Below are 126475 nucleotides of genomic sequence, written 5' to 3' on the forward strand. Positions count from 1 at the left end.
AATAAAGTTTTCAACTCTGTCCCACTTCTTCCTATCCTTGAGCACAACTGAATACCTTAAGGGTGGTGAGATACAAAAACGTTGGTTTTCTTGGCTCTCTCTTCCCACAAAGGCCAAAAGGATGCTTTACCTGATTGGCAATGCATTTTTGTTTAAGCTGTATTAAATTATTTAAAAAAAATTTATCACACAAAAATGAATAAATAAATAAAAGCTTATAAGATAAATTATTGGCCGTTAAGTGCAGTTCTGCATCATCAAGTTGTATGTATTTGTATTTTCTCTATGACTCTATGTAATGTTGGGATGATGTCATATACTGTATATTGTATTTACTTTTGGTATCTGTATGGACATCTGCGGTGGGTTGGCACCCTGCCCGGGATTGGTTCCTGCCTTGTGCCCTGTGTTGGCTGGGATTGGCTCCAGCAGACCCCCGTGACCCTGTGTTCAGATTCAGCGGGTTGGAATATGGATGGATGGATGGATGGATGGATGGATGGATGGACATTATACCAATACATATCCTTAGGAACTATTATATCTGTCAATAAAGTTCAATTCAGTTCAATTGTTTCAAATATAAATGATGATCCATATTGTCAAAGGTGGCTAATGTTATGTAATAGTTTGTGTTTTTACAGGCAATCTCTGGGTTACATACGAGATAGGGACTGTAGGTTTGTACTTAAGTTGAATTTGTATGTAATTCGGAACAGGTACATTATTTTAATAAATGCTATTGTTGACCGACTGTAACCAAGTGCTCTGCCAATGAATGATGGAGTGTCACCTCTCTCTGACCTTTTTATTATTTCTACTTTATTTTCAATGGTGATGGTTTTTCTCTTCTTTACTGTATCACCAGCACTTTCATCAGATTTGTGTTTCAGAGACATTGTTGAAGGGTGAAGACAAAAGATTAAGATGAGCTCTTCTGCACAGCACTGTACACGCCATCACAGCAGGAAGGCACCCCTTGTCAGCATGTCTGGTGCATGTCTGGTGTACTGACAAGAGACAACTTCCTGCTATGTACGTAACAGTACAAGCAGGCTTGCTGTTGAGAATGAATGGGAGTAGCGAGGGGCAGTTCACCACCCACCCACCACACAGTCACTTCCACTACAGTATGCAGCCTGCAGCGTGCGTCCGGCCACGGAGAATGAACACGGTGTGGCCAAAGGCGTATAGTGAATCGCCCACCACTGCCCCCATTCAACAGGCAGCCACACGAAGCACACTACAATGCTACCCCTAGTCGCCCGTTCACCCTCAATGTCCTCCATTCAGCCTCAACTGAGTCACTGCTTGCAGCATTACCAGCCGCCCACCGAAAACGATTTGGGGGTAGCCGTGTGTAGTAGGCGGGCAGTGAAACGCACTACACCATTCCATCCAGCCTGCGTCCAGTCAGGAGCAGTAGCTGCGGCCCTGTAGTGGGTGGACAGCGAACTGCCCCATTAAGCCTCTGTCCTGCACATGAGCGATAGCTGTGGCCCCGGTGACTATGGACCACGGGTCAACGCTCGCTTGCCGCCGGGAGCCGCCCGAGGGACACAGGGACACTACACTGCACGTGCAGCGAAATCGCACCCCTCCAGCCACTACTTGCAGTGTCCTCCAGCCAAAGATGACGGAGCGACAATTAATGAGGTGCATGCGTCACAGCTGCGGCCTCGTTCGTAAGTCGTAGGTCGAGTGTCCAAAACCTGGGGACTACCTGTATTGTATTTTTTGCCATTTTTGAATTATTATTTTGCCTATTTTTGTTTGTAATTATGAATTTTCTCTTTAAGTGAGTCTGTATTACTTGTGCTTTATGGGTGGTCCTCCAAGAGGACGGGCCACTCGGGTGTCACCATTCCTGAGAAGCTGTTGGGAGTCTTTGTCAGTATTGTTTATTTTTCATTAGATTTACTGTTTTCTCAGACTTTTGTGCTATCTTTCTTGGGTTACAGCTCTTGAATTGTGTTTTCTGACTTGTTTGCTTGTCATTGCTTTTTAAGCAACTTTTAATTTGTTCTTTTTCACATTTTGTTAATTTTCTGCTTTTTTGAAAAAATATGTTCACTTCATATAGATTCAGCTCTGTGAATTGTCTATTCAAGCTGAAGTTTTCATAGTTTCTATATCTTGTACTAGGGGGCTCCGCCCCCTGCTCGCTTCGCTCGCCAACCCCTGGTGTTGGGAATGACAAAGAGCGTGATGTATGAATGAGATATAGAATAGTGTGACGGTGTAGATGATGCAAATAGAAAGCAAACAATAAAGTGTGTGGCACAGTGTAAAGGTTTATTTGAAAATTTCTTTGTACACGCCGTTTAAGTGTAAAAGGTAATTCCAGCTCAGAACTTGTAAGGTCATTTAAGATGGTTATTGTTGTGATCAGAGTCAAGTTTGTCAGAGCTTAGAAAGAGTTGTGTCTCTCCAGGAAGTAATGGAATGACTTGGGTATTTATGTTTTCCACATTAATATTTTTGGACATAATATAGTGCGTTGTGTTAACCCCTTCACCGCCCTCTGCCGGATATATCCGGCACCGCTGTTTTAATGCTAACGCCATACTGCCGGAATTATCCGGCACATTTGCCTGTGGTTATATGAATGCCTGGCAAGTAGTATAACTGACGGTTTGGCGTGGGTATTATTACTACGTTGTATTTCGACAAGTCTGTGGTTGTTTTGGCCGGTCATGTGACGTGATTCGCATGTAACAGCTGTGAATATGGCGAAACGTAAACTGACTTCAAGTGAGGCTTTGCAGGCGATTTTGGACAGTTCTGATCATGATTGTAGCAGTTCTGAAGAAGATTTTAGTGACAGTGATGAGCAGCAACGTGCGCTGCATGATACTGTGAATGAAGACGCATCGGATGACGGCGCTGAGTGGGTGTATCCCCAGCATCTCAGCTGAGCTGCTGCCCGAGGTGAACTACCTTTTCTGCATTCGTTTGAGGGAACGTGTGGCTTTATTGTTGATGTAAACAATTACACTGCTGAGCAGTTTTATGAGCTGTTTGTGTCACCTGATTTGATTAGACATTTTGTTCATCAGACAAATCTGTATGCAGCACAGTTTATTGAGAAAAATCCCAATTTACCTCCACATTCCCGTGTTCGTGCTTGGGTAGACACAGATGAAAACGAAATGAAAAAATTCATTGGGATTTTGATGTTGATGGGAATAATCAGAAAACCAGATATTGAGATGTACTGGTCTACAGATCCTATGTATGCAACACCTATTTTTGCAGCTGTCATGACACGTAACCGATTCTCTTTGCTGCTGAAATTCTTTCATTTGAATGACAACAGAAACGAGCCAGATAAGAAAGATCCAAACCGCGACCACTTGTTCAAGCTACGTCCTTTGATTGATCATTTATTTGAAGCATTTCAGTTGCCCTACATGCCAGGACCGTCAGTTGCAGTTGATGAAAGTTTATTGTCGTGGAAGGGCCGCTTACAGTTTCGACAGTATCTACCATTGAAAAGGGCACGGTTTGGTATCAAGATGTTTCGCTTCGCTGAGAATTCAGGTTACATTTATAGATTTCGTGTATACACTGGCAACTTGCACAACATTTAGTGGTCAATACTGCTTGAATAAATGTAAAAAATGTAAAAAAAATGTAAAAAAGTAAAAAAACAAAAATTGTTCAGATTTCGCCTGGCTTGGGGAATATTTAGGGAGTTGGCGGTTAAAGGGTTAAAAAGGGGCATTTGGTCTAATGAGATTGCTGGTCCAAATCTCCCTGTAACTAAGTCGTCGCAGATAAAGGCTTGAGGAATTGTAATAATATGTGGCTGAAGTCCATCTGTATTGGTGAGTGTACCATCTCTCAGTTGTAATAAGCAATTGTTATGATCTGGTTCTGGACATCGCATCTTTTTTACTAACTGTATCTTTTGAAAGCAATGCCAATTGTCTGCGTATTTTAAGGTGCACTGAACAATAGCTGAGTGCATGGCATCTGGAAGAATAGCTAAGTACTGTCTAAAATCTCCTCCTCATAAAAGTACCTTTCCTCCAAATCGAATATTATTATTCATAAACGTTTGTAGAAGTTTATGAATGGTGTTGAGTAAGTGACTTCATGCCATTGAACATTCATCAATAAACAACATTTTTTCAAGACGGATGTCACGTGCAGTGCCACTGTTAATGTTCATAGTGGATACCGATTTGTAGGATCTAATGTAGTTGATAAAGATTTCACTTTCAGGTACATCGTCAGTTATAAGCTTCTGTAGATATTCAGTATATGAATGTAAAGAAGGCAGTCTAATTTGACCCTTTTGACAACAACGTGTAAATGTATAACTTGTATTTCCAGTTGTTTCTTCAGGGAAGTGAAGTGAATGACAATGATTGCAAATGACATTCATTAATCCGAATGAATTTTCCTGGTGTATGTTTTCCTTGTGCCGTTTGAGAGGCGCGTTGTTGCATGTGTAGTATTTGGGACGTGTTGTTTTGGAGCTGTAATCGATTTGCCTGTGCTGTGTGAGAAGCCCGTTGTAGCCTTCGCTGCCATTAACGTATGTCTGAGACGGGAGGTGTTTCGTTTTGAATCCGTGCCTGTTGTGATGCAGCACTTTGATTGATAGTTTGCGTAATGTGGATCTAGGATGTAGATTTGTGCATATTTACGTTGTTGATTTGTTTCAGGGTGCACTGTTCCAATGCGATGCAGTATTTGTGCACATATGCGAAAGCAGTATGGGCCATTGCCTTTTGGTGGCCTGATATTTACTCCGGTATATGCAAAAGCAAATGAACTATTGTAGGATCTAATGCAGTTCATAAAGTTTTTACTTTTAGGTACATCGTTAGTTAGAAGCTTTAGTTGAGCTTTGCGTTTTTGGAGTCGAGACATTTTTTCTTTTAGAAATATGGATAATAAGGAGTATTGCACTCACTGTTAATATGGAGCCTTTTCTGCGGTTGAACGGTTAATAGTGCCTTATTGTAATGAGATCCACCTATGCTGCATAGCCGTCTATTTTGTTGTTTCTTTCGTGTTCGTGTGTTTGTTCCTGTTATCCTTTCCTTTTCGTTTTGTACCCGTGACCGTGTATTCAAGACTTGTTTCTTTCTCAGCATGCGAAATATGGATAAGTAATAAGGAGGATCGCAGTCACTGTTAATATGTTTCCTTTTCTGCAGTTGAACGGTTAATAGTGCTTTATTGTAAGGAGATCCACCTATGCTGACACCTATGCTGTCTGGTGTGAAGGTGTTGATGTTCACTTTAGAATATGTGGCTTTGGGTGTCACTTCTTATGGATGTGTGTGTGTGTGGGGGGGGGGGGGGTTGAGGATTGTTGTCGCGCGAGCGTCTTCTTTCTTTTTGTGTTCCTGTGTCTTGTTGAATCCCCCTCTTTGTGTGTGTCCCGTCCCTTGCTTGTAGGGTCTGTGGGGTGGTTTTGTGTTCTTTTTTTTGTGTTCCATGGGCTTGTTGAATCCCCCTCTTGGTGTGTGTCCCGTCCGGTGCCTGTAGGGGGGGGGGGGGGGGGGGGGGGTGTACCTTGCTGTTGTGCGCGAGCCTCTTTTTTTTTTTTTTTGGGTCTAGTTTCGTGTGCAATGTGTTTCGTGCTTTGCTTGCGTTTGAATACTTTTTTATGTGCCTTTTCCTTTTTTCGGTGCTCTTTGCGCCTCATTTCTCCATTTTTCCTGTGCTCACTCCTTTTTTCTGTGGTCTTGTCCGCCTCTCTCGCCCTCTTTTGTCCGCCTTTCTCGGCTCCTCAGCCGACTCTCGCGGACTCTTTTTGCGCCTGCGCAGTACGTCTTTTTGCAGCCACGGCCCATTGCCGGATGTGCCTGCGTCCATCATCCGGTTTAGCATTCTCGGTTAGTAATATGGATAGCATTTTTGATATTTCAAGATTTGAAAGCAAGGCTGCTAAGCCTGGGAGACTGCAGCTAGGAGTTAGGGGATTAGCCATATTATAGTGTAGAATATTGGAGCGAGTGTGGACAGAGGAACATTTTGTGAATTGACCAGATATAAATGTCCTGAGGACAGATGCCTGTTCTAAACATTGCATCAACAGTGACCTTGTCTAAATTACATCAAAATGAGGAAATTGATAATTGGAAAAACAACTGTTTCCGGCTTCAGATAAACCACCACAGAGACTGAGCAATTACAGATGATTGAGTAATCATCCCCTGAAAGAATCTCAAGAAGCCAGTTTATATCAGAGTCGAGCCTGTTACACCAGCGGCATATTTATAGGAGTCAGAGACTCAAACCTCATTCCATCTGATAACTATTGATCTGCGAAGGTTAACGTAATTATCAGTCTTTGTTTTCAGTTGGTGTTCCAAAACTGGTCCAGTCTACATAACAGAATATGAAATGGCTGGAACCCTTGAGCAATCTGAGAGATCCTAGGGCAATCTCCCAGAATGCATATCTATATTCTTAGGAGAAAACTACTGTGAAAATCTATCTATCTATCCTGCCTACTATACTAAAATGAGTACAGTGATACCTTGCTGCAGTTCCTTTCTCCTTTTGTATCTCTGATTGGCCGGTCTGTGACTGTCTTTGAAGTTCTCTCTGGTGTTATCTACAAGGAACTTACATTATTTTAATTGTTTTAATTCTGAAACTTGCTATGCTAGGCCTGAGTATAACTTGTCGCTAACTGTTTTCACATTTGGACCCTGACCCCTTCACCTTCATTTTAAAACTTAAGAAGAGGCTACATATTTTTTTTTTACTTATAAAATAGGCTTAATTTTAGAATTTTAGAAAAAACAGTTTCATGTGCAAATAATTATATAATAGTGGTGTAAGCCTGTGCTGTTAAAAGCCTGGGCTCCTAGAAACCATGGAATCTGGCACTTCAATTAATCAATTGTATCGGTCGTGCATTAGCAGCTAAGTGAATTTCTCTTTCATCGGCGGTTTCGATTTGCCAACATGGTCACGTCCGTTGTTCATCAGCGGCTAAAGCGAGTTTGTTTCTCTTCTGAGGTTTTGTTTTGCCGACATGCTCGCCTGGCTTGTGTATTAGCGGCTAAGCTTTCCTTGGTGGTTTCATTTTGCGGACATGCTTGCCTCTGTTGTCTGTCAGTGGCTAAGCGAGTTTCTCTCTCCTCAAAAGTTTTGTTTCGCAAATGTGCTCACCTTGCTTGTGTATTAGCGGCTAAGCGAGTTTCTCTTTTCTTGGCGGTTTCACTTTGGTGACGGAGTCGCTTTCTTTGAGCTTTGTGCTGTTGCCTCGCACTTCCAGATGGACACAAAGACACACACACTTCCATGCGTAGACATTAATATATAACTATCTGTGTAAGCCTGTGCTGTAAAAAGCCCAAGCTCCTAGAAACTATTGAAATTGTGAGAAAAAAAATTGAAATGCAGAGTCAGCGGTTTTGTTTTGCAGACGTGCTCACTCCCCATGTCTATCAGCAGCTAAGCGAGTTTCTCTCTCATTTGTCTTTCCTCGGCAGTTTCACTTTGGAGTCGCTTTCTTTCAGTTTCATGCTGTAGCCTCGTCCTTCTTTCTTCTTCTAACTCGTTAACCCCTTAACCGCCCTCTGCCGGATATATTCGGCATCGTAGCTTTAATGCTGACGCCTTACTGCCGGAATTATCCGGCACATTTGCCTATGGTTATGTGAATGCCTGGCGCGTAGTATAACTGACAGTTTGGCGTGGGTATTATTACTACGTTGTATTTCGACAACTCTGCGCTTGTATTGGCCGATCACGTGATGTGATTCGAAAGTGAAAGCTGTGAATATGGCGAAACGTAAACTGACTTCAAGTGAGGTTTTGCAGGCGATTTTGGACAATAATTCTGATCATGATTGTAGCAGTTCTGAAGAAGATTTTAGCGACAATGATGATCAGTAACGTGCGCTGCATGATACTGTGAATGACGGCGCATCGGATGACGGCGATGAGTGGGTGTATAACCAACATCTCAACTGGACTGCTGCCCGAGGTGAACTACCTTTTCTGCATCCGCTTGAGGCAACGTGTGGCTTTACTGTTGATGTAAACAATTACACTGCTGAGCAGTTTTATGAGCTGTTTGTGTCACCTGATTTGATCAGACATTTTGCTCATCAGACAAATCTGTATGCAGCACAGTTTATTGAGAAAAATCCCAATTTACCTCCACATTCCCGTGTTCGTGCTTGGGTAGACACTGATGAAAACGAAATGAAAAAATTCATTGGGATTTTGATGTTGATGGGAATAATCAGAAAACCAGATATTGAGATGTACTGGTCTACAGAACCTATGTATGCAACACCTATTTTTGCAGCTATCATGACACGTAACCGATTCTCTTTGCTGCTGAAATTCTTTCATTTGAATGACAAAAGAAATGAGCCAGATAAGAAAGATCCAAACCGCGACCGCTTGTTCAAGCTACGTCCTTTGATTGACCATTTATTTGAAGCATTTCAGTTGCCCTACATGCCAGGACCGTCAGTTACAGTTGATGAAAGTTTATTGTTGTGGAAGCCTGAGAAAAGGTACATTTTGTGTTTTATTATGTGTTTGCCCATTTCTAGAACTTGCACAACATTTAGTGGTCAATACTGCTTGAATAAATGTAAAAAATGTAAAAAAACGAAAATTGTTCAGATTTCGCCTGGCGTGGGGAATATTTAGGGAGTTGGCGGTTAAAGGGTTAACTTGGAGCCGTCTCGCAGGCTCTTTGAGCTTCATGCTGTAGCCTCGCACTTCCGGGCCGGACAGACAGACACACACACTTCCACGTGTAGACGTTTATATATAAGATGATTGTGAAGAAATAACTTTGATTTAAAAAATACCAAACTTTATGGGAAAGACGCTATATAAATAAAATGTATTATTATTATTACTATTACTGTAGAAGTCTTGGAACTCCTAAAGGTTTATTTCCTCCAGCATCATCGCCAGGTGAAGTTTTTTGCTTTCCTCATCCTCTTTTGTACCATAACATATGTTACAAAATCTCACTTTAACATTTAATATTTTAACCATCAGATATTTATGAACAAGGGGTTGCTCATTTTTTAACCTCTTTTATACCTGGAATTTTCCATTTAGCTCTTTTAACGCATTTTAAACTACACTTATCTATGAACATGTCCTTATAGAAATAAATGTAGTTTCATTCGCCTGTTCCAACTGTGCCATCCTCTGGGGAAGCTGTGATTCCTTCCAAACCAAATTACTTCATAGACAAAGGCAGTTTTGGATGAATATGCATGAACACATTGCAAATAAATGGACATGACCTGATGTCAGCTTTACAATTACATCTGTGTAGTCCCTGCTGAAACATAAGAATTGGCTTTTCCAAGTCCTCTCTAATCTTCATATGATATTTAATTTCAAGAGAGCATCAGGATGACAAATAAGAAAAACAAGCAGGGGTCAGTGTGACAGGACTGCCAATGGAGTATTTGCTCAAGTCCACAGAGATGTGTAGCTGTGTGCATGCAAGTGTAATCACCGATAGATGTGTGTGTGTGTGTGTGTGTGTGTGTGTGTGAGTGAGTTCTTTATTCAAGGTCTGATTCTCCTGCCAGCATAAACATGTACTCCAGACCAGCCGTCACTTTGACCCAATCAACGGCATGCCGGTGACCTCACTCTGCTGGAGTGGAGTGCAGCTCTGAGAGCATTTGATTATAAAAAAAAGAGATTGAAAGGAACCAGATTCTGCCACCGCAAGGCATTTGTGGGATTGTGTGAGGGGGTTGGTCCTTAAACATGGCAGAAGTGACTAACACTGGCTTGAGCAGACTCCTTGGCACAGCATCCAGAGTGTCTACACATTAATCAGCTAGCACTAAAAAATAATGAATCTGCTCCATGGGAAAGAAAACGGAAGTGAGGATTCAGTGGTGCGTTGAGGTGACTGTGCGGTAAGGATATTGGGGGTCTCGTCTAGCCCGCCGTCAAGGTGATTAACATGTCAGCCACAGCAACCACATCTTATCCTCAACTGATCAAGCGTAAGAATTTCATGAAAGCTCCCAGTAAGCCAATTACAGGAAAAAAAAAAAAAGAAAAATATTATGTACTGCTTGCAAATAAAAATGCCTTGTGGCCTGCTTATTGAATTAAAAAAACAGCCTTGTGACTGGAAAAAGTCAAATATTAACTGAATATTAGGATCAGACACTTTAACCAGCCTGGTGGCACTGGAGAATCAAAACCAACCTGAAAGGGTGAGGTTGTTATTACAACAATGGCCAGAGGTATGGACAGAACATTCAGAAGCATCCATTATAACTCATGAAGTTCATTCCACAGATGAGGTTCCTGTCTGCCACATTCCACCGACGACATGCTGGGGTGGGGAAACTGTATAACGCTGCCATATGCAGAAGTGTTTTAGTCTGCTTACCTTTGTGTCTTAATGTCTGTCATCTCAGTATTTCTATATGTGGCTTTGGTTGTGTGTGGGGAAAGAATGAAGCCGATGGAGGCAGCAGCTGAAACATAATGGACCCTTTGCTTCAGGTTCCAGTCAGTGTTACTAGGGTTGCCTTCACAACAGCTCGACTAAAAAAAGGAAATAGATGGAACTTGTGGGAAAATCTAAAGGAAAAAGAACGAGGATAACCAAAAAAAATTAAAGATGAGAGCGGGCATGGCAGCTAAACACATCTAACTTGGACACATTTACAACATTGCTGAATTTTCGGACTTTGAGAGTTGCAACCTCGAAGATTGTCATTAGTAGGCAAGTAATCGAAAGATTAAGGAGCGCTTGAATCTGACTGGATTTTATTTTCCCAGATGGGGGATTCTTTTTTTTTTTTTCGTAGACAGTGGAATAGTGAAGGTACACTGAACCCCAGGATGTGGGAATAGCCAGCGTCTGTTCTCATTTTCTCACATTTACTGTTATATAAAGGGGACTGGGACATTATGTTCTGTGTACTTTGTTTTAAGTCAGTGTGTACATATAGTGTATTTTATGAATTATTGAGCTATGTGTGGTGTATTATATGTATTATTGTGATGTGTATTGTGTTACATGTAATATCGTGCATTGTACGTATGTTACTGCAAATGTGATGTATTTTTTTATTAACTTGATTTTCAAACATATTCTAGAAAAACTAGTTTCATATTATTTCTGAAGCTAACTGCTACTGGAGAAGGGGCTTTGATCAAATCCGTAGGGTGATGAATGTTATCCTAAATACTTATAGCTATTAATATTGCTGTAATTTTGCTCCTATATAAGGGTGAGTGTTTCAAGCCAATGAAACTACCTGATTAAAAGAAGGTATTCTATTATGTTTCTTCAGTCTGCCATGTTGCATTGAAGAAGCACATGGGGCTCCACCAACTGGTGTAAATAAATACAACCATGTTGGAGTACATTTATAACATTGGCTCAAGACTCTTCTTTATTTACTGAGCGTTTTCAGATACAATTACAAAACCTAGGCCAGAAACAATAGGTTTAAAAAATCAGTAATGGCCATATAGATAGATTTTAGTATAGTAGGCAGGATAAGATACATAGATAAATTTATTTGAGTATAGTAGGCAGGATAAGACACAGATAGATAGATAGATAGATAGATAGATAGATAGATAGATAGATAGATAGATAGATAGATAGATAGATAGATAGATAGATAGATAGATAGATAGATAGATAGATAGATAGATAGATAGATAGATAGATAGATAGATAGATAGATAGATAGATAGATAGATAGATAGTGTCACGCACGCGTGCTTAGGGAGCCGCGGAAAGACTCAAACTGTTACGTGAAACCGCAGGCCGGAAGGGAATGGCTGAGCACTAACCTCTCTCTCTTTGTTTTCGGCAGAAAGAAAGAAACACCACCGCCATGAAGTCGCCTCCAGTACCTAACCATGCAATATCACTTCCGCATTCCCTCTGTCGACCCCTGATGATGTCAGCATCCCAGCATCCATCTTGGTACCTTCCTAGCAGCCTTCACTTTCATTTCCGGTCCCTCTCCATAAAGATTCCCCCAGTTTGCCATCTTGCTGTCTGATATATATATATATTGTTATGAACAATATTTCTGACCTGAAACTACTTTTTACAGTACACGGGGCCAGAAAACCCCAACTCTTTATGCTTGTGTTGTCTTCTTTTTACAATAGATAGATAGATAGATAGATAGATAGATAGATAGATAGATAGATAGATAGATAGATAGATAGATAGATAGATAGATAGATAGATAGATAGAGTTAAGAAACATATCAGTCTACACCAATCAGCATCCAGATAAACAGTATAATCTTTAACATATTCTATTTCTTATGTATCTAAAGGTTACAAAATATATAAACAGACTAGAAATCTTTGGAAAATATGCAGTTATTATATACCAATTCTTATATACTGTATGATATTAAAGTTAAAACGTCATATGATCTCATCTCCATAGTACAGATGGTACAGAGTGTCTTAGTCAGAAACACTTTACAAATTCATATAGAAAGCTTTTCTCTAACAGCGCCTATAGAATGTTTTCATCCCTTTGGAGGTTTTCACATTTTATTATCATAAAAAAAATTAATTACAGTGGATTTAATTTTGTCTTTTTGGACATTGATTAACAGAAAATACCTCTATAATGTCAAAGTATAAAACTAATGTCTGTAAAGTGGTCTATATGAATTACGAATCTGAAACATAAAGTAATGGATCAAATAAGTATTGACCCGTTTAACTTAACAAACCAAAAGCATCACTGGGTCATCCAATTGGATTTTATCTTATTAAAAATTGAAAGAAATTGATAATAATAATAATAATAATAATATTCTTAAGGTGGTGCATGATTAAAAAGCATGTGAATAACATCAAGGGTTACAGGTCAAGGCCTGGTCAGGGATGGCTGCCAGAACGTTTGAGACTAAATGAATGTAACATGTGGCGCCAGGACTTGTGTGTTCAGTTTAGACATTCTGTTTGTGTTCTTAGATAATGCTGTATGTCTGTGTGTGTGTCTGAAAATGTTCAGTTTGTACAGAGGAATCTTGTTTTTTTGTCACTGCAAGTATTCTGTCTAAATACAGTAGAGTAAAAATGGAAAGTTATAATGTATTTTTTCATTTCTTCATTTTCTACAGACTCTGCAATTATGGTTAACCCTGGAGTATTTAATTTTAATTATCTTTAGTCATTTTACTAGATTAAATGTAAATAATTTATCAACTCTCCCACACCAAACTCCCAAACTATGTCAGCCAGCCTGCTCTTAACACAAAATCTATTTGTGTGTTTAATTTCCAGATGTCATGTAAATCCCTCCCCTTACTAATAAATGCTCAAACTGACATTTCTTAAATCCCTCTTGCATATACGTAAAAAAGCAACAGTTTTAGAAAACTGACATTGATGTCATGGCATAGCAAGACAGAAAAGGAATGTTTTATTCTAGTATATTCATGTTATAATCAATGAAAATCACATTTTTCAGGTTTTACACTAGAAAATCCTTTAATATGCTGAAGGAGTGAGGAGATCTATCTATCTATCTATTGTGGAATAAAGCACTCTATAGCACTCCATTGAACCCACCAGACAGACATCCAGGACACACGTTTAAAATCACCAAGAATAATCTCTTTAATATTCTTAAATAAAGTGCACAAAGCACTGCACTCTCCACAATTCTCCAATCAATAATCAATAAACACAATCCTCCACTCCCAGCAGCTCCATTACACACTATCCCAACTCCGGCTCGCCTGCTGGGGTTTCCCACAGTCCTTTTAAAGTCTATGACCCGGAAGTATTTCTTTTCCAGGTCAATACCACATCTTCCTTTATCAATTGTCCCGGAAGCACTGCGGGCTTCCATCCTCGTGATCCTGAAGTACTTCCAGTGTGGCGTAATTGTAAAAGTCCCCAGGTTATTGGTGAGCTCCCCCTGGCAGCACCCATGGCACCCAACAGGGCTGAAGAAACGGACTCCATGTCCCATGCTGCCCTGCAGGAATCCGAGGAACCATTTCCATCCAGGGGGATGTAGTGCCCTAAAAAGGCTGTCTTTTGTTGAGGGACATCCCGGCTGGACTGAAACGCCGGCAGTCCATCACACTATCTATCTATCTATCTATCTATCTATCTATCTATCTATCTATCTATCTATCTATCTATCTATCTATCTATCTATCTATCTATCTATCTATCTATCTATCTATCTATCTATCATGAAAGATAAGTCCGACCTAGACAGACACAAAGACTCACAAGTCTAAAAGCACATACGTTTGCTATTCTTCTTTAGCGCACACACAATGCACAAACCCACAATGATTGCTCAGTCCTTTACTTTCCTGTCTTTTCTTCTGCCGCCTCCACTCCTCTCCTGCAAGCTCCATCCTCTGGCTCCCCGAATGGAGTGAGGTGGCCTCTTTTACACTCAGAGCTGGCCCTAGACAATTTCGGGCCCGAAGCAAACTGATACCGACCCCTGCAGCTAGGGGTTCCGGGGCAGAGCTCCGGCCGCCAAGCGATTTCCTGCATTCTGAGCTGCAGAAATGCATTTTCCCCGCATCTACAACCATCACTTTTTGACGATTTCCATTTGACACTGACAACCATAACCATAACACACTGACAGGAGCCAAATTTGCAGGCTGTCAGTGCAGACTGTCGTACAAGTGATGGAGGTCTTCGCGAAAGGGCCCCTTTTGGACTAGGAAAACACGTTCCTAGTCGGTGATTGCTGCACCCCACAAACCTGGATCTCCCCAACTAAAGGAATCGAAATCATTATCAGCCTCGTCGTGATCTTCATCTTTCTGGTTAGAAACCGAAACGGCTGGCAATGTTGCTGAACCTGACGAAAAACCCATGTCCATGTCATTCTTAACGTCATCGGCTTCTGACTCCTCGGAGTCGGATACAGGTTTGTGGGGCTTGGACGGCGTTGCGGTATCTTCGACTAATGGAAGTTCAGTCCTGGTGCTAGTGCTGCTGCTGCTGCTAGAGCTAACTGTTTTCATTAGGAAGCGTTGCAAAGCGCCTTTTTGGGTAGCGAAGAATTCATCTTTTGCTGCTTTTTCTTTACGTTTTTGGGCACCTGATTTATATTTCTTTGGCAGTGGAACTGAAGACATTTGGAATACAATAATTTCAAACTGTGGAAATTCGGCAAGGCCTAACTACTATCTACAAGACGTTCTTTCTAACAAAATGGAAATATATTGATATGAAGGAAAGTGATGGCTTTACGAAGAGAAGGGCCCCTTTTATGCTCTGTCGAGAATGCAGTGCGGCGGAGCAGCCCTGACTGAAGCGTAAGTGGCCGCCTACTGAGGACAGAGGCACAGATGAGCTGTGGAGGCGGCAACAGGCGCGCGGGCCTGAGTGAAACGTAATGAAGATTGGAGTGCCAAGTGGAGATGTCCACGTGGAGTAATTAAGTGATGGAATATGTTGCCGTGAATTATATATATAAAAAAATTAGTAATAGAGGTTGGAGTGAAGGAGTCTGTTGCTCCATTGGGCCCTCCGCAGCAGCGTCACATCACAGGAAAAAAAAAACCTTGGGCGCAGTGGGCCCCCTCCAGCTGTGGGCCCGAAGCAGTCACTTCGTTCGCTTCGCCCTAAGGCCGGCTCTGTTACACTGCACTCCGGTGCGGCAGAAGTGCTGCATGGGAATCCGACTCCTCTTCTGACAGCACTTACTTACGGGGGTGGCAGAAGTGCTGCAGACCAAGGCTCCTCAGCTGTCCAGGCACCCCCTGTCGGTGGCTTGAGCTTCTAAGCTCAAGTGGCCCGATGCAACCCATGTGGGCTCCGCTCTCATGTCCCGGGGGAGGTATTGCTGATGACATGTCCTCTCCTCAGAAGGGTGTCCCAACCAGGCACACTATCTATCTCTTTTGTATCTTTACACACTTAAAAAACACCACATAAGTACTTTGAGGGACCAAACCTTTAGTAACAACAAAACAAGTAAACATGAACCACAGCGTCGTTGCCCCCTTTTTATGAACTCTGGTGAGTCCCTGCACAGCACCTCACACTGTCTGACCCATTAGTTTATCAGATAAGAGGTTCTGTGAACTAGCACGCCTAATGGTCATTTTAAAGTTATCCCCGTCCCCCCCAGTATGAGAACAACATTAGATTCTTCTGAAACAGCAGTCACGACTCAGATCACTCTTACTGAGCCAGGGGCGTTTGATTACTTTTAATAAAGTTCTTAAACAATAACTGCATTCACATGCTGTATTTTTTTATTACATTGCACTGGTAATGATGGCCATTGGCATGAAAAACTCTTAAATAGTTTTATCTCAAAGATTTCCATTGTTGGAAGATTGCCTTTCAGTTTAGTTTCATCTGATAAATTCCCATTTTAAATAAACTGTGTACATTTTCCATATGTTTATGCAAAGAACAGAATGCTTTCTTTATTGCTTTAATATTTTATTGACTATAATTACTTTATGATAATGGCGGATTTTTACTAACTGTAAGCAATGCAATGAAAATACATTTTAATCATGTACATTTTTCAAAAATTAATTTATACATTCACTTTCTCCTCTGCAGGACATAAAAAAAGAACTTTAGTGCAAACAAAAAGCAGACTAGCAAATTAGTGGCTTTACATTAAATAACCCGACCTGCCCAGATTAAACATGATAGCCCTCATTTTCTACAGGAATTCTGAGGGAAAAAAGTCTAAAATATTTCCTCTCAGCTCTTGGACACTCATTCTAAAGGAGTGCCAGAAATAATAAATTGTATAAACGTTACAATGCTAAGGAACAATGCTAAAAAACTGTACAGAGTTCAAGGGTCACCTAAAAAGTAATGCTTGTTATTCCTTTTAAAGGCTTTTTAATGGTGCATGCCAAAGTGTACATGTAAAGCCAAATGTCTGATTCAACACACAGCATTCAATGTGAAAAATTCATTTCTGAAAAAGCATTACTTTCGAGGTGATCGTTTTATGAAAAGTACGTAGAATCTGTCGAGCTACAAAGAAGTGTCTAACACCTCTGTTCACAAGATGACTTCCCTGATCCAGGGTATTAGTCTGGTGACACGGGTGTACACTCCATAGTAGAAAGGCCTGCCACAGCCTACGCCCCAGCTGACAAGGCCGACAAGAAACCAGCGGCCACTCGGTTCCTTACATACCAGAGGACCTCCAGAATCCCCCTAGAAAAGACAAAGGATGATAGTAGCAGGACAGTTTCTTAGGATTGCAGAACATGCTATAAAATATACACAGAATAATTAAAACTCGCTTTTCTATTCTGTAGTACACTTAGATTATGTACAGTATATAACCAGTCTCTCATTTACAAGGCGTTTCTGTCTGTAGGACTGCCACTTACTGAATGCTGTTTTGTTTTTCGCACCATTCTGAGTAAATTCTAAGGACTGTTGTGTGTGAAAATCTCAGAAGATCAGCAGTTCTAGAAATTATCAAACCAGCCTGACTGGCAGCAACAAACATGGCGTAGTCAAATTCACATGTTTGTTCCCTATTCTGGTGTTTGATGTAAACCTTAACCAAAGCCCTGACTTGTGTCTGCATGACTTTATTCATTGCGCTGCTGCCCCATGATTGGTTGATTAGACAATTGCATGGATAAACAGCTGGAAATTATACAGTGCATCCAGAAAGTATTCCCAGCGCATCACTTTTTCCACATTTTGTTATGTTACAGCCTTATTCCAAAATGGACTAATTTCATTTTTTTCCTCAGAATTCTATACACAACACCCCATAATGACAACGTGAAAAAAGTTTACTTGAGGTTTTTGCAAATTTATTAAATATAAAAAAATTGAGAAAGCACATGTACATAAGTATTCACAGCCTTTGCCATGAAGCTTGAAATTGAGCTCAGGTGCATCCTGTTTCCCCTGATCATCCTTGAGATGTTTCTGCAGCTTAATTGGAGTCCATCTGTGGTAAATTCAGTTGACTGGACATGATTTGGAAAGGCACACACCTGTCTATAGAAGGTCCCACAGTTGACAGTTCATGTCAGAGCATAAACCAAGCAGGAAGTCAAAGGAATTGTCTGTAGACCTCCAAGACAGGATTGTCTTGAGGCACAAATCTGGGGAAGGTTACAGAAAAATGTCTGCTGGTTTGAAGGTCCCAATGAGCACAGTGGCCTCCATCATCCGTAAGTGGAAGAAGTTCGAAACCACCAGGACTCTTCCTAGACCTGGCCGGCCATCTAAACTGAGCGATCGGGGGAGAAGGGTCTTAGTCAGGGAGGTGACCAAGAACCCGATGGTCACTCTGTCACAGCTCCAGAGGTCCTCTATGGAGATAGGAGAACCTTCCAGAAGGACAACCATCTCTGCAGCAATCCACCAATCAGGCCTGTATGGCCAGACGGAAGCCACTCCTTAGTAAAAGGCACATGGCAGCCCGCCTGGAGTTTGCCAAAAGGCACCTGAAGGACTCTCAGACCATGAGAAAGAAAATTCTCTGGTCTGATGAGACAAAGATTGAACTCTTTGGTGTGAATGCCAGGCGTCACGTTTGGAGGAAACCTGGCACCATCCCTACAGTGAAGCATGGTGGTGGCAGCATCATGCTGTGGGGATGTTTTTCAGTGGCAGGGACTGGGAGACTAGTCAGGATAAAGGGAAAGATGACTGCAGCAATGTACAGGGACATCCTGGATGAAAACCTGCTCCAGAGTGCTCTTGACCTCAGACTGGGGCGACGGTTCATCTTTCAGCAGGACAACGACCCTAAGCACACAGCCAAGATATCAAAGGAGTGGCTTCAGGACAACTCTGTGAATGTCCTTGAGTGGCCCAGCCAGAGCCCAGACTTGAATCCGATTGAACATCTCTGGAGAGATCTTAAAATGGCTGTGCACCGACGCTTTCCATCCAATCTGATGGAGCTTGAGAGGTGCTGCAAAGAGGAATGGGCGAAACTGGCCAAGGATAGGTGTGCCAAGCCGTGTGGCATCATATTCAAAAAGACTTGAGGCTGTAATTGCTCCCAAAGGTGCATCGACAAAGTATTGAGCAAAGGCTGTGAATACTTATGTACATGGGATTTCTCAGTTTTTTTATTTTTAATAAATTTTCAAAAACCTCAGGTAAACTTTTTTCACGTTGTCATTATGGGGTGTTGTGTGTAGAATTCTGAGGAAAAAAATGAATTTAATCCATTTTGGAATAAGGCTGTAATGTGGAAAAGTGATGCGCTGTGAATACTTTCTGGATGCACTGTATAAATTATGCTGGAAGGTAATGGGTGGATGGGCATTCCGGCTGGGTTAGTTGCTGGTTCCTTTCCCATCTGGGAAGCCATCATAATAGAAGGAATCAGAATCAGAATCTCTTTATTGTCATTGTAACAAATACAACAAAATTAGGTGCAGTCCCTGCGGTGGCAAAAACAAATTTATTTAAAAAAAAAATATATGTGTTACGGCCAAAACCCCAAATCGACCAAAGTGTGAAGTGTCTGGCCAAATCGGGAAATGGCCAATGTCACTGTAAATTGACCGGCCAATGTCCAATCTTTTCCTCGATTTCGGGATTTGGCCAGTCAGTCTGCAAAATGGAATGGGGCGATCAGCCAAAGTCAAAAGAAAAAAAGCATGAGCAGCGAATTGTTGCGCACTTAGTAGTGCAATTGCGTCGAGTGCAGCCTTGGCGGCTCTTGTTCAGAAAGCGGACGCCACTTGGTTGTTTCACAATAATTAAGATCAGGTATATAAGTAGATTTCACATTTCTGTTATCATTTTAGCCTTAAAATAGTGACTTAACATCAGGGACCTATTTTATTGACCTTAAGGTTAGTGTTTGGGCGAGGGGAAGGCCGTCTCAAGTGGCTTCCTCTTTCTGAAAAAGACCCGCCTTGAGCAGTTTCTCGTGTTGAATGGAAAACTCATTTCTGAATCTGCATCTGAAAGTTTTTAAACATCTTCGCACCATCAGCGGACAGTCTTACATCAGCGCTTTGGATTTTGGCCAGGGAGTTCTTGCCGCTTTGCAAAATTCTGGCCAAAGTAGCATATACGCTGGTTATTTCTAGTAATTCAGACTTTGGCCACACTTTGCAGCCAAAATGCGAAACAGCCGGCCAATTCGGGAACTGGCTGAACTTCGGGTTTTGGCCGTAACATATATATAAATAAATATAATTACAAAAGGATAGAAGGATAAGAAGAAATGAGGTAGAACACAAACATTTAACATAAAACCTTATTGCACATGAACACTATTACACAAGATGTCATCTATTGCACTGCTGCATTGGAGGTGATTAGGTGGCATTCAGTGTCCTAATAGCAACAGGGTAGAAACTGCTATTCAGTCTATTAGTCTTTGTTTGGAAGGCCCCTATATCTTTTGCCTGATGGCAACAGTTGGAACATGTCATGAGACTGCCTCCTCAGGCCTTGTATTTTCCTGACACACTGGATGGCAGTATCGTCTATGGTGGAGCTCCCATTTGTACACCCACAGGACAACATGGGAGTTGTAGTTCTGATGGGCAGTCTTACAGGGGGAGCTGCTGAAAGAGATCTTCTCCAGGTCAAGGAGGTTCCGCTTAACCCAGAAATGCTTCCAAGGTTTAATGCTATGGCACCGGAAATAATCCCATGTCTGACATAAAAGGGGCCACTCTGCATCTCCCAGGTGAGTTGGAATTGGGAGAGGAGAAGAACAAGGACAAAGAAGGAAGAATAAAGTCTTGTAATCATGTTTGTGGACTATGAATTACAGAGGACACCTGATAAGTTCTTCAACCTGGGATATTTGGCAGTGTAGTTGTGTCTGGGGTTTAGGTGCTCAATGACACCCTCTAGTGGCCACTATATACAAAAAGAAGAAAAAACTTTTAACAAGATATATAAAACTGAACCTTATTGAAACTGACCAATGCATAATGGGGAATCGTTCAAAGATTACAATTTAAAAACTAGATAAATAATGAAGGAAAACAGAAGAGCACTCTACCAAAGATGTAATAAACAGACAGTCAGAACCCATCAGTCAGTTCCATCCTTACCTGGCATGCATCCTTCTTTCCACCAAGGTAACCTGCACAAAGCATTCTTGGAGTGATCTTGTAACGGTATGATTGGTTACAGATTTCTTGAGTGATAAGTGATACATTAACCTTCTGCAAGATGTTACTCATTTCTCCTGGGTGAAAAAAAAAAAATAATAATAATAATCGAGAGTGTGCCCCCTCTATTTTGTTGTATACTGAGATAGAGGAAAAGGTCATCAGAACCACTTCCAGTTCCAGTTCCAGTCGAATATCATGTCTTTGTTTGTCATCATAACTAATTGATAATATCGATACACAATCATTTATCTCTATTTATAATCAAACTTTATATTAAAATGATATTCTCGCACTTAGGGAGGTTGAAAATGCTGGTGGAATTTTTTCATGATTACATATGCATTACCTAAATTAGTGCAAAGTAAAAAGAGTTATAGTCACCTAAAAAACATAGAAAAAGTGTTAGTATCTTTATATATAATCTTCATTTGGATCTTGATCTTTGTTTGTGCGCGAATTCATGTTCTCCTGACCACCAGGGGGTGTCCAAGAGCCTTGAACACCATACACAACTCAGCCAAATGCAATTTTAGGTAAAATGCAAGGTTGTTTAATCTTTATATATAATCTTCATTTGGATCTTCATCTTTGTTTGTCCGCGAATTCATGTTCCCCTGACACTGCCTTGGTTGTTACTTTTGTCAGTGTGCCTCCTGCGCCTGTATGTGTCGGGTCAGGCGTCAATATAGTACTTTTTTGTTAGTGTTTACACACATTCACACAAACAGACAGAATTTCAAAAACAGTATTTTCAGACTCAGGAAGGTCTAAATCGTAAAGATTCATTAAAATCTCGAAGTCAAATTTTTTTACGATTCCTATACTTTTTCTATACTATGTATATGAGAAAGTTATAATAATAATAATAATAATAATAATGGAAAACTACACCAACAAAATCCATGGTAATATCAAGATGCAAGAGATCCAGAAGATCGTCCTCCTTGGCACTGCTCATATACTGTATTGAGGAGGACTATATCCATCAAGTGAACTATCCCATCACACCCTCACGGTAGCCCTAAGATCAACAGATGGATTTGACATCATGAGTGAATAGAGCAGGACTTTAAGAAAAGATAATAATAATAATAATAATAATAATAATAATAATAATAATAATAATAATAATAATAATAATAATAATAATAATAAAGCAAAATATAAGTTAACAAATATGAATTTCAACTTGAAAGCTGTTTCACAATGAGATCAAAATCTGCTCTAAAGAGAACTACAAAACTTTCAGGATGAAGAGGAACCACCTGTCAAATTGGGCCACACAGGGTCAAAGTCATCACTGGGTCTGGTCAGTGTCTGAGTGGAGTTTGTACGTTCTTACTATGTCTGGCAAAGGTTTCTCCAAAGAGTTCGATTTCCTTCCAAAGCATACCTATCAAGGTTAGGAAGTAAACCCACACAGACAAACAGAGAACATACAGACATCACACAGATAATGTAGTGTTGCAGTTGGGATTCAAAGCTGGAGTGTGGAGTTGTGAGACAGTGAGCAGACTGAATGAATAATGTGCCATCATGCTGTCCTGTTAATGACAGCTCATGATTATTCTGTTATCAGCTAAAATGGAATCTTTGAGAGAATCTTAAAATCAGAGTTTGTTCTTTAAGATTCTTTTTATGATTAAAAGCATTGCCAAAAGAGATTTTATAGGAGAGTTACTTTGAGACTTGCTTACCGCCCTCTCTTGTAGAGCCCCATCCAGTCACCCAGCACTTAAATCCTGGGTCAAACACATGAGTCTGGGCTGGCAGGCAGATGGGCACGGCGAGGGTGGTAGTGGGGACTGGCCTGTCCAGTTGTAGCAGAGCAATGTCATAATCTTGGGTCTCCATGTCGTAGTAGTGATGAGTCACAATGCGGAGCACTTTAAAAGAGGATTCCAGTGGACTGTTGCTTCGCAGCCTGAACTTCCCCAGATAAACAGTCCAAGTTGATGGAGAAGCAAGTCTGTAAAAGGAAGGAGTAAGCACTTGAAATGTCTACTTTACCTTTTAAGTAAATCTTTGGAGAATCACCTACAGCTTATTTTCAGAAAGCTGTATAAATGCAGACTTTTCAGTTTTTGTGTCAAGAATCAGACATTCAGTGTAGCTAATGCTGTATTGTTATTTTCAGTGGTACTTATTGCTTCCACCTTCTTCTTCTTATTATTATTATTATTATTTTATCTTTTTAATTTTTTTTTTTTATTATTATTATTCACTATCTTATTCTTATTCTTATTATCCACCTGTAAGAGACAATCTTAGAAAGTTAATGCTTAAAGTTAAATTCATATAGTGTTTGCTTGACTCCTATAGAAGAACAGCTATTAGAATACGGTATAGTCTTTTCCCCCTATAAGTTAGTAAAATATAGAACTTTCTTGCTATAACTAAGATACAGTATGTTGATTAAGTCAGTTGTTGTCTAGAACAGTTCTCAGTGCTAGCAGGGACTGAAAGACCCATTTACAGAATGAAAATGGGATAGGCATACAGTTTTCTGACCATTTAGAGATATAGTTCAACCACTTTGCAGTGATCTGTTTTAACTTTGACATTGAAGAGTCTTTCTCTGTTGATCGATGTTAAAAATGCCTACTCAGTTTTAATAGGCACTGTATCCATTTTGTATCTTTCGACATTCATGTCTCTGGTGACTCTTTTTATGAAGTCAGTAGACGGATTGGGAGAGCATGGGGAATCGGGGGGTCATGAGGTCGCTGGAAAGGGGTGTGTGGCACTCCCGATATCTATTCAAAAGGACGAAGGTCCAGGGGCCTCAAGTATAAATGGCGCATACCCACAAAAATGTTGCGTATGCCCGTTTCCATGCTCACATCGCGATGTATAAAAACTAAACTTGCTGTAAAGCCACGCACATTTTCACGGAAGCTCAACCCCTTGCATATGCAAGTTCTCCACTCGGTTTTGCAAACTGGTGGCACCCAGCATCAAAGCAGTGCTACTGTTCCTGTGTGGTTTCCCTTTAGTTTTTAGATTCACATCCCTGACACGGCTTTATCAAATACACTGAAATTAACCGCATATCGTTTATTAGTTTAAGGTATCTCATTGTAATCAACCCGTAACCATATAATGGTGCACTGAATGGCCAAACTATTCCAAATACCATCACTGCTTTAGTGTTGTTATTCCCAGTGGAGCACTGCGTATTTAAACCACTGAATCTGAGTGTGGAATCAGAGCTGTACAGCACCTGATCATATTATCAGTATACAGCATCTTGCACACGCTGTCTCAGCCATGCGCGCAATCTATTTGAAGTGTTCCCATACGGAAAACACTTCAGAGCCTTTCCTTTAGGGACCTCGTGGTTCAGAAACAGTTTCATCCCAAGTGCTCTAAATGCACTCAATCAGTTCATCAAGTGCTCCTGGTAGAACTGTTTGTACTTATAAGTACAATTACCTCACTGTAAACTTGCACTACAGTTATAATATTGCACAACCTGAGCCACTTTATAAAGTGTGTATTTATATATGATGATGACTGGCTTCTAAGTTGATTTAGATTTCCAAGTGTTATCATCTTGGAGCTCTTGATATCATTTTTAAGATTAAATGCAGTAAAGTATGTTTATTACATTATACAGATAACTTTTAAACTTCATTAAAATAATGTATATATCCCCATTCAGGGATTGTTCCTGCCTCGCGCTGTATGTTTTCTGGGATTGCAACCTGGATGGATAGAGGGACAGAGTAACTAAACATGTACTACGAAGATATTTCAATGTTTCATAAAACTATTGAAGAATCTGCGTTCTAAGCTTACAGATGACTTAGCATCTATTACAGAGCTTATCATGTGGCGATTGGTTACTTGGAGAAAGAAAAGGAAGGACAGGAATAGGAGGTTAATGCGTTTGAGAGAGATAGTACTGCTGTAATAAATAATTTCATCGAAGGTCGCGCAGTAAGCATCTTGCGGGAGGCAAGAATAATCTCTGGACGGGGCGCCAGCTTATCACTGTCACTGCGCCACCATGTTCCCATGTTTAATACATGCTTTAATTCCTATCATCATGAAAATGATATCAAGTATACATCTTAATATTAATTGAATGTAATGTATTCTGTGTCCTGTCGGCGGCAGGCGTGTGCACGTGCGGTACTTTTCACGCTGACTGGGATTTAGGGAACGGAAGAATGTGGAAGTTGGCATTCACACAGATTTATGCATCTGGATTTTTTTGTGCGTACGCACATTTCTGCTTTTGTCCGTACGCCATGTTTTAGTATGAATTCTACACATGGCGTTATGCATGAGGCCCCAGGTCTTTAGAGTCCTGATGCTTCCTGTCTTGCTTTATGGTTGTGAGACATGGATGCTATCTACTGACCTGAGATGGAGACTGGGCTCCTTTGGTACTGTGTTTCTTCAGAGAATCCTTAGGTACCACTGGTTTGGTTTTGAATCCTGAATGAGGTACATTACCTGCATTGTGAGAGAGCATCAGTTATGGCACTACAGCCATGTGGCGCGATTCCCCGAGGGTGTTGCAGGATATTCATCATTGATGACCAGGCCAATGGGACGCCCATGTAACACCTGGCTGCATCAGATAGACGGCCATTTTCCGGAGAGTGGGACTGGACTGCGTGTCTGCCCTGTGAGGTTACCAACCAGGATCTCGAGGTGTTTCATCATTTGGTGAGTGCAGCAATGCGCTGTACTGGTATGTGCTCCCTAACCTGACCTGAGCTGTATCCATTTCATAAGGACAGCACCAGAAGCAAGACAGAAACTAAGATATACACAAGACGCCAGACTGTCATAATGTATGTTTATGCACACCGATACTCACCCATATTAAGTCATTTACAGTTTAGTAGCCTAGCATGTAAGTCTTTGGAATTACTAACTTTTAAGAGCATTGTTAGTATTTCCCTATATCATTCCTTTAGAAACCTTAAAAACAGAAAAAAATACACATTTTTGTACCTGTCATCCTGAAAACAGTGTGCAACAGAGACAATCCACTGGTCTGAGATCAAAGCACCGGCACACAGGTGCTGTCCTCTGACCTGGAGGCTTGCCTGCCATGGCCATTCCCCTTCCAATGCCTCTGTTCCTCCCATAATCCGAGGAGATGTCCGCTGCAGTCCACAATCTACGATATGAATGATCAGAGTTAGACAGCAGTATGCACTCTAGTCCCACAAACATCCCAAAACCCATCTGCCTTGTCATTTCTTTAATGGAGTTACCATAAGATAACCACATGTCAACTTAGGTTTACCATTAAACTGACATACTCACCACACTGTTTCTCATCAGAATAATCATGGCAGTCAGTTACAAAGTCACATTCTGGATTGGCTTTCTTGATGCAGCTGCCATCGGCACATCTATAAGTGGACGGGGTACACGGCACGGCTGTAGGTTGCAAGCAAATAATAAAAGAATCTTTAAACAAGGGGAATTATTTTATTCTAGGGAACTTGGCAGTCGGCTTTAGTGGAGCTGATAAGGTTACCATAACAAGGATATCAGAGAAAACCATTAGTCGAATTGAGAAGTGTGACTGGGCATGTAAGATACCAATTTTTGTTTTTATTATCTGGAGACTGGAACTGTATTAAGAAAGAAAAAAAGAAAGAAAGAAAGAAAGAAAGAAAGAAAGAAAGAAAGAAAGAAAGAAAGAAAGAAAGAAAGAAAGAAAGAAAGAAAGAAAGAAAGAAAGAAAGAAAGAGAATCTTGGTGCCCCCTCAATCTCCTGGCTGATGGACTACTTGACCAACAGACAGTAATTTGTGAAGCTGAGGGACTGCGTCTCAGAAGTGGTGGTGTGTAACACTGGACCACATCAGGGGACTGTCCTGTCTCCTTCCCTGTTCACTTTCTACACAACAGACTTGCAACACAATACCAGCAACTGCCATCCACAGACATTTTCAGATGACTCGTCCATCACAGTCTGCATTTATAACGGAGACGAGTCAGAGTACAGGAAAGTCGTGGAGAAATTCTTCTTGTGGTGCAACTCAACATCAGCAAGACAAAAGAGCTGCTGGAGGACTTCTGACATGCCAATGAGCCTCTGAGAGCTGTCACCTTTCAGGGGGAGGATATGGAAATGCTGCAGAGCTACAGGTCCCTGGGGGTTCACATGAACAACAAACTGGACTGGTCTGACAACACACTGGCACCGGACAAGAAGGACCAGAGCAGACTGGACTTGTTAAGGAGACTCGGGTCTTTTGATGTATGCAGCAAGCTGTTGGAGATGTTCTACCAGTCCATAGTAACCAGTGTGGTATTTTACTCTGCAGTCTCCTGGGGAAGCAACTTAAGCACAAAAGAAGCACAAGGCCTGAATAACCGTATCAGAAAAGTCTGCTCCATCACAGGGCAAACCCTTGATACACTGGAAGCTGTTGTGGAAAGGAGGACGGTGGTAAAATTGGATGCCATCATGAAAAATCCTCACTAGGAGGTGCTCTCCTGGAGCACTTTTAGCCACAGCCTCCTTCCATCATGGTGTGCTATGAAGCACCTCTGGGAGTCTTTTCTACCCACTGTCATCAGGCAATTCAATTCTTCCACTTAATGTACTTGTTAAGTTTGTTTTTATTTATTGATTTACTTATCAATTGAATGATAATGATAATGATGATGCTTTATTGTCTGTCCTGTGAGCCTGTATTCTGTTTTTTTATGTTTCTGCTGCTGTATGCATTTGAATTTCTCCATGGGTTTAATAAAGTTTTATCTAATCTAATCTCATCTCATCTAATCTAACGTTTTTACTCTAAAGTTCAAAAAAAAGGGTAACTGTGCGGTTGAACAAACCTTTTTTGTTTACCTTAAACAAATTCATCCCTTATAAATAATATACATATATTGCAATTTTATATATTCCTATAAACTGTACAGTACCTATTAATGATTAGAAAATAGTCGCATGTCTTGGATTTTAAATAGGCTGACGAGCAGTAATGTTAAATTTATACTTTTCAATGCACGTTTACTGCTTTTTCCTTAAATGGTAATTCTGGTATTTTTCAATTCAAAGTTATTTCTTCCGAATATTTTATATATTAACTAGGGGGTTCGCCCCTTGCTTGCTTCGTTCGCCAACCCCACCGGCCTGTGCTATGCGCCAGCCATTTCGCATCTCTGCCATTCGCATTGTGAAGAGGGGGGCTGAATGCACCCCAAGGAGACGCGGTCGCTCCTCCGAAACCCCCTCTTAACGGTGATACAATGGGAAACAAATACAGTTTTTAATTTTTTACCTCCTCTTTGCTCATTAAGCTGCTGGGTTGCTACTGGGCGGTGCTTCTAACATTTAACGGCCTGTACAACAGCTGTCCTACTCTTTGTCTTTTATTTCTGGCTCCGGGCAGGGTTAAATCTCTTGGCACAAAGTCTCATCTCGCGTGATGTGAGTTCTTGATATTTTTTAATGTATAATGTAAAAACGGAATAAGAATCTGAAAAGCTAACAACATCACAATAATGTTCGATAAATTCTAAAGAGAATGATACCAAATATATATATGTAGGTTTTAAAATAAGCCCAATTGAAAGCGTGACATAAAAACGTGATATAAAATCGCTGCACAAAATCATTGCATTTTTAGGCTTACGATTTTATATATATAATATAGTAGATTTGCCACAATTTGGTGACGTTGTAATGGTGTGAGGAATATTTTCTTGCCACACTTTGTGCCCATTGATACCAATCCATCATCACTAGGATGTCACAGCTTATTTGAGTTTTGTTGCTGACCATGTTTATCTCTTCATGACTTCAATTTACCCTTCTACTAATGATAATTTACCATGTCACAACGCAAGGTTGTCTCAAACTGGTTTTGTGAACACAGTAATGAGTTCAAGTGTTCTTTAATGGCCCAACCAATCACCGGATCCGAATCCAGCAGAACAACTTTAGGATGTGGTAAAACAGGACATTTACAAATCTGGCAGTATTTATGTAAGGCAACAAAGTCAACGAAGACCAGAACCTTAAAGAAACGTTTAAAACAATCTTGTGGAATCCATGCCCTGAAGATCTGAGAATGTTTTGAGAGTAAAAAGAAGGCCCTTTCTGGTATTCGAATAAAGGTCCTAAAATTTTCTCATTGAGTGCTGCATGAAAAGCTGCTGCATGAAAACTATTGTCTCCTGACCACGTCAAATATTCTCTTTGTCCCACAGGCTATTGCACCACTGTGGTGAAGACCTGAAAGAAATGTCAATCTCAGTTTTAATGTCGTTGTCCTTGCTCCATTCTACATCTAAGACCATAGCAATACTTTTGCTATGGAAGATTTACAATATCATCTGACATTCATGTTTGCTGTTATCTAAAGGTTACCCTTTCTCTGCCAAGAGACACATAAATCCAGAATTCCTTCATACCATCAGAGCAGTTGGATTCATCCTTGCCATCTAAACAGTCATTGTGCTGGTCACAGAGCTTGTAGTATTCCAGACACCGGCTATCCCCTGGACATTGATATTTTCCTACACACACTGTGATTGAAACAGAGTAGTCACATAATCAATAAATAAGAGCAGAAGTATTTTCTCCATTAAAAATGGCAGAAACAGTTTAAAAAACAGGCACTTTCACATAAATCATCTCAAAGAATGCAGATGCCTGACCACTGTAAAAGCATTGGAGGCCTTTCCTTAATATTAATCATTTTCTTCATCTATTATACATTATAAATTAAAAGACCTTGTTTAAAATATTTTCACATCCTCTAGGAGGATGACAAATGAGAGCCACAAACGGCTCATTTAAAAAACAATCCGTTTAATTCATGTAATATAGAAAGTGAAGTGAATAGAGGAGAAGATTGAGTAGAAAAGGACAAATTTAGAAAGGACTGCATACTGTAGATTCATCTTCAAATCTGCTCATGGAAGCAAATTATTGTCGGTGACAAAGAATAAAAAATGCAAATACAATTTTGAGTACATCAGGAAAAAGTGTCCACCGTTTGAAGAGCCTGTCTTCCGCTCTCAGTAAATACTTTACAGCAGGCTCTCCTGATGAGATACCGCATAATCAAGCATCCTGAAAGTGCCATTGTCTGTGCTTATGACGCAGTTTATGATCATAGGATAAGTAGGAATGGGGCGGTAGAAGTGGCCAAAATATATTACAAAATATATACTATACAAAATGTCAAGCACGCACACGTAGGGGACATCTTCAGGGCTCCAAAATAGAAAGAAATACCACACCAAGTATAGTGGGGACGCTCTCACTAACTGCATCTCGCTTTCCATTCGCAGTTCTGACACCCGCCAGTCACATGACATATAACTCGGCTTCCATTTCCTCCCTGAGGCTCCATCCCTTGTGGGTCAGCACCTTAAAAAACACTTTTTGCACCCTTGTGTGCCTTTAATCTTTGATATTTTACCACGTTCACTAAACAGGTTTACCGGCTGCTACCTGAACACTTCATTATAGGTCTTCATTTTTTTAACAGGTTACAATATTTATATATATATATATATATATATATATATATATATATATATATATATATATATATATATATATATATACGAGGGGGGACCCAAAAATAACCGGAAATTTATTGTTGTTAGGTTGGTACTTGTAGTACGTGGTTGGGCCGCTAGGGCGATCTAGTTACACTCCTCACAAGTCAGTCTGCCAAATGTCATCAGTCTGGAAGGTTGTGCTTGTGTTCAGTGAATTTTTTTGTAAAAGTAGGTTGCGCAACAGTGTGACAAGGAAACGCCCCGATTTGTAGGAGTCGGGCGATTGGTTCTTTCATCATGACAACGCTCCATCTCATACTGCTCTCAGCATTCGCCAATTTTTGGCAGGAAACGGTATGACAACCCTGAACCACCCACCCTACTCACCAGATTTAGCTCCGTGTGATATCTTTTTGTTCCCTCGGATGAAAAAAGACTTGAAAGGAAGGCGTTTTGCTGACGTCGAAGAGGTAAAACAAGAAACGACCAGAGCATTAATGGGCATTACTTCAGACGAATTTAAAAAATGTTTCGAACAATGGAACAAACGGTTAGATAAGTGTATTTCCGCCAATGGAGAGTACTTTGAAGGAGACTAATTGTAGCTTGTACAGAAAATTAAATACGTTTTAAAAATATTTACGGTTATTTTTGGGTCCCCACTCGTATATATATATATATATATATATAAGACACACACATATATACGTACTATATCAAGTCAAGTCAAGTCAAGTTGGGGAGCATACACTGGTACAGTGCGTTGCTGCACCCACTACACAACGAAATAACTCGGGATACCCGGTTTGCCCCCCAGGCAGACACACGGTCCAGTCCCACCCTCCGGAAATGACCCTCTATCTGCAGCAGCCAGGTGTTACGTGGGTGACCCCTTGGTCTGGTCCAGCCACTCAGGTCCCCAATAATGAGGATCTTACGAGCTGGATTACCCTTGGGGAAACGCGCCACATGGCCATAGTGCCGTAAGTGACGCTCCCTCATAATGCAGGTAATGTGCCTCATTCGGGAATCCATGAGCAACACAAAGTCAAACCAACGGTACCCAAGGATTTTCTGGACGGACACAGTACCAAAGGAGTCCAGTCTTCGTCTCAGGTCACTGGATAGCGTCCATGTCTCACAACCATATAGCAAGACAGGAGGCACCAGGACTCTAAAGACTTGGACTGTCATCCTTTTGCAAAGATATTGGGAGTGCCACACACCCCTTTCCAGCGACCTCATGACCCCCAATGCTCTCCCAATCCGTCTACTAACTTCATAGGAAGAGTCACCAGAGACATGAATGCCACTGCTAAGGTAAGTAAACCTCTCAACAAGGTCAACACTCTCTCTGCAAACAGATACACTGCTGATGGCTGTGAACAGGAGGTCTTTAAAGGCTTTCATCTTGGTTTTTATCAGGACACTCGCAAGCCCAGACACTCAGATTCCTTACTCAGTCTCTCGAGCCCCCTGATCAGAGCCTCCATTGATTCTGCGAAGATCACAGCATCGTCAGCAAAGTCAAAATCCGTGAACCTTTCTTTACCAACAGATGCCCCACAGCCGCTGGACCCCACGACCTTGCCCAACACCCAGTCCATATAAGCATTGAACAGAATAGGAGCAGAACACACCCCTGATGAACCCCAGAATCAAATGGGAAAAACGCAGAGGTTCTGCCTATACTCTGCACAGCACTCACAGTACCAGTGTACAGGCTGGCCATGATATCCAGCAACCTCGAGGGGATCCCGCGAATCCTCAGGATGTCCCACAGGGCAACTCGATCAACCGAGTCGAACACTTTGCGAAAATCGACAAAGGCTGCAAAGAAACTTTGCTGATATTCATGTTTGCGCTCCATGAGAACCCTCAGTGCCAGGATGCAGTCGATGGTAGACTTCTTAGGTGTAAAACCAGAGTGTTCCAGTCAATGGTAGGTGAGCAAGTGATCATGGATCCTATTGAGGACGACCCTAGCAAGGACCTTACCCGGCACCGAGAGCTTTGTTATCCCCCAGTAGTTGCTGCAGTCCAGGCGATCACCCTTCCTTTTCCAGATAGGGACGACAAGTCCCATTTTCCAGTCAGTTGGGATGATGCCAGTCTCCCAAATGGAAGCAAAGATTGCTTGCAATGCCAGGAAGACAGCCTTACCACCAGCCTGGAGAAGTTCACCCTGGATACCACAGATCCCTGCAGCCTTCCCCCAACTCAGCTGGTTCACCACCTGTGCAATCTCGGTGAGACTGGGGGGTTCACAGCTAATTGGAGGATCAGCCTCAATAACCGCAGACCCAGAGATATCCAACGTCCTAGCCGGAGGATCAGCTTTGAACAACTGCTCAAAGTAGCCAGCCCAGCGGGTCACAACTGCAGTGTCATCGGTAAGGACCGTTCCATCAGCTGCCCTGACTGCGACTCTCCAAGGAACAGATTCAGAATCTGTACTATATATATATATATTTATATACATCTATATCTATCTATCTATTTATATATATATATATATATATATATATATATATATATATATATATATATATATAGGGCTATTCAAAATGAAAGAGCAGAAACACATTCTGCACATCACTGGATAGAGGAAAGTTCAAAGTTTAAAAATTCAACTTCATGAACATTCGAATGACTTAATTTTCATGCAAGATGGTGCCCCGTCTCATTTCCACTTGGAGGTCCGGCATTACCTGAACGACACCATTCCAGGACGATGGATTGGAAGAAGTGGACAACAAAATCTTGCTCAACATCTATGGCCTCCCAGGTCTCCAGGCCTTACCCCCTGCAAGTTTTAACAATGGGGGTACATTAAAGAAAGAGTGTTTGTTCCAGCTTTGCCCGTTAATCTCAAGATTTGCGACATCGAATTGAGGAAGCTGTGAATTAAGTAATTAGGGACCAGTTGACGTGTGTGTGACAAGAAATGGTCTACCGTTTTGATGTTTGTCGCGCTACACACGGTGCTCATGTTAAGTGCATGCAACCTGAAGGGCCACAGGACCAAACTTTGAACTTTCCTCTATCCAGTGATGTGCGAAATGTGTTTCTGTCTTATACAGTTTGTTTGAAATACATTTTTTGAAATCTGCTGTTTCATTCTGAATAGCCCTGTGTGTGTGTGTGTGTGTGTGTGTGTGTGTGTGTGTGTGTGTGTGTGTGTGTGTATATATATATATATATATATATATATATATATATATACTGTATATATGTGTGTGTGTGTGTGTTTGTGAAGTGATATATATATATACGATTACATTCAATTGAAGAAGAGGAACCCCCAATTGCGCTTAATTCGTTCAAGTGTCGTTAAGACACTTACAGTGGAACCTTGGTTTGCGAGTAACTTGGTTTACGAGTGTTTTGCAAGACGAGCAAAAATTTTTAATAAATTTTCACTTGATAAACGAGCGAGGTCTTGCAGTACGAGTAGTTTGTCTGCTGAGCGTCATGTGATCACAATTGCGCTGATGGTTCTTCTCTCTCTCTCATTGCAGGATTGTGGGCAATCGTCGGCTATTCTCCATCTGAGTCAGCATGCCTCACACATATAGTTAACATCCGTACGAGCGTATAGTGTTTACTACAGCATTAGCATTGTGACTGTGTGCGCGCGCGTGTGTGTGTGTGTGTGTATATGTGCTCACACGCTCGTGTGTGTGTGTGTGTATGTGTGCTGTGACGTGCGAGTCCCCGTCTTGCACCCTAAAACACGAAGCTGAGTCTCAGTACTTTAGCAACACAGGCTTTATTCAGCTTGAAACAGCAACAGCCCGGTTATTTATACCCAGACACAGCAGTCAGGCAGGGCCCTGCACATTTATAATGTTCCTTGTTCCTTGTATCACCCATCGACGTCAGGCGCTTATAGCATGTCTGCGATCTTTTCGGATTCGCTTTTACAGCGAACTGCTACAGCACTGGGAGACTGCGATTGCTTTGGGACGCTCTTCAGCGTGTCATCCCGTTGGGTGCAATCCCACAAGGGTTTAGAAACTCACGCACACCAGCCATGATTCTTTTCAAAGGTAAAGTGCAAGTTAATTTGTTTTATGTATTTTTACTTTATATTTTGTATTAATCATTTTTATATGAATAGTTTTGGGTTGTGGAACAAGTCATCTGAGTTTCCATTATTTCTTATGGGGAAATTCACTTTGATATATGAGTGCTTTGGACTACGAGCGCGTTTCCAGAACGAATTATGCTCGCAAACTGAGGTTCCACTGTAAATGGAAAACAGTGGGTTGTGACACCAGAAAGGTTGAGAAATACTGATTTAGACCACTTTGTAGAGATTTCTTTTCACTCTAACATTAGTCTTTTCTGTTAATCAATGTTAAAAAAAAAGCCTATTTAATTTTTACATTATTCATTGTTGTATTACAATTAAATGTGAAAACTTTCAAGAGCTGAATACTTCTATACAGGCACAGTAAATATACAAACACATATATAAAAACGAAATAAAACATGGTCTTGATTAAAAATCTTGGAATATTTCCCTAATTTGACCTCATTCTTTACCACCAACATTCTTCTGTTACTTCAAGGAAATAATAAACCCACCAACACCTACCACAGTTTCTTTCATCAAGTCCGTTAGGGCAATCATTAATGCCATCACATGCGGGTACACAGAGGCCGTTGACTGTGCAAAGGAAATCACCAGGACAAGCTGTTAGGTAAAATAACACAATAAACAAGTGAAGAATAATATTAATTATTAATATTAGAAATATAACTTTTTAAATCACGTCTGATGTTTTTTTCATTTTGTTTTAAAGAAATCAATATTAGTTTTTTCCCCAAATATTATTGAAAATCTCTTTCGTTTTACTGATTACTTTATTATTTAGGTTTATTTGTAAGATCATCATTGTTACATGCACAATGTCATCACTCTCAAGCGCCATACTGTATCTATATGGAATACTTTCAATATTCATAAATTCCTAAATTATATTGTTTCTTTTATCTTTAGGAGATGCTGGTTGAAATGTTTTCATTTTGCACAAAGTCATGTTACATTTTGCCACACATGTGCATTTGGAATAAAACTTCAGGGCTCGTCTCCTTCTTGGCACTGTCATTTACTGTGTCTCCTTTCCTCTTGAACTCAGACGTGAAGAGCAGCAGTGTGAGGGGCAGTGACATCACCTCCAGTTCTGTCAACTTGAACCCATGTAACATCTCATGTTTTAAATGTGTTTTTATAAATAAAAATCTAATGCTAAAAATCTAGCTGTTTCATAACATGATCAGTTTTATACCTTTTTTTGTGACAATATAACTATGGACTGTCTATTTATAATACTATTTTCCATAAGCTGTTGCATCTAAAAATAAAATTGGACGTGAGTGTCAGTAGGCTTTGCGCACCTAGGAGCCAAGGTACCCAAACTATTCTATGACATTTCAGTTATTATTATTTACTTGTCTGATGCTGATCTTTCCAATCCTAAAATAGGTCATTAGGATAGCAATTGAAGAGAAGAATTCATAATTAATTGCAGAATTACGGTATTTGAGGGTTCCTCTAGAGTGCCTCTTTCTCTTGCACAATTTGGCTCAAAAACCAATCAGTACATTGACATCTCATAACAGGCTTAAGTTTCAAGTATAGTATTCTTTTGTCCGTCCATTTTAGCTGTAGACCATCCTCAAGAAATTGTGACACACAGACAGACACACGCCTATCATTGAGATATTGATGTTTTCGGTATCAGAGGACCCTAAAATTTTGAGATCCGTTGAAAACCGGAGATCAAAATTTTTAAAGAATCTAAAGCTTTTGCTCCTCCACCACAGGTTATGGTGCGGGAGGGTGCAAAGCAAGAATAATAATTCTATGGCTATCCACTAGATGGCAGCACTATAGCAGATAACTGATAACAGTGGCTGTATACTGAGATACGAGTTATATTGTTTGTCATGCCTTGATAGGCTCAATGAGACACAACTTAACTCGTACCTCGTGTTCAAAGAGTTCATTTCCACCAGCATCCCTGACCAGGTGAGTCACTATTTAACTGAAAGAATTCTAATGAATCAATTTTTCAATTAGTTTTAAGAAGTTATTAAGGTAGGATTAGGATTCCAAGCAGCATCCTGAACTCAAGACCACACATATTTAATTCCCTTAGTCTGGCCAAGTAGGCCGTGCCCTTCAGAAATGAGATGCACACGGATGCTCTTCTCCGCACTTTTTCTTGTAATGTCGTGACCAGAACTGCACATACTACATTAGTTGTGGTCTCACTACACAAATTTATTACAATTAGGTTAGGATGACAGGAGGGTCTGAGGCAGAATTTGAAATGGCAGCGTCAGCATTTAAAGTAATGAGCCTTATCAACTGCACTACACAGCCTGTCTAATCAACCTGTCATGTTTTAAAATAATAATTTACTGCTCAGCCAAAAATCTCAAGGTTATCATGTAATAAATATTATGTTGGGTGAAATCTTCCTACTCTTACAGTTCAGTAAGAATGAAATTCATTGGAATGATTTTCCCATTGATCATACAATTAGAACTTCTTACGATCTGATTGATTGAAGATACTGTAGAAGACCTGAATTCCTGGGCCGGTCAGTGAGTTCTCGGAGGTCATTACTACTGTGGTGGACTGAGACAGCATGAAAATTCGTTCCGTGTAAGGCTGAATGACTCCGGTGCCACAAAGCCTGCAAGATGATAAAAATACAAAGCAAAACACAGTAAAATAGTAACAAAAGTTAAATAAGTGTACTAATTAAAATAAATAAAATCATGCAGTGCCATGACATGTGGGTCAAAGGCACATTTTTCTTTTATTGACCCCTTTGCTCTACAGTTTAAAATTACAACTCAAACAATTCAGACTTGTGGCTAAAGTGCACATTGACTTTCATTGAAGAGTATTTGCATACATTTCAGTCACACCATGTAGAAATAACAACACTTTTTCTTCATTGTCCCCCCATCTCAGGGCACCATTAATGTTTCAGATAATTGGCGTCACAGATGTTTGTGATTACTCAGGTGGGTTTCATTGCTTCATAAAACACCTCAGCTTGCTTCTACCCTTTGAAGTCTATAGGTGCTGTTGTTCAACATGACGACAGGAGCTGTGCGAATGCAAGTCAAAGAAGCCATTATGAGGCTGACAAACAAGAATAAAAGCATTAGAGACATCAATAAAACCTTAGGATGACTGAAATCAACTGTCTGCAATAACACGAAGAAGAAAGAACACACTGGTGAGCTCAGTAATCACAAAGGGACTGATAGGCCAAGGAAGACCTCCACTGCTGATGACAGAAGAATCCTCACTATGGTAAAGAAAAAGCCCCCAATGCCTGTCTGACAGATCAGAAACAGCCTTCAGGAGGCCGATGTGTGTGTCAGAGACGACTATCAGCAGAAGACTTCATGAACAGAAATAACAGAGGCCACACTGCAAAATACCAACCACTAGTTAGCCACAAAAACAGGATGGCCAGATTACAGTTTGGTGGAAAAAGGACTTCAAAGAACCTACAGAATTCTGGGAAAAAGTTCTTGTGGACAGATGAGACAAAGATTAACCTGATCAGAGTGATAACAAAGGCAAAGTGTGGAGACGAAAAGGAACTGCCTAAGATCCAAACCAGACCACCTCATCTGTTAAACATGGCAGTGAAGATGTTTTATAACTTTGGCCTGTATTGCTGCCACAGGAACTGGCCTCTTCTCTTCATTGATGATGTGACTGCTGACGGCAGTTGCATGATGCATTATGAGATGTGTAGAAACATCTGATCTGCTCAAGTTCCAGTAAATGCCTCCAAACCCATTGGATGGCACTTCATTGTACAACAAGATAATGATCCCAAATATATTGCTGAGGCAAGCTAAAAAAAGGAAAATTTTTGAATGGCCAAGTCAGTCACCCAGTTTAAATCCAACTGAGCAGGACTTCAATATGCTGAAGAGAAAACATAAGAGTTGAAGACCCCGAAACAAGCAGGAGCTGAAGATGGCTGCATTAGAGGCTTGACAGAACATCACCAGAGAAGACCCTCGGCACCAGGTGATGTCTATGAATCACAGACTTCAAACAGTCGTTACATGCCAGAGATATGAAAAAAAGTCCTAAATATGACAATGGCTTTAATAGACCTGCCATTGCTGTGTCCCAAACATTATGGTGCTCTGAAATGGGGGGACGTTGTAGAAAAAGTGTTGTGTGACTAAAAAGACTGCAAATGCCCTTAAATGAAAATCTGCAATCTGAATTGTTTGATTTGCTCATTTTAAACTGCGGTGCAGAGGGATAAATCAAGGAAAAAATGTGTCTTTGACCCAAAGATTATGGCGCGCAGTGTAAGTGGCACAGTTGCATGACAGATGTCTATTAGATCCAGAGACGTGGGTTCAAATCCCAGCCCAGGCACTACCTGTGGCGAGTTAACAGGCAGCATTAGAAAACCTGAATGATCGAGTTTTGGTTGCAGGGTGTGGAGCCCATCCTGGCCATACTGAGTGCAAAGCAGAAACCAAATCTGGATGAAGAACCAGTCCATTATTGGGACTACTCGTGCACATTTACTCTCAAATAGACTCTAATAAACCTACAATGCTCATTTCTGAGATGTAGGAGAAAAAACAAATGGAGAAAACTCACATACACAATTTGAGAATATACAGACAGTGAGCCGGCCATGATTCAAACACTGCCTGCTAGAATTGTGAGACACCATAAAAACACTAGGAAAACAATTTATATTATTACGAAAAATGGTAATAAAATGAGTAGATGGATAGCAATTATAGTGCCTAACAAGCTAACACAAAAGTATTTAACTACTGACGAAAGCATATGCTGAAACAATATTTGCAATGCATTATGAACGTTGACCTAATGTTTTAATATTTAAAGACCCGCACAAAACAAAATAGCAACGTTCATATTAAAATGAAAAGCATTTGAACATAATTTTATCTGCTACTCGAATCAGCCAACTCAAATAGTGGCAAGGAAAAGGAATACATTGCTTTGACAAGCTGAATTAACATTCTCCTTCCAAACTATTTCCAAAACAGTTTCCAAAAAGGCATTCTGGAGTCAAAGTCTCAGAGAACCTAATCATTTCCAGTATTCATTTGAAATGAGCAAGTCACTGCTAGACACCACTGCTCCCTTCCAGATGTTTAAGAGGAGAGAGTGTTAGCCACTGCTGTGGAAGAGCAAAGTCAGCATTGTTAAACTGGGAAATCCAGGTGCTCAATAGTACATAGTGTTATTATTATTATTATTAGGAGCAGCAGTAGTAGTATTGCTTTTGTTAATGTTGTTGTGCGTTTGTCTTGCCTTCAACCATAGTGACCTATAAGCTCAAGATGCATGCCCAAATATTTTTTTTTATTGAAGCACAAGGAAGGAAACACATCTGCAGTGCCTATAAAAAGTATTCACTGCCTTGGAAGTTTGTACATTTTATTGTTAATACAAAATTGACTCGCGGTGGATTTAATTTGGTTTTTCTGAGAATGAGCAACATAAAAATGTTCCATATTGACAAAGTGAAAACAGAGCTCTGCAGAGTGGTCTAATTTAATTACAAATAGAAAATACAAAATAATTGATCAAATAGGTGTCCACCCATCCACTAAATCACCACTGGTGTGGCCAGTTGGTTTTAGAAGTCCCAGAATTAGTTCCGTGGAGATCACCTGTCTAGGGGTTTCAGCTGATTGTAGCATACATCGTTGAGTTACAACATCGAAACTCTGACAGGTGAAGTGAATAACATTGATTATCTCATTACAATGGCATCTGACAAGGGGTAGGATACATTGGAGAGAAAGTGAACAGTCAGTAAGGATCTGAGTGACTTTGACAAGGGCCACGTTGTGATAGCTAAATGACTGGGTCAGAACATCTCCAAAACAGCAGGTTTTGTGGGGCGTGCTGTGATTAGTACCTACCAGAAGTGGTGCAGGGAAGGACAACCGATGAACTGGTGATAAGGTCATGGGCACCCAAGGCTCATGACTGGGAGGAGTTTGACAATAGTCTGTTATTATGTGTAACAAGAACATGAAAAAACCTAAATGCCAACACCATCACAGTAGGAAAGGTGTGTCTTATGTCCACTGCTGTACTCATGAAGATTTAGTACACATGCTTTATGTTTTGAAACAGTCACCAATGCACATTGACACTGTTCAAGTAATATTTTTTCTGCTGCTTGCATATAACAGAGTAGAATGTCAGTGTGTGATCCACACAATCGTATTGACTGCAATTGCCATCCTACTTGGTCCCTCTACTGGTGTGAAGCATCGAGTTCCAGATGGCCCCAGAATTTGCTTCTCACAGCATGTTGAACTTGATACCAAATCGCATCTATTTGAATGTGATACACCGTTATCCACAACAGACTTCCTTTATCACCCATGAGAGTTTCATCAATATCTTAGGTCACGATCTAGAACATACTGTACACTTTCTGCATATTTTTGATGATCACCTGATACACTTCCTACAGTTTGGACAGTTTTAGTGCTGGGTGATTGGCTTCATCCCAGTCATTGTTGTTAGTGAGATGCGGGTATTTCATAAAGAGTGAAAAATGACACTCACTCATAACTTTGCTGAAAATGGGAGTCTGCAACAATCAATCTGTAGACCTGCACCATCTCTGGATTAGTTTATGCATTATGCCCTGCAGTATCAGTAGACTGAAAAATACGCACATGTCGTCTGCAGTGACAGGCTATTAGCAACTGTGATAAGCAAATGGTTTTCAATGACTTTTCTGACATTGCTCAGCACAGCAGTTCATTTCAACAACAATTTTCTCCACCAGACTATCATTGACAAATTATAAATATTCCAGATAATCATAATCAGCAGACATCTTTAGCCTGGACTTACTTGTAAATGGGCAACAAGAAGATGCAGGATTGTAGTATGAGGCCAGCACCAAATACAAACATCACTGAAACTTGGCAGATCATAATCTACCAAACAGGTCTCAGTTTCCCCGTCTATGTGGACGTCTGATGACCAATTCACATCGTCATCACTATTGCTCAATTTCAAGCAATGATTTTGTCACTATAATTATTTTTATTATAATGTCAAGTTCTATAACTGACTTTACAGCTATTTGTTGGTCATTGTGTTTTTTTGATGATGGCTCTGCCCAATTAATGAATATTGATGAGTTACCATAAAGCAGCAAAATTACGTTATTGTAGGTTACCACAGTGCAAGGCTTAGTGATTTTTGCATTTCCCTTGAAACAAAAATTGACAGTTGCTGCATTATGAACAGAGCTGAGGGGCTAAAGGTGTTCTTGTCCTTCTCCTTGATTGCAATCATTTTGCCTTTTTTGCCACAAAGATACTTGGACCACAGTGAATTTTGATTATGCTGAATTCACAATTAATATCATGGCAGTTCAACAGTACAATGCTGTATGCATCAGATTCATTATCCGTGTGAACATCTGATGACTAAGTCACAATGTCATCACTATCATTTGATTCAACTAATGGTTCTGTTTCAGTTTGCTCTGAAACTGACTTTACAGCTTCTTGTTTACATGACATTATGTTTTGTTTTGTTTTGTTGAAGGCTCCACCCCAATCATGAATATTAATGAGATGCCACAGAGTGTCAAAACGCATTGAAATAGTCATGATTTTCTGGAGCATGATGTTATTTCATTAACTAGATGGCAGCAGAATATTGTCCCGAGTGTTACCTGGGCTTAATACTGTAAAGAAGGTCATTACACTTCACCTTGAGTCTGGCTTGGGATTTACCATACTTACAGAGAATTCCAAGCCTGTGGCACACTCAGAGTTAATTCTAAGGATAAAAATTGCCTTTTTCAGTTGATCAAAGTGAAAAAAGCTAAATTAAATCCAATTTGTTTCAATTATGTATAACAATAAAATGTGCAAACTTCCAAGGGGATGAATATTTTTATAGGTATTGTAGAGGCAAGGAATGAACTAGCATTTAACATTTAAAAACTGACCACTGAAAATGGCATAAATGGCTGTGTTTCTGGTTCTTTGCTCAGTGAAGATTCAGAAGTGTCAAGCAGACTAAGCTTTCAGCAAAGCAGATGCACAGTGGACCTCAGGCAAAATCAGAACCTCTTGGACTATGTTGATGATTCTGGATTTCGAGGAATGCTCAGCTGGCCTGATATTACACCAGGAACTGTCAGACTGCTTCAGGTAAACTGAACCTGATCCTTGCATTTGCCTTAATCGAGCATCAGAATTTAAATGCAAAGGAGGATTCAACATGAAAGGTTCTTAAAAGATTTGAATGCCATTTTTGAATTTGTTTTTAGAATATTAGAACAATCTAGAAGAGAACAGGCCATTCAGCCCAACAAAGCTCATCAGTCCAATCCAATTAGTTCTTCTAAAAGAACATCAAGTCGAGTTTTGAAAGTCGCTAAAGTCCTACTGTCTACCACACTACTTGGTAGCTTATTCCAAGTGTCTGTGGTTCCCAGTGTAAAGAAAAACGTCCTCATTTTGGAACAAAATTTACCCTTAACAAGTTTCTAACTGCATCCCAGTGTTCTAGATGACCTCCTTTTAAAATACCAGTCTTGATCCACTGTACTAATTCCCTTCATAATTTAAAACACTTCCATCATGTCTCCTCCTAGTCTTTTACTGATACTGAAAAGATAGATAGATAGATAGATAGATAGATAGATAGATAGATAGATAGATAGATAGATAGATAGATAGATAGATAGATAGATAGATAGATAGATAGATAGATAGATAGATAGATAGATAGATACTTTATTAATCCCAAGGGGAAATTCACATACTCCAGCAGCACCTTACTGATACAAAAAACAATATTAAATTAAAGATTGATAATAATGCAGGTAAAAAACAGACAATAACTTTATATAATGTTAACGTTTACCCCCCTCCCCCCGGGTGGAATTGAAGAGTCGCATAGTTTGGGTGAGGAACGATCTCCTCAATCTGTCAGTGGAGCAGGACGGTGACAGCAGTCTGTCGCTGAAGCTGCTCCTCTGTCTATAGATGACACTGTTTAGTGGATGCAGTGGATTTTCCATAATTGATAGGAGCCTGCTGTGCACCCGTCGCTCCGCCACAGATGTCAAACTGTCTAGCTCCATGCCAACAATAGAGCCCGCCTTCTTCACCAGTTTGTCCAGGCGTGAGGCGTCTTTCTTCTTAATGCTGCCTCCCCAGCACACCACCGTGTAGAAGAGGGCACTCGGCACAACTGTCTGATAGAACATCTGCAGCATCTTATTGCAGATGTTGAAGGACGCCAGCCTTCTAAGGAAGTATAACCGGCTCTGTCCTTTCTTACACAGAGCATCAGTATTGGCAGTCCAGTCTAATTTATCATCCAGCTGCACTCCCAGGTATTTATAGGTCTGCATTTTTTATTTTATTTTTTATTTTACATATTTGTAATCTTTCTTTATAACTCATCCCCTGTAGCCCTAGAATCAGCCTAGTCGCTCTTCTCTGGACCTTTTCTAGTGCTGCTATGTCCTTTTTGTAGCCTGGAGACCAAAACTGCACACAGTACTCCAGATGAGAGCTCACCAGTGTGCTATAAAGGTTCAGCAGAACCTCCTTGGACTTCGTGCTTTATAACCTAACTAGCCATCCCGCGGCGTAGTATACGCTGCATAATTATGTATTGATGGGTGAACAATTCATGAAAGACACAGTTGTCCAAATGGGGTGAGTTTGAGGATACGACTGTAGGTGAATGAAAAGATGGAACTCTGGAGAGAGCAACATACAATTGTCCGTGACTGAAAACTGGAGGACCGCCGTCGCACCTCCACCTCCCAGAGCGAGGGACGGGGCTGGACGGCACTCGGGCGTGGAGAGCGGAACGGGGGGGAGAGGGTAAGGATGCCCATTCCGCCCCGGACCTCCCGTCATTCTAGTCTGTTGATTTCTTAGTCATCTCTTAGTCATCGTTCAGTACGCACAGCCTGCTTATGTGCCCGCCCCCAACTCCTCACCTGAATCACTTTCGTCTGTGTACAGTCCACATGCATCTGTGAGTCACGTTGATGTTTCATTTTCCAAACACCGCCTCAGTCGCTTTTGTCTCTGCTACAGTCCACATGCACCTCTGAGCCACGTTGACGTTTCGCTTTCTTTGCGGTTCCGGCTGCTTTTATATATATAATCCACCAAGTCACCCGACCATGGTAGTAGCGACGGGGGGTGTGTACAAAGGGCAGGGACTTAATCAGTGCAAGTGTATGACCCGCACTTACTAGGAATTCCTCGCCACTTGTCCTCTAAGAAGTATTTAGCAGGAGGGAGTTTCGTCCGTTATCGGAATTAACCAGACAAATCGCTCCACCAACTAAGAATGGCCATGCACCACCACCGACAGAATGGAGAAAGTGCTATCAATCAGTCAATCCTCACCGTGAGGTTTGTGATCATCTTAGAACCTCCGACTTTCGTTCTTGATTAATAAAAACATTCTTGGCAAATGCTTTCGCTCGAATTGTTGGCGGGCATGGCTCTGTCTTGCGTGCGTCTTGCTTGCCATGGACTTAGTGAATTCTTAGAGCTGGTTGGCGTGGCTCTGTGAGTTGTCGGCATGCGTGGCTCTGTGAGTTGTCGTCGTATCCCATGGTCTTAACGTTGGTGGGCGGGTCTCTGTGAGTTGGCGGTCATGGTTATGTCGTGCGTATCTCATTGTTGTCTTGCGTGCCCTGTCGGCTTAGTGAATTATATTTAAAGATTGTTCATTCGCACCATCAAAACACAGGCATATGCTGGTCTAGTATGAATATGTAAGAGAAACAGCAGTAAAAAGACAAAGCATAATCATAATCAAAAAACATCTCTATATATAAAAAGCAATAAGACATTCATCCTTGCTTCTGGCATTTGCGCCCCGGTCCGGGTGTAATATTGACAGACTTCCTCAAGAGGGCATTGATGTCCAATTAATAGAGGAAACAACAAGCACAAAGAAACAGAGAAAAAAAAGCACTCCAGAATATGGAAAATACAATACAAAATTCATCACAATACAGAAGCGCATTGCATTTTAATAATTCATATCCTTAGACTACATGTCATAACTAAAAGCAAACAGAACATATTACATTTCGCTTAGAGGGCATTTTGATTCAAGACCATGTTTTTAATTGTGCCAACACTTAATGTAATCAAATGATCAATCAGCGTCATGAGGCGAGGCAGGGTGTTGTTATTTTTTACATATTAAAATAAGCCGTATTGTTACATTTTCATGGTGTGGGCCGTTAGTGGTTTCAACTAAATACTGAATACAGTGAAACATTTGTTTGTGCCAAAATTAGTTGCAGTGCAATGTGTTCACCACATTGAAAAGCAGCGGATATGCACATGGCACATTTCATTTTGGGACATTTTTATTGTGTCATAATTAAAAAATATATCAAACAAACGATCGATTGCTTTTCACTATGACACGTAATTTTCATGTCAGTTTTAAATTTAGTGCAAAGGCGTATTGCATTTTAATTCATAATCATGGATGTCATAACTAAAAACTAAGCATTTTAGGTTTAGGTTTAGGTTTAGGTTTATTTGTCATATATAGGTTAACACAGGGTCAACATACAATGAAATGTGTATGACGAGAAAAACAAGTCACTCAGCCTAAATCCAATAAAGCTAAAAAAATAATTAAAAAAAAAAATTACAAGTTAAAAATAGACAAGCCGTATACAATAAAATGTGTACGTTTTAAAAAAAGTTATAGAGCAATATGAGTTGAATGAGCAGCAAGTACAAATGACAGTTATTGCACAGATAATGTTTTATAAGTACAAATTAAAAGCTAACAGTGTGAGATGTATTGGTGGTGTTTGTAGTAAGATAAGCAGATATGACTGAAAGTGTGTATCCAGCAGGGAGCGTCAGCTCCCTCGTTGGAATGAGTTCTTTTGTAATTGCGGCGTGTTACATAACCCAAATCTATACAGATATAATATTAAAAGGCGATACCCCTCCCTTAGTGATACGGCGATAAGAAATCACATAGGAGAAATAACTTAGCTTTCTTTAATGATGGTTTACGCGGCACAACAGACGAAGGAAGCCATGACAAGACCTTTGGGAGTGGGGGCCCAATGTATAGAGTCTGCCATTTTCATCACTGCGTTGGAAGGATTTTCAGGATCAGATGACGTTATCACTCATCCGTCCGTCGGCTTCAAAGGTGTGCTGGGCAATGTTCCAAGGCTTTATACTCTTTCTTTGTGTGCAGGCCCCCCTTTGGTGAATCATGCCATTCCAAACAAGGCAAAGAGAGGATACAATTTCATGCTGACTTTGACACACAGAAATAGTATACAGTGGTCCTCAGTCTGACTGCCCATTTTGCAGTTGTCCCTAACTTGTCTTGTCTTAAAATGCTTGCCTAGCAGTTCTAGTAGATTTATAAAATATTTTTTAGTATAGAGCACTGTGACATATTAAACTTATGTTACAAAGTGCCACAGACTGTCAGTGCTTATTTTATGTTAAATCAGTTCTGCCTTCTTTAATTTATAAATTCAAGTGGCAGATGTGTGGATCATTGAAAGAAATAAAGGTGCCTTCCTGAGTAACGTTTTATTGGATCCTAAAATATCTACAGGGTGCACCATGCACTGTACGTAATGCTACAAAATTGGTGTTGTGTAAATGTCTACACACTGGCCGTCCAAGAACGTATGCCTCAGGCTGTGTTTGCATGGGTGGTCATGCCCGCTGTTGATTTTGGCTGCTTTCTCATCATGGTATGCACTTCAAGAACTCAAGGAATTGTTTGGAGAATCAGCAGCTAACCAGGCCGATGGAAAAGGCCAACACCCAATCTGTCTGCTCTGAAAGAAGCATCATCCCCATCCTCCTACTGTAGACGTGTCACACAAAATTCACAAAGTCAAGTGAAAGTTGTCTCAGAATGCTCAGAATAAATTTCAAAGTGTCCACACTTTTCTTATTTTCCTTTTTTTTTTTTTATTTAACTCTGTAGTGATCTTACCTTCGGTTCTGAATGAGCCACTGCCCCTGGTTACAGCGTTGGTTATATGTGGGTCTGCTTAACTCATAGCCAGTGAAAGAGAGGGAGAGTCCATAATCCAGAGATGGCACCTAGTGCATATTAAAAAATATAAGTATATATATATATATAAATCTCAAATAGAATGATCTACCTTTCCACTATCTAACACAACAGTGAGGGGAGCTGGGTACTAGAACACCAGGAGAAACTCAAAAGAGACTGTAAGGGACATTCATAAGAGGGAGAACATAAAACAGGGAAAGTACTAAACCACATAATGGCCATAATTGTGTATTGCTGATATATTTTTTATGCTTCTAGTTGTACTTTTTCAGGTGTTTTATTCTTGATGAAGTCTTTATTGGCATTTATTTTTACTTTTGCTTTCATTTTGAAATCAAGTTGAAAGTTTTTCACTTCCTAAATTCGTGGGCACCAATTGTTTGCTGTTGCTGCGTTGGGACCACTAGGAATGTGTGACGCATGACATTGTGACGTTTTATAGATCAGTGTCATGTACTTTCTACTTTGCTGTGCATTCAGTTGACAGATTTCTTGTGTGCTTTAATGTTTAGTTTTATGCCTATCAGTAGTTTGTTGTCAAATATTTATTCACGATTTAGCTTAGTGTTTTGGTGTTGATGACTTGGTTTGATTGATCTCCCAGTACTGATGTTTCCTGATGGTGTTCCATCCTTTGTCAATCTGTCTATCACGTTTTCTAACTTTGGAAGAATAATGTCATGAATTATAGTCATGACCAGAGCTAAAGTAGATATGAGTCCTTCAAAAGGCTCCACAAACTGGGCCAGGCCTCCTTTGCCTGCCTAGAATAGGCCTCACCCCAAAGGGCTTAACCCTAGCGATAACAGCCTGTTCTGGCCTCCACAAACCTGAAAGAGGTGGCTCTTTAAAAAGTACATACAATGTCCCACAATGTCTTAGACTGTTCTCGTATTGTCTCTCCAGACTGTTCTGTGTGGTTTACACAGATATTCACATCACAGTGGTGCAGCTAGGGGCGGGTGCAGGGGGCGGTCTGCCCAGGGCGGCATTATTGGCCAAAAGGCTTGGTACAATTCGTGTGTAAGCTCAGGGCTCGGAAAAATATCACTCATGAAAGTAAAATTCTCTGATTTTCATCCACAAATGCTTCAAAAATAATTTTCAGACTGTCCTTCTGTGACGGCATCAGACACAGCAGTTGAAATTTATAAGGCAATAACAAAAATAAACATTAAACTGATAATAATTTCTAGGAAGATAAACAACCAATATACAATTTATAATTTTGTTTCGTTATCAGTCTGAATGCGTTCTTGCTCTGCGCAGAAAACATGCTCACCTATCACTTGTACACTACACTGGTTCTAATTTTCAGTAATTATATGAAATTAATAATTAGAACACGGCTTATCAGTGCGTCTATACTATATTCTTGTCTAGTTCAGGGGTGGGCAGATTCAGTCCTGGAGGGCCGCAGTGGTTGCAGGTTTTTTCTCCAACCCAGTTGCTTAATTAAAAACCAATCCTTGTCAATTATTTAATTTCATGGCTTGCTAGCGCTTTAACTCTGCTATGTATGGCCATTCTCATATCCTAGATTTGTTTTCCTTTCTAAGGATATCACCCAAATGATTTGAAGTCTAAAACAGACGAGTTATTCTCAGTGCTTCATTTTTTTCTCTTCACTTTCCTTCCAAGTATTTAATTAAACCCAATAGTGCATGATGAATACACACAGGTGTAAATGGTAACAAGCTAAATGGAGAACTGCTGGTTTCTTTTGTCATTTGCATGTTATTGCTAATAAGGAACAATTAAAAATCAAGACTACAGCTGTTTAAGACTAAAATAAGCAATAAGGGTTCAAAATCTTAACGAGCGAGACAACTAAAGTGAAGCAGAAGTGTTACTTGAGCAGTAAGTGCTTCTTATTAAGCAACTGGGTTGGAACAAAAACCTGCACCCACTGCGGCCCTCCAGGACTGAATCTGCCCACCCCTGGTCTAGTTGATGCTTATAAATAATTATATGTGAAAAATTATTTCTGTTTCTCTATATATAAATAAATGCAAAATTTATCTTAATTTTACTCTATACGTCATTTTAATTTTCTATTTAAATACTGTTAACAGGTTAACAGGTTCCCTGTCTCGTAATTATATTTTGAATTTCTGCTTTTGTTAACTTTAAATTTTTATTCATAGTTTTGCTTATGTTTCATTAAAGTGTACCATATTTTTAAATGTCAGTCTATTCCTTGTGTTCTATGGGTGATACCTCAAAGACTTTGGACTACTCTGATGACACCACCACTCCTGAAATCTCCCACTGGCTATTTTAGGTTTACAGGTGAGGAACTTAGGAGTCATGCTTTGACATTTACTTGACTCAATTGTTTTTTCATCTGCATTTACTGCTTTTCTATCTCTTTTGCTCTGTTTATTGGGTTTCGGCTATGCATTGCATTTTGGATCTTGTTTGTCTAGGATCAAGTCCTTTTTGCCCTTTTCAAGCCTTTTGTTTTATTTTTCTATTTCTTGAATAAATATCTGTCTATTGTGGTGGACAACTGGGAAGGAGCAACAAGAGTGGAGCCCCCAATTTGCTTTCAGGGGTTAGGGTTAGGGTTTGCAGGGCCCTATTTGGCAGCACTTCTGCCACACCCGGAAGTGCTGCCGGAAGAAGCTCATTGGGCACCTGGACTCATTCCAGGTTACCTATAAAAGGAGCCAGAGTCGGGAGGAGGTGGACAAAGCATGCCAGGAGAGGAGTGGAGGAGCCACAGAAAGAGAGAAGGAAGAAAGGACTGTGTTTTGGTTTCTTATACTTCTGTACTGTGCTCTGTAGTAGGGAGTGAAGAAAAAGCGCTGCCCCACTTGGAATAATACTGTGCTGGACAGTAATTGTGTCTGCCTGTCTGTGTCGGGTAGGGTGGCTGGTTAGCTTTTGCCTTTAACATTTTAATTAAAGGCTGTTGATCTGTGCTACTTGCCTGCAAGGACATGCATTGATTAGATAACCAGTATAACTCAGAGTAGCAGAATCCCAACTCCTAGGGTCTTGTTTATCAGTAACTAGCCAGGACGTGAGATGTGAAACTAATCACGTATTTCCATAATTGACAAGTGCATTTAAGAAATGTTACCAGCATCTGTGAGTCAATCATGTCTTTCCATGTACTCGGTAAATCCTCTCATCCTTTAACTTTGACAAATGCATACAGACAGACAAACAAATGCAGATAACAGTAGGGACTTTTTTGCATTTTTTGCAAATGCACTTAAGAATGGACGGATACACGTTTGCAAATTCCATAAATGCAATTTAAACAAAGACATGTAATGCGGCTTAATATATCAGCAGCCATTCTAAACCCTTCACTTCTAAATACAAACCCATCACTGCACTGCACAGTGCCAATTTATTAATTGTATCTTTGGAAGAATTTGGTTGGCAGCCTCAAGATACTGAATGATTCTAGTCATTTTAACCATTCATTCATCCATGTTGTAATCATGTATGGATCAGGGGATCTGGTGCTATCACTGGGTGCTCGACAGGACCCAACCTCCTACCCAAATTTGCCTCTACCTTTACTAACTATGTTGCAACATTACTGTTGGTCAGTAATTCTCTAATTGTCATATGTGAATATATTCTACACATCAATAATTTCTTTATATTCCTGTGATTCTGTATTGCAATAAGGAATGTAATTTAACTTTTTCAAACCCACATAATGCAATTCTTAATCGCGTAGGGCTGAAGCTTATTTCAGCATCCTTGGTTGTAGGGCTGGGACCAACTTCTGGAAGGGAAGCCAGTCCTTCACATGGTCTATTCATGCCCACAGCCACATGGGGACAATCTATAGTTGTTTAGTTAAAACAATCTGCTTTTCTTTGGGGATATAGGAAAAATAACGAGTACTTGGATGATCCACATAGACATATGGAGAATGTACAATCTATCCCAATAAGATGAATCTGTGAGGCAACTGCAGTAACTACCAAGCCACTGTGCCATCCTGTATTGGAAAATGACTAGTGTGCTCAGCATTTGCTGAATATATTTTCTGCATTTCTGAGTAGTAGTGATGAACACATTACTCTCATCTCTCTGTTTTGCAGATAACAGTTCCCATGATGCTGTGCTCTTGATACTTACAGACTGGAGCTTTTCTTCAATCACCTTTCACGGCTGTACTTACCGTGAAGTGCCAGGTGCACTTGGAGTCAGGTGGGTAGTAGCTGGGGTAGTTGGGAGTTGTGATGTTGCCCTGGATGCCCTTCACTTCCATTAAGGTGATGTTGGCCTCACAAGCTGTAATGGCAGAATCAAGTCAATTTTCTGTTTTACATTTGATAATTGCTATGACTGAGTAAAATAAAGAATAGTGCACATGTACAAACATGGATTAATTTTTCTGAATTAGTAAATTTCTTTTTCTGATAATCCAACAAGCAGCTCCCACCCTACTGAAGGAGCTCATAGACTGAGTGTGGCTTTCTGAATCAAATCCTCTGTAATCATACCTTCTACAAAATGCTTTGATGCATGGGGAGAAAGGCTAAATGGTTTCATGAAGGATTCAAATTAAATAATCTTAAAAAGTCAAAGGACTTTATAATTATAAGAGATCATACGAGATTAGTGAGAAGGATAAATTTGACGCATTATGGCTGTCTGTGATCATGAAATCATTGTAGTACCTTTAGTTTTCATACACAGCACAGGTTGGTGAAGGGCTGCCAGACCCAAAAGTGGCACCAGGATGGCACAGCAGCCAGACATGGGTCCAAGAGAGAAACAAGGAGAAAGAGAGGGCAGCATCCGCATTGGCACAACACCATGCTGGTATTAGAATTGGCCCTGCATCTCTTTGACAGCTGGGCAATACTGTAAATAGGAATATGTTTGCTTTGACATGTTATAATGTACATCTTTTTTGTTTAGTTTCTATAAAATAATGTCTTGATAGCCTAAACTGCCATTTATTAGTGGTATAGTAAGTTAAAATGACATATCTGGTTAAGTTGCTGCGCCTCCACAATTCGTCACGTCTGGATGTGTAATGCCCAACATATTATTTGAGTACCTAGGATTGGCTCAGCAGTTGCGCTCAAGAAGAAAGGGTCATAGTAGCTGTACATCCCCTGTTTCCAGATCACAATCATAAAATTACGTGAAGACAGGACATCAACTGTGGGCTCCTGGCGGCTGCAGCCATAAAGCCTAATAACGAGGTAAAAGAAAGGATCACATTTAAAAGGCTAGCTAGTAATCTTAAAGACAATTACAAGTGAGGTACATTTAATCAGATTTTAATATTGTTTCTTCGTCTGCTTCACGCATTTGTGATGTCACAACCAAATCAGTATTTCAGCCAATTTGCACCCTGCATACATTTAAAAATAAAAAAAATAGCAGTATTTTCATTCGAGGGGTACATTAACTTACTATAATAAGAATGAGTTCTGCCATTGACCCTCGTGCAGCACCATATGTCTAATTCTACATGCATAATTAGCCATGTGTCACACCTGCCAGTCAAACCCAGCCTTAAAGAAGCCCGCAAACACCCGAGAAAGAAAACACGACACCCTGTGAAATAATAATAAAAAAAGACTTGTTACTATTTGCAAGACGTTGCTACCTTCTTGATTGAAGGAAAAAAATACAAAGCATCTGCAGTGATAGATCGAAAACAAGAAAGAATGTGCTAGCTGTACCCAGAACTGTCAGTTGAGACAATCAAACGAGTCAGTCCCTCACTGCCATTTCATTGTACAGCAAATGTTTGCGCTAAGACTGGAACTTACTTGCGCCTACTTACTTGAATTATAATACAGTATATATATATATATATATACACTGAAACAGGACAGTGAGGAGGGCCCCGTCTAGCTCTCTACTCCTAATGTCACTCTATCCCCTCCCCTCGGCCCTCAGCCTCTGTCTCGGATTAGCGCGAATATGATTCTTAGTGCAATGAGAAAAGTCGCAAAATCAACCGGAATGTTCAAGCAAATTATAGGAAAAAAAGCTCTAAATCCATTAAGTAGTTCTCTCGTTCACTAACTAAGTGGAGTAAGGGTTACACCCTGAGGCAGACGCATGTGTGAGGAGGGACCTGCCCCCCTCCCCGCAGCCCGATGAGTCTCTATCGGATTTGCGCTAATAAATCGGTACCACAAGCGAACTGTGATACTTAGCGCGATGAGAAAGTTGCAAAATCAATGGAATTGTTCAAACAAATTATAGAAAAAAAACCCGATCTAAATCCGTTAAGTAGTTCTATCATGAAAAGCAGACAGACATACAAACAGGTCTAAAAAAAACTAAGAAATTTTGCGCTTTTTTCACGAAATTTATAAAACCGGTTCTTAGTGAGCACCTATGGGCCAAGGGTAACCTACATTCCAAATTTCAAGTCACAAGTTCTCATGGTTCTGGAGATTTCGTGATGAGTGAGTCAGTGGTATTTGGCTTTTATATATACTGTATATATATATATATATATATATATATATATATATATATATATATATATATATAGTCACACTGATAGATAGATAGATAGATAGATAGATAGATAGATAGATAGATAGATAGATAGATAGATAGATAGATAGATAGATAGATACTTTATTAATCCCAATGGGAAATTCACATTCTTTAGCAGCAGCATACTGATACAATAAATAATATTAAATTAAAGAATGATAATAATACAGGTGAAAAAACAGACAATAACTATGTATAATGTTAAATATTAACGTTTACCCCCCCCCCCCCCCCCCCCCCCCCGGGTGGAATTAAAGAGTCGCATAGTTTGGGGGAGGAACGATCTCCTCAATCTGTCTGTGGAGCAGGACAGTGACAGCAGTCTGTCGCTGAAGCTGCTCTTCTGTCTGGAGATGACATTATTTAGTGGATGCAGTGGATTCTCCATAATTGATAGGAGCCTGCTGAGCGCCCTTCGCTCTGCCACAGATGTTAAACTGTCCAGCTCCATGCCAACAATAGAGCCTGCCTTCCTCACCAGTTTGTCCAGGCGTGAGGCGTCTTTCCTCTTAATGCTGCCTCCCCAGCACACCACTGCGTAGAAGAGGGCGCTCGCCACAACTGTTTGATAGAACATCTGCAGCATCTTATTGCAGATGTTGAAGGACGCCAGCCTTCTAAGGAAGTATAACCGGCTTTGTCCTTTCTTGCACAGTGCATCAGTATTGGCAGTCCAGTCTAATTTATCATCCAGCTGCAGTCCCAGATATTTATAGGTCTGCACCATCTGCACACAGTCACCTTTGATGATCACTGGGTCTATGAGGGGTCTGGGCCTCCTAAAATCCACCACCAGCTCCTTGGTTTTGCTGGTGTTCAGGTGTAGGTGGTTTTTGGCTGGGATTGGCTCCAGCAGACCCCCCGTGACCCTGTAGTTAGGATAGAGCGGGTTGGATAATAGATGGATGGATGGATATATTGTCACACATGTGTGATTGGGAGGCAGCTAAAGAGGCCAGAATAATAGTAGTACCACGGTAGACTAGAGGGTAGCGAGCTGCACTGACTTTCTCTCTCAATCCTCTGAAGACCATCCATGGGAAATCCTGCTCATTTTCAGCACCTATGATGACATCACTTCCGGCACCAGTGCTATTGATGACATCACTTCCGGAACATTTGGGGATACTTTGATGACACCTCTTCCAGTCCCGACGACATCACTTCCATTCCTGGTGCTGTTGATGATGTCACTTTCTGTCTCGGCCTTTAATGCCGCCATCTTCCCAGCCTAAAAGCAGTTCTGCTTTGGACTCTGTTTGGTGAACAACTCAACAAATTTACCCCTTTGCAGCCAGGGTACAATATACGGGTGGCTGGCCCAAACCTATTTTGATGGCTCTGGCTCGTTTGTATAACAATATATTACATATTACTCATTGCTAGCTTGTGGCCATGTGTTGTATTTTGTTTGTGGTTATTGCTCTGTCTGCATCTTTTGTTCGTTTGTTTGTTTGAAGCACAGTGGTGCAGTGGTATAACTACTGCCTCACAGCTCAGATCACATCTTTGACCACATTAATCTCTCCAGCAAAGTTAGCAGATGCTTCCCTAGCCCTCAGGGACAGTTAAAAGACCATTGCACCATTATAACCCACTCAAAACTAGTTCAGTCCCTCCTTCAGCAAAGTTCCTGAATATTTTCATGATTTCACTAAACTCAATGTGTAGTGAATTCCACGGGGATTGTTCGTCAGTCTTCAGAAATTTGTCCTAGCTTCTACAAATACCCCAAACTAAATAAAGTTAAATAAAAAATTGGGTAACAGAAGTTTTCATTAAATTTGTGTTGCTGATGTAACACTTTATCCTGACTAATATGTTTAACAGAAACATACTAAAGTAAGCATTTCTTTCTCCATCCCAGAGTCACAACAACATACTCACGATGTGATGAGCTTGTTGTCATCTGGTATGATGCCATCATACACAGCCAAGCGGTCGCGACACTCTGTCAGCGCCCACTGCAAGTGCAGCTTGATCCGATGTGCTGGTGGTCCTTCGATAAGCCACATGCATGTAGAAAGGGAGGAATCCGGTCCCTTTAGAGACGTGAGAGCCTTGGAATCAACAGAGTTGTGCCGATAACACCCTAGGCAGGGAAACCAAACGATCAAATTCATAATCTGAGTACTGTCTGAGATACAGTAGCAAGGTGAGATCGGAGCTCCTTAATCATATTACATATTAGTGCTGAAAACCTACAGCTTTTGTGGTATTTTCAAAAATATTTTTTAAATAAACTGCACTAACAACCAAAGTTGTCATTATGATGTAAAGGTCACATTTACCTCTAGCTATTATTGTCAAAAGTGTTTTGGTTTAATTTCTAAGAGCATATATAATGAGTTTTGTCTATTCACAGCTCTTAACGATCACATTTTCAATATGTTTACTGGTCATTAGGTCTCAGGCAGGCATCTTTATATTAAATAAAGTAAAAGAAAATGGCAACTTTAACATTGGTGTATGTTTAATAAACAATTTAACAGGGGTCCCAAAACAAATTAGCACAATTAATTGCAATTAAAGGATGAAATTCAATTTAAACTTAACAAAACTCTGTCTTCTTTTGCCACTTGTTCATAGTTAATGGGAATACACCACCCAAAATGTGATATATTTATTTTATACAGTATGTTACTTACCCTATGTAGTTGGTAATGAGGGCCAAGAAAAACTCTTAATCTGACATTTTCATGCTGGCTAATTTATGATATGATACAAGCCAACAGTGACCAATACTGTAAAATATCAAGCAATGTGAAAAACATCCACGGGAAAAAGAAAAAAAACAATCTCATGTTACTTGTGTTGCATATTCCAGTTGTCACTTATCCATTCATATGCTCTAAATGTGCAAACTACACACATTTTTTGCTAAAATATTGATAATTCCAGTAAAATCAGCACATATCATAAACGGGTAAAGCAAATCACATCTTTTTGAACTGAAGATCAGACTCTCCTCTTCATTCATTGGTGAAGAGACTTGTCTTCGATTCAAAAACTCAGCCACGTGTAACTTGCATTTCCTGATTCCAGAATTATCTGTTTAACAATATTTGAGCAAAAAAATGAATCCATTTGGCTCAGTATAATTGGACATTTGACATGTGGATTATGTGACTTGAGTAACACAAGATCTTTTCATTTTCTTTCCCCCCCCAAGGGGGGTTTATCTCCTGGAATTAAAAATATTTCATAGCCATCAGAAAAAACTACATGGGGTAAGTAGCATATAAAAAATATATTTGGGTGGATCATTCCTTTAAGCTTCATCCACCCCACTACCGAATCTGATATCCAGTTTCACCTACTGTGAAGCATGTCGATTATGGACTGAATAAATAATTGAAGTGAATAATTCTGTATGAATTTCAGCGCACCGACAAAAGCATGGAGGACCAAAAGGCACCGACAAAAGAGCAAATCTGTTTGGGAAGAATGAGGGCAGCTAATGGGCTGCCTTTTATATCTCAGACAGCTGATGTGGCAAAAGGTGCAGGAATTTAAGTTAGCAGACATTTTTTAAAAACAACTAATCCTTTGCACGTTAAAATTAGCTTTAAGTGTTGTCCTTTGTAATGACATTCCCGCTGTTATTGAAGAGCTCATGAATACTTTTAAATGTAAAGCACGTTATATCAAAAAAGATAACAGAGGTAATAGGGAATGTGATTATTTATTAGTGTCTTATAGGTAATAGCTTAGCCTTTTTCATTGTTTGTAATCTGTCTGCAATAAGTGAACATAAGAATATTGTGCATACAAAAAGAAGATGCGTTTTCCGTCACTGTTAGGGCCGGTTTATACTTCAACCTCAGAATGCGTACGGATTGTGGCTGCCACATGTTCCCAGCGGGTCTTCTGAGCACATTGTCAGAGATTATCGTGATGCGTGTGCGAGTTGCAGTGCCAGCAACAATATGGGTGGTGTGTGTGGTATGGGATGTCATCATCATCGTTTACTATCTACAAGTGATGACAAACCGCAGTGCCACCCCAACAGGATAGATCTGCACGCTTTGATGTTTGATGAATGGTTCGATGTGGTGAAGCAAATCATCAAACTTAAATGCTGACACGTGAATGTATTCATGGTGTTTTTCTTCATTCATTTTTTGCATAGGCAATACAAGTGTTGCATATTCCGGCGTAATAATGCATTAACAGGTCTCACATAATATCTTTGGTCTCTCTGTTGCCATCGTTTTTTTTGGTTTTTTTAACCTTTGCAACAGCATGAGAATACAATGAATTTTTATCTTTAACAACTTTCTTTCGTCAACTCACAACACAGTAAAACCGGAGGTTGTTTTCTCACTGTGATTTTGTCTCACACTGCCACCTGGTGGAATCCTTCAGATTTACAAAAAGTACACATGCAGGTATAGTCAGTACACTGCTTGCGTAGCAGCAGCATCCTCAAGAGCACAAGTACATCCCCGGCCTTAGAGTTACCACATGACTGCAATTTTAGCAGAAATGTCCTCTTGTTAGGTTCTTATGAAGGCACTCAGGTAGATTTTACAAAATTATCAGTTTGTCTGGGATTTTTACAATGTGGCCCATAGTTTCCGAACAAGTTTACATTTTTTCAATTCAGTTAAGGCCAACATAAGCATAGCCACAGGGGATGTGCAAACCAGTGTGTTTCTTCGTGTCGGTCCCAAGCCCTGATAAATGGGGAGGGTTACGTCAGGAAGGGTATCCGGTGTAAAATTTTGCCAAATCAATATGCGGACAACAATACGAATTTCCATACCGGATTGGTCGAGCCCCAGGTTTACAACGACCGCCACCAGTACTGTTAGCCAACAGGGTGCTGGCAGAAATTGGGCTACTGTTGGCCGAAGAAGAAGAAGGAGAAGAAGAGGTAGGAGACATGTCCGGAGTCTGGAGGAGAGGAGGAAAGTAAAGAGAGTGGAGCTGAGAGTAGGAACTTTGAATGTTGGCAGTATGACTGGTAAGGGGAGAGAGTTAGCCGATATGATGGAGAGAAGGAAGGTTGATATATTGTGCGTGCAAAAGACTAAATGAAAGGGGAGTAAGGCCAGGTGGATTGGAGGTGGATTCAAATTGTTCTATCATGGTATGAATGGGAGGAGAAATGGGGTAGGAGTTATTCTGAAGGAACAGTACGTCAGGAGTGTTCTGGAGGTGAAAAGAGTGTCAGGAAAAGTAATGATTATGAAACTGGAATTTGGAGGTGTGATGATGAATGTTTTTAGTGCATATGCACCGTAAGTTGGGTGTGCAATGGGTGAGAAAGAAGATTTTTGGAGTGAGTTGGATGAAGTGATGAACAGTGTACCCAAGGGACAGAAAGTGGTGATTGGAGCGGATTTCAATGGGCATGTTGGTGAAGGGAACAGTGGAGACGAGGAGGTGATGTGTAGGTATGGTGTCAAGGAGAGGAATGAAGAAGGTCAGAGGATAGTGGATTTTGCCAAAAGGATGGACATGGCTGTGGTGAACACGTATTTTAAGAAGAGGGAGGAACATAGGGTTACGCAAAAGAGTGGAGGGAGATGCAAACAGGTAGATTACATCCTATGCAGAAGAGCTGATCTGAAGGAGATTGAAGACTGCAAAGTGGTGGCAGGGGAAAGTGTAATTAAGCAGCATAGGATGGTGGTCTGTAGGATGACATTAGAGATCAAGAAGAAGAAGAGAGTGAGGGCAGAGCCAAAGATCAAATGGTGGAAATTGAAAAAGAAAGACTGCAATGTTGAGTTTAGGGAGGAGGTGAGACAGGCACTGGGTGGCAGTGAAGAGTTACCAGACAGCTGGGAAACTACAACAGATGTAGTAAGGGTGACAGCAAGAAGGGTGCTTGGTGTGACATCTGGAACGAGGAAGGAGGAAAAAGAAACCTGGTGGTGGAATCAGGAAATACAGGAGAGTATACAGAGGAAGAAGGATGGCAAAAAAAAAATGGGATAGTCAGAGAGATGCAGAAAGTAGACAGGAGTACAAAGAGATAAGGCGCAAGGTGAAGAGAGAGGTGATGAAGGCTAAAGAAAAGGTGTATACTGAGCTGTATGAGAGGTTGGACACTAAGGAGGGAGAAAGGACCTGTACTGATTGGCTAGACAGAGGGACCGAGCTGGGAAAGATGTGCAGCAGGTTAGGGTGATAAAGGATAAAGATGGAAACATACTCACAAGCGAGGAGAGTGTGTTGAGCAGATGGAAAGAGTACTTTGAGAGGCTGACGAATGAAGAGAACGAGAGAGAGAAGAAGTTGGACGATGTGGAGATAGTGAATCAGGAAGTGGAACGGATTAGTAAGGAGGAAGTAAGGACAGATATGAAGAGGATGAAGAACGGAAAAGCCGTTGGTTCAGATGGCATACCTATGGAACTTTGAAGGTGTTTAGGAGAGATGGCAGTGGAGTTTTTAACCAGATTGTTTAATGGAATCTTGGAAAGTGAGAGGATGCCTGAGGAGTGGAGAAGAAGTGTACTGGTGTCGATATTTAAGAATAAGGGGGATGTGCAGGACTGTAGTAACTACAGGGGGATAAAATTGATGAGCCACAGCATAAAGTTATGGGAAAGAGTAGTGGAAGCTCAGTTAAGAAGTGAGGTGATGATTAGTGAGCAGCAGTATGGTTTCCAAGAAAGAGCACCACAGATTCAATGTTTGCTCTGAGGATGTTGGTGGAGAAGTTTAGAGAAGGCCAGAAGGAGTTGAATTGCATCTTTGTGGACATGGAGAAAGCATATGACAGGGTGCCTCAAGAGGAGCTTTCGTATTGTATGAGGAAGTCGGGAGTGGCAAAGAAGTACGTAAGAGTTGTACAGGATATGTACGAGGGAAGTGTGACAGTGGTGAGGTCTGTGGTAGGAGTGACGGAGGTGGATTACATCAGGGATCGGATCTGAGCCCTTTCTTATTTGCAATGGTGATAGACAGGTTGACAGATGAGATTAGACAGGAGTCCCTGTGGACTATGATGTTTGCTGATAACATTGTGATCTGTAGCGATAGTAGGGAGCAGGTTGAGGAGACCCTGGAGAAGTGGAGATATGCTCTGGAGAGGAGAGGAATGAAGGTCAGTAGGAACAAGACAGAACACATGTGTTTAAATGAGAGGGAGGTCAGTGGAATGGTGAGGATGCAAGGAGTAGAGTTGGCGAAGGTGGATGAGTTTAAATACTTGGGATCAACAGTACAGAGTAACGGGGAGTGTGGAAGAGAAGTGAAAAAGAGAGTGCAGGCAGAGTGGAATGGGTGGAGAAGAGTGTCAGGAGTGATTTGTGACAGACAAGTATCAGAAAGAGTGAAAGGGAAGGTCTACAGGACGGTAGTGAGACCAGCTATGTTATATGCGTTTGAGACGGTGGCACTGACCAGAAAGCAGGAGACAGAGCTGGAGGTGGCAGAGTTAAAGATGCTAAGATTTGCATTGGGTGTGACGAGGATTCATAGGATTAGAAATGAGTACATTGGAGGGTCAGCTCAAATTGGACGGTTGGGAGGCAAAGTCAGAGAGGCGAGATTGCATTGGTTTGGACATGTGCAGAGGAGAATTGCTGGGTATATTGGGAGAAGGATGCTAAGGATAGAGCTGCCAGGGAAGAGGAAAAGAGGAAGGCCTAAAGAGAAGGTTTAAGGATGTGGTGAGAGAGGACATGCAGGTGATGGATGTAACAGAACAAGATGCAGAGGACAGGAAGATATAGAAGAAGATGATCTGCTGTGGCAACCCCTAACGGGAGCAGCTGAAAGAAGAAGTTAAGGCCAACATAAAGAGGGGTGCCACTTTTAGACCTGTTGTGAGGGATTGAACAGTGCAGACTCCCTTTCAATTAAAATGATTTGTTGTCCCTCTTTATCTTGTTAGCATTACTTGTTTCCTTATGTCACATATACATTTCATACATATTATTAAAAAAATATCTTACCAGTAAATAAAACTAACCCCAAAGGGCTTTATGAGTTTGTGCTCTTTGCCACTGCGTGCAATTATCACTCTGCTCTTTTGTCTGCAACCTTTTATTGTGTCGCCCTGAATTACATCAAAATCTGACTGCAGGCTTTTCTGGACTCGCACCAACGTGTAATTTTACAGCCTTAATTCCTAACCTGCATATTTTCCGTGTCAGTTTCCCTCCAGAAACAATTTGTTCCTGACAGCTTCATTTTTTTCATGGCTCTGTACTCTTTCTTTTTTTTCAGTTTTGTGTCAATAGCAAAGCGCAGCAAAATAATAAATAGAAAAAAGGCAAAGAAATAAATAAAGGTCTTCATACCAGAGGTAACTTTCAAAGCATCTATGATCTTTGAACTTGATTCTGTTCAGAAATAAAAACAAATAAATAAATGCACATACACAAAAATGAATAAAGGAATACATGAACATGCAAAAATGAAAATGTGTTAACATTCTAAAGAAAGAAAAACATAACATGACAAAAGAAAAATTGAAATACTACTTAGGATGACCAAAAAGAAAAAATAATAATAATGGAGTGAATTCCTACACTAGTATGGTATATAGAATATTATCTATTTTAATTTATTACAGCCTTTTGGGACGTAATTTGATTTATGTATATTTCCGTTCTTTTTATATTTTTCTTTTTTTACATTGAAAGTGTAAGATGGTGTTTCATTGTGAAAGATCACATTTGATGAGATGACTCGTGGAATGCTCAAATGACCATTTACAGCAATAATACAAAGACATGATGATGTGTTGTTTTTAAATCCAGGGGGGCCCTAAGTGGAATCTCCTTGGAAGTCTCCCACCACTCACTAAGTCCACCACATTAGTATTTCTTATAACATCTATAATTTGAACAATAAACATCCATCCATCCATTTTCCAACCCGCTGAATCTGAACACAGGGTCTGCTGGAGCCAATCCCAGCCAACACAGGGTGCAAGGCAGGAACCAATCACAGGAAGGCCACCAACCCACCGCAGGACACACACCCACACACCAAGCACACACTAGGGCCAATTTAGAATCACCAATCCACCTAACCTGCATGTCTTTGGACTGTGGGAGGAAACCCATGCAGGGAGGACTCTGGAATCGAACCCAGGTCTCCTTACTGCGAGGCAACAGCGCTACTACTGCGCTTCCGTGCCACCCTACACAAAACATATAAATAAATAATAAATAAACAAATAAGCACATATCATAAAGTCAACTATAACCTTTAATGTCAAATACAAATACTTTTGTTTTATAGAGTCAAAACTTGGAAGTGAACATTGAGGGGTTTCTTCAGTCTCTTTGCTGAACACTACAACAGCACACGTCTACGTTTTCTGAAGGCAAAGTCATCTGGGAGGTCATCACATGACAGCTTCTGTGTGAGGTCGGAGCTCATGCAGATGAGAGGTAAGTTGCCTGTATGTCATTGTGTCATGGTTGACCTCAAGTGTGTTGTCATGAGCTTAAGTTATGAAAAACTGGTCACTGAGAGGGTCACTGCCATTCAGAGGGTAACCCATAGATTTGGTCTTCAGTGATATTTATTGGCAATTATGTACCAAGTGATTTGTTTCCTTTATAAATGAAGACCTAATTAATAATAATAATAATGGTCCAGGGTGTCAATGTACTGTTACTTTTTGTTTCTTGATATAGCCAACAGAATCACTCGTGACATGATACAACAACAACTACTACTACTACTACTAATAATAATATATTTAAAACACTTCTACTAATTGTAATAAAATAAAAACTACTAATTCCACTACTGAATGTGCATAATAAGCATACGTAATACAGTAAATGCAAGGTCAAACTGAAGCTGAATACTTAGATATTTTTTTAACAAATCAATGTATGAATGGGCGGCACGGTGGCGCAGTGGGTAGCGCTGCTGCCTCGCAGTTGGGAGATCTGGGGACCTGGGTTCGCTTCCCGGGTCCTCCCTGCGTGGAGTTTGCATGTTCTCCCCGTGTCTGCGTGGGTTTCCTGCGGGCGCTCCGGTTTCCTCCCACAGTCCAAAGACATGCAGGTTAGGTGGATTGGTAATTCTAAATTGGCCCTAGTGTGTGCTTGGTGTGTGGGTGTGTTTGTGTGTGTCCTGCGGTGGGTTGGCACCCTGCCCAGGATTGGTTCCTGCCTTGTGCCCTGTGTTGGCTGGGATTGGCTCCAGCAGACCCCCGTGACCCTATGTTCGGATTCAGCGGGTTGGAAAATGGATGGATGTATGAATATGTCCCCTGCACTTGTTAGCTGCCAATAAAATTCACCAACAGTTGAAGTGAATCTGAGCTCTTTTTGTATGTCAACGTTGCTTGTGTGGTGCTGCCCACATATAGACCCATGATATTCTATATGGTGTTCCACAAGACTCTATCCTGGGTCTGCTGCTCTTTTTAATTTACATGCTTCCGTTAGGTCAGATTATCTCAGGGCATAACGTGAGCTACCACAGCTATGCTGATGACACACAGCTGTATTTACCAATAGCGCCTGATGACCCTGACTCTCTTGATTCACTGACACAATGTCTCACTTGTGTTACCAAATGGATGAGTAGTAATTTTCTCAAACTAAATAAAGAGAAAACAGACATTTTTGTGATTGGTACTAATGGATATAATGAGGTTATTAGAAATAAACTTGATGCATTAGGATTAAAAGTCAAGACGGAGGTAAAGAATTTAGGGGTAACTATTGACTCTGACCTGAATTTTAAATCACATATTAATCAGATTACTAGGACAGCATTTTTTCACTTAAGAAATATAGCAAAAGTTAGACCTCTTATAACATTGCAAGATGCTGAGAAATTACTTCACGCTTTTGTTTTCAGTCGGCTAGATTACTGTAACGCACTCCTCTCAGGACTACCCAAAAAAGACATCAATCGTTTGCAACTAGTGCAGAATGCAGCTGCTAGAATCTTAACTCGGAAAAGAAAATCCGAGCACATTTCTCAAGTTTTGATGTCACTACACTGGTTACCTGTGTCATTTAGAATTGACTTTAAAATACTGCTTATGGTTTACAAAACCTTAAATAATCTCGCTCCATCTTATATTTCGGAATGTCTTACACCTTACATTCCAAATCGTAACCTCAGATCTTCAAATGAGGGTCTGCTTAGAATTCCAAGAGCTAAACTTAAAAGAAGTGGTGAGGCGGCCTTCTGCTGTTATGCACCTAAAATCTGGAATAGCCTGCCAATAGGAATTCGCCAGGTTGACATGGTGGAGCACTTTAAAACACTGCTGAAAACACATTACTTTAACATGGCCTTCTCATGGCTTCATCTTAGTTTAATCCTGATGCTCTGTATATTCAATTAATTATCACTATTATTCATGGTGGCTCCAAAATCTGTACTTACCCCAACTTTCTCCTCTGTTCTTTTTCCAGTTTTCTGTGGTGGCGACCTGCACCACCACCACCTGATCAAAGCACCATGATGTCCCTACATTGATGGATTAAAGGTCAGAAGTCCAATACAATGAGGACTGTTTTAGGTAATTTATGTTAGGTAGAATGCCTAGAGGGGGCTGGGTGGTCTGAAACCCCTGCAGATTTTATTTTTTTCTCCAGCCGTCTGGAGTTTTTTTTTCTGTCCTCCCTGGCAATCGGACCTTACTTTTATTCTATGTTAATTAGTGTTCCCTAATTTTAATTCTTATTTATTTTGTCTTTTTTTCTCTTTCTTCATCATGTAAAGCACTTTGAGCTACATTGTTTTTATGAAGATGTGCTATACAAATAAATGTTGTTGTTGTTGTTTCCACAATTCAGGCATGAACTCTTTGTATAACTGCGGGTTGGTCAGGCAGCAGCTACTGACTGTCAGAAAAAGGGGCAATCATGACTGTTCTAGAACGCCATCATGTGTTGCTAAATTTGACATGTCCACCATTTTAAGTCATGTAAACTGAACACAATCCAACAATGAGCTCAGCAACCTCAGTCAGCAAGCCTTATATACCTGATGATTAGAAGCCACATAATGTGACATTGGCCTTAGATGGAGAACTGCTGGTTCCTTGGTCATTTGTGTCTTGTTGCTAATAACAAACGGAGCGGTGGCTCTGAGACTAAGGATCTGTGCTGGTATCTGGAAGTTTGCCGGCTCCGTTGGGCCCTTGACCCAAAATTTGATCCAGGGGTGCTGTACAATGGCTGACTCTACGCTCTGACCCCCAAAAGTCATGCAAAAAGAAAATTTCCTTTCGGGGCTTAATTAAGTATACCAAATCAAAAATAGAAAACAATGCAATTAAAACAGTGAATGCAGCTGATTAATACTAAAAGAAGCAAATAACGGTGGAGAATATTAACAAATAAAGCCTAAAAATGTTGCTTGAATGATAAGTGGTACAACCTGCTGCCACTAAAGCCCTCCAGGACTGACTTTGCAAATCCCTGCTTTAGGTTATTATCATTTAATATGGCCCTTAATATATATTACTTTCCTTTTTCTTTTTTTTTTTTAATATCAAGTTATTAAAATTATTATAATGCATTTTTTAACATTGAGACTACTAATTCAACTCCTTCTAAAGGATATCTAAGCTGTTCATATACTTACTTGATACCTGCTAATAAAAGAAATGGAAAAAATACCACATAGTAATGTTAATTGTTAATTATTAATAAGTAAAATCTATATACTGCAAATCATGACAACTATAAATTATATTTTTATATTATTGTATAGAATCCGTCTCTTTTTTGCATTGCACACCATCAAAGCTCATTGGTTTCTTTTGCCAGGATAGAAATTTGTTGTGTGCTTTATTTGTAGTATTATTAAAAATTTCATTGTGCATTAGTATGGGAGCAATTGTTTTGGGCAGCACTGCATCACAGCCATCCTTTCATATTCATAAAAATAATCTTTTCAAGATGTGATCACTACTATTATTCATTTCTTCTATGACAGCTTCTTCATCTCCCCCACCAAACCCTTCAACCTCCTCCTGCAACATTCCCCTCATCCCATGAGACATGAGACCACATTCCAGAAGCTTGGAAACACTTCAGCAAGGGATCTGCATTTGTAATGGTTAACTTTCCTCCTCCCATTCTGGTTTCATGTATGCAGATCTCTGACTTCTAGAGCTCATGGCTTTTAAAACAGTAAAGTTGGTTGACAAGTGAACTCAGAGCAAAATGCACTGCACTGCGTATCCTTATAACTCACCACTAATGGTGAACGACTCAATGTCCACTAGGTAGTCCCCTTGAGCAGACACTCCTAAGGTGCCATTAGCACGTAGAGTTCTCTGTAGACTCTCAGCGAGTGATTCCGCAGTCAGAGTCTCTCGCTTTCTCTCAGGCACTGATAAGATCAACCAGAAGTAGGACACCAGGCTGCCTTCCCTGTTGAGAAGAACACAGAAATTGAACAAGAAAATGTGGTCACTGCTACTGTACTCTCACTCTCTGCATATTTGTTTTCACATTTCTACACTCCTGTTAAGTGCTTCAACAGTAACACAGCTTATTACTCAATGATTACTCTTCAAAATACAAAGGTTTTCATTCTGCACAAGTCATTGGAGAGCAAAATTGCAAAACTCAGTCAGTTAGGGTACTTTTTGAGACGACTGTGCAATATTTTTATAAACTTAAAACCAGACAAAATGTTTTCTATATTTAAATTAGGGGAATGTTCAATGATTGCTCAAAAGGACACTTAAAAAAAAAAACTCAATAAAAAATTTAATATCTATATCAGGGGTCGCCAACTCCAGTCCTGGAGGACCACCATGGCTTCAGGTTTTCATTCTAACCCTTTTCTTAATGAGTAACCTGTTTTTGCTGCTAATTAACTTCTTTTAAACTTTAATTGACTTGTTCTTGAAGACTCAGACCCCTTAATTGTTTCTTGTTCCTTAATTAGCAGCCAAACAATAATGAGATACAAAATGAGCCAAAACAACTGGTGTCTATCATATAATATCTGAAAATAAAGGAAGATGAAGGTCTCAGGAATGTCGATCTGCTCAGGTCCCCAAAACATTTGAACAGTGCTCTTAGAAAAGAGAAAATCAACAATTTCGGAAATGTCTGCTATTGCACCACGAGAGCAGCAACAAGCCATGAAATTAAAGAACGGGTTAAATTAACGACAAGAATCGGCAGCTGGTTGGAGTGAAATTGGTTAGAGTTTGAGGCCCTGACTTAGTTGGTCTTCTGTTGGCACCCTCACTTCACATGTCATTTCTGTTTGTGTGCCATTTAAAAAAAGAAATTAAGCAATTCAGAGGAATGATGAAGAAATTCAGGGGAATAAATATTTAAAAGCAATTCAATTAAAATGAATTCACAAGAAGTTAATTAGCAGCACAAACAGGGCACTCATTAAAAAAAGGGTTAGAATGAAAACCTGTAGCCACGGTGGTCCTCCAGGATCGGACTTGGCGACCCCTGATCTATATGATAGTTAGTGAGGGGCAAATATACATCAGGTGCAGTCATGTTATTATCAATAGGAATAGCTGTTGAGTGGTGATGAGTGAAACATTTCATCCGAAATTGAACAGAAATTGTGTTCCACTTCCAGTAAAATTTGCACTACTCACGCAAGAGGAAAGGTGTTTAGTTTCTGTCTGAAAACGTTTAAATGTATTCATTTAGTAGTCTCGCAAGGGCCAGATGTGATTCTCAAATGAGAATACGCATATGGGGTCAAACCATTAAAAAGTGTGTTATGAAGAGCGACGAAATCCTAAGCTGCAAAGGCTCCATCCACGGGGCTATTTATTTTAAAAATTCACCCCTTAACTCCTCCAGTTCATGCATTTTAAACTAACACCAGGGCATCAGGGGGAGAGCCAACGATACTGAGCAAAAGACTTGACGCTGAGAGAAAAATAAAAAGAGAGAAAATAAAAAGCTAAAATTGCTGTTATCTATTATGGAGCTCAGTAGCACAAGGTAGCTAAAGCTTAATAATTCATTTTCACACTGTAATAATTGCTGTGATAGTAGAAACAGACAAACACACACACACACACACACAGAGACCACCGCAGCTAATGGGCTCCGCACTTTTTATAATAATAATAATAATAGTACATTTTGTTTAGAGAGGTGCCTCTGTCTGCTATGATATCTTTCTATCATTACCTACTGCATCAGTATATAACATAACAGCTACAAATGGACTTTAAATAAGCATTGTGTTCGCTGGACATACAACGTGTTAAAACACTGCGGCTATTCTGTCACAGCGTGTTTGCATTTCCAATTTGTCAGTAATGTGAAATTTCTTTAGTTATTTGTTTAGATGTGAAGTCAGAAGGTGGATGTCGTGCAGCCTCATCGGTGCATCTACTCGTGTTGTTAGGCAGATTTGTTGATTCGGGTGTTTCTGCATTTCTATTGGCTCTTTGTTATCAGCTCTCTTCATGGCAGTCATTTTGATGGATTGTGACACACTGTTTACTTCAAATTCATATTTAGTAGTTTATATTTTCATGAATATAGCTGCCAACTATGTTAAGCTTACATCGACTCCTACACTATCGTCATAATGCTGAACAACAAAGAGCCCACATAGCACCTGTGATAACGTATTGTTCACGTTTACCATTTGTTCATTGGTGCTGTCGAATGCCAGTTTTTAATCTGATGCTTCAGAAAGGTTTATCTCTTTCATCAGGTTATGTTTATTTTTAAAACATGTAATGAGCCCTCTGCACACACAACACACATTTATATTTCTAATAGGGCTTTTTTAGGAGACTTCAACTAGTGACAGTTCATCATAAACAGAAGCTTACCGTCTGTCAGACCAGATTAACAAGAACACCTCTAATCTTTGCAGTTCAAAATAATCACCATCCCTACTTTGAGCGCCGCCTTCATGAGGCATTTGATTGGTTTAGAAGTGTGACAATCAATCTAATTGTTTCCACCCAGTTTTAAACAAAATTCATGGTTGTCTACAGATGTATATATTATGTGTCTGGCTTCAGCGAGACTAGCCGTTTAGTATTTAAATATAGATCTCTGATCTGTTTTGGAATCTAGTGGTGCAAGTTCAAATGGTCCAGAATGAAGGAGAGAGAAAGGCAACTATGTAAGATGGTGGGGATCTTAAATAATAATGTGGCACTTTCAGTGGCAGCATGTGTTATATATGTCCCCAGATGGCAGGGCAGTGTGTCGCAGTAGTATGCTTAGGTGACTTCAGCTCCTTCCAGAGTGCTATGCAGTCCCGAGAAGATCAGAACTGTTGCCTTGGCACATGTTCCAAAGGGCAAATCTCTTCTCTGCAAGATGTCTTATCATTGTTGGTGATTAGACTTATGATTTTTTGGCAACAGGAAATTTAATGATGTAGCTGGAGCTATACAAGGCCAGACGGTCATATTTGAACGAGGAGTAGAGGAGAGAGCTCACCCTGAGGAGTGTATGTTCTGAGGATCAGTGTGGAGGAAATGATACTACCAATCTGCTCATACTGAGTACTTCTAATCAGATAAGTCCAATTTGCGGAGATAGGTCAGGTCAGGTTGGGAAGAATGCGCTGGTACAAAACGATGCCGCACCTGCTACACGATGAAACCCCTCAGGATCATGGTTGGCAACTCCTTCAGGAATACACGCGTTCCAGTCCCACCATCCAGAACTGACAATCTATCTGCCACAGCTAGGTGTTCCATGGGTGTCCCCTTGGCCTGGTCCATTCACTTGGGTCCTCAGTAATGAGGATCCTGTTATCCAGCTCACCCATAGGGAATCGAGCCACATGGCCATAGTGCCATAACTGACACTCCCTAACAATTCAGTTAATGTGCCTCATTTGGGACTCTGTGAGCAACCGCTTGTTCAACACAAAGTCAAACCAGCGGTACCCAAGGATTCTCCAGAGAGACACAGTACCAAAGGAGTCCAGTCTTCACCTCAAGTCACTGGATAGCGTCCATGTCTCACAACCATATAGCAAGACAGCGAGCACCAGGACTCTAAAGATTTGGACCTTGCAAAAAAATCGGGAGCACCACACACCCCTTTCCAGCGACCTCATGAACCCCCCGCCCCCCAAATGCTCTCCCAATCCGTCTACTGACTTCATAGGAAGAGTCACCAGAGATATGAATGTCACTGCCAAGGTAAGTAAACCAATGGTGCCCGATGTTACTCCTTGAGGAGATAGACAGTCGTACTTTTTGATCCATATAAGTATCATTTTTAAATGAAACCTTGAAGTAAATGGCTTTGACTAATTGCTACTAATGTCGTCAAGTGCTGGACTGATCAAGTTGTGCACAGGGTTGGCCGCAGCACAACAAAAATAACCTTTCTTGAAGTGCAAAATCTGCATGCATCTATGAAGTTTTAATAGGCAAGTCTCACCATTTTATGAAGCATTCCAAATTAAAGATGAGCTTGAAAATCCTTCTAAGACCACGGTGGACTATCATTGTCAAGTCAAGATCCAGTTAATTTCTGGTTTTCTGCTTCTCTTAACCTTTTGTTTTCTTCCAGAGATTTTACTTACCCAAATGCAAAGACCTTAGTGGTGTTGAAGATCTGCGAGAGATCAGATGACTTGAATAACTTCTCGATCTGTTGAAGCAAGAACAACTGTCAGATACCTTTGATTCTATTTTGCTTTGGGTGTAACCTTTACTAAAGAAATAAAGGCAGACTCCCCACTGTATGGTCTAAAAGCGGTAAACCAACCAAAATATACACTTTGGAGAATAAAGAAGGTGAGCAGTTGGATTATTTGTAGAAGTAAATAAGAAGCATAATAAGAATAACTCTGATCTATATTCTGCAGTATCCCATTTTATTGATGAAAATGATTGCAAGTTGCAAGGTCAATTTTACACGCGTCTCCCTTTCACATTCAGATTTCACAGCTGCTTTAATTTACATTGTTTAATTTGTTGCTGTGTTCCTTATATAGTATGTTTAAGTAGGATTTTTCTTTCTCAACACACAATATTTTTCCTTATAAATGACATCCTTTTCTTCACCATCTGTATTTAAATTAACTGGAGTCTTAGCAGATCACTAGTAAAATATGTCACTTGATACCCCTGCCCATTCATTCATTTACTCTATTTATCTGTGTTACAAAGCCATTATTTCAATACCAGATTCTAAGGCAAATTAATTTAACATATACACCTCTTATGACACCTGGAGGAAACCAAAGTACTGCTAAGAAGAACAGACAAAACCTGCGGTGCCTAAAGAGAGACAGAGGACAAAAAATGAAAATGACCAAGAAATGCAACAGTCAAAAAATGAGGCGAGATCCAAACCAGGAATCCTTTGTCAAATCACAAATTAAAAATTTGAAGTCAAAATACAAGAGCAAAGGGATCACAACCAGGAATTCGAAGGGCAAACGGAGATTATGGTAAAGAATAAATTTGTTATTCATCAAGTTTGGATGCCCAGCAATTGAAGGAAATGGCCTTCATATGATGAGACCGGTTTCCATAGAAATGGTCAACACCATGTTCTTATAGTGGTGGTGCTTGCAATGAAAAGAACATGGCATTGTGGTAGAATGTGCACAAATATTCAGCTTTGTCAGGAGGTAAGAAACACAAAAACAGATTCAGATTCTCTGTACTTTTAAAATGCCCATAATAGACATAAAATAGTCACAAACAATCGCTACAACAAGCTTTAAAATGGATACATATAGGAGATTGTTCTAAAATCCATACACGTTCACCAAGCCGTGGATCAAACCCTTGTCCCTCGAAATGTAGGGTTGCAAAGAAATCCACTGCACCTGCGCGAAATAAACAACGATATTAAATACCGTTCAGGGGCAACTGGGCGACAGACAACTCAGCAGAAAGACAACTCGGCGAAAAGAAAACTCGGCGACATCCATTACCAATTAGGTAATAGTTAGGTTCAAAGAGATTTTTTAATGATATTTAAATGACAACGTAGGGCACCGTAAAATCCACAGAATCACCTGCTTTATGAGAGTCCCAATACATCGAGAGTAAAGATATTCCGCAGGTCACCTTTTGTATTCTAGATAACGTTATCATACGATTACAATCAATGCAATCTATATAAATGATTAGCAATTTTGGTTGCAGAAGATAATGTAAGAGTTTGTTCCATCTGCAGAATAAAGTTCGTTCGTCAATTATATAAATTTATTTTCAACATTTTAAATCACGCTGTCATTTACTGTAAATATAATTTAAAAATCTCTTTGAATCTAACTATTTCCTAACTGGTAAAGGATGTCGCCGAGTTGTATTCACCAAGTTGTTTCTTCGCCGAATTGTCTTTCACCGACTTGTCTTTTCGCCGAGTTGACTGTCGTCCAGTTGCCACCGAACAATTAAATACGGAGATGACATAAGTTATCAAACTTGCTTAACCCATTTAAGTGTTGCAGCAGCCCAAAGTCCAACCTTGGTAGCAATGGGAACCACGTCTGGATATTCAGCTACACACCACTCAACCTGAGAACACCAGGCCTACCATTCATCCTAACCTGCATGTCTTTGGGAGGAAAATGGACTTTGTGGAATCTCTAAGATCCACAAAGGTAGTGTCCAAGGTGGGCTCTAAGACAGCAGTGCTAACCCCTACACCATCATGTCATCGCCAGGACTCATCTGTAATGATTACCACTGATGAAGCCATTGCCAGCTTTGCCCCTTTATTCAATCTCTATTGCTTGTTGTAGGGACTTTTTAAAATATTTGATTCTGAGCCTACTATAGGACATACAGTTAGGTCCATAAATATTTGGACAGAGACAACTTTTTTCTAATTTTGGTTCTGTACATTACCACAATGAATTTTAAATTAAACAACTCAGATGCAGTTGAAGTGCAGACTTTCAGCTTTAATTCAGTGGGGTGAACAAAACGATTGCATAAAAATGTGAGGCTACTAAAGCATTTTTTGAACACAATCCCTTCATTTCAGGGGCTCAAAAGTAATTGGACAATTGACTCAAAGGCTATTTCATGGGCAGGTGTGGGCAAGTCCGTCGTTATGTAATTATCAATTAAGCAGATAAAAGGCCTGGAGTTGATTTGAGGTGTGGTGCTTGCATGAGGAAGATTTTGCTGTGAACAGACAACATGCGGTCAAAGGAGCTCTCCATGCAGGTGAAAGAAGCCATCCTTAAGCTGCAAAAACAGAAAAAACCCATTCGAGAAATTGCTACAATATTACGAGTGGCAAAATCTACAGTTTGGTACATCCTGAGAAAGAAAGCAAGCACTGGTGAACTCAGCAACGCAAAAAGACCTGGACGTCCACGGAAGACAACAGTGGTGGATGATTGCAGAATCATTTCCATGGTGAAGAGAAACCCTATCACAACAGCCAACTAAGTGAACAACACTCTCCAGGGAGTAGGTGTATCGATATCCAAGTCTAAAGAGAAGACTGCATGAAAGTAAATACAGAGGGTGCACTGCAAGGTGCAAGCCACTCATAAGCCTCAAGAATAGAAAGGCTAGATTGGACTTTGCTAAAGAACATCTAAAAAAGCCAGCACAGTTCTGGACAAACATTTTTTGGACAGATGAAACCAAGATCAACCTCTACCAGAATGATGGCAAGAAAAAAGTATGGAGAAGGTGTGGAACAGCTCATTATCCAAAGCATAGCACATCATCTGTAAAACACGGTGGAGGCAGTGTGATGGCTTGGGCGTGCATGGCTGCCAGTGGCACTGGGACACTAGTGTTTATTGATGATGTGACACAGGACAGAAGCAGCCGAATGAATTCTGAGGTGTTCAGAGACATACTGTCTGCTCAAATCCAGCTAAATACAGTCAAATTGATTGGGCGGCATTTCATGATACAGATGGACAATGACCCAAAACATACAGCCAAAGCAACCCAGGAGTTTATTAAAGCAAAGAAGTGCAAAATCCTTGAATGGCCAAGCCAGTCACCTGATCTTAACCCAATTGAGCAGGCATTTCACTTGTTGAAGACTAAACTTCAGATGGAAAGGCTCACAAACAAACAGCAACTGAAAGCCGCTGCAGTAAAGGCCTGGCAGAGCATTAAAAAGGAGGAAACCCAACATCTGGTGATGTCCATGAGATCAAGACTTCAGGCTGTCATTGCCAGCAAAGGGCTTTCAACCAAGTATTAGAAATGAACATTTTATTTCCAGTTATTTAATTTGTCCAATTACTTTTGAGCCCCTGAAATGAGGGGATTGTGATTAAAAAAATGTTTTAGTTGCCTCACATTTTTATGCAATCGTTTTGTTCACCCCACTGAATTAAAGCTGAAAGTCTGCACTTCAACTGCATCTGAGTTGTTTCATTTAAAATTCATTGTGGTAATGTATAGAACCAAAATTAGAAAAAAGTTGTCTCTGTCCAAATATTTATGGACTTAACTGTATGATGTAAATTCTTTAAATGAAATAAGCTTTAAAGATTTTTAAGATATGTTTTAATTACTTTAATCCTTTGTGTTATCAATTTACCTTGACTTTGTTTTCTTGAATAGCATTTTGTAAGGGGATTTCTCTTAAATAAGAGCCTAAATCAACACTGTTATTGGTTCCAATATGTCACATCATTTTCTAACCTGCTTAATCTAGACCAGGGTCTCAGTGGAGGACTGGAGCACATCCCAGCTAGCATATGGCACAAGGCAAGATCATGCCCTTGACCGGGCACCAATCAATTGTAGGGCAAACATACACACATCAAACAAACACAGGCCAATTTAGCATTACCATTTCACGAAACCTGCATGTGGAGGGAACCAGAGCATCAGGAGGAAATGCACAAAGACACAGGGACAACATGCAAAAATCCATGAAGGGAGAACTCAGAATTCACACCCCGATCTCCTCACTGTATCGCCCAGTTCCAATATAGATAGATGTCTTTTATCACATTTGGTTTAACGGTGTATAGGAACAGCTCAGTTAACCATATGGAATGGTTTCATCCTACGAAGGCTAGAATCATTTGCGTAACATAGCTGTAAAATATTTCAGTTAGAGCCATTCTGCACAAAGACAATAGCAGAGCTCATCATGCACCCTATGTAAGCTACATTTGACAGAGAAGAAGAGGCCATTCAGGCTCATCATTTGTTTCAGTGTCTCACTCAGATGCCATTCTTCGTTGCATTACATGTAATTGCACAATGGGAGAAAAATCAAAATGGCCAAGAGGCCGGTGAAAATGAACATAATTACAAACATCTGTTTTAAGTGTTAATGTATTTACTGAGGAAAATTGACAGGACACTCTTGTCGGGTTAACTGTAGAAATAATAAAATCAATGGGCAAGAATTATGCCTACAATTTATTGTGTAAAGCAGGGGTTCTTAAATTTTTAAATCTGAAGACCCAAATTAGAAAACTGGTACTGTACTGGGACCCAAGAAGAGGATTATTATCATAATGACAATAGAGACATGAAGAGGCAAATAGCAATGGCTACATAATAATAATAATAATAATAAAACACTTTACATTTATATAGCACTTTTCTCACTACTCAAAGCACTTTTTATAGTGAGTGGGGAGCCACTTCAGTCACCACTGATGTGTAGCATTCACCTGGATGATGAGACAGCAGCCGTTTTTGTGCCAGTATACTCACCACACATGAGGCATTAGGTGGTGAAGGGGTGAGAGACAGTCAATTAGAGACAGGGAATGATTAGTGGGCCGGAATGACCAGGCTGAGATGGGCAATTTAACCAGGACATCAGGATACCCCCTACTCTTTATGAAGGATGCCCAGAGATCTTTTATGACCTCAGTTTGTACTTCTCATTCGAAGGACAGCACAATGTCCTCATCACTGCACTGGGATCCACAATCAGACCTCAGTGGAAGTGCCCCCTGCTGGCCAAACTAACACCTCTTCCAGCAGCAACCCAGACTTTTCCTAGAAGGCATAAACAATATATTTTTCTAAATGAGTTTGCCAATAGTTTTACATATCTCTGTTTCCATTCAACAATTCAATTAACCGAATTTATTTAAAAAAAAAAACAAACAAAAAAACTAAATTATTCCTGAAAAATGTATATGTATGCATTTTACACAGACGATAGGATAAATCTTGAGAACAGTCCAATCTGATATGTACACAAAACAGTAACGGTTGGCCGATTTGCACAATGTAAGGTGAAATGCTTAGCTAAACGATATTATGCTTTTTTATAAGTAAGGACAAGGGGGAGGGAGGAACAAAAAATATATAAAGGCAACCGAAAAGGGGAACCTGCACTCTTCTACCTTGCAACACATGAATCCATGTACTCATCTGTGACTGAATAACTTGGGCAATTCCTGTCTTCCTCAGAGGTTTCATCCACAATAAATATATATGAAATCCAATGTCTGTCTGTCTGTATTTCTGACCGCTTTTCATGAGAGAACTGCTTAACATTCCGGTTGATTTTGCAACTTCTCTCATTGCACTAAGTACCGTAGTTCGCTTGTAGTAACAAATCAGAGAGAGAGAGGCTGCGGGCCGAGGGGAGGGGGCGGTGCCCTCCTCACTCACGCGCCAGCCTCCGTTAGCGTCACTGTACCTCTCACCACGTGTTGGAGCGTACCTTGTCTCCGCTTAGCTAGCAATACCTGTTTGTTCAATAGACATTATCACCTACAGATTATTAAGAAGTAACGGTTGATGTTTTTCAGAGAGAGATCAGAGCTACATGTGTTTGAGTGCCAGAGATATCACGGCCACGTACATTTCTACCCTCGTCCTGTCAGACCTGAACATGATCAGACACAGTGCCAGCGCCTATTGATTTTTAAAGTTTGTCCCGTTTCACTACTACGTGGACGCAGTGATGGTGAACAGCTGGTTTATATATATATATAATTTTTATATATATTCCCACCCAATTCACTCACCCTCAGAATCACCATATCTTTGTCAAGCACTTGCTATTTTCATTTCGACATTTTCATCTAGCCCTGCAGTCCTTTCCTTCTCAATATGGTCTCCCCCTTTCTTATATATGTCTTTGCTGTCAGTCTTCTCAGACTGACTATTTAATAGCTTGTGAAGTGACAGGTGGGGGATACTTATTATGTTTTCACACCACAGAAACGAAATCTCTCAGTGATGTGTCAACAGCGTTGTTTCACATACTGCTGCAATAAATAGTTCACTAAATAGCAGGTGGCATATAATTTGACACAGAAATTCTCACTTGGTTGAAGTCGACAATTTGTCTACACAATCACGTGGTGGCCCATCGTTTAAGGAGCACTGGTTTAAAGGGTAAATGAGAATTTACACAAATAATGGTAGACTTCTGAAAGATATACAGGAGATGCAGTCTTACCATGTGTTGTACTCTGCCTGCTTCAACAATGAAAACATTCGAGTCTTGGTTGGAGAGACTTGAAGTGAACTCCCGGTTGATTATTTTCAGCTTTCCAGTGAAGATCAAAGCAAAACGAGGCTCCAGATGTTTGGGTCTGTAATCTAAGTCAGGGTTTAAATAGAGATATCATTTTAAGCCACAACCTCCTTTTTAATTTTCATCTTCACATTCTGTGTTTTAACCCAAAAACTGTTCACATTAGAGCAATATTTGCAAGTTTACATTCCAAAACATTTATTGTAGGAGCAATGGAGCCACCTTAAAGACTACTATCATCAAAGTGCATGACAGCTTTTGAACCCTGGGACCCATATGTGAATGTGACTGCAACTGCAAATGTTTGGCTGCATCTGGCAAAAAATTCTACAACAAAGACAGTAATAACAAAGTAGGGAAAATCAAAGGCAAAGACACAGAAGCTCCCATTATCTTACAAAAAAATAATTGAGGCCAAAATTGGAATTTTTTAGAAAAGTACCTGATGGAGATTAAAAATTTGTGCTGAGATCTCAGGCTAAAACTGTACATTGTGAAAGTTAGACCTCTTATAATGATGATAAAGATACTGAGAAATTCATTCACTCTGGTTTTAGTTGTCTAGATTACTGTAATGTGCCATAGCACACCTACTGTATTAACATGGAGGCTTGATAAGGCTGGAAATTAAGCTAGAATTAAATGAGGGAATAATTTCAACATTAATATATAATTTTATATATATATATACATACATACATACAGTCTGCGGTGGGCTGGCGCCCTACCCGGGGTTTGTTTCCTGCCTTGTGCCCTGTGTTGGCTGGGATTGGCTCCAGCAGACCCCACGTGACCCTGTCGTTAGGATATAGCGGGTTGGATAATGGATGGACATACAGTCATATGAAAAATTTTGGGACCCCCTCTCAGCCTGCAAAATAATTTACTCTCCTTTCAACATAAAAGATAGCAGTGGTATGTCTTTCATTTTCTAGGAACATCTGAGTACTGGGGTGTTTTCCGAACAAACATTTTTAGTGAAGCAGTATTTAGTTGTATGAAATTAAATCAAATGTGAAAAACTGGCTGTGCACAAATGTGGGTCCCCTTGTAATTTTGCCGATTTGAATGCATGTCACTGCTCAGTGCTGATTATTTTCAACTCCAAATTGGTTGGATGAGCTTGTTAAGCCTTGAACTTCATAGACTGGTGTGTCCAATCATGAGATATAAAGGGATTTAAGGTGGTCAATCGCAAGTTGTGCTTCCCTTTGACTCTCCTCTGAAGAGTTACAGCATGGGATCCTTAAAGCAACTCTCAAAAGATCTGAAAACAAGGATTGTTCAGTCTCATGGTTTAGGGGAAGGCTACAAAAAGCTATCTCAGAGGTTTAAACTGTCAGTTTCAACTGTAAGGAATGTAATCAGGAAATGGAAGGCCACAGGCACAGTTGCTGTTAAACCCAGCAGGTCTGGCAGGCCAAGACAAATACAGGAGCGGCATATGAGCAGGATTGTGAGAATGGTGACAGACAACCCACAGATCACCTCCAAAGACCTGCAAGAACATCTTGCTGCAGATGGTGTATCTGTACATCGTTCTACAATTCAGCGCATTTGCACAAAGAACATCTGTATGGCAGGGTGATGAGAAAGAAGCCCTTTCTGCACTCACGCCACAAACAGAGTCGCTTGTTGTATGCCAATGCTCATTTAGACAAGCCAGATTCATTTTAGAACAAAGTGCTTTGGACTGATGAGACAAAAATTGAGTTATTTGGTCATAACAAAAAGCGCTTTGCATGGCAGAAGAAGAACACCGCATTCCAAGAAAAACACCTGCTACCTACTGTTAAATCTGTTGGAGGTTCCATCATGCTGTGGGGGCTGTGTGGCTAGTTCAGGGACTGGGGCCCTTGTTAAAGTCGAGGGTCAGATTAATTCAACCCAATATCAGGATAATTATCAGGATAATCGTTCAAGCATCAGTCACAAAGTTGCAGTTACGCAGGGGTTGGATATTCCAACAAGACAATGACCCAAAACACAGTTGGAAATCTACAAAGGCATCCATGCAGAGGGAGAAGTACAATGTTCTGGAATGGCCGTCACAGTCCCCTGACTTGAATATCATTGAAAATCTATGGGATGATTTGAAGCAGGCTGTCCATGCTCAGCAGCCATCAAATTTAACTGAAGTAGAGAGATTTTGTATGGAAGAATGGTCAACAATACCTCCATCCAGAATCCAGACACTCATCAAAGGCTATAGGAGGACAGCATCTAGAGGCTGTTAGATTTGCAATAGGAGGTTCAACTAAGTATTGATGTAATATCTCTGTTGGGGTGGCCAAATTTATGCACCCGTCTAATTTTGTTATGATGCATATTGCATATTTTCTGTTAATCCAATAAACTTAATGTCACTGCTGAAATCCTACTGTTTCCATAAGGCATGTCATATATTAAAAGGAAGTTGCTGCTTTGAAAGCTCAGCCAATGATAAACAAAAATCCAAAGAATTAAGAGGGGTTCCCACTAGCTGTGTAAGCCCGTGCTGTAAAAAGCCCGGGGTCCTAAAAACTATTGAAATCGTCAGAAATGTCAGGTGATTGAAAGGAACTGCTCTGGGCATCTCTCGTCTTAGGAGGTTTCATTTTGCCGATGTGCTTGTATTGCTTGAACATTAGCAGCTAAGCGACTTTGTCTTACTTCAGAGGTTTTGTTTTGCCGATGTGCTTGCCTCACTTGTGTATTAGTGGCTAAGTGAGTTTCTGTATCCTCAGAGGTGGAGCCCTTACCCTGACTCCACCTCTCACTTCCGGGTCGGACAGACAGACACAAACACTTCCACGTGTAGACATTTATATATAAGATTTATAGTAGGGTGCTGGACAGGCACCATCAACCAACTTGGCCAGAGGGCCACAGAGAATGGACAGGGGCAGATTGTCTGTCCAGAGCAATTTCTCGCCTAGTATAAAAGATGGCTGCGTTCTTCTGGCATGGGTTCATTATGGACACCCACAGGGATCCATGGGATTCATAGTTCAGAAGGCCAACCCTTTTGGAATCATTGGGTGCCACCACATGGCACTGTAGGAAGAAGAACTCCCCAGTTTTATTAACCTTTCAGTGCCCCAAGTACTCCTGGGTCCAACATAAAAGAAAGCGCTGGACCTCATTCAGGTGAGTCAGAGCTGGGAAGCAGAAGGCAACACTCATCTGGATGAGTGGAAGGAAGGAAAGGAACAGTATATTATCAGTGGCTGTAAAAGTAGATCTTGTTCATTTGTAAAGGTACGGTGTTTGATAAACAAAAATCTTTATTTGAACCCAGGAATGTGTTGGGTGAGTTGGTGACTGGGGCTCTGTGCCCAGACTGGTTACTATAGTTACATGCAAGGGCTTTGGTAATAGTAAGTACCCACTGGACCAGGTGTTGGCGCTGTGTGCTAATACCTTCTCTTCCCTTCACTCTGCAGAACAGAAGGATGACAGCTACTCCATTGCTGACGTCACTTCTGTTGTCTTTGCACCCGTACCCAACGCTTCCTGCCTCATGACATGTTAAACCGGGAGCTAGCCATCTTGTTTCCAGTTCCTGACTGAACTCCCATCTGAAAAGACAACTCCGCAATTGTTGCGTGTTTTTTTTTTGTTGCTATTTCATTTCATCATATGGATTCAGCAACTCAGTGCCCCATCTTTTCATCTTTGCTATGTATTTTTCTCTCAGTGTAAAATGACACCATTTCTCACTTTTTTTTTTGGTCATTGCAAAGGAAACTTTCAGTAGCACTATGAAACTCGAACAGTACAGAATCCGCACATGGCACAACTACCCACACAGACACTAGGTGGAGCACTGACTCAGAATTCGGCTATGTGTATGATGTCGCACCTACACACTTGCCGAGACTGTCCGAGCCTGAAAATTTCCCAACAGACTAACAGTTTCTTTTGGTCTAACAAGAAAGAGAAAGCCTGTTGCAGGTTTCCTGAGACGTGGCGTAAGTATAGGCACAGCATTAAGTATTATTTTGCATCATATTATGATCTTCAGTGGACATTTTTGGTAAAAAAAAAAAAAAAAAATTAGTTACACTAAAATTTACATTTCACTAAAACAAAATGATGTTGTATGAATGTTGGTCCGGGCCAACAAAGTATTAATTATTCTGAAAATGTTGTTACTTCGTTATTCATTTTAACAGGATTTGATGTGTATATGTGTATGTATATATATATATATATATATATATATATATATATATATATATATATATATATATATTTACTGTATGTATGTGTGTGTGTATGGAGTTTTTATAAACTATGCATTCTATGATTGTATTACTTTTGCTTTGTATAATACAAAGACCACAACTTAATAAAGTGTTCGAGAGGAGACTTCATTAGTGCTTTGTATAGTTTAATATTTTATAATAATCTCATTCTAGTTGTACTCAACTCATCATGCTATTTAATTCAATTTTCTAATAGACTTCATAATCACTTCTGTACTGTCTGAATCTGGAGATTGAAGAATACACTATAACCCTCAGTTCTTCTTCATAAGGTGAACTTAAGTTTCAGACCTCCGTAAAATGTTTTTATATTTAATATTATCACTTCCTACATGTAGTACAATGTATTCATTTATATTATGGTTAATAGCCACAACATCTGAATAAGCCCAGAGCAGATTCTTCCGTAATGATGTGGCAGAATATCTGCTGAATTGCAGCTGATTTGGTTTCCTCTGCAAACCGAGACAGCTTCTTATTTATATTCCTAGTAAGATCATTGATATAAATTAAAAAGAGCCATGCCACCAGCATTGACCCATCAGGGTCACCGGGTTTAACATCAGCTGTAGTTCTACTCTCCATTTCTGTTTGCTTTCTGTTTTTTGCTGCACTCTTTTATCTGTTTATACACTGCGCTTTAGACCTTCACTTAGTTCAGTTCTTTTGCTAGCTTCTCATGTGGTATTTTAACAAAAGCTTTTTGAAAATCAACATAAACAATATTGTATGTGCACCTGTGATGTGTTGCATTCTCATATTAGCATATTAATGGTACTTGGGCTCCTCGTCCAACTCATGTTCAACGTTTATTTACACACCTGCTCTCAGTCTTTTCTTTAATGTTTGCCATTAATTTTGTCCTGATACGTGATTGGCTTACTGGACTGCACTTACTAGGAGTGGCCTGTTCACCTGTTCGGCATACAGTAATGGTGCAACATTTGATAGCTTTCTGTCTTTTGAAATGTGCCCAGTGTACGGTGACTTCTGAAACAATGTCATACAGCTAATCATGAACTTCTCAAAAAACTGTAGGATTAATGTTACCTGGTGCTATTGATTTATTTGATTTGTGCCTTTTTATTTCTAATAGCATTTGTCTTTCTTGGCTATCAAATAGAGTTATCTATCTATCTATCTATCTATCTATCTATCTATCTATCTATCTATCTATCTATCTATCTATCTATCTATCTATCTATCTATCTATCTATCTATCTATCTATCTATCTATCTATCCATCCATCCATCCATCCATCCATCCATCCATCCATCCATCCATCCATCCATCTATCTATCTATCTATCTATCTATCTATCTATCTATCTATCTATCTATCTATCTATCTGAGTACCCCTTTTTAGTAGTCCCTGTAGCTAGATGATACTGTACTATCATATTCAGGGACCATATTGCTCTGGTCTCATGGTCTTGCAGATTCACTTTATACAATATCTGCACAAACAGACTGTATCTAACAAAGTATGCAGTACAACTCCTGGCCAAGGCTTTGGCTTTTTCACATCTGGAGTACTGCAGCCCTCTGTTGGCAGGAGTACCCAAGTGTTTCATCAAGCTTCTACAGATGATTCAAAATGCAGTTGCACATTTGGTGTTCAGCTAGCCGAGACGGTGACACGTCACTCCACTTTTCAGATCGCTACACTGGCTCACTATAGTGGCATGTGTTAAGTTCACATCTGTATATATAAATGCGTACATCCAGAGACACTCATGAGGTCCTATGCCCCCGGCTGTGGAATGGCGTCTGATGATGCCACCTCTGTGTGGTATTAAATCTCTGTGTGTAGCTCCTGGCTGGTGGAACGAGCTGCTCCCCTCTATTCAGAATTCTGACTCTCTCAATGTGTTTATGCAGCATTTGAAGACTCTCTTGCTCTTGCTTAGTGAATTTCTGTCTTAACAGATTTCAGCGGTGAGGTTTATGTAAATCGTATATGTTTTGTTCTGACTTCCGCATTTGTGATAATCAATTTTGTACCCTGGTTCTGTAACAGTTAATCCCAAGTTGTCCTCCAGACTGAAGTTTACTTGATTATGTTGACCTCTTTTTTAAGTCGCTTTGGATAAAAGCATCTGCAAAGCAAAAAATGTACATTTAAATGTAATGCTGGCATCATGAGTGAAGGATCTGCAGAAGATGGAAGAAGGGATCTTCAAAGTGTGTAAGGCAGGGCTCCTCTGTTACATCTTGGAAGTCTGCAGTGCTGCAGATGTTCACTTCAACTAATTTTCTTAATTAGAACCCATTTATTTACTGCTAAATGAATGTGTTTTTTGGCTTAGTTTTAGTTAACTTGGTTGTTGCAATTCAGAACACTTAACTGCCTATTTTAGTTTTAAACAGATGCATTTAGATTTTTGTTGCTGACTGTTTTCTTAACCAGCCATCAGTTAATAAGGAGGTATAAATGACAAAGGAACCAGCAGCTCTCCGACTAATGTAGTTCCATTTAAACTTGGATGTATATGTCATGAAGTATCCATGTTAATAGAAATACAGGAGAGAGTAGGGAAGGACCAAGAGGGGCAAATCTTTTCCAGACCACAAAACATATGGACAACGATCTCAGAAAACAAAAAATTTACAATGTGATAAAGATACGTCTTGGGAGAATGAAAGCTCTAAGAAGCTGTATAATTAAATACCAAGTTTCATTATCTGCTAGGCCTGGCTTCTAATTACGAAACTGGTTGGAAAGAAAACCTGCAGCCACTGTGGCCTTCCAGGACCATAACTGAGGACTTCTGGAAGGAGTATGGGATGGAAATGAATGCAAACAAGACTTAAGTAATGGTGACTAGAAAGAAGGAAATGCCACAGATAAATAAAAAAAAGTGGAAGAGCAACTGCTGGAGCAGGCGAAGGAATATATCTTAGAAGCTGGATTACAGAGCAATGTAAAATAAAAGTGATGTACAATAAAAAGAAGAATAAGTAAAGGAAAGGAGAACTTCTGGAACTGTAAAAAATTCCTGAGAAGGAGTCTTGAGTATTGACTTTATAAAGAAATTACTGACAAAATACATCTTTCCCAGGGTTAAGTTAGGGTAGCAATACATGGACATCTGGAAAGCCACTATTAAGAGGCTGGAAACCTTCAAGATGTGGTTCTACAGAAAGATAATAAAAATCAGTTGGACAGAGAAGGTGATAAATGAAGAAGTGATGAAGAAGATGGGTGCAGAAATGAATATGGTGAAGGAGATGATGGGAAGAAAGATAAAGATATGTTGAAAATGACATAGTTGGTGATAGAAAGGAGGAAAGATGGAACCAGAAACAAGGGAAGACTAAAAAGAAAGTGGGGTAATAACCTAAAACAATGGTCAACATCGAAAAAATTGGGGGTAAAATAAAGAAAGGCAGAAGATAAGGGGAAGGGGAAAGACGTGTCTGCTAAGCCTCAACACAAAGAAGGCACATAAGAAGAAGAACAAGCAGTAGTTAGTGGGGAAATATCAACTTCTTCATAAATGAAAACTTGTGAAAAATAATAATTTACAGCATTACATGTTTAATTGTACCTTTACTGTTCCTAACACACCACCTTTTTCTTGGGTATTCTACTTCTACTAAAATATTAAAATAAACTTTTTGGATCATTTATTTCATTTTCTTGCAGGACTTCTCTCTAACTGCTTTTTAGCACTCCTGTTCTCCTTTTTATGAGAGAGGACCCAAAAATTCCCAGAATCGGTCAATAGCACTGAAATAGGGTGGAGTTGTCAAATATGCCAACCAGGTATTGTATGCCTACAGTTTGGTTAATCGCCACTCAGGGCCATCGTGCTAAGTTTATCGAGTGTGCATTTCTGGTGATTATTCAACAATTGTGCAGGTGACTTTGCCAGTTATTTTTCTCCAAGCCAATATGGCAGATTTTCTTGAAGAGACGATGATGATCACATTTTTCGACATTGACGGACCTGTTCATAAAGAGCTTGTTTCTTGTGGAACCTGCATACAACACAATGTCAGAGTTTTTGATATATAACAATTCTGTGAATTTTTGTCTCCCTCCTTGTAACTGTTGTCCTCATGTCCTCTGAAGCTTTATGGTTAATCCTGGCCTTAACTGTCTTGTATCCTCCTCACAGGTGGCGCAATGGTAGTGCTTCTGCTTTGCAGTAAGGTGACTGTGAAAGATTGTGGGTTTGCTTCCCGGTTCCTCCCTGTGTGGATAGCGCTTTGAGTACTAAGAAAAGCGCTATATAAATGTAATGAATTATTATTATTATTATTGTATGTATTACCTAGATGCTGCTATTTGAGCTTCTTATTCATTCACTGTGGTTTCTCATTCCCTACTGTTTGTCAATTAAAGGATGGACTTCTTCTCTGTTGCATGTAAAATACTCATATATCCACTTCTTTGCTTCTCAGTCATTTCCAGACTAAATATATCAATAGATTACAGTATGTTCAGAATTCTGCTGCTTGTTTACTTACGCACACAGAAAAATCTGCTCACATCACTCCTGTCCCCTCTATGATGGTTACCAGTCTGATCAAGAATCAAATATAAGATTATTCTTCTCACCTTTAAAGCTCTTCATAGTTTAGCCCCTCATTACCTGTCTGAGTGGCTGCTTCCTTACACTCCTGCCTGTGCATTAAGATCATCGGACCCTCACTTACTCACCGTACCTAAATACAGGTTAGTGACTATGGGGAGCAGCTTTCATTGTGATGGCCCCTAAAATTTGGAATGCTGTTCCTCTCAGTCTTCATGATGAAAAATCTATTATTCATTTCAAACTCATTGAGTATTATTCGTTTTCTTGTGTGTAACTTCTACTGTCTTGTTAAAGTGTTTTTGTTGAATTGTAAAGTTTCCTTGAGTGTATGAAAGTTGCTACATAAATAAAACATAAAAATTATTATTATTATTATTATTATTATTATTATCTCCACTTTTAGAACTCTGGCCAAGTGTATCCCTTTTAGACTTTGCCACAATTGTTCAATTACTAAAGTTAAATTTAGCACTTTTAGTTTTAATAGAAAAATGATTCCCTGAAATATATCCTGAGTTTTTATGGAATAACACATTAAAAAACGCTTTTCTATTGAGGTTATTATAAAAATCTTGCATATTATAAAAAGTTGCATATAAGCATTGATACTTGTGCTAGGGGTCTATAACACACTAGGTGACTGTTCTGGCAGCTCACAATCGAATCCCCATATCATCACAACGATGTGGCTCATCTCCTATTTGAAGTAGACTCATATTTTAATTTACCTATTGAAAATGTCTCCCCAATTTTTTGAATTACAAGCCTTTTATTTTTTGTTTATGTTTAACTAGCATAGAGAAATGCCCATTTTAATATTTTACAATGGTAAGGACGTCTGTTTTGAACATGTTGTGCATTTACGTAGTTCTGTTCACCTGATACGCCTTGTGGATCCTGTTGCCTTTTTACAACAAACCTTTAGCCCTTACATTCCCTTCATTTGTGCTTCTTGCCCTGTTGTGGATGGAGGACATTGTAACGTCTGGACACACAGATGTACACCACATGATTTACTGTCTTACACCGGCCACTTCACTTTATTCATTGGACATTCCCACCCTCTTGTGGATGCCTGACAACTTCACGCCTGGTCAAGGGTATGGATGCTGGATGGACGGACGTCTTATTGATTTATAAATACATATACATATATATATATATATATATATAGACACATATATATATACATCCATCCATCCATCCATTGTCTCCTGCTTATCCGAGGTCGGGTCGCGGGGGCAGCAGCTTGAGCAGAGATGCCCAGACTTCCGTCTCCCCAGCCACTTCTTCTAGCTCTTCCGGGAGAATCCCAAGGCGTTCCCAGGCCAGTCGAGAGACATAGTCCCTCCAGCGTGTCCTGGGTCTTCCCCGGGGCCTCCTCCCGGTTGGACGTGCCCGGAACACCTCACCAGGGAGGCGTCCAGGAGGCATCCTGATCAAATGCACGAGCCACCTCATCTGACTCCTCTCGATGCGGAGGAGCAGCGGCTCTACTCTGAGCCCCTCCCGGATGACTGAGCTTCTCACCCTATCTTTAAGGGAGAGCCCAGACACCCTGCGGAGGAAACTCATTTCAGCCGCTTGTATTCGCGATCTCGTTCTTTCGGTCACTATATATATATGTCACGGGAGGCTGTGGGCCAGACCCAGCTGGGATGCCTGGAAGGACAGGGAGGCAGTCAGTACATCCCCCGGGCCGCGAAGCGGCAACTGCCCTGGATAAGCAGGGGATCATGGGGATGGAGCAAGGAGGCACAAACCCATGGGGGCCTGTGGCTGCCACCAGGGGGCGCTTCAAGTCTCCTAAAGCCCAGGAGCTCTGCACTTCCACCACACCTGGGAAGGTGGAGGAGGATCCTTCCAGCAACACCCGGAGTGATTCCAGGTGCAAGGGCAGCACTTCCACCATACCAGGAATTGCTGCCGGAAGAGCGTCATCAGGCACCTGGAGCACATCTGGGTGGAAATAAAAGGGCCGCCTCACTCCAATCACGGAGCTAGAGTTGGGAGCGGGAGCAGGACAAAGCTCCCATGAGGAGAGGAAAGGCGGCCCACAGACATTAAGAGAAAGGCCTGTGAGTAGGGTGATTGGTGCTGGGAGCACTGTGTGTTGGGTGGACTTCTATCCATCCATCCATTTTCCAACCCGCTGAATCCAAACACAGGGTCACGGGGATCTGCTGGAACCAATCCCAGCCAACACAAGGCAGGAACCAATCCCGGGCAGGGTGCCAACCCACCGCAGGACACACACAAACACACCCACACAGCAAGCACACACTAGGGCCAATTTAGAATCGCCAGTCCACCTAACCTGCATGTCTTTGGACTGTGGGAGGAAACCGGAGCACCCGGAGGAAACCCACGCAGACACGGGGAGAACATGCAAACTCCACGCAGGAAGGACCCGGGAAGCGAACCCAGGTCCCCAGGTCTCCTAACTGCGAGGCAGCAGCGCTACCCACTGTGCCACCGTGCCGCCCTATACTATATATATAAACTGTATATGCTCATGTATAATTCGGGTCTTGAAACCTGAATAAACGATTATAAAATCAGACCCCGACTTATACGCCCGTTCAAAAATGCGACACTTAATTTTATTTCTTTCTTCTTGCCTCCTCCAATCTCGCACCAGTTTCTCAGACGCATTAAATTTTGTTGAGATAGCACAGTTACCAGTTTCTTTTGCCACTTCAAAGACTTTTAATTTAAAACCAGCGTCATATTTTATTCTGATTGAACGCTCCATCGTAGTTAAGGGACGCTCTTGCGATAAAGGTGTATGAGGGTGTGAGAAACAAAAAACACAGAACAGTGCAAACGTCTCATCGGAAGAGTTCGGGTATTACCGTGTGGTTGCGTAGGCAGAATAGTGAGAGAGGTTAGGAGCACACGCTGATACAGCACATTGCTGCACCCATATAGAAAAAATGGCCGTGTGCTCTGTGGTTACTCTGTCAGGTGGGCGTTAGCATATCATAATCTCTTGGACCAATAGTGTGAGTTTTCCGCATTCGACTTATATGACCGACATTATAAAATACCAGAAATTAAACGGCAAAAGCAAGTCCCAACTTATCCACGGGAGATCTTAAATGCCAGTATGTATGGTATATACTTCAAGTATTAAATTGAGCAATTTTTAATGTATTGCTGATTTCATTTTAGCATATTGCCGGCAGGCTGGACATTTCAAAGTTGATTAACCTATGCATTTGCCTACACAATACATCAGTGTTTCTCTCTGGTTTATATAAAACCCCTCCTGACAGGACAGCTTACTCTGTTTCAAAAAGTGACCTATTGTGCTATAACCCTTAACTGCTCTATCCTACAACAAGATTTAAAGCACAAATTAAATCTAATCTCGTGTGTTGCCTGGATTGGTACGTTACAAAGGCAGAAATTCAGAGACTATCACCTTGTCAGTTCTGTTCCATAGCTTTGCACCTAATGTGTACTGGTCTCCCACCAATTCACCAGGAATCCAACATACTTTAAGATACTCACTGTCACCGGAGCTAAGCTTTTATTTCGGTCCCTCAACTAGAAGAGCCTCCTCATTCTTGCCCGACACCTCAGAGTTATCAGAGTCCAGAAAATTATTGTACACCTCTAGCTCTGGGGTTGATGCCCCTAAGGCAGTGTACATCTCTTACCTTGCCCTTGTATGCAACCATGACTCACGTATTGTATTTCTACCTATCTAGTCTAGAAGTCTCCTCCCATGCCAATTCAAGGGTGAACAATACATCTGTAGAGAACACCTGGACAAATTCTCTATGTCAACGCAGGTTAGCTACCTTCTCATTAAGTTCAGAACCCTTGTGTGACTCCATCTGCCGTTATGTAACTTTCAAATATTTTTAGGCCTTTGCCGGCTCCCCCACAATTCTATTTTCCTTCTCCTGTCCTGTTTGCTTCTTTATGTGACCAAGTGTCATTTGTTTTACTTTCTAGAACAAACATGTGGAAATATCCACCTACACTCTATCTTAGATCACCCCATTCCCAATTACACAGTATGCTTTGACATCACTTTCTTTCTTCTTAATAAAGTACAATCTGTTAAGTGCACATTGATAAAGTGTTGATGCATTAGTGATAATGCAATAATTGTAACTGGGAATACTAAGTTATAAACTAGTATTTGTCACAATTTTATAATCTCCATGCACAAGGCACTTTTAAACAAATAATAAATGTATCTATAACCACTATCTGAAACTGTCTGCTATTCTTGATAAATTACAATTTTTATGAATTTGTAAAAGAATTCTTACCGCAGATGTCTGTGTATAGGAATGCTATAATTTCTTTTTGGATGCCTCATTACAATCTAATTATTCTCCTATCAGGATTTACAACATTAAAATCTTCACTTATTCATCATCCTTAAATACTCCAGCCACAATCTTAAATAGTTTCAGAATGCGCATGTTATTAAATGGCCAACATGGCAACTTATACACTATGTTATCGTTGAAAAGAGTTTAAGCACTTTACTGTTGAAAGCATGTTATTGCTTTCTTTGTGTATGCAGTTTCTTTCCAGGTATTGTTCTGGCATATTAAACCTGACCTACTGAAAAGCATTACAAAATGTCATTTTTCCTTCTGTATCACAAAAAACTCTAATGAAGTATACTTAAGGGTACATTTAAAATATGAAATTACACAATGACACAGTTTCACAAATATGCATTTCCCACTAGGGGGTTTTCTCAATTTGCACCAGTTACCTTCCACAGTCCAAAAACATTCAGGTCAGGTGGATTGGCAATGCTAAATTGGTCCTAGTTAGTGTTTATGTGTATCTGTGTGTGTTTGCCCTATGATGGACTGGTGCCCTGTCCAGGTGTTATTCCTCCCTTGCGCCTTGTGGATGCTGGGATAGGCACCAGCTGCCCTGCAACCAGAAAGAACCATCGGAGAAGTGAATGAGAATCATGAATCAGACAGGCAGTACTTGTGTTTGTCCTTTAAACATCCAAGAAAAAAAGTACTCTGGCGGCATCACACGTGTACTTTAGCATTCCCATTGAGCTCTCCTGAATCAATTTGTTTGTGGTCACGAATTGGTTCCTATGATCCACTGAAAAGAGACATAAAAAAAAAACGAACAAATCTCTTGCTAATCACCCATCATTAATAAAGCTATACTGAATCCAATGGGTGCACCAGAAAACCAGTAAGAATTGTGCAGTATCCAATGCATGCACCAGCAGAATTCAATCTGTGTGTCGGCTAACTGAATGAGCTGTGAACAAATCGAATGAGTTGTGCTGAATCCATTGTGTGCAGCACCAGCAAATCAATATGCATGTCACCTAACTGATTGAACTGTGCTGAGTCCAGTGTGTGCTAACAAACCAAAATGTGTGTCAGCAAACTGACTGAGCTGTTCTGAATCCAATGTGGGCACCACCAAATGGATAGAGTTGTGTTAACTCCAGACTGTGCTCTATCAAAGTAATATGTGCGTAGGCTAATTGATCGCGCTGTGCTGAATTCAATATGTAGAGCAGCAAAACGGCTGAATCCAGTGTGTGCTAACAAACCCCTATGTGGGTCACAAACTGATCGAGCTCTACTGAATCCAATGTGTTTGCAAACAAAATCGATAGAGTTGTGCTGAATCCAATGTGTGCACCACCAAACAGATATGTATATCAACTAAGTGACCGAGCTGTACGGAACTGAATGTGTGCACCAGAAAACTGAATGTGTGCACCATCAAATCGAGAGAGTCATGCCGAATCCAATGCGCACACTACCAAACACATATGTACAGTATATCAACTAAGTGATTGAACTGTACGGAACTGAATGTGTGCATCAGAAAATCGATAAAAGTCGTGCCGAATCCAACGTGTGCACCAACAAACAGATATGTATATCAACTAAGTGACCAAGCTGTACTAAATTGAATGTGTGAACCAGCAAACTGAATGTGTGCACCATCATATCAATAGAGTCATGTCGAATCCAATGTGCGCACTACCAAACAGATATGTATATCAACTAAGTGACCAAGCTGTACGGAACTGAATGTGCGCACCAGAAAACTGAATGTGTGCACCAGAAAATCGATAGAGTCATGCCGAATCCAATGTGCGCACTACCAAACACATACAGTATGCACAGTATATCAACTAAGTGATTGAGCTGTACGGAACATAATGTGTTCATCAGAATATCGATAAAAGTCGTGCCGAATCCAATGTGTGCACCAACAAACAGATATGTATATCAACTAAGTGACCGAGCTGTACTAAATTGAATGTGTGCACCAGTAAACTGAATGTGTGCACCAGCAAATCGATAGAGTTGTGCCGAATCCAATGCGCGCACTACCAAACAGATATGTATATCAACTAAGTGACCAAGCTGTACGGAACTGAATGTGTGCACCAGAAAACTGAATGTGTGCACCATCAAATCGATAGAGTCATGCCGAATCCAATGTGTGCACTATCAAACAGATATGTACTGTACAGTATATCAACTAAGTGATTGAGCTGCACGCTGCACAGAACTGAATGTGTGCACCAGAAAATCGATAGAGTCGTGCTGAATCCAGAATGTGCTCCAGCAAACCAATATGTATGTCAGCAAACCTACTGATCTGTGCTGAGTCCAATGTATGCACAAGGCTAAAGTATGCAACTGCCAGCTAACCAATTTATGTTCCAGCAAACTAAGTGTTATAAATAAATTGAAATAAAAAGAAATCCAATGTGTGCACAAGCAAACCAATCAAGTTGTGCTGAAGTAAAACCCATAACTGTTTAGGCACACCAATAGTGATGCACTAAAGCCAATAGCATTTCAATACAGCCGTTCTAAAGACTTACAAGCTCTTCAAGTGAACACACCTAAAAATGGACTTTGTGCATTACCTTTTGAAACACCTTGCCTTTGATAGATAGATAGATAGATAGATAGATAGATAGATAGATAGATAGATAGATAGATAGATAGATAGATAGATAGATAGATAGATAGATAGATAGATAGATAGATAGATAGATAGATAGATAGATAGATAGATAGATAGATAGATAGATAGATAGATAGACTTCAATTGTCCACAGGGGGAAATTTGGCTTTTTATAGAAGATCCTTACATGCATACTGTAAATAGGTAGATAACTAAGTAAATAAATAAATATACACACACATTGGTCTGAACACACACCAGAATGACTATAAAGCAGGACAATTCAAAAGAAAGAAAATTACTGATTGACAGTCCCAGTGAGACATAATGCAGGTGTATTTCTATTTTCTAAAGGCCACCAGTGGTGTTTCTTGACACACTTCTGCTGAATGATTTGTTAGCTGAAAGTCCTCAGTGTTGGTGTGTCAGAGAGAGGATGTGCAACATTGTTCATAATGGCAGTCAGTTTTGTTTAAATTCTCTCCTTTACTACGACCTATAGGGGGTCCAGAGTGCATCCCCTTTCAATCATCCTGTTGATTTGGTGGGCCTCTCTGAAAGTGATGTTACCAGCCCAGCACACCACACCTAGAAAATCGCACTGGCCATCAGAGTTATAGAAAATATGAAGGATGTCACTTCCCATATTAAAGGAACAGAGTCTCCTAAGGAAGAAGAGTTTGCTCTCTCCTTTCTTATAGAATTCTTGTGTGTTCGAAGACCAGTCCATTCTGTCATTAATGTAGACCCCCAAGTACTTGTAGGAGTGGACCACCTCTACATCCACTCCCTGAATAGTGACCGGACATAGAGGCTCTTTGATGCAGTGAAAGTCAATAAGCAGTTCTTTGGTTTTGCTGATGTTTAGTTGCAGACAATTCTCATTGTATCAAGAAACAAAGTTTTCCACCTGACTCCTACACTTTATCTCATCCTGCTTATCAAAACACTCAGAATCATCTGAAAATTTCTATAAGTGACATGATCTTCTGTTATATTTGTAATCAGAAATGTACAGAATGAAGAGTAATGGAGTCAGGCCTGTTCCTTGTGGTGCTCCAGTGTTGCTGACATCCATATCAGAGACACAGTTCTTGAGTCCCACAAACTGTGGTCTACCTGACAGAGAGTCCATTACCCAGGACACCACAGGCTCATCCACCTGCATATCTCTGAGGTTACTTCTTAACAGGGATGGCTGGATAGTATTGAAGATGTTGGAGAAATGAAAATACATAATCCTCACAGTGCTGCCATGTTTGTCCAGACTTATGGAACAGATAGATACTGTAATTGCATCCTCTACTTCAGTGCAGTAGTTAGCCTTAAATTATTGTAACTAAGACACCTTTCACCACAAATGTTGACATGCCTCCAATTTTCCCCACTAAGGGGGCATATGCATCTTTATCATCTAGAACTGACCTTTAATGTATTGCTTTTGTAGCTGTGATTGTTAAAAGGGCAGCACTGAACTCATTCCTACTATCCACTAGCTTGGTGTGTAGCTTCTCTCCCTAGTTACCTGTCTTGGTGTTTCCTGACTGTGGTCTTTCATTCACTTGCTGAGCTCTTCCTGTGACTGTACATCACACCACACAACATATTGTTCAATATTAAATTAACTCTTAGTGTCATCAGTTAAGTATGTATATGGAAACATTGTTTTCACAGATATGCTTTCTAGTGTTAATTTAACACTGGCCAATTTGCTGTGTAATTGCCAGTTGCTGGGAAGCCACATGGTCCTCTGGGTCATGTGCTTGATGCCAGAATATTACATAACTGTTTTAGTTCCCTGGGTGAAAAAAGTCAGATCAAATTATGAAAAAGCAACTGCTGTTTATTTGTCAAGGGTGCCGACTTAAAAGCAGAACAGGAATCGTTCAGTCTTTAGAGAATCAATTTATGGCAAGCTTATAAAGGATGAGGTAGGAAACGCACAAGTTTATCTGTCTATGAATATCTGGGGTTGGTTGCAATACAAAGTGGAGTTATGGTTTTATGAGGTTTATCAAAATCTTTTTCAAAGTCTCCAGTTGCTGAAAGCACAGTGGAAACATTTAATAATGTGGAGACGATGGCTGCAAATAACATGTCAGGGCCAAAATGTCCTTCCCTAGGGATGGATCTACAACAGTCTGCGAGCGAACCACTTTGAACAAACAGTGTGTTGTTGTTTTTGACAAGAGATCAAGCTAAGTGATTACACAACACTCTCTGAACGCTCCCACGGCTCAATAATAATTTTGGGAGTACGATCTGGGACAGGTCTCATGTGCCACACAGCAAATTGAAATGGGCTTGTCATTCATGAGGTGACTCCAGGTTAAAGTCTGAAATGTCTCATTCTGCGAATGAGGTGAAAGCAAACATGTCAACAATAAAAATCCATGCAATCATTTCTTTTTCTCAGTTCATTGTGTTTAAATTTATATGTTGCAAATGAGCAATTTCTGTTTGGCTTTGCATGATGCTGATTCTTTTCATCTCATTCTATGTCACTTTCAGATGTGGTTATGAATTCAGCTAAAATTAAACCAGTTTCATCTCCTGAAGCATGCAGTTTCTCTGGCCAAAAAAATATACATAAATAGTAAGTACAGCTATGAAGAGGATGAAGAATGGAAAAGCCGTTCGTCCAGATGACATACTTGTGGAAGCATGGAGGTGTTCAGGAGAGAAGGCAGTGGAGTTTTTAACCAGATTGTTTAATGGAATCTTGGAAAGTGAGAGGATGCCTGAGGAGTGGAGAAGAAGTTGACTGGTGCCGATATTTATGAATATATATACTAGCAAAATACCCGCGCTTCGCAGTGGCAAAGTACTGCCTTAAAATTGTTATTAAGAAGAAAAGTAAACATTTTTAAACTGAGGGAAAATATACCAATAATTATTTGTTAAGGATCTCTTTGTATACCACGTTGTCAGTTCGCCCGTCTGGTTGTAATATGACCAAGCTGTGCGCTGAGCTTACTCTTGAGCATGCAACGTACAGTTGGCCATGTGAAAAGCAATCTTGCCTCAAATCAATGCCAACCTTTTGTAGGGTCTGTACCTGAGACTTATTAATTGTCATTGCGAAGCAGAACCTTACTGGAAATTGGAGGCGTTTGAATTGAAATGGGAGATCAGAGGGTATAACGGGGATGCGAGGAATAAAAACTCTCTCCCCTGAGCCACTGCCAGTAAAAATAGTTGCATTAATTAGGTTCTTTTGCAGACACGTGACCTGAAATCTCGTGCCGTTACAAAGTTTCGGTGGCTGTACACAAATCCACAATCGGCTTTTTTGAGCCAAACCTGTTGTTTTCTTATGAACCGTTTTTTATTATTGGGATCGTACATAGAAACAGAAGCTCTATTAAACTTGTGGATTTGCGTGCGAGTATTTAGCGACAGCGTGTCTATTAACTTGTGGATTTTTCTGCGAGTATTTGGCGGCAGCGTCACGAAGTTGTTTCCGTCTAGCTGCATCATAAAATGTACCACGACGTATGACACGCCTCCTTTTTACTGTTTTCTCACAGGTTGGATTGCTGCTGTCATAATCAGTTTGAGTTTCATGGTTTGTTTCAATTACGTTAGTATTTGCAGGACTTGTTGTGTTGAAGTGACATTCGGTATCTGTCAAGCGTTGTAAGCATACAACCGGTTTCATCAATAACTTCGCATCCAGCTTTTGAGGGTTGAAACATTCATAAACATCAAAGTGTCCACTACTCAAATCGTCACCTGTGAATCTAAGATGTTTAAGAGGTAGTGGCGGTTCTCCAAACGTGTAAAATAGGCAGGCAGCCAACTACGTGGGAGGCGTGGGGATGGGGGACGCAATATAGGCAGGCAGCCAACTACGTGGGAGGCCGGGAGACGCAGGACACAACCCCGCCTCACACGGCGACCGAGCTGCAGGCTATGGACATATATATGTACGTAAGTAGGATTCAGTTATGACCATTAAGCGTAGAATTTCGAAATGAAACCTGCTTAACTTTTGTAAGTAAGCTGTAAAGAATGAGCCTGCCAAATTTCAGCCTTCTACCTACACGGGAAGTTGGAGAATTAGTGATGAGTGAGTCAGTGAGTGAGGGCTTTGCCTTTTATTAGTATAGATATATACATTATATATATATATATATATATATATATATATATATATATATATATATATATATATATATACACTGAGTATACTTTATACATAAAATATATGTTGTCTTACCTTGCATAACTGAATAACCCTTATGGCACAATAACAATTCAATGCATTTATGGTCACTACAGTATTTGGATTTAATAATCTTCATGTGGGAAAAGGCTGACTTGCATAAATAAGTAGAGCCGAATAATGCAGTCAAGGAGGCAGCACATTTCCTCATGTTTGGGTACTTTTCCTCTGTGAGTAAGTTCCAAAACTGTCCATGTGCTCCAGATTTCAGCTGAATGTCATCCTGTAGTGTCAAAATCTCATCCTCCACTGTAGAGGAGTTTTAGGTGAAACAGTGTTGCAATTTTTGATGTGAGTGAATCACCCTCAATATCTTCCCTAAATGGATAGCACTTAAATGTAGCGATTGGCTCAAGTAAAGCTGTCTTGAAACCATCTGTCAAAGTCTGACAGGCAATTTTCAATCTGCTCTGTGTAGCGTATGCTGTCAAGTTACGCACATGCCTTCCATTGCGTCTCCAGCTCTGACGCGAGGTGTTGGATGTTCCCCAAATCAAGGCGCTGCAGCTTTGAGGACAGATGTTGCATTTTTCGATTGAAAACATTAACTGAGCTAATCATATTGACCATGGAGTTCTCTTTTCCTTGCAGCTGTAAATTAAGCTCACTCAACATGTTGGTCAAATCGGAAAAAAAAATGCCAAGCCTAGCGGCCATTGATCATTATTAGGTTGCTTGTATTCTGCATGTTTAATGACAAGGAGAAACTCCTTTTTCTCCGGCCAGGGGTCTTGAAATTTCAGCAGGAATTTCTCCCTAGCCATCTATCTCAACGAAGGCCTCTTTTTATCATCTCTCCATCTTGGAAGGACTTCTTATGCTTAATGATCGAGTGACTCACCCGGAACGATGCTTCGGTGTGTCTGCCTTTGCTTTTGAATTCAGCCGAGTGAAAAATGACGGCTGTCCGATTAACTGCAATTTTAGTTCCCTCTCCTTTCTCTTTCTCAGATCGCTTTTCGGAAGGAAGTCAGTTTCATAGTTTTTATGAACAGTTCGAAAGTGCCTTTCCACATTTTCCTTCTTTGCAATAGCAATGATAGATTGACAGATCAGACAAACGCACTTCGATTGTGACATTCTGAGAAAAAAAATCCTGTTCCAATTCCACATCCAGCCCATACTCTCCCCAAAGAAATATTTTTTTAAATCCCTTCTTTTGCAGTAGCTTGCAAGTTTGATCGTGCGTACGGGATGACCAGTGTGTTAGAAGAAAAGAGATCTCAGACTGGCCGCCCAGTATGTCAATCAAGTGGAAAATGCCATAGGGAGGATATGTGATAGACTAAAGTTTAAAAAAAATTTTTTTTGAATGCAACGCGATCTACCTGCACTACCTTTGCAATCTACCCGTCAATCGTGATAAATACATTGGACACCCCTGTTCTATAGTATCATTTTGGTGTTATGTGGCGTATCATCATATTATCATCATCTATATATATAATTCACTAAGCTGCCGACAAGAAGCCACCCGTGGAAAGCACGCAAGACAGCCACGCCCACCAACTCTAAGACCATTGGATACGATGACAACTCGCAGAGCCACGCCCACCAACTCGGATGCCGCAACTCACAACACTGGGCGTCATTCACGTTCGCCTCTGCTAGACTCCACATGCACCTCTGAGCCACGTTGACTTTTCATTAGTCAACCTCAGTAGAACCTCGGTTCACACAGAGGCAGCACGAGAGAGAGCCGCTCACACACACAGGCAGCAGCAGAGAGAGACAGAGACACACACACAGGCAGCGCCAGAGAGAGAGAGAGAGAGAGAGAGAGAGAGAGAGAGAGAGAGAGAGAGAGAGAGCCGCGCACACACACAGGCAGCGCCGGAGAGAGACAGACGCACACACACAGGCAGCGCCAGAAAGAGAGCTACGCAGACACAGGCAGCAGCAGAGAGAGACAGAGACACACACACAGGCAGCGCCAGAGAGAGAGAGCCCTGCACACACAGGCAGCGCGAGAGAGAGAAAGAGAGAGAGAGAGAGCCGCGCACACACACAGGCAGCGCCAGAGAGAGAGAACCCTGCACACACACAGGCAACCTGAGAGAGAGAGAGAGAGAGAGAGAGAGAGAGAGAGAGAGAGAGAGAGAGAGAGAGAGAGAGAGCCGCGCACACACACAGGCAGCGCCGGAGAGAGACAGACGCACACACACAGGCAGCGCGAGAGAGAGAGCTGCGCACACACAGGCAGCCAGAGAGAGAGAGAGAGAGAGCCGCGCACACACACAGGCAGCGCCAGAGAGAGGGGGCTGGACTCATAAGGTAGAGAAGGTAGTTAAAGAATGCACTGGGCTTGATTTTGTTTTCACTTCTGTTTACAGCGATCGGTTCGTAGCGTGCATTGTTGCAATGTTACTTTTCTTGGTGGTTTATTAAATTACGGATTTTTTCAAATGTTCATTTTTTTCCGTGTGCTTAAATCTCATTAAAAAAAAAGTGTTTTTAGCCAGTGGTTGGTAGCGCTATAGCGCAAACTATTGCAGTGTTAGTTTTCTATGTTATTCAAGGTTTTCTCAGTGTTATTCAATGTTTTTACATTTAGTTCACTATTACGCTGTGCATTCTATGGTTTAATTAACTATATTTGTGCTTAAAAACTTAAAATATATATTTACATACAGTTCGTGCAGTCTGGAACTGATTAATTGTATTTACATACAATCCTATGGGAGAAATTGTTTCGGTTCACGACCAAATTGGTTCACGACCAGAGTTTTGGAACGAATTATGGTCATGAACCAAGGTTCCACTGTATTCTTTTTGGTTATGACGCACGACCGCGTCCACCATTGCAAACTGTTTTACACGCCATGGTCTTACAGTTGGTGGGCGGGTCTCCATGAGTTTCTCTTGCGAGTGGGCACATGACTAGGCGGTGTGTATGCTTCGAGAACGAGGATGGACACGGCAGTACTATCAAAGAAGAGGCATGTTTGTGACAGTTGTGAATCACTGTATGCAGCGAGTAAAACAGTTTCCGAGGGGTATCCCATGGTCTTAGAGTTGGTGGGCGGGTCTCTGTCAGTTGCTCTTGCAACCGAGCACATGAGCAGGCAGTGTGTATGCTTCGAGTGCGAGGGTGGATGCGACAGGACCATCTAAGAAAAATCATGTCGCGGATGTGAATCGCTGTATGCAGTGTGTAAAACAGTTTGTGAGGGGTATTCCATGGTCTTAGCAGTGTCTATACTTCGATGTGAATCGCTGTATGCAGCGTGTAAAACGCTGTATTGTATGTTACCCTCTCCAGAGTTACATCTTTTCATTCACCTACAGTCGTATCCTCAAAACCAACCCCATTTGGACAACTGTGTCTTTCAGGAAGTGTTCACCCATCAATACATAATTATGCGGCATATGCTACGCCGCGGGTTGGCTAGTATATTAAAATTTTGCTTTTATAAAGAGAGAGGAATCAAAGAAGAAAGTTCTGCGTGATCAAAGAGAAAAATCGGGATCAATTTTTGTGAAACAGTATGTGAAAGGAAACAACCTATTATTTTGTGATGTCATCCTATGCATCACCAAGGGAGCGAGATTTGGGCTGCTGGACAAGGACAATGATGACCTGCTCTGTGTTGGTCAGGGGTGCAGGTAAGAATTTCATTGGTAGGAACTGTCTCTGAAATGAACTGATAACACGACATTATTTATTATTTAAGTCACAATGAAACAGAATGAAATGCGAGTTTGTTTAGTGTATGCTGAGTCGCTGTTCAGAATACAGCAGAAAGAGAACAGCGTCAGAAAATTTTACTTTTACTTGATGAAAGGCATTTATTCAAGTCCATTGAGTGATGAGGCACTTGTTGTTTTAGGTTTTGATGCCAATACAGCATCATGATTTGCAGCAATTCAAATCAATGTTGAATGAATCATCCTTATCGAAGACAGACACTGGTGCTTTGTCCTGTAATAATTCGGAGAACTACTGTGAAACTGCAAGGAGGCTTTCACTAGTCCATAGATTCAACTCTTCAGCAAACCATTCACTTTATTCATGTGCAATTAAACATTTGTTGATTAAGCCACAACAAAGCAGAATTACAAAGAAATAGCGTTCATGGTTCCAACCCAGCAAAGAGTCACCGCAATTATGGAATTCAATCACAGACCAGCTTATGAGAGGAGTGAAATTGGTAGAGAGGTAACGTACATGACAGACGGGACACTAAGAATGACAAAATGATTATTAGAAAAGCTAATAAACAGTGGCTTTCTCACCTTATCTGATTATACAAGTACATCTGGGAAATGCGGGGTACTTCCGCTAGTTAGTTATATCTTCTGTGATAGACGACTGGGGTCCTTGCCCGGTTGGGACAACCTTCTGAGGAGAGGACCAGGGGAGAAGACATATCAATAGCAGTACCTCCCCCGGGACGCGGTTGCATCAGGGCCACGGGTTTGGAGCTTAGAAGATCAACCCTGTTGGGGTCCGTGGCCACCACCAGGGGGTGCCTGGACAGCTCTGGAGTCGTGGTCTGCAGCACTTCCACCACACTGGGATGTGCTGCCAGAAGAGGAGCTGGATTCCCATGCAGCATTTCTGCCACACCTGGAAGTGCTGCCGGAAATTGATCGGAAAGCACCTGGAGCACTTCCCATGTGCAGTAGAAAAAAGGCCACCTCACTCCATTCAGGGAGCTGGAGTTGGAATGAAGAGGACAGAGCTTGCAAGAGAGGACTGGAGGTGGCAGATGAGAAGAAAAGGAAAGGAAGGAAGGAACAGAGAAAGGGAGAGAGCATTGTTTGGTTTGTGTACTGTGTGTGGGAAAGAAGAAGCAAATAAATGTGTGTGTTGAGGTTTATTCTGAGTCTGTGTCGACGCTGATCTTTCACACTTTGTATACACTGAAAACATCAAATTTGCAGTTTTCACTAATCAACGTGGTATTTTAAATACATGCAATTTAAACTCTAAGCTTTTAAAGTGTAAATAAGTTCTCAAAAGTGTACAGCATATTGTTCTGCTACAGTGCTCTACCTCTTCATGACCTTGACCATGAAAATGGATGCCTGAAGGGAGATTTCATGATGAATGCCAACTGAAAGCATCTGAGTGCAGTCCAGCTTGAACAAATATATCAGATTACACCGCTAGAGCACAACCAATTTGGTAAACTTCGAAACTCGTACTTTCCTGTGAAAAACATAGTTTCATTTAAACAAAGTGAACATTCTTACCTACAAAATACCAGACGACAGCAGCAACTCCTGCAAAAAGCAGAACAATCAGGACAGGGGCGATAAATGAAAAGATATCTGATAAAAGGCCATTCGGCTTCTCTGGGTCCTCAGGGATAGTCTTGATTTTTGGAACCTGTTAAGGACAAAAAGTTGGAGTTGAAACACTCATAGGGAGGAAGGAGAACACTACCTGGAATCATTTATAATGCAAGTGAAGTGAAGCTACCTGGGAAATTTATGGACATTCTTACACTAGAAAGCTCAACCTGCTTTTATTGAGTTAACTAAAATGGAAGCAGCACATAAAGTGCATGTCATGGAGTACAGAGTTATATTCAGACACTTTTAAACAGATGAGAAGGACGAAGCTACTTAGTCATGACACGGCACCTGGAAATGCAGGTGTTGCTTGTGCAGGGTGTACAATGACTTTGTTGTTTGTTCAGCGGCTCGAGGATACAAGAGAGCTTTTCTAAGATACTCATCAGAGGCACTCGTACTTATTATCTCTGACCACACAGTAAATCTGACTAGAGCATCTCAACTTTCCTGCTTCTGACTAGAAGCTTTAATTTAAGAGGTCTGGATGGAAAAGTCTCTGAAACAGATGTGTGTATGAAAGGAAGTATGACAGAAAACAACTGAGCAGAGCAACTGCAAATGCTGAACTGACATGACAGGCTTGTCTACTGAATTATCAACCAAAGATGCGTAGCTCCACTTAGTTGACCAAAGCAATCCTGACATGATGCAACACACCAGAAGGTCTGCAACACTGCTTAAGTGACCAAACAAACTCCAGAGTGGCATCCAGAGATGGACGAATAAGCCCGAAAGAGTGAGGAGTGAAAAAAAGCAAAGAATTACTGACTACAGACAATGCATCATTATTGATGAACAAGAAAGAGGCCGGAGAAGCTCTGATGAAACAAACATACATACATATATTCTTAAATCTGCAAAGTCCAATTTAGATTCATGGATAGTCTTAGTGTCTTCTGGCAGCACAGGGCACAAGGCAGGATCCAACCCTGGACAAACTGCCAGTCCATGCAATTCTAAACACTTTACTAATAAGAAAGACTCAAACATCAGGTTATTAACCATTCTGACATAATATGAATGACATGAGAGGGTCTTTAACAATAATAACTGACCACAGAGTGTGTTATGCAGCTTTACTGTTCAAAGGAACTGTTAATACTACTACAACAGAAAACGGACAATGACCACATCAGGGTTACACAAAAAAAAAAAAAAAATGTCTGATGAAAAGTGTCAGATTTTTAACTCATAACTGGTCAGATAAAATTTAGATACATAGAAAGATAGATTTTACTGTAGCAGGCAGGGTAAGATACATAGACAGATTTTAGTATAGTAGGTGGGATAAGATACGATAGATAGATAGATAGATAGATAGATAGATAGATAGATAGATAGATAGATAGATAGATAGATAGATAGATAGATAGATAGATAGATAGATAGATAGATAGATTTTAGTATAGTAGATGGGATAAGATAGATAGATAGATTTTAGTGTAGTAGGCAGGATAAGATATGATAGATAGATAGATAGATAGATAGATAGATAGATAGATAGATAGATAGATAGATAGATAGATAGATAGATAGATAGATAGATAGATAGATAGATAGATAGATAGATAGATAGATAGATTTTAGTATAGTAGGTGGGATAAGATACAATAGATAGATAGATAGATAGATAGATAGATAGATAGATAGATAGATAGATAGATAGATAGATAGATAGATAGATAGATAGATAGATAGATAGATAGATAGATAGATAGATAGATAGATAGATAGATAGATAGATAGATTTTAGTATAGTAGATGGGATAAGATAGATAGATAGATTTTAGTGTAGTAGGCAGGATAAGATATGATAGATAGATAGATAGATAGATAGATAGATAGATAGATAGATAGATAGATAGATAGATAGATAGATAGATAGATAGATAGATAGATAGATAGATAGATAGATAGATAGATAGATAGATAGATAGATAGATAGATAGATAGATAGATTTTAGTATAGTAGGTGGGATAAGATACAATAGATAGATAGATAGATAGATAGATAGATAGATAGATAGATAGATAGATAGATAGATAGATAGATAGATAGATAGATAGATAGATAGATAGATAGATAGATTTTAGTATAGTAGATGGGATAAGATAGATAGATAGATTTTAGTGTAGTAGGCAGGATAAGATAGATAGATAGATAGATAGATAGATAGATAGATAGATAGATAGATAGATAGATAGATAGATAGATAGATAGATAGATAGATAGATAGATAGATAGATAGATAGATAGATAGATAGATAGATAGATAGGCATTATGCAGATGGATTTTGCAACAGATCCAATTCTGTCTATCGTGAATATTCCCCATATGTACAAAATGAAACTAAAAGATGCCAATTACTTCTCTGCTTCACATCATTTCAGGGCAAATTCGTCAGCTCATGATGGCAACAAAAGAAAATCAAGAATGTAAAGATCAGGGCTGTTGGTTTGAGTACATTTATCACAGCTCATGTTCTGCACATAGTTTAATAACGAAGTGACCTAAAGGACAGGAGACAGGACTGGTGACAGCAACGTGGACAGTTTAAATGGAGAGCAGTCATTACAAGAGCAGTGGAAATCATTTCTGAAAAGTTTGGCTTCAATTATGTTTTTTGCTTATTTTTTTCTATAAAAAATGAGATCTTTGTTACTATTGAGTGAAAAAATGGGAACTAAGCTGCAGTGCGTGCAGTCACCTTTTTTGGTTTCAAATAATTAATGCAAGGTTGCTCTCAATAACAATATTATTTTAACAGATTAAATAAACCAAGTCAGGGCACTTCAACCTGGATGATATCTATTAATCTTAGAAAAAACTGAAGTTAAAATATATATAGTATAAAAAACCCTGAACACAGCTGATGTGAGAGCGATTGCTCAGATAAGCTCCAAATGAGCCTTCCTGACCAGAGGAGCTGTAACTCCCTTCGCAGACGCTGTGACACTGGACCGGGGAGGTGCTAATGCAGGATGACTGGCCAGAATGACCTTAAGATGCTTCCTCTGTAACCTACTGACTCACCGACTGCCTGACAAGAAACTGCTCACCATTGGCAGATAATTTAAGGAAAATGTTTTTACCAATTAGCCCTGAGGTGTAGAAAAAGTAAATTTAAATGTTAAAAGAGTGGATAAAACTGTGATGTTGTTTTGCATTTGATAGTCAGAAAGGGTGATCTGGGTCGCAGACTACAGCGGGTGCAGGACAATAGAGATAGTCAGTGGCATTATGGCTCACGTCCTACCTGTGTCCTTTTTTATTTTGATCTTATATATGTTTGGTCTATAATAATATGTGCAGAAGAATTATTATCAATACTATGTAAATAATAATCAAAAATTGTTTATTACTAAAAAATTATCTCTTACAATAGGAAAAAATATTGTTCTAAAAAATATACCATTCAGTCTTTATTTCCATCCTTTTCTTATGTATTAAGTACCTTTATTTTATTTTACCTGTAGGGAAGCATAACATCTTTTGATTTACTTTGAATGTGTATACCATACTTTAAACTCACTACATTGCCAATGTTCCTTAAGAAATCAGAACTGTTGCTATTTCTATCCTGCATTGTACTTTTGGTTCACTTGTCTGACATGGTGTTCCTGCACAATTATTTAGCTGGGAGTTTAAAATCATCACTCCAGCTCACAAGTGCACCATTAGTTCAGTATAAATGTCTTTGATTCTGTAATATCATGATAACCATTCCAAGAGAAAAACAATCTGGCTCCTGGATTGCAAGCCTTAATTTACATTTACATTTATTTGCTCAGCAGGTAATGTTATCCAAAGCAACTTACAAAAGTGGTCAGTATAGTCACGTAAACAGCAGTCTGGGGGGCTTTCTGAGAACAAGTGTTGCAGGACAAGGTTACAAAACTGATCATCACAAGTGAAAAGCTCAATAGAAAATGCAAGTGAGTTCTGCTTTCTAGGTTCCAAGCACCTACAGTGCCAGCTGTCATATCTACATGGAGTGACGGAAATGTACATACTGTAAATCCTCTTAAATGAAAGTCTACAATGCACACTTTAATTACCTCTGAATTGTCTGATTTGTAATCTTCAACTGTGGAGCAGAGGGGTAAATTGAGGAAAAATGTGCCTTTGTTAAAAACATTATGGAGGCCTCTGTACTGCGGTGGGTTGGCACCCTGCCCAGGATTGGTTCCTGCCTTGTGCCCTGTGTTGGCTGGGATTGGCTCCAGCAGACCCCTGTGACCCTGTGTTCGGATTCAGCGGGTTGGAGAATGGATGGATGGATGGATGGAGGCCTCTGTAACAGCTAATGTCAGTGAGATGGATATTCACCGAAAAAGAGAGTTTACCAATGCATCTTAAACACATTTAGGGAATCACAGCTTCAAATGGATGTGGGAAGCTCATTCCACTATCTAGCAGGTACACGTGAGAAGAGTCTGGATTGAGATTTGATGTTACCCTGAGGCGACATCACCAGACACCATACATCAGCACACCCGAGTGGTTGAGTAGGACCACAAGTTTCTTTGTATGCATAGATGTTGACCCATCGAATACGCTGTAGGCATTTATCAAGTATTTGAATGTAAAAAGTGTTGCTACGGGGAAACAACGTAATGATCTAAAAAGAGAAGTGACTTGTGTCCACCTCAGCTGGAAGGACACCAGATGTGCCACTGCATTTTGAATCATTGATGGAAGCTTGGCGATACAAAGAGGTACTCCTGCCAGCCGAGAGTTGCAGTAGTCCAGACATGACAAGACCAAAGCCTGGACCAGGAGTTGTACTCATTATTGGTAGAACAGAATAAATGACCACTAAACATGTCAAACAGAATTATTTCTCAAAAATACACTGACCAGATAATGACTGCTCATAGCATCTTTGAACACTTTGCAATAAGCAAGAGCCTACCGTTAAGTTTGTGATCATTCTAACCCAGTGTAGCAGGCCTGAAAGACACTTTTAATATTCAATTGCTCTCCAAATTGCCTCCAAGACAGCTTAACTGATCAGAGAGGCTGCTGGGTTGTTGTAATATGGTATAACTCTATCCTTCACAAAATCTGACCAGATTTTCTCTGAAATTTGGCTTTTAAATGACCAAATGGTCTTACCTCATTCAAACATAAGTTCTTATTGTTTTTAACACAAAGAGACACTGATGGAGTGATCACATAGAATGGTATTTTAAAATATTCCATTCATAAATCCCTTCATCCATTTCCAAAGACATTTAGTCCGTTTCACTGTCACAGATGGCCAAAACCCGGGCCAGCAGAAGAGGTCTCACTGGACAAGGGGCCAAACATAACATTCTTAAACCCACATAATCCAATTCAGGCCCACAGGGGACCAATCCAAACAGTACTACCACATAGCCAGTGTGGCGGGCCGCTTCACCCCTCAAGGCTCAGCTGAGGAAGGGGCAGTGTGGCTGGCGGGTGGCCGGGATGCCTTCACACTGGGGAAGAAACATGGCCAGAGCTTTACCTCAACCTAAGAGCTAGGTGGCAGCCCAACCACCACCCCCCCCCCCCCCCCCCCGGGTCGCAGCGGTGACTTGGACTCCCGCACGGCCCCATGGGAGTTGGAGTTTGATACAGCCCAATTGGGATATGTGAGCTCTGCCAGGGGGTGCTGAGCCCTTCTCAGCAGCTCTTCTGTCACACCTGGAAGTGTTGCAGGAAATGAATCAATGAGCACCTGGAGCACTTCTGGGTGCCTTATAAAACAGCACACAATACTCTGGGAGCCAGAGTCGGGTGGGAGAAGATGAAGCTTGCCGGGAGGAGAAAAGAGAAGAAGAAGAAGAAGAGATTTGTGTATTGTGTGCTGCGCTTGTAGACTGTGTTTGGCTTGGGGGAGACGGGGAAGACGTTACCCACATAGGAAAATAAAATAAAAAGTTCTGTGTCTTTTGCAGTTGTGCCTCTGCGTCTGTCTGTGCCAGGTTGGAGCGGCGGTGCCCACCTTGGAGGTCCACACCAGTTAACCTAACAGCTTTTGGGAGTGTTGGAGATACCACCACAGGGGCAGAGCAGTTTGGTTTTATGCCAGGAAGAAGTTATGGAGTCTTAGTATTGAGACAGCTCATAGAGTAGCATTGAGAAAAACAGAAAAGACCGCATATGGTGTTTATAGACTTATGATAGAGTGCCACATCAAGAGGTCTGAAGCAGAGGTGTAGCTAGGGTTTTCAGCGCCCGGGGACAACTGAAGATTTTGTGTCCCCTCCTGTTTGCCAAAATGCAATGGGGAAGGGATATTTGGTGCCCCCTGGATGCTGCACCCAGGGACAGATGTCCCCCCATGCCACACACCCCCCCCAGCTACGCCACTGGTCTGAAGGTTCATAAGAGAGAAAGGAGGACCAGAGAAGTGTGTCCAGGATATAAATGAGGGAGTGAAAGCAGTGTTGGGGTAACAGACATGATTCAAGATAGAATTAGGTCTGCACCAGGGATCTTCTGTAAGTCCTCATCTCGTTGATCTGCTTATAGATGCATTGAGTCATGGGATTAAAGCCCAGTTCCCCTGGTGCAGACTTTTTGCTGATGACATTGTGTTGTGTAGCACCAGAAGAGAGGAACAGGAGAGGAAGTTGGAAGAATGGAAAAGGGCTATGAAAGATAGAGGGTTGAAGAAAAAAAGGACACCATCCATCAGCAGCCCAGAGCAGTCGAGAAGGAGCAAAGGACCTCACAAGTCTTTGCATGCATAAGCGTTGACCCATTGAATATTCTGTAGGCATTTATCAAGTATTTGAAAATAATAAATGCTGCTACAGGGAAACAAGTGATCTGAAAAGAGAAGTGACTTGTGTCCACCTCAGCTAGGAAATAGATAGGTTTAATAATGATCAGGTTTCAGAAATTACCCTGAAGGGGAAGCTACTAAAAAGAGTGGATAAATGTAAATATCTAGGACTAGTGGTAGCCCAAGAAGGAAAAGCAGAGGGCAGTGTGGATGGAACAACTGGAAGAAGAAATCAGAAGTATTGTGTGATTGAAGACAAGGTTTTTAAGACCAACAATGATGTATGGAGCAGAGACATGGGCAATAAAGAGAGCGCAGGAGAGGAAGTTAGTGGCAGAAATGAGAATGCTGAGATGGATGCTGTAGAGCTACAAAGAAGGACAGAATAAGAAATGAGTCAATCAGAGGTACCACAAAAGTGGGAGACGTGTCTACGAAAGCACAAGAAAGCAGATTGAAGTGGTATGGACATGTGATGAGGAGAGACAATGAATATGTAGGCAAAAGCGTAATGGGAATGAAAGTGTAGGGGAAGAGAAATTAAGAGAGGCCAAAGCAGAGCTGGATGGATTAAGAAAAGAAAGTCTGAAGGAAAAGGGTTTGACTGAGAAGGGCATGCAGGACTGAGCTGTATGGACAAGGTTGATCAAGCACATTGACCTCATAAAAAGATGAATAAGAAGAAGGAGGAGGAGGAGGAAAACCCTAGCAGATGTGTGGTCAAAGAGAGGCAGAGGATCTGAAGCAGGATCTGTAAGGCAGCAGTACTTACTACTGGGCCACCATACCATCCACAAATGTAATACTCTATCATACAGTAAGCAGCCAGAGAAATATTTAAAAATTTGGACGTGAGCATCAGTAGGCTTTGCACCCTAGGAACCAAGTTACCCAAACTATTCTATAACATTTCAGTAATTATTTACTGCTCTGATGCTGATCTTTCTGATTATAAAATAGGTCATTACGATAGCAATTGAGAAGACAAATTTGTAATAATTGCAGAATTACGGTATTTGAGGGTTCCTCTAGAGTGCCTCCTTCTCTTGCACGATTTGGCTCAAAAATTAATCAGCACATCGTCATCTCATAACAGGCTTAAGTTTCGAGTTTGGTATTTTTCTATCCAGCCGTCTTCAAAAAACTGTGACATACAAACACACAGACACACAACCCTCATCGAGATATCAATGCTTTTCGGCAACAGGGAACTCAAAAACATCGAGATCCGTCGAAAACCAGACATCGCAATTTTTGACGAATCTAAAGAACATAGACAATAAATTCTGGTGAGGAACAATACCCACAGAACAGTTTTAACAGATTATAAAGCTATCAATCTTATTTTTAACCCCCTAAAAGCCCACCTATTCCAGATCTCAGCAACGGGATTTGGCAGCATGGAGTGTAAAGGAATACATACCTGATCCTTAAAGGAACATTTAAAAATGTTATTCACAATACGATAAGAAATCAATGGATCAACAGCCAGGTATGCCAAGGACTGTTTAACTGTCTAGAGAGATCATAACACCATTACACTGACCATCATGGATGCTTCTCATGACCAACTGACTGACCAATCTTAGATATTCGGTAGCCAAACGAACATGACGGCGTCCTCTAACCAGATATTTTATTCATGTGCTCTAAAACAGGGAGACTTAAACACCGATTAGGTAAACACAGAGACTCTGACCAGAAACACCTGATGAAGGCTGTACAGTCAAAACATTGTGTCTTTAATTGTCTTTCCTTTTCAGCGTGGCAATAGCCTTTAACTTTGTTTCTCATAAACAACATGTGATTTAATGACACAGAATGTCTTTAACACAGTTTCAATGACCGAAGAGGTAATCCAATATTTAATAGCACATCAGAGACACTTAGAATGACTGATCTTTGGTCTTCCAAGAATAAACTGTTGGAGCGGAGAATCGCTAATCAGAATAAATTGGAAAATTTAGTTTACTCGAGAGGGCTTAAACACAGCCTGAATGACCAGAGGAGGAGTACCACACTGTACAACAAACTCGAGACTGAATCTTAATACATAGTGCCCGACCCCCGCGGCCCTAAGGCACGGTCAATTATCACAGAATTGACTGAGAGGAACCGTTTGAACATTTTGACCGATCCGAGAAACTACAATCCAACACAACTGATAAGTAGGACCATGACACCGTGTGATATAATCATGCCCCCCTCTGTCCCCATTTCCTGGACTTAGGTTCAAGTTTCATTCGATTTTTGTTTTACATAACCTGTGGATATTTCCTGCTTGAATTGCAAAAGTTCAGCAAAGTTTTACTCAGCACCTCTACAGTGTTTTATAATGATTAAAGCAGCAATCTCACCTTCTTCTTGTCTTTTTTCTCTGTCGCCTTCTCGAAAACATTCTTACAGAAATCCTTCAGATGCTCAGATCCATTTTCTAAAGCCATGCCTGTATTTCCCCAGTCGAGCGTGGATGCAGCTTCTCCTCTCTTCTCACAGTCATTAAATCTACTGTTGCCACATGGTGAGAAGCCCTGGTGGACTCTGAAAACAAAATGTCGTAGTTCAGTATTAAAAAAAGACACACAGAGAGAGGGAGAGGGAGAGATTTCTGTCTCCTATTTGGCCGGTCAAGGTCTGCACAGATCAATACTGGATGTTTCCCTGCCCCTCATTTCAATGTTTGCTTTGCTGGAGATGAGCTGACGGTTGGAAGGTGGCAGGAGCTCCCAGGTGAGATTGCATTACAGGAGCACAGGTGCTGAGGTTGACAATTAATTAGCTCTGCCAACAGAAGCCCTGCCAAAAGAATGCCTTCGTTTAACACCGAGCGGGCAGCGGGAGCGGAAGACACTTGAAGACAGCCGTCTGGAGTTTTGTTTGTTTTTTCTGTCACCCCTGACCATCGGACCTTACTCTTACTCTATGTTAATTAAAGTTGTCTTATTTTAATTCTTACTTTCTTTTACTTTTCTTTTCTTCATCATGTAAAGCACTTTGAGCTACATTATTTGTAAGAAATTATGCTATATAAATAAATGTTGTTGTTGACATCCATTGGAAACTCCCCTCGCCCCAGCCGACCCTCATATATAACCAGCTTATTAGTTCAGAAACTGCAGGACAGAGCGCTGTGTGCATCAGGCAAATTAATCCTGAAGAAGTCTTCTGTGAGGTATGATGGTGCAGTGGTTAGCACAGCAATATGAACCCTGGCCTGGCCAATGCTGATAGTGATCTATGAAAGAAAAGGATTTATTGATTATCCTCTTGATGTTCTTTGAACATATTAACAAAAAATCTAACTTTTAGTAAAATAATTTAAAGGAAAAAGAAATTCTCATCCTAAATGAAATCCATCAGTCCATCCTTTTTGCCACAATTATAGGCACCCTCAGAAAGTAAGTATGAGTAAAGTCTAACCGAAGTATGTTCTCATTCATATCTCACATTTTTAAGTTCATCTGAGTGAGTAGGAACTCATACATGATCAGCCATGACTTCTTGTTTCACTGGGGTATAAATATGAGGTGACAGACAGGCTGCATTCCCTAAGTCAGGGGTGCCCAACTCCAGTCCTGGAGGGCCGCAGTGGCTGCAGGTTTTCATTCTAACCCTTTTCTTAATTAGTGACCTGTTTTTGCAGCTCATTAACTTCTTTTGAATTCATTTTATTTGACTTGCGTTTGAAGACTCAGACCCCTCAATTGTTTCTTTTTCCTTAATTAGCAGCCAAACAATAATGAGATACAAAATGAGCCAAAACAGGACCAGCAAACTGTGACCATCATACAATATCTGAAAATAAAGAAAGGTGAAGGTCTCAGGAATACTGATCTGCTCTTAGAAAAGAGAAAATTTCGGAAATGTCTGCTATTGCACAGTGAGAGGAGCAACAAGCCATGGAATTAAGGAACGGGTTTAATTAATGACAAGAATCAGCACCTCATTAAGCAACTGGTTCGAGTTTGAGGCCCTGACTTAGTTGGTCTTCTGCTGGCTCACTCACTTCACATTTCACTTCTGTTTGGGTGCCATTTAAGGAAAGAAATGAAACAATTCAGAGGAATGATGAAGAAATTCAGGGAACATTTCTTAAAAACCAAGTCAATTAAAATTAATTCAAAAGAAGTTAATTAGCAGCAAAAACAGATCACTAATTAAGAAAAGGGTTAGAATGAAAACCTGCAGCCACTGCAGCCCTCGAGGACTGGAGTTGGGCAACCCTGCCCTAAGTCATCCATCACAATGGGAAAGACCTGAAAACGCAGCAATGATGTGCGACAAAATGGCATCAAGCTGCAAAAATGAGGAAATGGCTGAAAATGCCCATTTCCATTCTCAGGGTAATCTACTATATAATAAAACACTGAGGTGTGTGTGTGTATGTGTGTGACCTGTCCCTCAGCACAATCTGATTGGTCAGTTCAGCTCTGGTGATGCATTTGAAAGAGGAAGTGTGAGGGTGAGCCACACTAAGAAAGTGACCTTCAAAGGATGGGACTTATAAAATCGGACAGGAGGTGAGAAAGGTGCCTTGAAAATTCTGCAATGCACAGAAGAGAGGTAGAGCTTCAGAAACATGAGGAGACAGAGGAAAGGCACAGAAGCAATGTGCAGGGTAAGATAAATGGCAAATATTTGGAAGGTTTTCTGTTGCCTGGAGGTGTGAAGAATCAGTTTACATGAGGGTGTGTGTCTATGTTGACCCCAAACACAGTGAAGAGGACAATTCAAGTAAGAAATGAATCTCCAAGGATCAAAGCTACAGAACTGCAGACACTAGTTCAGAAATTCTCTAAAACTACAATCAGACACCACCCACATTACCACAAGTTGTCTGAGAGCATTACCAGAAAAAGCCTCTGTTGCCATCAAACAACAAATTCAAGTGCCTACAGATTGACAAACATCACTAGAGCGTTCGATGGGACCGAGATCCATGGTCAGATCATATAAAAAGAGATCATTAGATAAGGGTTTGGTGTAGCGCATGCAGAAAAGTACCTCATCCCCATTGTAAAGAATGGTGGTGGATCTTTGATGTTATGGAGACTTGAATTATCTGCAAATAGTAAATCAAAAACCCAACTGCCTCTGCCTAGAAGCTTAAACTTGGCCATGGCTGGATCTTCCAGATGGACAATGATCCAAAACACACCTCAAACTCAACACAAAAATGGTTCATTCACGACAAAATCAAGATGTTGCCATGGCCATTCTAGTCCCCTGACCTACACCCCATTGAACGTCTGTGGGGAGAGCTTGTAGAGTAGAGTAGAGTCCACAAGCCTGGACCTTGAAATCTGAAGGACCTGGAGATATTCTGTAAGGAGGATGGAATTGTCTCAGATCTCTCGCCATGTGGTCTCCTAACTTAAGCATTGCGGGAGAAGACTTGGAGCTGTCATCTTGGCAAAAGGGGGGATGCACAAAGTACTAAATGAAGGGTTACCAATAAATATTTAAGAAACATTTGTTTAATAAGAATTTTTTCCTTCAAATTATTTTACTTTATTTTTGTTACTATTTTAAAGATCAAGAGGATACACAAGAACATTTTTTTGCAGCCCATTTTGCTTTTATTTATCCATTGTGACCATATTAGTGGAGGGTGGTTTATCACTATTGGTTTTGCCCCAACTGTCCAAAGATGCTGAATTGTGGGGTATGTGCGTGGGTGTGTCCAGGACCCCTTGCACCTGATATGGGAGGAATGCCCATTAGACTTCTAAGATCCTGAACTTGATTGGACAGATTTGTGCACATGGACACCATGGGCTTCTTTACTACTGGTGAATGATTTTTTGTTTCCATCCATTCATTTTGTGGCATGCTGAACTAAATTTTTATAAGTCAGATGTTTGCTCTGAGGGTGATGACAGAGAAGTATAGAGAAGGCCAGAAGGAGTTGCATTGCATCTTTGTGGACCTGGAGAAGGCATATGACAGGGTTCCTCTCAAAGGAGCTGTGGTATTGTATGAGGAAGTCGGGAGTGGCAGAGAAGTACGTAAGAGTTATACAGGATCTGTACGAGGGAAGTGTGACTGTGGTGAGGTCTGCGGTAGGAGTGACGGATGCATTCAAGGTGGAGGTGGGATTACATCAGGGATCGGCTCTGAGCCCTTTCTTATTTGCAATGATGATGGACAGGTTGACAGATGGGATTAGACAGGAGTCCTCTTGGACTATGATGTTTGCTGATGACATTGTGAGCTGTAGCAATAGTAGGGAGCAGGTTGAAGATACACTGGAGAGGTGGAGATATGCTCTAGAGAGTAGAGGAATGAAGATCAGTAGGAACAAGACAGAATACATGTGTGTGAATGAGAGGGAGGACAGTGGAATGGTGAGGATGCAGGGAGTAGAGTTGATGAAGGTGGATGAGTTTAAATACGTGGGATCAACAGTACAGAGTAATGGGGATTGTGGAAGAGAAGTGAAGAAGAGAGTGCAGGCAGGGTGGAGTGGGTAGAGAAGAGTGTCAGGAGTGACTTGTGATAAACGGTTATCAGCAAGAGTGAAAGGGAAGGTCTACATGATGGTAGTGAAACCAGCTATGTTATATGGGTTGGTGACGGTGGCACTGACCAGAAAGCAGGGTACAGAGCTGGAGGTGACAGAGTTAAAGATGTAAAGATTTGCATTGGGTGTGATGAGGATGGACAGGATTAGAAATGAGAACATTAGACAGTCAGCTGAAATTGGACGGTTGGGAGACAAAGTCAGAGAGGCAAGATTGTGTTGGTTTGGACATGTGCAGAGGAGAGATGCTGAGTATATTGGGGGAAGGATGCTAAGGATAGAGCTGCCAGGGAAGGGGAAAAGAGGAAGGCCTGAGAGAAGGTTTATGGATGTGGTGAGAGAGGACATGCAGGTGATGGGTGTAACAGAACAAGATGTAGAGGACAAGAAGATATGGAAAAAGATGATCCGTTGTGGCAACTACTAACAGGATCAACCGCAAGAAGAAGATGAAGAAGAACGAAATCTGAGCATATTTGCCTAATGATCAACCAATATGGCAGACAACTGTCTTGCTATCAACCAATACTCTGCGCAGTTACGTCATTTTTAAAGGGTATGTAGAGCTAGGATCAGAGGGGTACATCTAATAATTTATATTCCTGATTATTCCAAAACTAAGGAGAGCCAGATCCTACCATGATGGCCTTTGTGCCAGTTATAGTTGAGGTGCCAATACAAGGTGCACTTAAAATAGGCCAGTTTGAGGTTGTGGCCCGACATGGACATCTATGGGTTATAGGAGGACACTGGAGAACATTTAGAAACAGCCACACATTCAGGGCCAGGATGCAAAAAAAACTTCAGGGTGGAGTTGTACATTTTTTCTTGGATTCATTTACTGTTTAAAACAAAGCAATTCTTAAATTTCTTTTGAAAGCTTGACAAATTCCTGGCTTGATTTTTGAGGCTTTGTCATTTAAACAAAACATACCACACTGAAGATGACATATACAATGAAAACTCTCCATAAATGACTAAAAAGAGAATGCCTAACTTGAAACACGCTGACGGAGAGAATAAAACAAAACGCATGATGTATCTATGAGAGGAAACGGAGTGAGCGCTCGGCAAACAATGTCTGTTTGTTAAAGTCATGACAGCTTTTGCTAAAGAAAATTACAGTGCAAACCATTCCTGTATCCCTACAAAAGGCAATCTCTCTTGACATAATAGATACATTGGCATAGGAACAATAACATTATATATCATCATTATTCTGTATTATTAAACAGATATTAGAGTGGCAAGGCGCACCACTGATTAGGCCTGCTGCATCACAGACTTGGCATTCAGTTCCATTCCCTGCCTTTGTGCCCTGTCTGGCTGTCTTGTTCTTTCTGTGCCTGTGTGGAGTTTTCTCTACGTAGACCTGCTTTTATTACCCCCCCCCCCCCCAATCCCCCCCAAGAATGCTGGGTCGGTGAACTTAAAATATCAGATTGTCCCAATGTGGGTAGAAGTGGACCCTGGGATGAACTGGTGCCCTACCCAGGGCTGTTCCCAGGACTACTAGGCCCCCATGACTCTGAGTCAGTTTAAGGTGGGCTATGTTAAATCATTACAATTGGTCTTGCACTTATGTAATAGTTTTCACTTTGTTACTTAGTGCTAGGTTTTATGTTCATTATCACTGGAGAAAGTGAAACGTCTTGAGCAAGAGAAAGGTGCCATATAAATGCAATGTATTAATATTATTGTTCCTATTATTAATTTCTCCTCACATGTTGATCTGTCTGTCTATCTACAGTGAATTTAGAAAGTATCAGACACCTTCACTTTCTGCACGCTTTATTGTGTTGTTGATTTCATTTTAAATTGTAAAATTTTCCATATTTGCCCATCAATTAGCACTCAATAACCCATAATGGCATAGTGAAAATATGCTTTGAGAAAGGTTTGAAAATTTATTAAAAATCAAAAACTGATGTCTCTCACTCATGTAAGTATTCAGTACTTTGTTGAAATCCCTTTGGCAGAAATTACGACTTTGAGTCTTTTTGTTCGGACTCGGTAGGAAAACAGACAACTAATTCCTTTGTTAAACCGAGAGATGCATGCAAAAGGCAAAATAAACTTAAGGAAAAGGCTCTATATAAATAAAATGTATTATTATTATTATTATAATTAATTAATTAAATAAAACAAAGTGACTGAAACACAGACGAGAGGCAAAATTGCAGTCAGAATTCAGGCAAGAAATCGAAGAACCAGGCCAGACATGAAAATAAATCATAAAGAGAATAAAATAAAGGTTTTGAATGATTTATCTACAGATTGCATAAAGCTCACTGCAACCGCTGACCTTTTAATCCAGTCTGCTGATGAACTCGAGGTCACGACCCCAGAGACCACGCCCCTAGCAATGCAGGACACAACTCTAACAACAGTCCACAAGATGGCATCCATTTTAAGAAAAGGCTATAAGACCGCCATAATTCATCCCTGATCATGACAATACTTCGGTTGTCTTTACAAGCTTTGCACAAACTGGATTTGGGAAGTTTATCTCATTCTTCCTGGCAGATCCCCTCAAGCTCCATTTGATTGGACAGGAAGCATCAATAAGCTGCCATTTAGTTCAGTTCCCTCCATAGATGTTCTGTGGGATTTAAATCTGGGCTTTGGCTGGGGAGCTCAAGGACTCTCAGAAATGTATCCCAAAGTTATTCTGACATTGTCTTGGCTGTAGGCTTTAGGTCAGGCGAAAGGTGAGCCATCACCTCAGCCTGATATTGTGTGCGCTCTGGAGCAGGTTTTCTTCAAGGACCTCTCTGGATTTGGCTGCATCCCTGTCCCTTCTGCTGAGAAGCACTCCATAGAATGATGCTGGCACCACCAAACCTCACCATTGGAATGGTATTTGGCAGGGGATGAGCAGTGCCTGGTCTTTGACATATATTGTATTTGGAGTTCTGCCCAAAGAATTCAGTTTTTGTCACTCGGAGCATTACTAATGTTTTTATCCTCTTTCCCTGATCCATGCCTCACCACAATTTGATCACAGATGTCTACAGAGAGTTCCTTAAACTTTTCAGCTTGATTATTATCCTGAAATGCAGTTTGAGTGGTGGGACTTTATATACATAAGTGAGGTCCAATCAGTTCAATCGGCCACATTTGAACTCCAATCAAATCCTTTACGGGGAATTAAAGCAAACAGGATGCAGCCGACCACAATTTGGAGGACCACAGCAAAGGGTCTGAATACTTAAAGGAAGGAGAGGTTTCACTTTGTGATTTTCAACAAATTTGCAAACCTTTCTGAAAATATGTTCTCACTTTGTCATTAGCAAAAACAGGTCACTAATTAAGAAAAGGGTTAGAATGAAAACCTGCAGCCACTGCGGCCCTCCAGGACTGGAGTTAGTGATCCCTGCTATATGTTCATCCAATCAATAATGTTAGCAAATCTGACAAATAGATGCGATTGATTGTAAATGTAACTGACGCCTCACCCAGCATTAAATAATTACAATCACAGAGGATTTCCTTTTGGCTGTTTTGACACTGATCAACAGAAAAAAGACTCTTTAATGTCAATGTGAAAATAGACCACTGCAGAGTCTCCTAAATTAGTTTCAAATATAAAGAACAAAATGATTGTCCACACAAGTACAGTATTTAATATCACACACCTAAATTATCTGCCCTTTTTATTTTTCTTGTATACGAAGTATAGGGAAAGTACTGTAATCATCCAAAGATTCGATGTTGAGATTTTGATGAAACTCGACGTTTTAGACCTCCCTGAGTCCGAAAATACCATTTTTGGAATTATGTCTGTGTGTCTGTCTGTGTGTGTGTGTGCGTGTGTGTGTGTGTGAAAAGCAACACCTCCCTCCACTGACCAGGTACTCTGTCTCTCCATAAATGACGTGAAGAGGACTCTATCCAGAGTCAATCCACTCAAGTCTGCAGGACCTGACAACATACTTGGTCGTGTGCTCAAAGAATGTGCCAGTCAACTGGCTGGTGTCCTCACATACATCTTCAACACATCTCTGAGCCAGTTGTCAGTCCCAGCATGCTTCAAGTCGACCACCATCATACCAGTGCCGAAGAAGTCATCAGTGACATGCCTGAATGACTATCGACCAGTTGCATTCATGCCAATCATCATGAAGTGCTTCGAAAGGTTAATCATGTCACACATAAAGAATAATCTCCCTGCCTCCCTTGACCCTCTTCAGTTTGCATACCGCTCAAAGAGGTCAACTGAGGATGCCATGTGCTCTGCCCTTCGCCTCTCCGTGACATATCTGGATAGAAAAGACACATACAGTGCATCCAGAAAGTATTCACAGCTCATCACTTTTTCCACCTTTTGTTATGTTACAGCCTGATTCCAAAATGGATTAAATTCATTTTTTTCCTCAGAATTCTACACACAACACCCCGTAATGACAACGTGAAAAAAGTTTACTTGAGGTTTTTGCAAATTTATTAAAAATAAAAAAACTGAGAAATCCCATGTACATAAGTATTCACAGCCTTTGCTCCATACTTTGTCGATGCACCTTTGGCAGCAATTACAGCCTCAAGTCTTTTTGAATATGATGCCACAAGCTTGGCACACCTATCCTTGGCCAGTTTCGCACATTCCTCTTTGCAGCACCTCTCAAGCTCCATCAGGTTGGATGGGAAGCGTCGGTGCACAGTCATTTTAAGATCTCTCCAGAGATGTTCAATTGGATTCAAGTCTGGGCTCTGGCTGGGCCACTCAAGGACATTCACAGAGTTGTACTGAAGCCACTTCTTTGATATCTTGGCTGTGTGCTTAGGGTCGTTGTCCTGCTGAAAGATGAATCGTCACCCCAGTCTGAGGTCAAGAGCGCTCTGGAGCAGGTTTTCATCCAGGATGTCTCTGTACATTGCTGCAGTCATCTTTCCCCTTATCCTGACTAGTCTGCCAGTCCCTGCCGCTGAAAAACATCCCCACAGCATGATGCTGCCACCACCATGCTTCACTGTAGGGTTGGTATTGGCCTGGTTATGAGCGGTGCCTGGTTTCCTCCAAACATGACGCCTGGCATTCACACCAAAGAGTTCAATCTTTGTCTCATCAGACCAGAGAATTTTCTTTCTCATGGTCTGAGAGTCCTTCAGGTGCCTTTTGGCAAACTCCAGATGGGCTGCCATGTGCCTTTTACTAAGGAGTGGCTTCCGTCTGGCCACTCTACCATACAGGCCTGATTGGTGGATTGCTGCAGAGATGGTTGTCCTTCTGGAAGGTTCTCCTCTTTCCACAGAGGACCTCTGGAGCTCTGACAGAGTGACCATTGGGTTTTTGGTCACCTCCCTGACTAAGGCCCTTCTCCCCCGATCGCTCAGTTTAGATGGCCGGCCAGCTCTAGGAAGAGTCCTGGTGGTTTCGAACTTCTTCCACTTACAGATGATGGAGGCCACTGTGCTCATTGGGACCTTCAAAGCAGCAGAAATATTTCTGTAACCTTCCCCAGATTTGTGCCTCGAGACAATCCTGTCTTGGAGGTCTACAGACAATTCCTTTGACTTCATGCTTGGTTTGTGCTCTGACATGAACTGTCAACTGTGGGACCTTATATAGACAGGTGTGTGCCTTTCCAAATCATGTCCAGTTAACTGAATTTACCATAGGTGGACTCCAATTAAGCTGCAGAAACATTTCAAGGATGATCAGAGGAAACAGGATGCACCTGAGCTCAATTTCGAGCTTCATGGCAAAGGCTGTGAATACTTATGTACATGTGCTTTCTCAATTTTTTTATTTTTAATAAATTTGCAAAAACCTCAAGTAAACTTTTTTCACGTTGTCATTATGGGGTGTTGTGTGTAGAATTCTGAGGAAAAAAATGAATTTAATCCATTTTGGAATAAGGCTGTAACATAACAAAATGTGGAAAAAGTGATGCGCTGTGAATACTCTCTGCCTTCAACACAATCATCCCTCCAAAGCTGGTTGTAAAACTGAGCAGGTTGGGCCTGAACACCACCCTCTGCAATTGGATTCTGGACTTCTTGACAGAGAGGCCCCAGTCAGTTTGGATGGGCTACAACACTTCCAGCATCATCACACTGAGCACTGGAGCACCGCAGGGCTGCGTGCTTAGTCCACTGCTGTTCACCCTGCTGACTCACGACTGCACAGCCACACACAACACCAACCACATCATCAAGTTTGCGGATGATATGACGATGCTGGGACTGATAAGCAGGGATGATGAAAAAGCATACAGAGATGAGGTGGAACGGCTGTCCGCATGGTGTGAAGACAACAATCTATCTCTCAATGTTGACAAGACAAAAGAAATAATTGTGGACTTCAGAAAATCACGTCCTGCCCACATCCCACTCAGCATCAACGGTTTAGAGGTGGAGACTGTTAGGAGTACCAAGCTCCTCGGTGTACACATAACTGAGGAACTTACGTGGACACATAACACCTCATCACTAATCAAGAAAGCCCAGCGGAGACTACACTTCCTGAGGCGACTGAAGCGAGCAAGTCTTCTCCCTTCCATCCTCACCATGTTCTACAGAGGCACCATTGAGAGTGTTCTGACCAGCTGCATCACTTTCTGGTATGGCAGCTGCAACATATCCGACCGCAAGTGCCTGCAAATGATAGTGAAGACAGCAGAGAACATTATTTGGGTGCCTCTCCCTTCACTACAAGACATATTTTACAAACGCAGTGTCCGCAAGGCCTGCAGAATTGTGCAGGACCCCTTACACCACTCACATGGACTTTTCACACATCTGCCATCCAAGAGAAGATACTGCAGCATCAAAGCCAGTTCTGCCAGGGTGCAGGAGAGTTTTTACCCCCAAGCTGTCAGACTCCTTAACACCAGGCTGCCCCCTGGGATCTTCCACACGTCCTCAAACACCTCTAAAAACAGAACTTTTATACATGTGAGCCACTGACCTGTGAAGACGAGTGTGCAGGTAGAAAAGAACTGAAAATCTCCTACTGACCTTTAAGTATTTTGACACTCTTGATATCCTTCTGCTATGAAACATTCTGACCTGTCATTGTTAAAACAACCGTCTAAAACAACTATTTTTATACACTGATAATAATAGATATAGATGATACAGAAATTATTTATTTATTATATTACATATCTTACACATCAATATTGCTGCTACTTCTTTGTCTTGTCTTGTTTGTGTTTTAATTTTTAAATGTAAATTTTTAATTCTATTTTTAATTTATTATTTGCACGTCATGTTGTTACACTGTGGACCCTGAGCTTCGCAATTTCGTCTATCTGTATACTTGTATATGGCTGAGATGACAATAAAAGTTCACTTTGACTTTGAACTTGAAGACGCTTTCACTTCGGTCAACCAAATTTTGCATAGGTACAAAACATAGTTTTGTATCAACTTTTGGGCTATTTCCATTAACTAGAAGTGGCATTTTACCTTTTCATACAGCTGCAGAGTCCGATTTATTCAACTTTGCTTTTATAATAACTGTTCAATATATTATTAATTTGATTTGATTTGTTTTTGATGGTTCTTTAATGTACATCTCTCTATTACAAAAGAAAATCTTGAGACTAGACTATTGCCAAGAGATTTTTTCAAGTCCCGCTCTGATTGCAGAAGACACCTCCTACCAGGATGGCGGGCTTCTTATAGCTCGCAAACTGGAAGGGGCAGGGCTAAGTGACAATAAAGTAAATAGCCTCTTGGGCACATTAACTTTTGATCATCAAAATAAGAGTCGTTCACTGGATCTCCGTCCAGCGGGTCACTTTTAGTGGAAATGACGCCTCCTTCAGGGCAGCCTGGCTTCTTACACAGTACAAACTGGGAAGGGACGGGGCTAAGTGCCCACACTGGGTGGTTTCTCAGAGCTATAGGGAGAGAAGGAGAAGAGAATGTTAGTGACAGTGGCCCCTCTCGTCTGGGCCCATGAGGAGATCCTCCGATGCACACGTGTGACACCCTGCATTGAAGGAACTAATGAACAATAATATTAATAATCAACTAAACATAACAATCATCAAACTACTTAATCCAGTTTATTGTCACGGAGGGCCAAGTGCACAGGAGGAAGCAGACTTGGATGGAGAAATAGTCCACTGTGGGGCCCACTCACATCAGACACCAACACTCACACCGGGCTAATGTAGAATTTACAAACTTCACATAGACAGCAACCAGCAATCAGGCACGGGATTTAAAGAAAGGACTCTGGATTCATGAGGCAGCAGCACAAATCAGTGTTTCTGCATTTGCTGAAGTATGGGAGCCAGAACAGGTCAATTACCCACAAAGGTCTCCTGGGGACTCATAAACGCAAAAAGGTGACAGAAGGAGTGTAGGATTTAGGAGCCATTCCAGAGAAGTATGCGTTCTCCACAGCAAAAGGGGAAAATACTCGCATGCAGCATACAGAATCACAGTCCAGACACGGCAAAAAAGAAAAAACAGATGTTGAAAATTAATGAGAAAGACAAACACGGTGTAACGTGGGCCTCTTAACTCCCAAAACCAGGTCCGTCTTCTGGAGCAGGAAGCTCCCTCACTGCACAGCCACAAAATTTTGTCACTCTGTGCTTTGTCTCCCTCTAGTGGTGCGCTACAGCGTTGTTCAGGAGTTCTCGGCATCAGCCTGTAAGGAAGGAGAAGATAGATAGATAGATAGATAGATAGATAGATAGATAGATAGATAGATAGATAGATAGATAGATAGATAGATAGATAGATACTTTATTAATCCCAATGGGAAAGATAGATAGATAGATAGATAGATAGATAGATAGATAGATAGATAGATAGATAGATAGATAGATAGATAGATAGATAGATAGATAGATAGATAGATAGATAGATAGATAGATAGATAGATAGATAGATACTTTATTAATCCCAATGGGAAAGATAGATAGATAGATAGATAGATAGATAGATAGATAGATAGATAGATAGATAGATAGATAGATAGATAGATAGATAGATAGATAGATAGATAGATAGATAGATAGATAGATAGATAGATACTTTATTAATCCCAATGGGAAAGATAGATAGATAGATAGATAGATAGATAGATAGATAGATAGATAGATAGATAGATAGATAGATAGATAGATAGATAGATAGATAGATAGATAGATAGATAGATAGATAGATAGATAGATAGATATACTTTATTAATCCCAAGGGGAAATTCACATACTCCAGCAGCAGCATACTGATACAAAAAACAATAAAAAATAAAAGGCACATGCTGAAGTAAAAAGCAGCTTTTAATTTACATAAGCATTTTCTACAAAACATATACTTTTGCATTTATGTTACTGTCCATCCTTT

General features: G+C 40.6%; 1 protein-coding gene and 1 long non-coding RNA gene across 3 annotated transcripts; one reads left to right on the top strand and one right to left on the bottom strand.

Annotated features, from left to right (window-relative positions):
• The first annotated feature begins 9675 nt into the window (after nt 1-9675).
• On the top strand, nt 9676-12099 carry LOC114663246 (uncharacterized). The gene is made up of 2 exons (XR_003718084.1): nt 9676-9893; nt 11826-12099. It is a non-coding gene; the product is annotated as an uncharacterized LOC114663246 (long non-coding RNA).
• Nucleotides 12100-16379: 4280 nt separating this feature from the next.
• LOC114661971 (transmembrane protease serine 6) lies at nt 16380-113424 on the bottom strand. Of its 2 annotated transcripts, XM_028815243.2 has the most exons (18): nt 112998-113424; nt 103774-103909; nt 78526-78668; nt 71720-71787; nt 67409-67587; nt 62518-62559; nt 56141-56345; nt 52785-52921; nt 51897-52009; nt 47660-47769; nt 37150-37292; nt 35183-35281; nt 29479-29592; nt 26365-26481; nt 26047-26215; nt 22773-23044; nt 21013-21149; nt 16380-17164 (listed from the first exon to the last, which is right to left on the bottom strand). In XM_028815243.2, exons 1-18 carry the CDS (start codon nt 113082-113084, stop codon nt 17006-17008), a joined length of 2430 nt encoding a protein of 809 aa, XP_028671076.2. In that variant the 5' UTR covers nt 113085-113424; the 3' UTR covers nt 16380-17005. The 2 variants fall into 2 exon arrangements, with proteins under 2 accessions (XP_028671076.2, XP_051791084.1); XM_051935124.1 differs by lacking the exon at nt 62518-62559.
• Nucleotides 113425-126475: the final 13051 nt, after the last annotated feature.

This window comes from Erpetoichthys calabaricus, chromosome 12 (genome assembly GCF_900747795.2).
Source record: "Erpetoichthys calabaricus chromosome 12, fErpCal1.3, whole genome shotgun sequence".
Classification (NCBI taxonomy): Eukaryota; Metazoa; Chordata; class Cladistia; order Polypteriformes; family Polypteridae; genus Erpetoichthys; species Erpetoichthys calabaricus.

Coding starts and splice junctions, on each gene's coding strand:
- LOC114661971 (XM_028815243.2), bottom strand. CDS start 113,084: ATGGCTTTAGAAAATGGATCTGAGCATCTGAAGGATTTCTGTAAGAAT. Junction 56,346..62,517: donor TGCTTTGAAAGTTACCTCTG/GTATGAAGACCT, acceptor TTCCCTGCCTAG/GGTGTTATCGGCACAACTCT. Junction 26,216..26,364: donor TTCTGATGAGAAACAGTGTG/GTGAGTATGTCA, acceptor TTCATATCGTAG/ATTGTGGACTGCAGCGGACA.